The sequence below is a fragment of the Gracilinanus agilis genome, chromosome 2 (assembly GCF_016433145.1).
Source record: "Gracilinanus agilis isolate LMUSP501 chromosome 2, AgileGrace, whole genome shotgun sequence".
NCBI lineage: Eukaryota > Metazoa > Chordata > Mammalia > Didelphimorphia > Didelphidae > Gracilinanus > Gracilinanus agilis.
The window spans coordinates 357,374,025-357,518,203 of record NC_058131.1 but is presented as its reverse complement, the minus strand read 5'-3'; the positions used below and the strand labels follow the sequence as shown (position 1 = coordinate 357,518,203).

Sequence of the window (144,179 nt, the reverse complement as noted above, 5' to 3'; positions counted from 1 at the left end):
AGTTTGTTCCCAAACACCTACAGACCATAGAAACAGTGAAACACAAGGAAATTAAGGCAATGACAAATTAGCACAGAATCATGCTACCAGAACTGGATTCTTAGTGATCCTATAACAGAAAAAACACCATGGGAACAAAACATTGGACCAGACTGATATTATTTAATTTTATTGGATGTAATCAACTACCATAACTATCTCCTTGATCGATGATGAAAATGAAGAATATAACGTAAATATATACATCATTTAAGTAGTCAAATGAAAATTAACTATTATGCTTAACTAGGAACTGATGTACTTGTACCTTATGCATGGCTGGAAATAATAAGATCCAACTAAGCCAAGCCATAATGAATAATTTTGGACAAGCTTACTTCTTTGTTTAACCACAGTAAGATAATTAGTAAATGTCAATCTTGTGATGTTTCAAAAGTTAATATGTGATTTTGAATGTATGGAAGAAAAAACCTGTATGAGATCATAAAGAAAAGTGGGTATAAAAATTAAAATCAGCAGATGGCACTTCAGATCAGCCACTGCAAACCTACTGGGTCTCTGGCTCTTCTCATTACATTTTTACTCAATTGTCCCGCCCCCAAGGGGAACTGGACTGCTGGTAACCCCCCAGCAGCCAAGCAGAAGAAGCAGCTAAGGATTTGAGATTTCAAGAAAAAATTAGAACAAGGATGTGTTCTCATTGCCCAGTGGATGTAGCCACAAGTTCTGCAAGGGAATAGAAGAATAGAGAAACTCCCCTTCCCTGCCCACTTGGAAAGCCCAAAGGAGAATTGGAGTTGGTTTTGTTTCCCCTCCAAAAAAAGGCTTCTTCAAAAAGATCCTAGAAGCTCTCTCTCCTCTATGATTACAGACAATGATGTGAGCTACTACTTTTGACTCAGTCATTTTAACTCAGCTCTTTTCTTTATATCTTCATCATCATGAGACATGCATATCCTATTAGCAAGGGATCAGCATGTGTATTTCAGGGGAAGGTTCATGAATGGATGCCAACCTCCATGGAAAATATTTCAATTCAGTTTCATCTACATATCATCTCCTTTTAAATACTCCATGAAGCCAAAGCCTCAATTTCATGTATGTCTTTGAATTCCTAGTGGCTAGTACATTGTCTGGCACATAGGAAAAGTCTAATAAATGCTAGCTGATTCATAGATTGACTTTCACCTTCTACAATCTTACTGACCCCAGCATCTTAGCCTGATTATTCCCTGTAGTAGCCTCTTTAATGCTGGATGATAGACATCTATTGCTGACATCTGTTTCCACTACCTTAAGTAGGTCCTGATGCTGATAAGGCCACTACAATCCCACAGAAAGCCTCCACCTTTCCCTTTCATTACTTTCTGGTCCTTGGAGATAGGTAGAGAGGGACAAGTAAGAAAGCAAACAGTTATACTAATATTGTTTCCCTCAAAATAAATGTTGCTTCTCTCAGAAATCAGACATGCTAGAAGTGGAGATGTTCTGAGGAGGTCTCATGGCTATATTTTCCTTCTACTATCTAAATGGATGTATAATGTATCATCCTTAGGCATGTAACCTTAACCTGGAATACCAGTAGAATGAACAATGAATCCAATAGATCTTAAGTATTTTAATGTAACCTTGGAGTAGTTCAATTACTTCATTTTACCTTTCGAGCAGTCCTGTGAAGGAGCTTGTAGGAGAAGTACATACTTTGCTTTAAGGAGCATGATACTAAGGGATTCTCACAAGTGAAACAGACTGTATAATATAGGAGAAGGGAAACACTTTAGATAAAGATCATGAAATCACATTTAGCACATGGAACCAGATCATTTGCTAAGGACACCTTGGAGTAATTTGATATGGAAGAAATAATATCCAGCAGAGAATGAGGTGATGTAAGGTTTCCCAGTTAGTTGCAAAGCTCTAAAATGCACCATTGCCAAGGAATTAAGGCAAATATTTTTTTCTGTGGTTTCATGATTATTTATTTTTAGGGTGGTTGGCAGGGGCATTTGTGGGACATCATATCCTTAAAAGACCATGAATAATGAGAAGCCCAGAGACATGACTGAATCGGTATTGTAGTGATAATGGTAAGAATGCATATTATTATATTTTCTAGATTGTTCTTTTAGTATTAACAGCATAGGTCATTGCTTACCACTAGTGATATACCCTCTTTCTAAGGTAGCCAAAACCAATGGAGAAAGTAGGTGATTCCTCATTCTCCTTACGTTGATACCTTTCCTTTCTTGTTTATATTCAGTTTATCATATAAAGATATATATAAAAATACACCATATGCATGTTAAAGATATTTATTTATATTTACATACATGTATTTAACAATAATATATATATGAAAATACATGTGTCTATATCTTGTTTGTACACAGTTTTTGTTCCACAGTCTCCTCCTTTAGATGGTCCCTCCTTGAGAAAAAGGATCATCTTTAGACTTTCTTTGTATCACTAGTTTTATTATTTAGTTTCCTGCCATGTATGAATTCTAATATCCTTTCCAGCTATAACAATTTGAACTGTCCAAGGTTCTAGGACTCCTTGTCACACTTACCATGAAGATTGAGACCTTCCTGATGGAATCAAATTTTACTTTCTATGGAATCTTGTGCCTTGTAACTGAAGCATGATTTTCTTAAAAGCTATGAATTGATCATGGAGCTAGTCAAATCTGATGTGAAGGCAAATGTCTTCACAGTATTATCCCCGTCAATAGAATCCTAGATCCTAATCTGTTCTAATGATTTACAGAAAAGTGATTCATGGCTCAGTTATATTCTGTGATCTGCCTAAAGCTATATGGTAAATAGTGGAAACAATATTTAAATCTAGGCCTTCTAGATCCAATGAAAGCTACTGTTTTGCCAATATGACAGAACCTTAACTGACCACATATACATTATCAAAATAATTCATAAGTATTTTATAAGGACAGCAAACAATCTCACATGTTTCTCTCCCCCAGAAAACATCATCGGGAAATCTCTTTATGTTACAAGATTGAATATACGCAGGCCTCAGATCTCATACCTACTCTATGCTCTCCCATTTGAAACCCCTGACTAGAAGGCAAAGCCTTAGGTTCCAGGACCTCCTTTTAAGGAGGTAAGTTTGTTACCCATCAGCTATAATGCTTTCAGATTTCTGTGGAATTCACCATGGTGCTCCTATATCAGGAAACTGCTTCCCTCTCTCCAACAGCATACACATTTTTAGCTTAATTTTGTCTGTTATCCTCCTTTATTAGATTTTAAGTTCTTTGAGGACAGGAGGTATCTTTGTCTTTATTTGTCTTTGTATCTTTAGCCCTTAGAATAGTGTCTGGGACATAGTAAGTGCTTAATAAATCCTTGCAAACTTACTGATACTTCTTTGATAGTAGCCATACTGGTTGTCAAATACATTCTTTGATTGTATTTGTCAAATACAATTGTCAAATGCAAGAATTATAGACAGATATGGAAAGGTTATTAAATGTCATCCAACTCAAACCTTTTATGTTACTGTTAACCCAAGCGAGATCCCAAGAAATTGTCCCTTTTCCAAAGTCACAAAGTAAGAAATGACAGGATGAGAATTCAAACCTAAATCTTGTGACTCTAAGTTTACTATGTTTCTTTTTTTTCTTTTCACTGGACCTCATTTCCTGCTTTGACACGGAAGACAATTGAAACCTATGGAGAAAAATTAAATTGACTGAGATCCTAGGAGAACTTAAGAGTTTCAGATGCAACTCAAAATTCTCCTAACTACAAAGACAGCAGTCTACCATCTTCATTACTTTGTTTCCCAATAAAATTATTTCCCAATATCTTTTTAATATCCTTTTATTTTAACTCTTAAGATGTTCTTAAGAAATAAAGATTATTGAATCATATTTTGCTTTACAGTGGACCATGGAGGTCTTCCCTTTAACAAATAAGGAAACTGATGGCAGCTAAGTGGATCAGTGGATTGAGAGCCAGGTCTGGAGATGGGAGGTCCTGGGTTCAAATATGGTCTCAGATACTTCCTAACTGTGTGACCCTGGGAAAGTCACTTAGCCCCTATTGCCTAACCTTTACCATGCTTTTGCCTTGGAAACAATACATAGTATTGATTCTAACACAGAAGATATGGGCTTAAAAAAATAAGGAAACTGAGTGGTGTCCAGAAAGGCAAAGAAAAAACAGAATCCCTCTGACTCCAGCTCCAGCACTTTTTTCCACCACTAAGATGTTATTTAGTAGCTGATTCATCAAATGTCAGATAGAGACATCCCAAAGCAAACTCCCAGAATGTTCCGTTGGATGCCTTCTCCTTGGTGCCTGTTTGGTTCGGTAAAAAAATGGACACCAGGGATGTTAAAATATAACCTAATGGTTGTGGGTACACACACACTGGGTTGAAGGAGAGACAGGGTCAGGAGAGGGAGACAAGAGTTCACTGCTAAGTTGGTATTTACTGTTAACTATCAGAATGGCAATTGGCCCAGCTTACCCTAGGCCAGAGTCTATGGAACCATCAGGCAAGGTAAAGGGGGTTTTAACAGTTTTAATTATGATTTACTTATAAAGGTGGGATAGGGGATTCTACACTTAATATCCTAAAGGGCAAGACACAGGGGCAAGGGGAGGACTTGTCTACACCAACTCTAATTGACCTAAGCTAGGCAGGGCTCAAAGAAGCAGTAATGGAGTCTCTTGGGAGGCTGCTTCAAACCTGGTTCCAGCCAGGTTTGACTAGCACGGCTAATGGGTCTGAGGGTGGCTTTAGGGTTCTCACGGTAATCCACAGATGATCACAGGATGCCAAAAGCCAAGGTGGTCCAAGGTATCCAAGTAGAGAGAGTATGCTTGAGATGCTGTCCACCAGATCCCAAACTTCTCCTCCACTTGGTGCTGCTCTGTAGGTCTTGTCCACTTGTTAGAAACCACCACCACAGATGATCCCAGGGAAATCAGGATGCAGGTCTGAGAACTCCCAGGGCTAGCAACAGTTTGTGCCAACCACTAATGGAGTCTCTCTCAGGGCACAAGCAACTTCCTGCTCCTTCATTCCATCTTGGAATGCTCCAGCCCTTCCTGCTAGGTCCACCTTAATACTTAATTACTAACTAATCTTCCTCACAACAGTTCCCCCCTTTGCACTAAGCCAAAATTAACAAAATTTTGGTATTTGTGCACTACAAACTAAACTAAAATTCTAACCCAAAATAACAAACAACCTACATTAACTCTATTCTATCTAACACTATCCTACTCTACCCTACACTAGGAATTTCAATAAGGAAAGGTAAAAGGATAAATACATTGAACAGTTACAGAGTTCAAAGCATAAAGCAACAAGTAACAATGCAAAGTTTCCAACAAAATCAACAAAATCAACAGCAAATATGAAATATCAACACAAAAGTCAAAACAAACATCAAACATAACTCCTATTCTAATACAAAAATATCCTACCAACTAATAAATGCAAACCATTTTGGAAAAAAAACATTTTAACACAACATTGCATAAGTCTTTACATCCAAAATTAAAACAAAACATCAAACTCCCTTATGCAAAGTACATTTGAATGTCTGAAAATCAATTAAATCAAAGTATTCACAGAATGTGCATCTATACACATATATACATATGATACATACACACAATGTATATATAATATATACACGTATGATATGCATATATACATGTATGTATACATGATATATACACATCAAATATACATATGTAAACCCTTTACATATATACAATACTTACACTATAATACAGTTTACAATATATACATGCTATTTACACAACCATTTACATTATTTGTGATATGTGATCTGTAATATGTTATATGTTCTTCATGTAATACAATTTTGTTATGTTTGCTGTATCTGCACTGTAATGTACATTAGTACCCTATCTTATCCTCTAACCTAATTTAATACTATATCTATTTCACTAAACTATTCTAAGCTATCCCTATGGTATTAGTATATTAGTCTAGCTACATCTACCTAAACAACTAGCTAATCTTTGTTAGTAACTATCTATCTCTTGTTAGTACTTACTTATCCTATAACTAAGTCTAATTTTGTTAGTATTTATACATTGTTTCATTCCATAAGGCACACAATGTATCCTAACATGTTTGTGTTGTATGTATCTGATTTGTTATGTTGTTTCTTTGCTATATTGTGTTGCAACATATTACTGATGGATGCATGATACCTACCAAAACTCCAGATCTCCTGCAGATCTCCTTTCTCCTTATGATGTTCCATTCCTCTAGGAAATCTTTTCTTCTTTCCAGTTTTCCTCCTCTTCTCCATCAAAGGTCTTGATAGTTTTATGTGCAGTGTTGGATGCCCATGAGTATGTAGTGATACCATATACATTATCCAAAATATTTCCAAACAATTCAATCCAAATTGTCCATGATTAATCCTCTTCTTTAAGAAAATCCTTGAAAATGAAGTTTTTATCAGTTCAATTCATAAGTTCGGCAGTCTTAATGCAAAGTCCATAAATCCTGAATCCTGAATCCTCTTCATCCATGTCCTCTTCCATTCGAACATCGTCTTCCACTGGAATGGTCCTCTCCTTACTGAACTTTCTGACTGCAGACTCTAATTGACTGAAGATCTCAAATTACACAATCTCTTCTTCTTCTTCTTCTTCTTCTTCTTCTTCTTCTTCTTCTTCTTCTTCTTCTTCTTCTTCATTATTAACAAACTCTACAGTTTCATTATCTATTCCATGTGCTAATTTAACATGAGAACAGTGATACCACAAATCTCTACCTAAAACCTCCCAATAGTACTGAACCATACGTGAACCTCATATGTTGCTTTACATGGAATATGCCATCGTCACGTATGATTGGAAGATCACTATATGATAAATAGAGTGCAAAAGAAAGCATTCAGGGGATAGGAAACTGGAGATAATGATGATTACTAGCAGTTATATAGGATTTCAAGAGTTTACCAAGTATTACAAATATGTTTTCTCATTTGATCCTCACAGCACCTTGTGAGGTAAATGCTATTATTACACCCATTTTATAGATGTAGAACTTGAGCTTCAGAGAGATTCAGTTATGTCTTCAAGAGTCACATGACCAATAAGTGTCTGAGGCAGGAACTCAACAGAGGTGCTTCTGACATAAGTCTAGTTCTGAAGGAAACTTTGGATTTTAAATGGTGGAAGTGAAGAGGAAAAACTATTTAAGTCAGTAGTAAGCAGCAAAGCCAGCATTAAAAGCCCAATCTTTTGACTTAAAATCTCAAGTATTTTTTTTCTTCCCAAGAAAGGGGAAAGGAAACATATTTATTTATTTCCTACTGTGTCCCAAGCTCTGTGCCAAGATGCTGATCAAAATTATTGAACAATATTGAGCTGTGAAGTAGGTGCTATTATTATCCCAGTTTTATGGCTGAGGAAACTTAAGCAGACAGGTTGGGTGGTTGCTATCCATATTACTCAAAGAGGACCAAAATGATATCCCTGGAACTATCTTTTGACTTATATCATTTAAGTGAGGCAGAGTTTCACAATGCCATCAGTGTTACTCTCTCTTTAAGAGAGAGCTTCATCTATGTTGAATGGCAAGAAAAAACACTAGATGACTGCTGATGGAGGCAACTAGAAGGCTCAGTGGATTGAGAGCCAGGCCTAGAGACAGAAGGTTCTGGGTTCAAATCTGACCTCAGACACTTCCTAGCTGTGTGAACTTGGGCAAGTCACTTAAACCCAGTTACCTAACCCTATCTGCTCTTCTGCCTTGGAACCTGTTCTTAGTATCATTTCTAAGACAGAAAAAAATATATCTGTGTTACCCATGTGAATGAAGAAGGAGAAGGAGAAGAAGAAGGGAAAGGGGGAGGAGAAGGAGGAAGCAGCAGCCTGGTGATGGCTTGGGATGCAGTGGATAACTTTGGCTTCTTTAATGTCTCACCATCCTCTAAGTGCTCCACAAAGCCCTTTTCTTCTGCCATCATGATTGATGGAACAAATTGTTTTCATCAATCAATTCCATTGTGGGGGAAGCCTTCCCATGCTTGGAGTAGACATCCCCCTTACTCACTGGATGGGTTTGAGGCCTGTCAATTACCTTCAATCTGATTTAACCCATCTGCCACCATGGTTTTACTGGGATGTGGCCTCTATGCATGCCACAGCTTCTTGGAGCCACAAGAGAGAGCTGGGTGGCAAATAATCACCAAAGGAAGAAAGCAGCCCTGAAAAGGGCTTGTAAAGCCCTCACACCAGAGATACTAGTCTTCCAGACATCCTAGCAGATAGGGGAAATGAGTCTACAAGAGTCATGCAGCTCTTAAACATCTGAATTTGCATTTGAAATCAGCACTTTCTGATTTCAGTCTCAACTCTATCAACTGTACCAAATAGCATTCATTTATTATAAATGTATTGGACAGTATTCCAAGCTTGGAGTCCTGCCCTCTTATTGTTAACCAGTTAATCTTTATTTGCTTCAGTTTCTTCATCTATAAAATGGGGTAATAAATGGGGAAATGTCACTGAGTTCATCTTAGTTTAATTCCTTTATTTTCACACATGATTAAACAAAATCCTGAGAAGCTAAGCTACTTGTTCAAAGCAGCCAACTGAATAAAGACAATAAGCAGAACTATGACTTCACCATACGCCTATTGTCACCTAATCCAATAATAAGTTTCCTAAACTCCAATGCCACCCTTTTGTTATGCCTCAGTATAATTCTTTTGCCTTTAAGATTATGGATGATGTCTCCAAGAGGCAGGAGGGAAGGGAGGGTGACAATTTCAATCTTATGATTTTGGAAAACATGTTGAAAATTGTTATTACATGTAATTGGGTAAACAAAATATCTTTGAATAAAAAAGTTTATTGATGATGCTAAATTTTCTGAGTTTCTGAGAATAAGAGTGAGAACTACTTTTCCCTTGAGCTTCCCACCTCTTGCTGAGCTTTTACTGAGGAGAGGCTGCTAGAGAACAAGACTGATACCTCCATCTGTGCCAACACAAGGCCAACTTTTATCCTTTAACATATCTTCCTTCCTGATCTCTGGTCTTTTATGAACTTCTGCTAGGCTGTCTCCTGCTTAATCTCCAACCTAAGAGGAAAGAGAAGGGAAATAGGGTCTCCTCTCTGGCCATGTGCCTTTCTTTTTGTGCTGTCCTTTTCTCCTGCTTAATCTCCAACCTCCACTAGGAAGAAGAAAAATGTTTTTCAGCCAATAATTAATGGACTCATGCATTGCCATGTTGTACACATGCCAATAACTTTGAACCCCTCTAGGTCATCATCTACACCCTATTTTCAATCCTCTAATACATTCCTTATTCTTATTCCCTTTGACCTTCTCATCCCAAAGTTGTACCAATATTATATCCATATCTTCCAATGCACCCTCTGGAATGTCTATTCCATAATCAAACTTTCCTCCATTCTAAATCTTTTCCTTTCCCACTGCTTCCATCTTCCAGCAATCATTGATTGAGATATGGTTTTCCTTGATGACACAGTTTCCCTGGCCACACTTTCAAATACTAGCTTCGTTATCATTCATTCCTCTAGGGTCAAGGCAGGAAAGTTAAAATGCTCCTTGCTCCCTATTATCATTTCTAAGTTCTTCCCCATCTCTATCACTTAGTCACTTTTCCTTCTTTGAAATTAATGCAATCCATATCTACCACTCAATCAAAATCCTGGTAGTTGTTGTCTACAGATTACTAGGTTACTCACCTTCCTAGCTCAATGAGTTTAATCAGTGGCTCAAAACTGTCATCTCCACCCTAATACACTCTTATACAGGGGATTTCAACATACATATTGACTCTCCATAATATTCTAATGACTCACTCATTTCTTTCAACCTACTCATTCTGTGTATGAAAGATAGCCAGGGGAAATGTCCAGAGTCAGGTAATAGAGTATATTGTTCAAGGAACAGAAAGGAAACCACTGTCACTATTTTGGATAATACAATAATAATAATTACCCGACCTCACAATATCTACAAATCCAAGAAGAACATGAGGAAGATTAAATTGTCAATGTGTGAAGTAGTGATTGTAGGGTAAGATGTTAAGCAAGAAGAATGCCTGTGGGGCAAAAAGTCCCTCTGACACCGTGAGTGTCTGATAATCTGAGTCTCAGAATTTCCTCTCCTGTTAATCTCCTTAAAACCTTGAGTAATACATTTCTTCAAATGTAAAATGAAGTGGTTAATCTAGAAGACTTCAAAGGTATCCTTCAGTATCACCATTCTAAAGAGTCATCTAATTCTAAATTTTATGATTCTGTAACCTATAATTGCAGAGTAAATGAAAATACCACAACTTGGCAGTTTAGGACTAAATCTCTGCTTCCTGGAATCCCTGGATTCTTTAAGTCCCAACTAGAACCCTAGCTTCTACAAAAAACCTTTCCTAGTCCCCCTCTAAGTCTTCCTTCTCTTGTTTTATTTCCTATTTTCCAGTATAGAGGCAGTTTGTATATATTTGTTTATTTCTCCATTAGTCTGAGCTCCTTAAAGGCAGAGATTACTTTTTGCCTCTTTCTCTATCACCAGTACTAAGCATAGGACCTGGCACACAGTAAGTACTTAATAAATATTTAACTATTTATTGACTCACTAAATTCATCCCAGTTGTGAAATCTTCTGTAAGACAGCTGGGTACTTCTCAATTTTCTTTCCTTCAAGATCAAATTTGAACAATAACATGATCAGATGAAAAACAAGAAACTAATTTGTATATGATATATAGGGCAGGTATCTCCCGAATGGCAAGACCATGGCAATTAATGTACTATATATGAGGAAACATAAAAAGAGCAAAGGAGTATCTTCCTGAAATGAAGAGGCTTCATTTAATCCAGATGTTCAGTTCTTGTCTACTTGGAGCTGCTTTTAAGCAAAGACAAATGGAGATGGAATTGCTCATTGACTATGGGAATGGGGGGGGGGAAGAGGGGAGGGAAAGAATATGAATCATATAAACATAGGAAAATCTTCTAAAATAAATAAATAAATAAATAAATAAATATGTTTTTAAAAGACGGAGAGAATGAAACAACTCAATTCCATTCATTTCAGTCAATACTTCTGAAGGAATTACTACTATATGTGAGGTTCTTTGCCTAATTGGGGAATAAATTATGTACAGAAATAACAGGGATAAAAATTCATGTGGGATGAATGCCAGTAGTCAGGTGCAAACAAAATAATGTGAGTTTAGAGGAGGAGGGGATCAGATATAACTGGTAAGACAGGGGAAAGGCTTTTTTGAGCAAAGGTAATTAGAATTGGGTTCTAAAACATCCAATCCAATACTATAAGCCATTATCAAATGCCTTCTATGTTTAAGGTATTGGGCTACTTGGTAGGGTTATAAAAACAAAATGATAAACAATCTCTGAACTTAAAGAGATTGCATTCCATTGGGAGGAAATAACATCTAGAAGATCAGTGGATTTAAAATAATTTGAGATTGGAAAGGACCAGTAGCAAACCAAAAATTTATTGCTGTAAAAGTAACAAATATTAGTTTGTTTAACGAAAGCAAGTGGAAGCCTGAACAAAGTTCTGGTATGACTGCTAACTCACCATGAGATTTTAGGTTCATCACTTCCACTTTCTGACAGACAGTCAGAGATGGAAGGGACTTAAGGGACTTTTTAGTTTAATGCTTTATTTCATAGATGAGAAAAGAAAGCCCAGAGAAGGAAAAAGACTTGTCCCTAAGTTTCTGCAACTAGTCAGAAGACTTAGATCATGACTGTCAATAAGGTCTCATTGAATATTCTTTCAAAATCTTAGATGATAACTTGGCCTCAGTGTAGATACTCTCAGCCCCATTTGACCAATGAGAAAGCTAGCGTTGTAGAGAAAGCACTTTTTGAGTTTAAACAATGATCATGGTGATGAGTCCAAGAGATAGCAAGCATGTTGTAATGGAAGGAAGGAACAAATTTAGGGTCTGAGACCCTAGGTTAGGATGTTGACATTGCTATTTACTGTGTTACCTGAGGCAGTCCCTTCATCTCTTTGGACCTGAGTTCCCTTGGATATAAAATGACAGGTTTACATAAGATGAGCCTAGGGCTCCTTTAGCCTTTGAGATGCTTTTACAAGAGAAAACAATCTCGGACTGAGGAGCCTTTTTACTCAGGTCATGAGTGACATCTAGTGTTTGGTGTGGAGCAGTGCAAATAAAGGCTGGCCAGTGGGTGATTACAACAGCAATTTTAACAGCTCACATTTCCATAGCACATTGAGGTTACAAATCATTGTCAGTGGCATGAGACATAGGGCAAAGCACCAACTACCAGTTGAGCCAAGAGTATAAAAAGCCCTGGAGACCCAGGGCTGGGTTCTGTTTTTCCCTGACTTCGCCCTGATCACTCACTTACCCCTTAAACCCCCCCCACCTTGGGCCTGGGTGGCAGTTGTGTGGAATGTGGGTAGCTTAGGCCTTAGAGTAGTGTAGGGTTTTAAGACCTAGTCTTCTAGAGCAACTCAATAATATAATTATCATCACTGGCAAAATTTAGTCCAAGAACAACTTTATTTATCAACCAGAGACCTCATTACTCTGACCCAGGGCTGCCTGCCCTGGGTCAGCAAAGACCATCCAAACAAGATCTCTAACAACTTCAGTCAGATAATCTTTCACCATCAGATCACAGTATTTCCCAACCCTCATTCCTCTGCCTTGTTCCCTACTCAGTTAACAATAAAACCCTTAGCCTTAACCAGAGGATTCTGTGGTTATTTGCCTACCATCACAGGCCAAGGAGAACAGGCAATAGGAAGGGATTCTGAGTATTGATGAGGGGCAGGAAGTTCATCATCCACTTCCTGCCAGCCTGCCATTAACCAATAGGGAGCTTCTTCCTCAGCAGGGAAGGGGCTGGTTACCAGATATCTTAAAGGAGCCTGGTGTCAAGCAGTGAGGTTTCTCTGGACACTCAGTTGCCTGGGTTGGATCATTGTTACATTAATAAACAAGTTTCAAGCCCAGCCTGGGTACAAATACTCCATCCTTACAATCAGTACTATCCTCCTGCTTGCCTTATTACCAGCTTAAGGCCCCTATTGACCCACTTTTAATTACAGTCCCTTTAATAATCTAGGCAGATGAAGTGCAAAATTAAAGCAAAAAAATGTCATTTATGTTCATTCTCTTGATGTCAGCATAGGAAGATGGGGGATTCATCCAGGATACACTTACTTTTGTCTATAGAAAAACCTGGAGTCAATTAAGTACCGAGGAACATTGGAACAATCATGGGATGACATGTTGGAAGTATTAGATTCTAGTTTTATTTCTGCCATCAACTCTTCTTGTATTCTGATATGTCACTTCCCCTCTCTTTAAGCTTCATTTTCCTCATCTATAAATTTAGGGGCTTGGAGTAGATGGTCTCTGAAGTTGCTTTCAGGTCAAACACCCTGTTTCCTGGGCCCTAACATCCTCTATTAAAGACAGAGAGGTATAGCCAATGCTCCAAATACTAAACTTTGAGTCAGGAAGACCTGAGTACAAATTTTTATCAGTCATATAACTATAAACAAGGCACCAGCCTTCTGAGGCTCAGTTTCTCCCTCTGTATAAACAAGATAATAATACTTCTAGAATGACCTTATAGGAATATTATAATGCTTAATTGAAATGCTGCATGAAAAATACTTTGATTGGTGTATGTGTGTATGTGCACACACTTATCTGGGTACATATATATGTACATTTCAAAGATATCTAGACCTGATAGATAGATCTATAGCTTTATAGATAGATTTGTCTATTTATCTGTCTAAAATTCTGGAAGCCCCCAGATAGATAAACATCTATCTCATGTACACCCTCCAGAGTGACAGCAAAAATCTATAGATACCTATATATTTGTAGTCATTTCATTCACACTGTCCCAAAAGTCTTAATGCCTTCTTGTGCCTATATATATATATGAATGAATGCATGAATGTGGATAGATGGATGGAGAGATGAATGGATGGATAGATCTAGCTAGAGAGAGAAATAACTGTCTCCACAGGGTGAACATATGTAATTATTTTGAATGCCATATATAAATATAGGTTTTATATCTGTATGTATGTTATTAATCACATTTGACTTACTCAAATCAAATCCTAATGCTAATCTATTTTCTTACATCAACAGAAGCAATGCAGCAAGTCCTGAAGTCTAATGAATGATAGTGAAAAGTATGTCTGCAGCAGAAAGAACAGTCCCTTTCAGGGCCCAGATGGCAAGACTCACATCAATAAATATGCCATGTGCCAAACTGTATTATGAGTAATGGACTCTACAAATGGGCTGATGGTGTAGTACCCAAAATGGGATAGCTTGTGGGAGGCCAATAAGAGAAATAGAGCGTTAACTAGATGAACATCTGAAACTTCTCTTTTGACTCCTTTTCAAGATCCACACCTTTTCTTAATAACATTATATGTCCCATTGGAAAGCTTTAAACAAACCAGCAGTTACTGGGTTAACAATTCCTCTACAAGAAAATTAAGATCCATAAACTCTAAGAATATTCCTAAATCAGCCAAGGTCAGAGCTAGACAAAACCTTATCCAACCAGGTGCGGTCCTCCCGATAAAAAATACTAGACTCAATTCATTTATGATATCTGTAGAATATAGTTACAATTCTCAGAATTTGCTTGCTAATATCCAGGCGGCTAGAATTCGGCCTTGGACCCTGTTCTATCTTTACTTTGAAGCCTCCAAGAATTTTCTTTTATGTGATTTGTAACCATTAGCTGTAAGTTTTTCTTTGTGTTCTTTGTGTGAAAATATATATAATAAACTCCAAGCTCCTGGAGCCAGAGCTGGAAGCATGAAGTAAAAGACATTTCCCTTGTTCTGTCCTTGTTTCCTTATCAACTAAACTGTCATCAGATTATCAGAGATGATAAAGAGATCTCCACAATTAGCTAACTTGGGGAAGATACTGTCTCTCTGGGCCTCTATTTCATCATCTGGAAATTTAAGTTTGCAGTGCTTCCAAAGCAGTATCATTAAAGGAGAGATGTGGTCACTGCTCTCCTTAATGTACTCAGTTTTTTACCTAGAAAGGGACCTTTCTTCCCTGAAGTCACAAATGCTATTAACTTGTTCTTCTGTAGCCACAAACTCTAGTGCTTCTTTCTACCTTGGAACTGAGACTAGGGCCCCTATTTCCTTGTGAGTGATCACAAGCACTTTTCTCTACCCTGTAACTGTGACCAGGACCCCTGTTCAATGATGGTTAAAACTGTTAGTTTTCCTCTTGTTCCCCAAACTGTGACCCGTAATTGTTTATAGGCAATTCAACAGGGTTTTGCACCCAGTGCCAGCACAGTGTCCTCTGTAATTTCTTTCTGTCCAGTTGCCCAATCCTCTACCATCTCTGGACTAAGACTTGCTCCCAAAAATGCTGCTGCTTCCACTGTTGCTGTCAACTACAAAGCCCAGCCCAGGTGTATCCAAAGGCTTGCTTTGCTCAACTCATCCTTGGTGTTACAAACCTTACCTGTTGATCTTCCAAGTTGTTTTAGGCTGAAAAATGTCTCATTTTGAGCTTTTGTTAGCACTGCCCTTCCATTATTCAAACTAAAGTATTGTGTTAAAGCTGTTTGAAGGGGAATTTGAGGAGCATTCAGCTGAGTTGCTTCATATAATCTACTATTTTCTCAAAGACTAAAAGCTCCTCTTCTTAAGAGATTTGTCCATGGTTTTCTTTTCTATTTCTTGATGAACAAATTACCTCTTAAGGATTCCACTACCATGACTATAATTTCTGAGCTCCAATCCCACATTTAAATACAACTTCTTCACACTTTACAACAATACTTAAATGCCCCGTAGGTATCACAAACAATACATCCACAACAAAACCTTAAACTTTTCTCTTAAATTCACTCTGCTTCCTAAGTACCCTGTTTATATCAGAGGCACCACTATATTGCAATTACCAAAGTTTGAAGACCAGGAGTCATCTTTGACTCTTCACTATTATTCAATAAGTTTTCAATTCATTTAGATGTTGCATCCTCACTATCTCTTAGATCCATCTCCTTTCTACTTAAATCACAATCACTTTCATTCAATTCTTCATCACCTCTTTCCTGGATCACTGGAATATCATCCTAATTATTCTCTCTGTTTCCACTTTCCCTCCTCATTAATCCATCCTTCACAATTCCCTGAAGTACAGCTCTTTACTCTCCTACTTAAAAGAAGCCTCACTGGTACTCCATTGCTTTTAGGATAAAATGTAAATGTTTCCATTTGACCTGTAAATCACATTATCACCTGGTTTTAGGCAAATTCATGTGGACATAAACATAATCTACATGAGCAACAGACATAAATTTTATATTTATCTCAATGAAATCTCTATCAGAGTACTCTAATTCATTTATGAGGAATATTCTTATTTATTTATTTTTGAAGATTTTTCCATGTTTACATGATTTATTTTCTTTCCCTCTCCTCTTCCCTCCCCTCTCCGAGTTCTGACAAGCAATTCCACTGGGTTATACAAATGTTAACATGTGATACCTATTTCGTTTTATTCATTTTTGCAATAGAACAATCTAATCTTTTAAAACCAACACCCTGAATCATGCCCATTTAAATAAGTGATGAGGCAAATGCTTTTCTTCTGTGTTTCTACTCCCACAGTTCTTTCTCTTGATGTGGATAGCATTCTTTTTCATAAGTCTCTATGGATTCTCCTGGATCTTTGCATTGCTACTAATAGTAAAGTCCATTTTATTGGATAGTTACACATTTCACTTTCTGCGTGCAATATTCTCTTGGTTCTACTCATTTCACTCTGCATCAGTTCATGGAGATTCTTTCAGTTCATATACAAATCTTCCAGTTCATCATTCCTTACAGCAAAATAATATTTTATCATCATCAGATATCACAATTTGTTCAGTCATTCCCCAATTGAGGGGTACCTCCTCATTTTCCATTTTTTGCCACCACAAAGAATAAGGCTGTGAATATTTTCCTACAGACCCTTTTTTATTATCTATGAGTGACATTCTTTTTTTTTTTTTTTTTTTGGCATTCCTGAGGCCAGGGGATGGCCCCTTGCTTTATTTATTATTTTTTTTAACATTTATTAATGTTTATAGTTTAGAAAAGTTAACATGATTACATGATTTATGCTCTTACTTTCCCTTTCACCCCCCAACATCCCCCCTTCCCCTGGCCAATATGTATTTTCCACTGGTTTTAACATGTGTCATTAATCAAGACCTATTTCCAAATTGTTGATAGTTGCATTGGTATGGTACTTTCGATCCTCAATCATGTCCTCATCAACCCATGTATTCAAGCAGTTGATTTTCTTCTGTGTTTCTTCTCCTGCAGTTCTTCCTCTGAATGTGGGTAGCATACTTTACCATAAGTCCCTCAGAATTGTTCTGGGTCATTGCATTGCTGCTAGTACAGAAGTCCATTACGTTCTATTTTACCACAGTATATCAGTCTCTGTGTACAATGTTCTTCTGGCTCTACTCCTTTCACTCTGCATCAACTCCTGGAGGTCTTTCCAATTCCTCCAGTTAATTATTCCTTTTAGCACAATAGTATTCAATCACCAGCATATACCACAATTTGTTCAGCCATTCCCCAATTGAAGGGCATGCCCTCATTTTCCAGTTTTTTGCCACCACAAAAAGTGCAGCAGCTATGAATATTTTTGTGCAAGTCTTTATCTATGATCTCTTTGGGGTACAATCCCAACAAGGGTATGGCTGGATCAAAGGGCAGGCATTCTTTTATAGCCCTTTGAGCATAATTCCAAATTGCCAGCCAGAATGCTTGGATCAGTTCACAACTCCACCAGCAATGCATTAATGTCCCATTTTTTCCACATCCCCTCCAGCATTCATTACTCTCCCCTTCTTTCATTTTAGTCATTCTGTTAGGTGTGAGGTGATACCTCAGAGTTGTTTTGATTTGCATTTCTCTAATTATTATAGATTTAGAACACTTTCTCATGTGCTTATTTATAGTTTTGATTTCTTTATCAGAAAATTCCCTATTCATTTCTCTTGCCCATTTATCAATTGGGGAATGGCTTGATTTTTTATACAATTGATTTAACTCCTTGTATATTTGAGTAATTGGAGCCTTGTCAGACTTTTTTGTTATAAAGATTTTTTCCCAATTTCTTGTTTCCCTTCAGACCTTGGCTACATTGTTTTGGTTTGTACAAACGCTTTTTAGTTTTATATAATCAAAATAATTTATTTTACATTTTGTAATTTTCTCTAACTCTTGCTTAGTTTCAAAATCTTTCCTTTCCCAGAGATCTGACAAGTGTACTATTCTGTGTTCACTTAACTTATTTATAGTTTCCCTCTTTATATTCAAGTCATTCACCCATTCTGAATTGATCTTGGTGTAGGGTGTGAGATGTTGATCTAAACCTAATTTCTCCCATATTGTTTTCCAAATTTCCCAACAGTTTTTGTCAAATAGTGGATTCATGTCCCCAAAATTGGGCTCTTTGGGTTTATCATACACTATCTTGCTGACATCACTTACCCCAAGTCTATTCCACTGATCCTCCCTTCTGTCTCTTAGCCAGTACCATACCATTTTGATGACTGCTGCTTTATAGTATAGTTTAATATCTGGTACTGCTAGGCCCCCTTCCTTCACATTTTTTTCATTATTTTCCTTGATATTCTTGATCTTTTGTTATTCCAAATGAAATTTGTTATAGTTTTTGCTAATTCAGTGAAAAAGTTTTTTGGTAGTTTGATAGGTATGGCGCTAAATAGCTAAATAAATTTGGGTAGAATGGTCATTTTTATTATGTTAGCTCATCCTACCCATTAGCAATCAATGTTTTGCCAATTTTTTAGATCTAGTTTTAATTGTTTGGAAAGTGTTTTGTAGTTGTTTTCATATAATTGCTGTGTTTGTTTTGGTAGATAGATTCCTAAGTATTTTATATTGTCTAGGGTGATTTTAAATGGTGTTTCTCTTTCTACTTCTTGCTGCTCTAGTGTGTTGGAAATGTATAGAAATGCTGATGATTTATGTGCATTTATTTTGTATCCTGCCACTTTGCTAAAGTTGTTGATTATTTCTACCAGCTTCTTAGTTGATTCTCTAGGATTTTTTAAGTATACCATCATATCATCTGCAAAGAGTGATAGCTTAGTCTCCTCCTTGCCTATTTTGATACCTTCAATTTCTTTTTCTTCTCTAATTGCTACTGCTAGTGTTTCTAGTACTATGTTGAATAATAGAGGTGATAATGGGCATCCTTGTTTTACTCCTGATCTTATTGGGAAGGCTTCTAATTTATCCCCATTGCATATGATACCTGTTGATGGTTTTAGGTATATACTGTTTATTATTTTTAGGAAAGGTCCTTCTATTCCTGTACTTTTCAGTGTTTTCAATAGGAATGGATGCTGTATTTTGTCAAAGGCTTTTTCAGCATCTATTGAGATAATCCTGTGATTTTTGTTTGTTAGACTGTTGATATGGTCAATTATGTGGATGGTTTTCCTAATGTTGAACCAACCTTGCATTCCTGGTATAAATCCCACCTGATCATGATGGATGATCTTCCTAATTATTTGCTGGAGTCTCTTTGCTAGTATTCTATTTAAGATTTTTGCATCTATGTTCATTAGGGAGATTGGTCTGTAGTTTTCTTTTTCTGTTTTTGATCTCCCTGGCTTTGGAATCAGTACCAAATTTGTGTCATAAAAGGAATTTGGTAGGACTCCTTCTTTGCTTATTATATCAAATAATTTGTGTAGTATTGGGATTAGTTGTTCTTTGAATGTCTGATAGAATTCACTTGTAAATCCATCAGGCCCTTGTAAAAAGTAATTTGGGAAATGTATAAAACTACATTTCCCGTGATCCAACATGGTCCAACTGATTTCCGTCTCCGACGTCTTGACGCAGGGGAGAGCTTAAATCTCGTGGGTTAGGAGGGAGTGGTCTCTTTTGCCAGTAGTCTCTTTTGTGAGTAGGCCATGGCCAGGAAACAGGAGACAAAATGGAGGTGGCGGCAGTTTTGAATGCTTACAAGCGCGTGGTCTAATGATTTTATCTATCAACATGGCTTTAATTAAAATACTAATATATATATTTATACCAGCCTTTATCATTTTTCATATTTACACCCTGGAGATTTTTTCTTAGGGAGTTCTTTGATGGCTTGTTCAATTTATTTTTCTGATATGGGATTATTTAGGTATTCTATTTCCTCTGCTGTTAATCTAGGCGGTTTATATTTTTGTAAATATTCATCCATATCTCTTAGATTGCTATATTTATTGCTGTATAATTGGGTGAAATAGTTTTTAATGATTGCCTTAATTTCCCCTTCATTAGAGGTGAGGTCTCCCTTTTCATCTTTGATACTCTTAATTTGGCATTCTTCTTTACTTTTTTTTATTAGATTGACCAGTATTTTGTCTATTTTATCTGTTTTTTCAAAATACCAGCTTCTGGTCTTATTTATTAATTCAATAGTTCTTTTACTTTCAATTTTATTAATTTCTCCCTTGGTTTTTAGTATTTCTAATTTAGTTTTCATCTGGGGATTTTTAATTTGATAGCTTTCTAATTTTTTGAGTTGCATACCCAATTCATTAATCTCTGCCCTCCTTAATTTGTTAATATATGCACTCAAGGATATAAATTACTCACTGAGTACTGCCTTGACCGCATCCCACAGAGTTTGGTAGGATGTCTCATCATTATCATTTTCTTTAATGAAATTGTTGATTGTTTCTATGATTTCTTCTTTAACAAATTGGTTTTGGAGAATCATATTGTTTAATTTCCAATTAGTTTTTGATTTTCCTGTCCAGGTGCCCTTACTAATTATTATTTTTATTGCATTATGATCTGAGAAGGTTACATTTATTATTTCTGCTCTTTTGCATTGTTTGCAATGATTCTATGCCCTAAAACATAGTCAATCTTTGTGAATGTGCCATGTGCAGCTGAAAAGAAGGTGTATTCCTTTTTTGTCCCTATTCATTTTTCTCCACATATCAATTAAATCTAATTTTTTTAGGACTTCATTCACCTCTCTTACCTCTTTCTTATTTATTTTTTGGTTTGATTTATTTAGATCTGAAAGAGGAATATTTAGATCTCCCACTATTATGGTTTTACTATCTATTTCCTTATTGAGCTTTGCCAGTTTCTCCTTTATGAATTTGGATGCTATGCCACTTGGTGCATACATATTGAGCAGTGTTATTTCCTCATTGTTTATACTGCCTTTAATCAGGATGTAATGACCTTCCCTGTCTTTTTTAATCATATCTATTTTTACTTTGGCTTTGTCAGAAATCATAATAGCCACTCCTGCCTTCTTTTTCTCATTTGACATCCAAAAGATTTTACTCAAGCCCTGAACCTTAAGCTTGTGTATGTCCACCCGTCTCATATGTTTTTCTTGTAGACAACATATGGTAGGATTTTGGTTTCTAATCCACTCTGCTATTTGCTTCTGTTTTATGTGTGAGTTCATCCCATTTACATTCGGAGTTATAATCATCAATTGTGCATTTGCTGACATTTTCATATCCTCCCCTATTCCTACCCCCTTTTTCTTATACTATTTCCTTTTAAACCAGTGGTTTGCTATTAAGCCGCTATCCCTTATCCCCTCCCTTGGTATAACTTCACTTTCTACCCCCTCCCTTATTTTCCCACCCTCTTTTTGTTTTTAAAGGCCTTATGAATTCCCTCCCGCTTCTTCTCCCCTCCCTTTTTTTGACCTCCCCACTCCCCTGCTCCCCTTGGTTTATCCCTTCTGACTTTCTCAGAAGGGTTAGATAAGAGTTTTATGTCCCAATGGATAGTATAGCTACTCTTCCCTCTCCGGGTTGATTACACTGAGAGTAAGGTTTGATTATTACCTCTTAATGCTCTCTTCCTCTCCTTCTTATAGTAGTATTTGTCCCCTCTCCTTCCCATGCTCTCTTTGTGTGTAATAGAATATCGTATTTTTCTTATTCATTCAAGTTTTTCTTGGTGTCCCCTACTATTCACCCCCTCTTTCCCATCCCCCATGTCATCTTAGATTATTTATTCTTCCACCCTCACCCTGTGAATTATTCTTCTGATTACTATAATAGTGAATACTATAATAGTGAATAGAGTTCACTACAGAGAATTATACATAACATTTCTCTACATAGGAATACAGATAATTAGATCTTACTGAGGCCCATAAAAAGGCAAATTTAAAAATTATGAGTTTTCTTTCTTTCCCCTCTGTTTCTTATTACCTTTTCATGTTTCTCTTGATTTTTGTGGTTGGATATCAAACTTTCCATTTAGCCCTGGTGTTTTCTGTGCAAATACTTGGAATTCTTCAATTTTGTTGAATGCCCATACTTTCCCCTGGAAATAGTCAATTTTGATGGGTAGTTGATCCGTGGTTGCAGGCCCAGCTCTCTTGCCTTTCTGAATATCGTATTCCAAGCTTTAAGGTCTTTTAGCGTGGAGGCTGCCAGATCCTCTGTGATCCTGATTGGTGCTCTTGATATTTGAATTGTCTCTTTCTGGCTTCTTGTAAGATTTTTTCCTTTGCTTGGAAGCTCTTGAATTTGGCAATTATATTCCTGGGTGTTTTCTTATCTGGATCGCATGTCGCGGGTGTTCTATGGATCCTTTCAATGTCTATATTGCCCTCTTGTTGTAGGACTTCAGGGCAATTTTGCTGAATAATTTCTTTTAGTATGGAGTCCAGGTTTCTATTAATTTCTGGTTTTTCTGGAAGACCAATGATTCTCAAATTGTCTCTTCTAGACTGGTTTTCTTGGTCTGTCACTTTCTCATTGAGATATTTCATGTTTCCTTCTATTTTTTCAGTCTTTTGACTTTGTTTTATTTGTTCTTGTTGTCTTGAGAGATCATTAGCTTCTAATTGCTCAATTCTAGCCTTTAGGGATTGGTTTTCAGGTATAATCTTTCGGTTTTCGGCTATGATCTTTTGGTTTTCGGCTATAATTTTCTGGTTTTCCTTTTCAATCTGGTCATTTCTGGTGTTCAATTTGCTTATCAGTTCATTTGTTTTCTGAGCCTCACTTTCCCATTGCAAGATTCTACCTTTTAAACTGTTATTTTCTTGCCAGATCTCTTCCATCTTCCTCAAAATCTCAGTTTTTAACTCTTCCATAGCTTGTGAGGAGTTTTCCTTATTTGAGGAGGGTCCGGATGCTTGTTTGTTCTCCTCCTCTGTTTGCTCGGTTGTCTGGATTTTCTCTGTGTAGAAGTTGTCGAGTGTTAAAGACTTCTTTTTCTTGTTGTTAATCTTTCTCTTCTGAACTTCCTGAGTCTGGGTAGCCATCATTAGCCCAGCAGCTTCTCAGCTTTATCCTCAAGCTCAGGGTCTTTCCGCGGTCTTTTCGCTCTTGAGGTCTGAGTTCTGGTTTTTTCCAAGGTCAAGCCCCCTGGTTTACCCCCTTGCTTGATCCTCTGCCAGAGGTTTCTTTACAAGTCTCAGGGTGCTGCTTCCACAGTCGTATACCCATCTGCACTGGTTCCCCACTCAGGGTTTCAGAGCCTTAGCTCGCGGCTGTGTCTGCCTCCACCCATGCCTCCCACCACTCCTGTGCTCTGAGCTGGCACTCTGGGCCCGCACTCAGAGTTCGTGTGCGTTCTTTAGCTTTTTGGGGACCTAAATCTTGCTGTTCTCAGGAACAGGCCCTGGAGCTGCCAATTACTCGATGGGTGCCCCAAACTTGCTCTATTTCTTTTTAGCTGGCTTCGTTGTTATAGGTGGTGTGTGTGGAGGGGGTGGGGGGGAGGGTTGGTTGCTCAGCCCGCGATTTAGTGAGAGCTGTTTCACCCCTTTATAGCATGGAAATGTCCTGATTCCATGTACCTTCCACGCTGCACCGTGTTGTGGGGTTCCTCCATTCATCTGGACTTGTTTTTATGTCCCCTTGAGGAGTCTTGTGTGTTTTGGTCAGGAGAGGTTAAGAGCTGCTTTTTACTCTGCCTCCATCTTAACCTGGAAACTGAATATAGTCAGTTTTGATGGGTACGTGATCCTTGGTTTTAAACCCAGTTCTCTTGCCTTTCTTAATATCATATTCCAAGCTTTGCGGTCTTTTAGTGTGGAAGCTGCCAGATCCTGTGTGATCCTGATGGGTGCTCCTTGATATCTGAATTGTCTCTTTCTGGCTTCTTGTAAATGTTTTTATTTTACTTGGAAGATCTTGAATTTGGCTATTATATTCCTGGGAGTTGTCTTTTCAGGGTCTAGTGTAGAGAGTGATCTATGGATCCTTTCAATATCTATATTGCCCTCTTGTTGTAGAACTTCAGGGCAATTTTGATGAATATTTTCTTTTAGTATGGAGTCCAAATTTCTATTAATTTCTGCTTTTTCAGGAAGACCAATGATTTTCAGATTGTCTCTTCTAGACCTGTTTTCTTGATCTGTCAGTTTCTCTTTGAGATATTTTATGTTTCCTTCTATTTTATCAGTCTTTTGACTTTGTTTTATTTGTTCTTGCTGTCTTGATAGATCATTGGCTTCTACTTGACCAATTCTTCTCTTTAGAGACTGGTTTTCTGCTATAAGCTTTTGATTTTACTTTTCAGTTTGGTCTGGCCTGTTTTCCAGCTGTTTGATTTTGGTCTCCAATTTGTTTATTAATTATTTTGATTTGGTGCATCTTTTTCAAATTGCCCAATTCTAGCCTTTAGAGACTGGTTTTCAGCTACAATCTTTTGGTTTTCCTTTTCAATCTGGTCATTTCTGGTCTTTGATTTATTTGCCTCACTTTCCAATTGTGAAATTCTGCCTTTTAAACTGTTATTTTCTTGCCAGATCTCTTCCATCTTTCTCATAATCTCAGTTTTGAACTCTTTAAGACCTTGTGACCTGTTTTCATTGTTTTGGGAAGTTTTGGATATGGTAACTTGTTTGTTCTCCTGTGCTGTTTCCTCTGTTGTCTGGATTTTTTCTGTGTAAAAGTTGTCAAGTATTAAAGGTTTTTTCTTCTTCATCTTTCTCTTCTGGTTTTCTTGATGATTCTGCCTTGCCATTGTAAGCTGAGTGCCTTCTCAGCTTTATGCTCACGCCCAGGATCTGTCTGTGCTCTTTAGACTCCTGAGATCCCAAGTCTAGTTGTTTTGGGAAAAGCCTCTTGGTGGTCTCCTTGTGTGTTCTTCTCACTGAAGCTCCTTTTCAAGCACCTCTCTGCACTGGGTCCCCACTCAAGGTCCACTCCTGCACTCAGAATCATCCCCTTCATCTGCGCCTTAGTCCTCCCTTTAATCCGGGCCTTAGCCCATGCCTTAATCCGCACATTAGCTTGTGACTGTGTCAGCCCCTTGGCTGCACCTGGGCTCAGGGTCTGTGTTCAGAGTCTGTGAGTTCTTTAGCCTCTTGGGGGGTCTTAAGTCTTGCTGCTCTCAGGAACAAGCCCTGGTGAGCTGCCAATGACTTAATGGGTGCCCCAAACTTGCTCTGATTCTTGTGCGCTGGCTGGCGCTGTAGGTGTTGTGGGGTGGGGGAGGGGGTTGCTCCTCTCGTGTTTTCATGAGAGCTGTTTCACCCCTTTAAAGCATGGAAATGCCCCGATTCCACGTACCTTCGATGCTGAGCCCTGTTGTGGGGTCCCTTCTTTCCTCTGGATTTGTTTTTATGTCTTCTTGAGCAGTACTATATGCTTGGGTTAGGAGAAGACAAGCAGCTGCTTTTTACTCTGCCGCCATCTTAACCTGGAACCCTATGAGTGATATTCTTGATGAAAAGAAAGTAATTTTTTTGATAACAGAACAAGTCTTTCTTTTTTCCAGTTTAATAATATTTTATTTTCCCCCCAATTATATGTAATGAAAAATTTTAAATTTTTTTAAAACATTGAGTCCTGAATTTTCCTCCTTCTCCATTAGTTTTAGCTCCTTTGCCCTTTGGAATATCACATTTGTGAAAAAGAAATTTGTTTTTTTGATTTGATAAATCACAGATTTAGACTTCCCTTCCATTTATTTTCAATTTGGGTCAATCAGCAACCTGGTAATTGATTTCACAGGCATTGACACCTCTTTCCCCCTGGCTAGTGCCAGGCTAATTAAGGAATTGTGATTGGTTCCTGGGGAGTGATGTAACAGAGCTAGTGTGTGTAATAAGGATTTATAAGATGAGATGCAGCAGGAAACTACAGGGTTTATTATTTTCTGAGGCTGAGATTCAGAGAAAGATCACGTCCTTTCTATATTTCTCTCTTATTTTATTTTTCTTATTAATAAATCTAGCTATTAACAGTCTTGTGACTTAAAGATTAATTACAATTTTGGCAACAGCACATTTCAAAAATTACACATTCTAGGCCCTCCAATCTTTTAGTGTACAAACTGCTAAATCTTATGTTATTCTGACTGTAGCTCCATGATATTTGAATTATTTCTTTCTGTCTATCAGCAATATTTTCTCCTTCACCTGGGAGTTTTGGAATTTGAGTATAATATTCTTGGAGTGAAGTTCACTATAGGATCTTGTTTAGAAGGTGATGGCTGAATTCTTTCAATTTGTATTTTACCCTCTAGTTTTAGAATATCAGGGCAGTTTTCCTTGATGATTTCTCAAAAGATGATGTCTAGACTCTTTTTTAATCATAGTTTTCTGGTAGTCCAATAATTCTTAGATTATCTCTCCTGGATTTGTTTTCTAGGTCAGTTATTTTTTCAATGAGATTCTTCACATTTTCTTCTATTTTTTTTATTCCTTTGATTTTGTTTTATTTTTCTTGATGTGTTGTGCAGTGATTGGTTTCTACTTGACCAATTCTAATTTTAAATTATTATTTCCTTCAGTTACTTTTTTTTACCTCCTTTTCTATTTGGACAATTCAGTTTTTTTTTAATCTTTTTCTCAGTGAATTTTTGTGCCTCTTTTATCATGTGTCCAATTCTCCCTCTTAAAGCATTCTTCTCTTCAGTGAATTTTTGTTATCCTTTTTCCATTTGATCAGTTCTTTTTAAGAAGTTCCTTTCAGTGAATTTCAGTGAAGTGCCTCTTTTGCCAATTGACCTATTCTGTTTTTTAAGGTATTTCCTCCATTATTTTTTGTGACTCCTTTATCAATCTTTTTTTCATTATTTTCTTGCATCACTCTCATTTCTTTACCCAATTTTCTTCTACTTCTTTTATTTTATTTGTAAAATCCTTTTTGAACTCCTTCACTAATTCTTTTTGGGCTTGAAACAAATTAATATTTTTCTTGGAGGCTTTGGATACAGCAGTATTGGCTTTGTTGTCCCTCTTCTGAATTTGTTTTGGTATTACCTATCACCATAATAACTTTCTATTATAAGCTTCTTTTTTGTTTGTTTGCTTATTTATTTTCCAGTCTTTTTCTTGTCTAAGAAAAAAAAAACCTGTTACAGGTGAACTCTTATCCTAGTGTAAGGGAGCAGTCTTGCAAGCTTCAGATTCTTTGTGCAGCTGCCTTCAGAGTTAGCTCTGGGGATCTGTAAGTTTTTAGTTTTTCCAAGTTGGTATGATCTAAGGAGAAGAGTGCTTAATACTCTTCCAAACTGTGTTTTGGTTTGATAAATGGTCGTTCAAAGATAATTGTCCTTGAATAAAAAGTAGTACATTAGAAAGAATGTTGAGTTAAAATAAGAAGATCTGGATCTGAATCTCATCTTTACTAGCTTTGTGACTTTGTTCAAGGTCTCAGTTTCTTCAGTTGCAAAATGAGACAGATAGTCTAGGTCAGTGATGGGCAAACTTTTTAAAGAGGGGTTCAAAGGAAAGGCAATGCTCATCTGTCAGGCTGTTTCTAAGGCAAATTTTTTGAAGTTTAATTGTATTGTATCCTACTCATTGTGTTCATCAGATTAGGAATAATGTCACTCAGCTGGATAGAACATTTCAGGGGGCTGCATCTGGCCCATGGGCCGTAGTTTGCCCATCACTGGTCTAGGTCATTGAAATCAAACTCAAAAGCTAGAAGACACTAAACTATGCATGAGGATCTCTGAGGATCACATATTGATTTTGTTTTAAAATGTAATATCATCTCTCTTTTATTGCAATTGCATTTATTTCATTAAATATTTCCCAATTGCATTTTAATCTGGTTTGAGCCACAGTTGGGAGGGTTTTGGCCTGCTTGAACATATAGACCACATATTTGACCCTTCTACTCTACATTCTTCCTAAGTTGCCCCACCTTTCCCAATTCTAATTCTATGATTTTAAGATTTGATATAAGATTCACAATCACACAACTCACTCAAAGACACTCAAAGACAGAGAAAATACAAGATTTCATTTATTTATTTAATGGATTCAGAATGACATGTGCCTTTAGAGTGTTAAGAGGGAAACTGGGGAAAGGTGATTGGTTAAGGGGATTTTGGAAGGGAGGTTGTCAGGAACTTGCTAGGTAAATAATATGAGTTGCAGTTAGGATGGAATAATGAGATTCAGGATAAAGTATGAAGCTAAAGTCAGGGAGTATAACACTGAAGGTAACAAAGATCTTCAGGGAGTGGAAGAATTAATTTATACAGGCAAAGAGCAGCAGGGTTTATAGACTAGGACTTAGACTAAAGACAAACTGAGGGAAATAGACTGAATTGAAATTAACTACAGGCTTTAGTTAATTTCACAGGAAGGGACCTGTTTTGAAGTTACACCTTCCTTCAAGATGAATACCCTGGCTTCCCTTCAAGCCCAGAGTATGTTGGTTCTATTCCTCTTCTTCCCTTTCCTTACTAATTAACTGACAAAGTAACTAACAGGTCTGTTTAAACACAAAAGGGTTTTATTGTCTTCTCAGGTGAAATTGTCAGGAAAGTGGATTAAGGAAGCCCTAACAGTTGTTTAAAGAAACCTCAGGTGGGGGAAGGGAGACAGAGATGAGGTTTGAGCAAGGTCCTGCCTTAACTCAGCTCTCACGGTGATCTTGAAATCAAAAGGGAATATGATGATAACTACCTAACCTTTCTAGATAAAGTACTGCCAAAGTATAGCTAAATCCTCACAGATTTGAAACTACTCTCTGATTCACTCTCCTTATTCACTCCTCACAGACATTTAGGTAAGGGAAGGAAGGTAGGAAAATGAGGTAGGGTATGGAGATTCAAAGGGTTTATCTAAATTAACAATTCTCATATAAATACTCCAAAGCTAGGCTAAATTTTCAATCTTTAGAAAGGAGAAGGAGCAGCTCGGCTGGCCTGGCTCTCTCCAGGAGGTCCCAGGACCAACTCCCACTGTCCTTCGAGATTCTAAATTCCTAACTGATTTCAGAACTCAGCCAAAGCCTGTAAAAACTGTTATGACCCCCCTCTCTCTGTACTACAAGAGCCATTCCTCAAACTATTTGTTTCCTCTGAATATATTGAGATTATATATCATCCTTTGATTCATGTAAACAGAAAACTATTCAGTGATCTTCTGGAAATCATCAATCTGGAAGATCTATGCTCTTTCAAGATGTCCAATATCCCATAGAGAGTGTCCTACATAGTTTAAGTGGAGGAAGGATTTTCTATAGATGTTGAGGTTCTCTTGTATGTGATAAAGATGACCATTTATACTCCCCATTAGAGTTTCTTTGGATTGATCAGATCAAGTCCCAAAATAATGCCAAGCCTCTTTAATAAGAATCATGGCTATTTAAAAATTATCAGTGAAATGAGCAATATAGAAAAATTAGAACCTATTAGAGAATCTATTTGAGAAACATTATTATTTATGAATGATTTGGGTCTGGAATTAAATATTCAGATCTTATTGAACTGGAGAAATTTTATAAAATTTTTAGGGCCACAGGTTTCTCCTTTGTATGTGCATACATGAACATACATCACAATCTTTTTTTTAATCTCATTCTTTTTTGTCACCCTTTTTGGCTCTACATTTTGTAAAGCCATAAATTATGAGACCACAAAATAGCAGGTTTTCCATAATAGAGTGAAAGAGACAATATTAGACTTCTGCTCTATCCCACTCCCTCCCACCCTCACTAGGACAACGCATTAATCTTCTCTACCTTCACACTGTCCCATGCATCTCTAATATCTTTATTGTCACTTGTTCCTACACTTGGGTACAAACATCCTCAAGTGTGAGAAATAGTAAGAATGCCTCCTCTTGAAACTTTTACTCTACTGAAGTACTATAATTTCTCTCTTATTCTTTAACAGTGAACTTTTTTCATCTTTATCCTTCTTGACCTCTCTTTTTTAAACAAGTGATGACTCATTACTAATGGGTAATCTGTCCTTTAACTTCATAGACAACATCACTTCTTCAATCTCCTCCTACCTTTCTGACTTTTACTCCTCTGCTTTTTCATTAGTTCTCTAGTTATGTTTCCAAAATAGCTCCTTTACCCAAAATTGCTAGCCTGGGTAAGGGCATAAGGGAGGAACTAATGTGAAAAAAGAATATTTCTTTATTCTTCAAAATGTGCATCGAGATAGAAAATCTTTTGCAATTAGAGATCATATTAACAGCAACAATGTATACTGGAAGAAGAAAGAGTGAGTCTGGCTGTGCATATATTGGATTTAAGTTGGTAGATATTGTTTTTTCTGCATGGGATTTCACAAGACTATTAGGAGTAGGTCCATTTTGAGGGGAATAGAAGAAAATGCAAAGTGATCCATTTTGTGTGTGTGGTAGAGATGAAAGGGGGCAGCCCTGCCTGTTTGGAATAGGCATGAAGGAGGATGGCCCTTTCTGTGTGGGATAGAGATGAAAAAGGGATAATGCAATCATTGTAGGATAGAGGTAAGAACAGATAGCCCTGTTTGTATAGGATGGATGCAAGCCCAGTGGTCCTACCTATGTGGAATGGATGTGAAGGGAAATGGCCCTTTCTTAAAGACAGAGATGAAAGGAGATAGTCCTGTCAACTTGGGACAGAGGTGAGTAGAGAATGACTCCTTCTGTGCCTATATGTAACAAAGATAAGAATGACCTTGTGTAGCCCATCCATCAGGCTTCCCTCTTAGCAAAGGACAAGAGAAGCCATCATTTAGCCCTCATTGGAGTCATCACATTTTGTTCTCATATCCCATCAGAAACAAAAAAGGAGGATGATCATTCTGCTAAGTTTATTTTTATTGCACAAGCAGATGGACAGACAGCACCGTGACCAGGGGCCTCAGAGCACTGGCTGAATGCAGCATGTTTCTCCACACCAGGATCATAAAGTCCGGGAATAGGATGGAAGACTGAAAATCAGTATGTCCTTTCCCCAGTAGCTCAGGATTGTTCTGCACAGTAAATAATACATGCTTAGAAGAGTTCCTTATATATACAGAAGGGTGAAGGCAGACTTTCCAGGGCTGAGCATTTGAACCTTTCCTTCAAGGTTTCAACTGATTCATCAATCATTTATCCTAGAAGAAGAGACAAAGACCAGAGACTATAAACTCAGGGTAAGTCCAATGATAATCCAGCCTGTCTCTGTCCCATTTTCTATTCTTTTTCTTCCCTGTTCTTTCACATGTATGAAAATAGCTTCAAAATAAACACAGACTCTCAGATTTTGAAGACACCTTAGAAATCATTATGACCGAATCTTTCTTCTTAAAGAGAAGGACACTGAATCTTAGAGAGGGGAAAATAATATAACCAAGGTCTTATAGGAAGTTTGAATTAGAGGCAGGTCTACTAATTGGGCCTTCTAATAGAATCTTGGTGAATTTAAAGTATATTCCAACTTTTAGTCTATTTCTACCTTTGTCAAATGGGGAAGTTTGACTAGGCCTCTCTAAGCTCTAACATCCTAATATAAAAATATTCCATCTAACAAAGAATTCTGTTCTGCCCTTAATAAAGAAATATACCACTTCTGAAATCTGGGCCTCTCCCTTCCTTGGGAAGAAAAATTTGTGAGTCTCCTCTGAATGAATTCAGCTTCAGTTTTCTGAAAGGGCAAGACTGGACTGAGAGTCAAGGAAGTGTCAAAGTAGAATGATGGATCTGATATTTGGGCTCTTAACAGGAAAACTATTTGTCCTCCATGGACCTCAGCTTAATCTATAAAATGAAGGGATCAGACTAGGGTGAAGTCTTAGTACCCTTCCTGCTTTATAGCTTAGGTTCCTATATTTCTACTTACAATGCCTGAAGAATTTAATGGGAGGGGTTCTCTAGGCCCATCTTCACACTTCCCTTCCTTCACCATTCGGATGTTGGTGTGATGTAACCTGAAACAGAAAGACAAGAAAGAATAGACAGAAATGGAAAGACATAAAGAGAGAGAGAGAATGATAGAGGATAAGAAAGATAGAGATGGAAAGACACAAGGAGGCATGGTTACTAAGAGCTAAGGATTGAATTCAATAGGTGAATAGGCATACAAAACAGAAAACTAGAGGAAGGCAAGAAAGTAATATGTGGAATTCCCCTTACAAAAACTATTTTTAAAGACACAGATCAGTAATTAGTCTATAGTTTATAATCTTAGAGAGTTAAGAGAGGTAGCTAAACTATTTGTCTAGGATCACATAGCCAGCTATGTTGGAACTTGAACCCAAAGTAAGACAGAATTTGAACCACTGACTTCATAAATTCAGTCATTTCCAAATCCACTATATTCCTCTGCCTTAAGGATGTTCATACTCATGTGATTCTCATAATAGTCCAGTTGTTAAGGGAAGCAGTATAAGGATCATTATCCTTCTTCCATAAATAAAAAAAAAAAACTGAGTCTCTGAAAAAGGAAGTGATCTGCCCAAGGTCACAAAAAATACATTAATACATAAGTCTTCTGACTCCTACCACAGTGTTCTTTCCAGTATATAATATTTATACTATGAGAGTAAGCATGTTTCAAAGTTCCAAGGTAAGTGAAGTTCTTGGTAGAGAGAGAGGAAGAGAAGAAAGAATGAAAAGGAGGGAGGAAAAAAAGAATAAGAAAGGGGAAGGGAAGGGGAGAATTGGTCTTACTGAAAAGTTTCAAAGTGCTTTAAAACCTTCCAAAGGTTTAGTTCTTACAGATTTTCATGACACAGCAAACAAGGGTGGTTGTATGTCTTGCCGTCCTCACCACACACCCAATGCAAGTTCTTTGGGCACAGGTAGCCCATTCTGGGAATTACTCTGTACTTCTGGCACATTTCAGACTCCTGAAAAGGAAGCAAATAGACAGTCACCTTCAAGAACTTTCTCTTGAAAGGGGGATTTGCATTCTCTCTTCTAGTAACACTTTAAAAGAAGAAGTGAAGAGAAGCATATAGTTTTTTTTGTGGATGCTAAAAAGAAAACAGTTCTTCAGACACTGAATATCTGAATTGGAACAAAGAATGCTCTTGTGTGTCTGTGTCTTCCATTTTCTCCTTCATCTTCTTAGTATGTGAGTTGGAATAAGGTTCTCTAACTCTCTTTTAATAAACAAAAGGAAAATCCTCAAGACAGAGCGGCAATAGCTCGAAGTCAATTACTGAACTTCTGCTAATTATAGAAGGCCCTAAAACATACATCTTGTGAACCTGGTAGATAATTTATGTCTGAAGAGAGCACAGACAGAACATGCAACTTTTAAATAATTTCTCTCTTTAGCCTCTTAAAGCAATCTCTCCCTATTTCTCAATTCCTTGTGAGAGTTACCAAGGGAATTACTACTGGTTTAATTCAAGTTTCTCCTATATTCTCTCAAAAGTCAGTGGATTAAGTTATGTTTCTAGCATTTACAACAGAAGAAGACAAGAAGTGGATTTTAATAATTATACTCACCACAGAAAAAAATGGTTTACTTGCGTTTTTTTCTTCTTCCACAGAATTGATATATGATTTTTCTTCATTTCTCTCCTTAGGTTCTCCATTACTATAGAATGGGAAGAAATATATCATTATTCTAAACATATATTATGATTCTTATACTTTCTGGGAGAAGGGAGATAAGTATGTATGTGTGTACATATTACATATATATGATAACCATGTATATGTGAGTATATATGTACATATATATTTAGTATCTATACTTATACTTTGTACTTAAATAGTATAGTAACTAAGTATATATAATTTATTAAGATACCAAGCATATAGTATATTTATATGTAGATATACATATGCACATATATATTCATACATAGTATCTCATATATACTCACACATACACATTCCTATTCCTTATATGTACTAAGTATACACATATAGCATCTCCCTTAGTATATGTTCATATAAACAGGCAGATGTACACACATATTTTTAAAATATATATACTTATATATGTCTATATGCATATATACATATTACTTAGATATGTCTAAATATAAGTATATATGCTATGATTTATAATAAGAAGAATATCAAAGTTAGAAAATTAAGAAAAGTAAACTTTGAAGGGGGTCTTAAAACACTTAATTTTAGAGCTAGAAAGGAAATTAGGTCATACTACATTAAAGACAACAAATATCAGACTCAGAATTTAAAAATTTAAGTCAGAGGGACCTTAAACATAGACCACCAAATGCTAGTGCCAGAAATGGTCTTAGAAAATAGAACGTCAGAGCTAAAAGGAACACTAGTTCCTAAAATGTCAGAAGTTAGGAGGTCCTTAATACTCTGTTTTCTAGTTTCCTGAGAGTACTAATAATGTCCCTTCCCAATAAGATACTACCTCTAAAAGCATTGTGTTGATTTTTAAAATATTTTAAGATTTAATTTAAGCAAACATTTCTCCAATTTTGATCCTTTGGTCAAATAGTTTCTTCAATAGACCACAATATCTGTGATTTAGTCAGGGGGGAATGCTCAAATTATTGACTTGGATCATAAGTCCTTGGGATATTAGAAGATCATAAGATCATAGATTCAAAGATGGGAGGGACATCAAAGATGATCAAGAAAACTACAGGAAACTGTTCAACTTTATTTATGTCTGTGATCCCTTAAGATGGAAGCAAAAACAACAACAAAAAAAATAAAACAGTCCCTGATCTTGAGGGGCTACCATTACTAAGGGAGGTTGGTCAAAGATTTGAACAAAGGTATGATATCCTTTGTCCTTGGAGCTGTTTTATACTTTGTAATATCAGGAATTCAGGACAGCTAAATCTCAGATAACCTAAACTTAGTTGACTTCTTCATTGGCTCCATTTTACATTACCCTACTTTGAATTGACTCTTACCTGAGAATCCTAATTTGGTATGTGAGATGAGGAAGAGAAAAGTGATGACTTCAATTATTTTTTTCTTTTTTTTTTCTGATCTACAAGGTGAGGCTTCCAGATCAGCTAAAGGGTCTACTGGTTGTAGAGCCCTGGCTCAAGATCCTCAAGACCCATATCTATAGTCAAACTGAGTAGTTATCAAGAAAATTCAGTGTCCATCTGTCCATCTATATTACTAAGTCCCATTACATCTGATTAATAATAGAGATGGTTGTCTCAATATCCCAATTCATTTTTTTCTGTAATGTTTTCTATGGATAGTTTTGTTTCTTTTAATTCACATAGAAAAGTCCACTGTGAATTAAAAATGCATGACCATTTTAGGAATGGAAAATTGTGTTTACATTTAATTAGGCCCTTATGACAAGGAGAAAAGTGAATGGTAGCCTCCCAGTAGCCTAACAGCCCTATCTGGAACAACAATGACAGTTACTAAACTATTCTCTGGGACAGCAGTAGCAAAGCAATATTTACTTACACTATAGCTCGAACTTGAACATGGTCAGCAGCCCTGCAAGGTGCAAGATTGCCACTGCTCCGTTGGCTCTGGGAATCATGACATTTATACTGACAAAATAAGGAAACATGTTAAAACCATGGTTTAATCATTGAATCTTGCATGAAATGTTAGACTTCATTAAGAGTAGTGCGACATCCAGAACACAGCAGGTGATAGTCTGATTGTCTTCTGCCCTAGTCAGACCACATCTAGAATGTATTCCTTCCAAGAAGAGCAATCAGAATGTTAAAAGGCCTTAATCATCCCATTAGATAATTGGATAATGGAACTAGTGATATTTAGCCTGAAGAAGAGAAGACTGAGAAAAGACATGTGTAAAAGTGTTCAAAGGATTGTCATGATTAAGAGGAATTAGACTTGTTCTGCTTGGATCCAAAGGACAAAAATAGATTCTAAAGATAAAATTCATAAAGACACAACTTCAGTACCAAAGTAAGGAAGAATAATTAGACCTCTTTATCAAAAGCTGGATAATCACTTGTATAAATTGTTGTAAAGGGGACTGCTTTTCTGGTAGAGGTTGAGCGAGGTCACTTATGAGATGTCTTCCAGCTCTGAGATTCTACAATTTTCCTATAGACATATCAAACTCAATAAGTCCAAAACCAAACTCTATCTTTCTCCACAAACCCCATGCTCTTCTGAACTTCTATATAATTGGCAAGGGTACCACCATCTTCCTAGTCAGCCAGTCTTGCAACCTAGGTATCATCCTAAACTCCTCACTTGCATTCATTCCCATTTTCATTCTTTTGCTATATCTTTTTGTTTATACTTTCACAACATTTCTCCTATATGTTCCTTACTCTCCATCCTCACAACTTCCATCCTGGAGTAGGTTCTCATTATATCACACCTGGAATAAGTGGGAACTCAGTGGTTGTCCATCTGAATCATCTCTTCCAACTTCAGTCCTTCACCACTGAGATGTAAAAATCATTTTCCTAAAGTACAAGACTGATTATGTCACTTCACTGCACAGTAAATTTTGGTGGCCCCGTTATCTTCAGGATAGAGTATAAAAGTCTGTTCAAATCTGTTTTTACCTGTCTCCTCCAGAGTTAGACATGTATTGATGGAAACCATAAATGATGTTCTTTAGTGGACCACTGGGTTTTTGAGATACTCTTCTCACTTGGTTCTACTCCTACCTTTCTTACATTCCTTCTCAGTCTCTTTAGCTTGATGAACATCCAAATTATCTCCCTAGTAAAGTGTAGATATACTAGAAAAATATGCCTCTTCCTCATGGGCCCTCTTCTCTGTCAACATTCCATTTTTGGTGAAGTCTCAGCTGACATAGAGCTAATTATCTCCATGTAGGAGATCTGCATCACTAACTGCCTAATGAACAATCTAAAGTAGATAGATGTATAGTAGGTATCTCAAACTCAACATATCCAAAAGAGAACTCATTTTTTCCAATCCCACCCCTTCACACTTTCTATTTATGTTGAGGGGTCCATCATCATTCTAAGCATGCAGATTCATAATGTTGGTGCCAACTTTGCTTCTTCTCAATCAGTTGCCAAATATATGTATATATGTATGTATATATGGATATATATCCATCACACTACTCACTTGGCAACCCCCCTAGTTCAGGCTCTCATCACCTTTGCTTGAAATACTATAATAGCCCACTTAATAATATTCCTTCCCCAAAATTTTCCTATTGCAGCCCTATCCTCTACATGTATTTTTTAATTTTTTTAAAACCCTAATAGCTATATCTAGCTATATCTAGCTATATCATCTAGCTATATCATCTAGCTATATCTATCTAGCTATATCATCTAGCTATATATACATATATATCCTTCTATATTAATTTTATTTGTTACAGGGCTAGGCAATGGGGGTTAAGTGACTTGCCCAGGGTCACACAGCTATGAAGTGTCTGAAGCCAGATTTGAACCTAGGACCTCCTGTCTCTAGGCCTGACTGTCAATCCACTGAGCCATCCAGCTGCCCCCATGCATTCTTTTTTTTTAACCTTTACCTTCTTTCTTAGACTCTATTTATTTATTTATTTAGAACTTATTTATTTATATTAGTTCCAAGGCAGAAGAGCAGTAAGGGCTAGGCAACTGAGGGTAAGTGACTTGCCCAGGGTCACGCAGATAGAAAGTGTCTAGGGCCAGCTTTGGACGCAGTATCTTCCATCTCCAGACCTGGCTCTCTTTCCATTGAGACACCTACCTTCCCCTGCTATATAGTTTATAAATAAACGGTTCTTGGAGATGATCTAGTCTAAACTATTCATTTCACAGGTAAAGAACCTGAGATGCAGGAAGGCTAAGTGATTTCTATAGTCATGTAAGAGGTTAATAAAAATTAAGTCTTTTCACAATGAAAATTTTATGTGATTAATAAGCATATCTAGCACAATTTTGTTTCAGAGAATGTAGGGTCCTTGAGAGTAGGAATGGTTTCATTTCTATCTTTTTACCCTCAGCATTTAGCATAATGCCTGGGACAGACTGGACTTAATAAATATTGATTGATTGATTTTAGATGAGAAAAAAGGAATATGAAATTCTAATGAGCATATCAATATTTCTCTTAAAATCCCCTTTTACTTTGTGTCAACCACTAAGATTTCATGAAACATATCAAAGAAGAATCTGCTCTGGCCTGAGCAAGGAGAAAGCTATCTATCTATCTCTTTTTTCTCTATTTGAGCCTGGTCTGATCAATAGCTTTTTCCTTTCTACATCAGTGTTGAAATTCGAGAATCTCTTACTGAACTAAAGGAATTGGGAATCATGACAATAGATTAATTGGTTCAGTGCCAATGTGAGCATATTAGTCATGCCTGGAGAAGTTGAGGGAGAAAAAAAAGGTGAAGGTATGTAGAGGAAAAAAGCAAGGGAGTTTTTCTTTTCATATATTGGAAAGAATTTGAAAATTCAGCTGGTCCACTCCATCTCCTTTAATTTACAGATGAGAAGGCCTAAAGAATTTACCTGGTGGGCATTTAAGCTGCTCAAGATGACAAAGCTAAGGAGTATTCAAGTAAAGACTCAAACCCAAACTTCTGACTCTAATTCAGAGTTTATTTTACCCCATTTTTATCTCATCTCAATTATCTAGAGGGAATGGTATATAAATAACCTTAATTTATACAGCCAAAGGGCAAATAAAGGTGTGGACAAAACTAGGCCTATGTTCTTCAATGTATGAATTCTTGTTTCACTAGGGGAAGTTGAAAAAGCAAAAATAATGCACCATTCTAGAGGAACTTAAAAATCATTCTCTACTACTGTGGAAAGAATAAGCTTTTAATACACACTTTTATATTAATTAATTCACTACTAAACCAGAAGGAAAGACTCAGGACACTTCTCTTTACTCTCTTGTTTTAAGGTCCAGAGGGTCTCATCAGGGGGATCTTCTCTTATAGCCTGAAACCAAAAAAACTACTTTCCACTAACTAGGACAATCAAAGTGATAAGATCAGGGTTTTTCATGGCTTTAACCAAAGAGTTATGGCACAGATAATTATCAGAAGACAATAAGGATAGACACAAGCCTGAGATAAGATGGGGCCATTTCTAATCTGTAAAATGGAAGAGAAATACCTTGTCATTTGCTTTGTTGTCATTGGACACTTTTTCTTCTTGTATTCTTTTCCTTTCATTGGCTTCTCTCTCACTAGAATAGAAAAGAGGAGAATACACATAGTTTTTACCTGTACTGTGTGTATTTTAGCCAAACCTTTCTTCCATGCTAATCCCCGTCAAATGGAATCCTTAACACTTTAAAACATTTTTGGACAATTACCTATTATATTATTATGGACAAGTTACTTAACTATTCCAATAAATGATTTCCTCATGTACAGAATCAAAGGTTCCAATTACATGGCCACAAAGGCCATCCTTCTAGCTCTAAATCTATGATACTATCACCTATGATGTCCTTGAAGTGGATGTTCCATCTCCCAAAGCAGAAGAGTTCATTTGTGCCTTGGGTGACAGTTTCACTAAAAATAAAAATAAAGGCCACATATTGTGACCAGCCATGGAAGTGTTTGGGGCCATATTTCAACTGAGACCCTCCCATTTCCAGGCCTGGTTCTCTAGCCACTGAGCCTGAGCTATCTAGGTCACACACACACACACACACACACACACACACACACACACACACACACCATACTGCATCTTTTTACAGATGATAAAAAGGAGGCCCAGAGAGATAGTGAGTTGCCCATAGTAATAGTTGTTGTCACTAAAAATAAAAATAAAGGCCACATATTGTGGCCAGCCATGGAAGTGTTTGGGGATTATACGAACACAAATACGAAACCCTTTCCACACAATTAAAACTAGATCTAAACAATTGGAAAAAACATTAATTGCTCATGGGTAGGATGAGCTAACATAATAAAAATGGCCATTCTACCCAAATTAATTTACTTATTTAGTGCTATACCTGTAAAACTACCAAAAACCTTTTTTAATAAAGTAGAAAAAACTATAACAAAGTTCATTTAGAAGAACAAAGACCAAGAACATCAAGGGAAATAATGAAAAAAAAAATATGAAGGAAGGTGGCCTAGCAGTACCAGATCTTAAACTGTACTATAAAGTAGTGGTCACCAAAACAATATGGTACTGGCTAAGAGACAGAAGGGAGGATCAGTGGAATAAACTTGGGTTAAGTGATGTCAGCAAAACAGTCTATGATAAACCCAAAGAGCCCAACTTTTGGGACAAAAACCCACTATTTGACAAAAACTGCTGGGAAAATTGGAAAACAACATGGGAGAGATTGGGTCTAGATCAACATCTCATACCCTATTCCAGGATAAATTAAGAATGGGTGAATGACTTAAATATAAAGAAGTAAACTATAAGTAAATTAGGTGAGCACAGAATAGTATACTTGTTAGACTACTTGGAAAGGAAAGATTTTAAAACCAAGCAAGAGTTAGGAAAAAAATACAAAATGTAAAATAAATAATTTGATTATATTAAACTAAAAAGTTTTTGTACAAACGAAACCAATGCTACCAAAATTAGAAGGGAAGCAACAGATTGGGAAAAAAAATCTTTAGAACAAAAAACTCTGAGAAAGGTCTAATTATCCAAATATATAAGGAGCTAAATCAATTATGCAAAAAATTAAACCATTCCCCAATTGATAAATGGGCAAGGGACATGAATAGGAAATTTTCAGATGAAGAAATTGAAACTATCAACAAACACATGAAAAAGTGTTCTAAATCTCTTTTAATTAGCAAAATGCAAATTAAAACAACTCCGATATACCACCTCACACCTAGCAGATTAACTAATGTGACAGCAAAGGAAAGTGGGGAATGTTGGAGGGGATGTGGAAAAATTGGGACATTAATGCATTGCTGGTAGAGTTGTGAATTGATTCAACCATTCTGGATGGCAACTTGGAAGTATGCCCAAAGGACTTTAGAAGACTATCTGCCTTCTGAGCCAGTCATAGCACTGTTAGGTTTATACCCCAAAGAGAAAATAAGGAAAAAGACTTGTACAAAAATATTTATGGCCGGGCTCTTTGCGGTGGCAAAAAAAATTGGAAAATGAGGGAATGTCCTTCGATTGGGGAATGGCTAAACAAATTGTGGCATCTATTGATAATGGAATACTATTGTGCCCAAAGGAATAATGAACTGGAGGAATTCCATGTGAACTGGAATGACCTCAAGGAATCGATGCAGAATGAAAAGGAGCAGATTCAGGAGAACATTGTACACAGAGACTGATACACTGTGGTACAATCTAACATAACAGACTTCTCTACTAGCAGCAATGCAAGAATCCAGAGCAAGGCTGAGGGGACTTCTGAGAAAGAAAACTAACCATATTCAGAGGAAGAACTGTGGGAGGAGAAACACAGAAGAAAAACAACTACTTGAACACATGGGGCTGTTGGGTATATTACTGGGGATTTAGACACTAAAAGATAACTCTAGTCCAACTATCAATAATATGGAATTAGGTCTTAATCATTGATGCATGTAAAACCCAGTGGAATTGTCCATCATCTACAGTGGGGTGGTGGTGGGAGGGAGAGAGAAAGAACATGAAACATGTAATTATGGGAAAATATTCAAAATTTAAAAAAATAAATAAAAATCAAATCAAATCATGCACATTAGTGAAAATAAAACTACAGAACAAAAGAGATGCTTTGGAAACATAAAAAAATTTAAATTAAAATTTTAAAAATGGAAGTGTTTGGGGCCAGATTTGAATCCAGAGCCTCCCATCTCTGGACTTGACTCTCTAGCCACTGACCTAATTAGCGCGCGCACACACACACACACACACACACACTCTCTGCATCTTTTTATAGATAATGAAAAGGAGGCCCAGAAAGATAGTGAGTTGCCCAAAGTAATACCCTTAACCTTTGAGGCTACCTCATCAGCCCATTTGCAGAGTCCATTACTCACAAGACAGCTCGGCACATGGCACATTTATTGACATGCATCTTGCCATCTGGGCCTTTAATGGGGTCATTCTCTCTGGTGCAGATATATTTTTCATTATTCATTAGACTGCGGAATTCATGACACTCATCCTGTTGATATTTTTAAAAAGTTACCATTCTTGTTTAGTTTTTGTTGTTCAATTATGACTGGGCTGGTTTTAGCATATAATATTATTATATATACTTATATGTACTATTTGCACTATCTACATATTTATATGTGTGTATACACACACACACACACATATATATATATATATATATCCTCCCAGGTTTCCCCAAAGTCAAGATCAATAAATAATATAGAGATATAAATATCTTTGCTATATAGACAGACATAAATAAAAACATATAATCACGCATCAAATCATATAATAATCATATCATATAAATCCTTTTCCATACAACCACAAAACTCTTCAAGGTAGATCTACAACTATCATTATATTGATTTTACACAGGAAGAAAATGACTTCAAAGGTTGGTACCTTGTTCATACTTATTATATAAGCTGAGAAGAATTTGTATTTCTGACTACAAGCCTAGTCCTTCCTGTCTACAAGTCCAACAATTGGAACATTGGCACAACTTTTGTGCTTCTGAGGATTTTAGTGTCTTGGAAAGAGGGGATTTGAACTGAAATAAATCTAGTCCAAGTTCTCATGGTGATGATGACAATGAAAAGAAAAGAAAAGGAAGAGAAAAGGTGGGGAAAAGGAAAGGGAAGGGGAGGGAAAGGGAGGGAAGGGAAGAGAAGGGAAGGAAACAGAAAGGAAGGGAAGAGGAAGAGGAAGAAGGAAGGGGGAAGAAGAAAAAGAGAAGAAAAAAATACAAGGTAGTCAGGTAGCACAGTGGACAAAATGTGAGGTTTGGAGTTGGGAAGACCTGAATTCAATTCTGGCCTTAGACACTTCCTATCTATGTAACCCTGGGCAAGTCCCTTAACCTTATTTACCTGGCCCTTGCCCTTCTATCCTCGAGTTTTTACTAAGACAAAAGTAAGATTAAAACAAAATAACACAAACAAAAAAGCAACCTATTACTGTCACACACTAGCCAACTTTTGTTTGCTCTATCCCCAAAGAACACTAGATGTCAATCATGTCCTAAATAATAAGGCTCCTCAGTTTCATTTCATCCTTGAAGAGCACCTTATAGAAGAGTATCAGAAGGACCTTAGGGCAATTCCATCACTTTATATCAGGAGATTCAGTATTAAAGAAATGAAGGGACTTGCCCCAGGAACACAGTTAGTAAGCAGCAGTGCCAGGATTCTCTTAGGACATAATAATTACTCAAATTTATATAACTCCAAATAATTTAACAAATACTATCTGCACAGAAATATCTTTCTTGTTGGTAAAATAAGGCCAGTAACAGTTACTTTCAAGCTAAGTCATGATAAATCGAAAGAATACAACCTTTTTGACAGAGCCACAATCAAACCTAAATCTTCTCCCTAGTTGCTAAATCTTGGGATCCCATCAATGTCCCTCTCTGGGCTTTACTTTATCTGTGAATAGAGTTATTAAACTAAATAATCACTGAATTTTCTTTTTGCTGACTTTGTGAAAAAAGTGAAAGAGACTAAGCTGAAGTTTCATGGGGAATTAGCAGTCATCACAGAACTGGAGGTCAGGCCTCCACATACTTTCTTTAATGAGACCAGCCTAGCCCAGTAATTGCTGGATATTGTGGGTATTGAGCTAATACTTAAGGCTTTACTATTGAATTCATCCCCTTATTCCCTCAGTCGGTACAACCTCTAAGTCACTGAAGTAGGTTTGTACCAGCCTTTGACAAACGCTACAGAATCCCAAATAAGAACAATTGTGTCCAAATGAGGGATTGAAGTTATAGGTAATACTAGTCACTCTCAGCTATTGATCACTAATTAAATAGGTGGGCTGATTCTTACCTGGTCTTTGTTTTTGTTATCACTGCTTTTTTTGTCTTGAGCTTCCTTTTCTCTGTAAGAAAGAGAGAAAGTATATTGGTTCCTGCAAAGGGATGAGTATGATACAATGGAAAAGGAGCTTGCTGTGACATCAAAGGGCCAAGGCTTGAATCTGAGGCCTCACTTTTAGCTATCTGTGAGCAAGTTTACTTCAGATTGTTTCATTCTTTAAGAACTCTTTATTGGATATATTCAAAAGGACCTTAGGGACATCTCTGGCCTTCAATTCCCTCATTTGTGAAGTGAGGAGGTTGGATTAAGGTCCATTCCAGCTCTAGACCAAACATTTGTTGAGTTTCCCAGAGGTAATGACAAATTAATTTGTCATGCTTTAAATATTTATAATGCCATTACCCACACATAGTGTTGGAAATGCAGTCAAAGGACATAGGTTCAAATCCCTATTCTACTACTTACTGTGACTACTACTTAATATGACTCTGAAAGAGACATTTTCTGTCTTTTCATCAGTTTTCTTATCTGTCAAATGAGGGAGGAAAGATCTCAAGATCTCTTTGAGTTATAAATATAATGATCATCTTAGGTGAAAGGATCAAAAACCTTTTCCAACACTTTCCTACACTTATCATGACACTAGTTTATCTCCATAATTTATCTCCTTAATTCTGACCATCTCTCTCTGATTACTATACTCAGGCCAGGTTAATCTACCAGCCTGGAACCCCATGTGAGCTTTCAACCCTCTAAGACTTTGTTTATACCATCCCTTCTGTCTAGTGTACCTTCTTTTTGTCTACTTACTATTCCATTTGCTACCTCCTTCCCCTTTTAAAGGATATTACTTATTGTTATGATATACTTCTCACCTCTACTTTGTACAATATTTAACTTCCTTTAAATCTTATGCCTGACCCAGACATTAAATCTCATAAATTAGAAATCTTAAACCTTTGTACTCCCCCAGAATTCTTTTTTCATTACCCAGCATCCTTTCCCCTTCATCCCAGAGTTGCATGCTTATGATGTTTGTATATGGTTGTGGGAATGCCTCTCTCACTCTCTTTTTTCCCCATGTGCAGCTGGAAAGCGAGCTTTGTTCAGATTTCTGTTATATCTTTTTTTAATTTTCTTTTTCTTTAAGTTATTATTAATAAATCTTGTTAAATATATTTGGAGATATTGTATATTAATTTTAATTCTCACACTCAGTACTAGTGCCATCTCCTACCTAAAGCTAATTAGTATTTTTTAATTTCCCAGGAACAAATAGTATTTTCTTACTGGTCTTTTCATTCTCATATTATTTTGTATTCATTGCTCTCCACAGAAGTTATTTTGCCCCAATAGAATGTAATCTAAGTACAGAGATTATTTACATTTAGTTTTTGTAACCCCGTCAATTGGCCTATTTTACCTTATACACAGTAGATACTTGGAAAAGGCTTTTTGATAGGTTTGGGATGGATACTTTAGGACCTGACTAATAATCTTTTCTCAAAAAGGCCTTCTCCCATTCTACACCCCACCCCCATCTAAAGGACTGATCTTTTCTCTAAATTCATATCACTTTGTTTGCACCTGGCTTTTGGCACTCGCCCCACTTGATTTATGTAGCTGTTATTTATATATGTATCTTATTCCCCAATTAGACCCTCTATAAGGGAAAGAACTTTATTATTACTAACAGTTTCCATTTCTATAGTACTTAAAATTTATAACAGTTCTGTGAAATAATATACCCAGTTATCATTATTCCCATTTGGCAGATGAGGAAAGTGAAATTCAAAAAGGAAGTGACTTACCAAAAGTCATATCACTATGAAGTTTGAGCTAATGTTCTGCTATTCATCTTCTTCCTCCAAGTTCAGTCCAGCCCACTCATCCACACTACTTTACATTGCTTTGGTGCCCAATACAAGATCTCAGAAAGAGTAAGTACTTAGCACTTAGCCTGTTTGTACACATCTCACTCTCCCTTGTTTCTCAGCTATCTGAGTTTGTGCCCTTCTCCCCATTTGATTGAAAATTCCTTGAGAGCAAAGCCTAAGTCTTCATGCCAAATATCTTCACACTAAGCACAGAACTTAACTCATAGAAGTTCCTTCAGAAATATTGACTGGGTTGAATGAACTGAAAGAAAGAATTCATTTTTTCCATTTTGTCTTGTTCTAAACCAGCTCCAAATTGACAGGAATTGAACATCTGGAAGTCCTCTCCTTTCAAGAAGTCACCATTTTGCTGTACTTACAAAATTTGTTTACACATGGCACATTTATTGCCATGGGTCTTGCCATCAGGGCCGCGAACTGGGTCACTCTCTCGTGTACAAATCAGTTTTCCATCTTTCATCTGGTTACGGAACTCATCACAGTTGATCTGGGGAGAAAGATGAATGAGAAAAGCCCAGTTGTCTCGGGGAGGATTTCAAATCTGGGATGAATTATGTCAGTTAATAAACTATATTTGTTATTAAAATAACCTTTTTTAAACTTTACTTGTTAAAGTAAATAATATTTATTATTGAAGTAAATATTTATTAATTGCCTACTGTGTGCCAGTGTGCTATGCTAAAAACTGGTGATACAAAAGGAGGCAAAAGTAGGTCCTGCCCTCGAGGAGCTCACTTTCTAATGGAGAGAGACAACAGGCCAACAAAGATGTATAAACAGGTTATTTACAGAAAAAATAGGAAATAAGAGAGGAAAATAATTCCAATTAAGAGAGGTTGGGTAAAGCTTCCTGAGGAACATGGGATTTTAGTTGGAAATTAAAGAAAGATAGGGATGTTATAGACAGAAATTTAGTCCTAAACTGCTGAGTTATGGGGTCCCCACTTCCTCTTCAAGTGAAGTTTATGGAATCAGCATTTAGAGTTGGATGGAGAATTAGAATGTCAAAGCTAAAATATATCTTAAAGGACTTGTAGTCCATCTACTGTTTTTTACAGTTGAAGGAACAGATAAGTCAAGGTTGCAAAGAGATTAACAGGGTGATTATCTCCCCAGAGAAACTAGGGAAAGTCACCTGAGAGGAAGATCTGAGGTACTGAATTCCAATTGAGTCCCATATCATCAGGTGCTCATTGACCTCAGAGTGATTTCTTGCTTCCTAAGAAGGTTTCTGGCTTACAGTATCACCTTCCATTCAGTATTTCATACACTGCCACTTTAATCTTCTTAATACTATGCTCTTATCTGCAGGTATTATGAGGCAGTTGTAAGACTAACAAATTGAAATCCCCAGTCTGACACAGATATTAAATTTCTTGGAACCTGTTTTCCCCTTTGTAAAATAAATTATGTTACTATTATTGTCATCTCATAGGGTAATTTTCAGGTAGAATTCAAAAATTCATTTTATAGAAGAGTAAAGTAAGCTCTAGAGACAAAGAGACAAAACTATATAGTTAATAAGTAGCAAAGCCAGGACTATATATTTTGGGTTCAATATACTTTTTCCCTAGTTCATCAGTATACAGATTTTCAATAATAAGGATCCAGTGAAAAGAATGAGGAGAACATTACCTACAGTAACAGAAATATTGTACAAAGATCAACTATGAAGAACAAAACTATTATCATCAAAGCAAGTTCCCAAGATATCTACAGGTGACACGTGAAAAAGAAGGAACTGTTGGATTCTGTTCCAGATCAAAGCATGCCATCTTCTAATTAATTTCCTTCATGAGTTTTTTATTCTATGTATGGTATTGTCTTCAGTCATGGCATGAGCAATATGGAAATATGTATTGGATGAAAACACTGGTATTAGCTATTTTCAACTATTTACTGCCTAGTGGGGGGAAGGGAAAGGGAGAGAATCTGAATCACAAAATATCATAAAATGATTGTCAAAAACTTTCTACATGTAATTGGGGTGGGGAGAGAAAAAGAAAAGAAAAGAAAAAAGAGAATGAAGCCAGGAAGGCCAAGCAACTTGTCCAAGATAACACAAGTGGTATTCATCAGAACTGGGACTTGAACTTGTCTTCTAATTCTAGAGCCAGCATTCTTTCCATTATACAATGCTGCTCACCTATACCACTGATTTGGAAAAAAAGATACAAGAAGAATGTTCTTCAAATGTGCAGGTAAAACAAAGAAGAAAGTTAAAACAAAAGATGACAAAGACAGAATTCAAAAAGATCTTGATAGGCTAGCATACAGGGCTGAAGTAAATAAAATGAAATTCAAATAGTGATAAATGTCCGATATTTGTCTACCCTTAAAAATGAACTTCAAGAGGGAAAGGTAAGAGAGCTGTTGTTCTGGAAAAGATTGATAGGATTTAATGGATTATAATTTCTTTCATTATGAGTTGGCTCTGCTTGTGACAGCCAAAAACTAGACTAGGGTGAGTTTGGGCTACAGTCAGAGATATAACTTTCAAGAACAGGGATAGAATCATTGACTAATTCTAACTTTCATTAGACCTCCTCTGGACTATTGTGCTTGGCTCTGAGTATTATAGTTTAGGAAAGATATTAATAAGATAGAGAATGTCCAGAACAGCAAAAGTGGGTTAGGAAATGGTCATGAGTCCAAGACTGATGAGAATCAGGTAAAAGAACTGAGCCTTTTCCAGCCTATTCAGAAGAAAATAGAGAGGAAATAAGTGAATAACAATCAAAGATTTGAAGGGTTGTCAGATGGAGGAAGTATTAGACCCAGATGCACTGGGTGGAAGTTACAAAGAAAAGAAAGAAGTTTCATTTAAGGAAAAATTCCTAACATTTGGAGTTCTCCAAATGTAGAATATTCTTCCTGGAAAAGTGGTGGGTTCCATTTTCTTGGAGTTCTTCTTCAAGCAGAAGATGGATGATCACTTGTTGGTTATGTTATAGAAGGGATTTCTTTCATGAAAGGAACCTCTAGTTGATTCCATGTCCAATGAGCACCCTTTAAATTCTTGGATTCTGTGATTCTGTGACTTCTGGGAAGAGAGAGTCCAGATCTTTTCTTTAAACATATCACGATATCCACAGTACTGCCTTCTACAAAACTTTTGCTGATGCCTCAGATACTAGTACCTCCCTCCCAATGTTTATTTCTTCTGTATATGCTCTGTATATAAATGGATATGCATACATTATTGAATATAAGTTTTTTCAGGGTAAAGAATGTTTGATTCTTTTTGTCTTGGTGTCCATACTGCCTAGGTATATAATAGGTGCTTTATAAATAAATGTTTGTTGATTGATCAGGAAATATTCTGGGAGGACAGTGCTCTTATTATGGCCCTTTCCAGGTCCAAGGCATCCAAAGAAAGAATCTCTATTAGCCAGCTTTATATCATACATCTTTGACGCAGTTTGAGATGGTTCTAGGTACATAGAAGTTTGCACAAAACCCAACCCTAGCATTGTCAGAAAAAAAAACCTACCTTTTCATAAGTAGTACTATTATTTTGCCTGTTCTCAGCAACTCTCTTGTTTTCTTCAGCTTCTTTAGCCCTAGAAGAGATGGAAGGGATAAAATTCTGTCAGATGAACATAAATAGATCATCTTCAAGGAATACATAACATAGAAGATTCAAAAATGGAGATAATCATTGAAAAATAATCTAGTCCAACCTCCCATCCAATGATGGCATCCCCATTTCCTCACTATTGGTATAGCAGCTTGTTAAACTTCCACTGGAATATCTAAGTCCTGGAATATCCAAGTCCACTGGAATATCTAAAAACGGGGGCTTTTTTAATCTTGAGTCAGCCCATGCCAAAATCAGATGGCTTTATGTTTTGGGAAGGGAAATCACAAGCTCCATAACCAGCCTATTTGGGGAGTGTTCTGATAGTTAAGAAGCATTTTCCTGGAATGAACTAATATCAGCCCCTTTATTTGTTAGGAGGGATGGCCTAACAGAGCCCAGAGAAGTATCTCTCTAACATACTCCTACCCTTGCCAACTCCCCATTGCAGAAGTGTTCAGATACTCACAGGATTTCCTTACACATAGCACACTTGTTATTATAGGATTTGCCACTAGCATCACGCACAGGGTCACTCTCACGGGTACAACTGAGACTTCCTTTTTTCCATTCTTCCCGGAACTCAGCACATTTGTCCTGAAAGAATGAAGAGATAGAAGCGCCTGCTATAGTCATTGGTTGTCTGTGCTCTTTGATCAGTTTGCTAAACTCAATGGGTAGGAAGAAATATCCAAGTTAGTGATGAGGGGAAATATTCAAGGTGCCCTGTGTGGCTTTGGTGAAATCTGAGCTTCAATTTCCTCCTCTGTAAAACAGGGTTAATTATACTTAGATTTGAAGGATTCAATTTCCTGCTCTGTCTAATGGGATTTAAATGATCATTAAGATGGTTTTCACCTTTTAACCTTATTGTATGATTTCGTGAATCCAGACTTCATACCTTCCTGATCAACAGGCTCTGAACTGAATCAGTTGAATGCAAAAAGCTGAACTCACTGTGATAAAAGATGCCTCTCACCTCAGATTTTCCTGCTCCACTACCCCCATGGTTATTTCTTTCAGCATTTCTCCGATCTTCATCTTCCTTCCTCATTTTTTCATCATTTTCTTTCTTGCTGAAACGTATAAGCCAGGAGATAGATTACAAAATGGGAAATGTGTATTGGAGATATTTGACACATGTGTCTAGGTGTTAACTTTATATTCACTATTTTTATGTCTTATAGGCTACATCAGGATTAGTGGTCACTCTTTGAGGTGGAGAAGTATTGAGGAGAGGACAGATTTGGGTCATTTCACCTCTTGGAGTCTCAGTTTCCTTGACTGTAAAATGATTATACCTTTTCTTCTTACCTCAACACACAATTAAGACTCATAAGGCCTTAGAAAATACACATTTAAATGTCCTTTTCTTCTTTCCCAGTTTTATACCTCACTTCCTCCATCAGTCTACACTGTTACACTGACCTACTTATAGATATATCAGTTACACTGACCTACTTATAGATACTCAAACATACACTCTATCATCAGCTTCCATAAATTTGTACTAACTGCTCACTATCCTTACTTCTTAGCTTACTTACTTACTTACTTACTTACTCACCTCTTAGTTTACTTCTTTACTTAGTTTACTTCTTAGTGCTCCTTCAAGATTCAGTTCAAATTCCATTTCCTGCAGGAGCCAGTCCCATGAGCTGCTAATGTATTCATACTCCTTTTCATATTATCTTTTATCTATTTTGAGTATATTATGTGTGGACCCAGTTATTGATACATTGGACACTCCTTATTTAAAATGTACACTGAGGTCAAGGACTAGTTTTTGTCTTTCTTTGTATTCCCAGGGCTTCTCAGTACTATGCCTGACACATAAGAAATACTTAATAAATACTTTTTGACTGACTAAATAAGTGAAGAGATTGAGACCTACTGGATTAGAGCACTTGCCTCAGATAACTACAGAAATCAAACTCAGATTCCTTGACTTCAAATCCTGTGTTCTTTCTCCTGCGACCCATTGCCTTACTAGGGGTATTATAAAATTCATAGCTTTATTGTTATTTCTGAGATGCAACAAAGCAGGATGGGCAGAGAACGTGCTTCAGAGTCAGCAAGCCCTGAATTCAAGTCTTTCCTCTGACACATACTGGTTGTATGGTCATGGGATACCCAGGTAACCTTCTTATACCACACATTACAGATGAGCTATCAGTTTGCTTTGTTTTATGGATACATTTTAATTCATACTGATTCACTCATTGCTTAACCAGAATTGGTACAGAAATTTAGGTGATCTTTTTCTTCAATTAGTCAATAAGCATTTATCAAATACTTATTTTTTGCCAAGAATTGTGTTATTCATTGTGAAAAGAGAGTCTATAAAGAAATTATATTTTGTCTAATTTATGCAATGAAGCTAGTATGTTAAATTCTTAACAAATGTTCAAAGTATCTTTTGCCCTCCTCCAGAGTAAACATATATACAAAAATTCTAAGTTGTTATTAGAGTCATCTTTATAGTACCTATGATTTTATTATTTTTTTCCTGTGATTTTATAAAACTTTTTTTGAGCAAAATAATCAATCCACATTTGAGGAAGTAGATTCCATATGGAGAATTCCATTTGCTCAAGAAATCCCAATTCAAATAAAAAATACATATACATAGATACTTCTAGATGTTTGTATGTAAATATGTATGCATGTATTTTTTCTATTATTTTGTATTTCCCTAAAGATTACTTGAGGAGTTTATTGGTAGGGGAGAAGTGGCATAGAGAATGCTAGGAATCAAATCACTGAACTTCTGTTTTGACTAGGAGAACAAGGAGTTTCATATGTAACACAAGCACCTCAAGCTCTTTGCTGTCTACTCACAAAAAGGTTTTACACATGGCACATTTATTGCCATGTGTTTTTCCATCCGGGCCCCGAACTGGATCATTTTCTTTGGTGCAGTAAAGATTGCCCATCCTCACAAGACTCCGAAATTCATTGCATGTTTCCTACAAAGAGAAGAGAATTGTGGTGACCTTGGTATGTCAGAGATTCCTAGAATTAAAATTTAGGTCACAAACATGGACTCTCTGAACAGACTTTAGAATGTCAGAACCCAAATGGACTTTAAAAGATAGAAAACATAGAATGTCAGAGATGAAGACATATGCCATTCACTATGAAAAACGTGAATCCAAAGAAGAGTTTAGTTTGACCTCCTACTTTTTCAGAGGAAGATACTGAGACCTGTCAGAGCAAAAGTGACTTGCTCAAGGCCAAATCAATGTGTGGAAGGCATAACTTGGGCTAGAGATCAGACTCCTCAATTTTCACATCTGATAAGCTTTCAACCATTACATAGTTGTGGGGTTGTTTTTAAATATCCAGCTTTGGCCCCCTAAGTAAATCCCAATGATTCTTCCCTACACAGCCACTAAAAAGGAATTATCTCTGAGCAATCAGTGACTGTGATTAAACAGATTCTGAATTCTTTTCATAATAATTATGATCTAAAGACTGTCTCATAACTTCAAAGCTTTTTTTTTTCTTTACTTGTTGGGTGAAGGCTTGGTACTGGATTATATAGACCTGTGGCATAAAAACTAGCAACTCTTCCCTCCATTTACAAGTTTGAAAGGGGAGGGGTCAGTCCTATGGACAAATTAGGAATTTTAGACTTTGAATATATAAAGGAAAAAACAATGAGGACCTGAAATTGACATTGGGTAATCATAAAGACCACACTTGGCCTAGAAGAAGAAATAAGGAAATACATAAACTCAGTTGATATGTTGATTCATTTTCCTGAACTGTTTTGTTTCCTCTCTCTTTTGAATTCTTTGTTAGGAAGTAATGCTCTATGGATGGGGAAGTGGTGAGAACTACATTCAGAAATAAAGGTAATATAAATATAAAAGTTATCCTTAAAGAATTTTTGAACAGCTTTAGGTTCTCTTTTATAGTCAATATCTTTTACCTTCTCTAAATTCTCCCTAGAAATGACTTTCAATAGAACATACTTTTACAGGAGAAGTTTGCAAGGAGAAAATATGAGAACTTCTCTTATATCATCTCTCTCCCCATGCTCAGAAAGTTAAAATGTCTTCCATTGCCAAGAAGATAAAGGCCAGACATTCAAGACTCCTCAAAGCCTATTTTTTCAGCCTTGTTTCACATGACTCATCTTTATCAGCTAAGTTCAATAGGCATTTTTTTTAGTGTACTGCCCATCTTCCACTTTTCATAAATCTCCGAGGACCCTTCCAGCTCTAGAACTACAATTCTACAAATCTCACATCTGAGACTTTGCCACTTAACTGCCCAAAAACTTAGATTCTTTATTTGTAAAATGTGAGAACTTGACTTAATGGTTTCCAAGTCTGTGATCTTCTGGTTATTATAGTCCTACAGAACCTTATCTTCTGGGTTTTAAGTTCTGATATTTTATATTCTCTAGCTTTATGTTTCCACAAAGTTTCCTCATGGAAGAAAAATCCCAAACCTTGGCCTGTCATTCCCAGCTTAACATTGCTTAGATAACTACCTCGATAGCTTCTCTCTTTGTGATTGCTCTGGATGCAGTGGCAGCCTTCTCTCTAGCTTCTTGTTGGCTTTAAGAGAGAGAAATCAGGATCATTTCAAGAACAGGATTGATGTCATAGAAGGGGACTGATCTCTAGATGGGATATTAGACTTTGGAGGAAAAGGATAAAGGACACTGGTCTATAGGGTTTGACTTTGCTAGGTGTTGCCTAAGGGAACATTTACAGTAAGCAAACAACATCTATTATACACCCAGGAAGGAAAATACAAGCATAATACTCAATCTTGAAAACTCTGAGATCTTCATCCATGGAGTATCCCAGTTCTAAATTTGTTGTTTGTTTGTTTGTTTTTTTAAACTCTTGCCTTCTGTCTTAGAATAGATACCAAGTACAATTTCTAAGGCAGAAGAGTGGTAAGGGCTAGGCAGTTGGGTGAAGTGACTTTCCTAGAGTCATACAGCTTGGAAGCCTCTGAGGTCAGATTTAAAATCAGGTCCTCCCAACTGCAGGCAGGGTGCTCTATCCACTATGCTACTCAGATGCCCCTCCTGAATTCTTTCAACCCAGGATAATGGCCACCTTGACAAAGGTACCAAGAAAAGAGAATTGATGATAGTTACTCTCTACCAGCACCTCTCTCTTCCCAAGTCCTATTCCCCAATCTCCACAAGCACTCCTTCAGAAACTTTTTGACAATTATACTCACAAGAAAGCTTCACACATGGAACATGTATTCCCATGCATCTTTCCATCCAGGCCCAGAATGGGGTCATTCTCTCGAGTACAGGGAAGGCGACCATCCCTTATGTAGTTTCGATATTCACTGCACAGTTCCTGACCATGGGTGAAAGAAGAAAGGCAGAACTTAGTGTATTGTGGATACTAGTTATTCATATTATATTCATATTTGCTTTTTGCAAACTAAACTTGATCCCAAGTCCGTAGCTCAGAGCTCTTTCCAATTATAACCCTCTATGGTCAGGGAAGGACTGGAAGAGTCAAAAATGGCCCAAAACACACTGACGTGGAGATGAATGAATTTCTCAGGGAACCAAGGAGTACTCTCTGCTTTAGTTGATCCTTAACCTAAGTTAGGAAAGAAATATCAACACATTGGATCCACACTTGTGGATTATGGAAGAGCCAAGGCATGGGCCCATTAGAACGAACCATAAAAAAGGGCTAGATTCAGCTCCTTGTAATATTTCAGGAATTCTCTTCCTCTAGCAGACTTTAGGCAATTTCCTCCCTCTAACCCCAGAAAATTATCTTCAGTGAACTTTCTAACAATTTTCTACCTCTCAGTAAGACCTAAAAAATTTTCCTTCTCCATTTTATACTGAGCAATGAACACTCTCTTCAGACCTGAGTATTTCTTTGTCCTGAGAAAGTTTTAATCTATTGTCCTCCCAGAATGGGCTTAGTGAAGTTTGAATGTATTTAGTTATAAATGCTGTTAATTCTTAAATGTTTTTTCTACTTCAGTTCCCTATCTCCTATGAACTTAATTCTCCATCTTGTTCTACCCTTTACCCTAAATTGGAATGAAATTCTCTGTCTCCATTGAACCCTATGTCATTGTCCATCCTCTGTCATTCTCAACAATTTTCCAAGAAATCATAAATTATCCTCTGACCCAGTTGGACCACTGTGGTCATAGTGGGGGAAAGTGATTCTGGAGTCAGAAGAACTGAGTTCCAATTCTGCCTCAGTCACCCACTATTTATATAACTTTAGGCAAATTCTTTCCTAGGATTTGTACTAGATGGGTCACCAACTCACTGGGAGATTTGGACTATATGAGAGGTGTCTAATTTCAGGCCAGTGGGCAGTAAGCTGTCAGATAAACCTCTAAATTTGGCCAGAACAAGATTAAAATGTAATTGTAAAATATTTAACAAATAAAGAAAAATATAACACAATATAGAAAAAAATTGTTTTTGGTTTCCTAAGCCAATATGCAACAATAAGGATGTTTCTATTCGAGTTAGACACTATTGAACTAGATGAGTCTCAAAGTCTATTCCATCTCAAGAGCTATAAGGCTAATTTCAAATTTCCCAGCGAACTGAGAATAAGAATAATAACAGGCACTTATATGGCATTTTAAGGTTTACAAAGTCACTTAACTTCTATTTGTCCAAGTTTCTGAAACTGAAAAATGATTTTAATAATGCAACCTACTTTATACATTTCCTCAGAGGATTAAATGAGATAATATTTGTAAAAAGCAATTAGTACAGTCCCTGTCATGTAGTAGATGCTATATAAATATGCATTCACAAAATGCTTTACAAATATTGTCACATTTAGGGGCAGCTAGGTAGCTTAGTAGATAGAGAAGTAAGTTTGGAGACAGGAGAGCCTGGGTTTAAATCTGACCTCAAAACACTTCCTGGATGTGTGACCCTAAGCAAGTCACTTAACCTCAATTGCCTAGGCTTTACCACTATTCTACTTTGGAACAGATACTTAGTATTGATACTAGGACAGAAGATAAGAGATTTAAGAAAAAAATTGTTATATTTTGTCCTTACAATAGCTTTACAATATTGTAATCATTACACTATCCTTGAAAGGCAGATTCTATGGTTATTACTGTTTTACAGACAAGAAAACTGCGACAGAGAACAACTTGACCAGAGTTACAGGCAATAAGTATCTGAAGTTGAAGTTAAAGTACAACTCGTCTTCCTGACTCTTGTGAACTCAAGACAATTCTCTCAGCCAGCAAACCAGAACCAATGATCCACCTCTGATAGATATGAACTGGTGAGTGTTTCTCTGCCCCACTGAAATTTTAAGTGTTTTTTAAATTTTGTTTGTGGTTTTTGTTTGTTTTTAACTCTTAGTAAATGCAAAGCAGTTCCCTGCCTCTTGCAAAGCAATCCTCCACCAGCAGTAAGTAAGCTCCAGTGAAAATTATTGACACCCCACAAGCTCTTAGAATTTCCCACTCTCTGAAAGACTGAAACTAATTCTTCAACTCTGGTGATCCCTAAGCAGTTCCCTCTAGGAAATCTTAAGAGGTTCTCCAACTTCAGTGAATGAAATGTAAATTTAAGTCCAGGCTCTGTTACATCCTACCCATGTGATCTTGGCTGAAGCCACTTAGCCTCATCTCATTTGTACAGTGAGGAGTTTTGAGTAGATGACTGACATCTAAGATGCTATCCAATTCTATAATCCACAGGCAAACTACATGACCTCTCTGGGCCTTGACTTCTTTACGTTCAGAATAAAAATAATATTAATTCCTCTTCTGTTTTGTCAACTTTCTAGGGATCAACTCCCCACCAGAGCTGAGACAATCCATCAAGATAATAAAAATAAAGTGCTATGTGAATATAAAGCTTTATATAAGTGTTCATTGTTATTATCAGCTGTGTGATAGAACTTTGGATTTGCCATTGTTCATAGACTGGGCCATAAAATGACAAATGATTTCCCTTGAAATAGCATACATAGGAAAATACTACTATTTGATTGCTCTACGAAGCAACTGATAACCCATCCCCAATAGGAGTTCTTCTAGATTCATCAGCAGTTATAGTATACTCCAACCACCAATTCCTGACATCCTCCTCCAATGGCTATCACGTTAACATAGAGGGATCCACAGATTATCAAAGGCTATCACAATAGAATGTATGCTCTAACAGATCCTCCCAAGGTAGGAAGCCTTAAATATAAACCACCATAAATTGAGCACTTAACTGTTGTCTGAGAACCAACCTAGCTAGATGTTATAATGCTTATCACCATAAAGTTGGCCACCAGGGGGAGAACATTATTTGAAGGTATAAAAACTCATGAAAACAATTTAATAAGACAAGGGAGGGCTGATCTGTATTAGTGGAAGTAATACAATATTGAAGTCAGTAGTAATAGGGGAAATTATTATTGTTTTTGTTGCCATCATTATCATCACTTACAATTATATAATATTTAGTGGTTATAAATTATTTTACATTGTTTCATTTAATCACAATACTCCTGCATGTAAGATTCTCCCCATTGTTAAGAGTAGGAATTTGAGGATAAAAGAGAGGAAGATATTTGCCAAAATCTTATAACTAAAGGATAGAAATTTCTTCCCAGATCTCCTGACTTTTAGTTCAGGAATCTATCCATTACATGTACTATATATTGGATTCAAATCCTGTTTCTGCTTCTCACTTTCTTTAGAAAAATCACAACCTTTCTGGTTAAGTTTCCACATCAGTAAAATTATAGAAATAAATAACACAACTTCTAAGATCCCTTCAAGGTCTAAATGCTGTAAACTAATGAATAAAAAAGATAAGAATATATTGCCTAAATAAGAAAAAAAGGTGTATGTGTGTGTGTGTGTGTGTGTGTGTGTATTTGAAGGATCCACTTAATAGGATTTAGAGCCAGAAAGAAATGTATCTTGTAGGCAAACTCTCCTTCTACAGATGAAGAAACTGAGGCATAGAGAAATGATTGGCTCAATTTTGCATAGTTTAGTAAGGAGTAGGGCTAAGATACAAACCTAGAATTGACTCCCCATCCAGTGTTTTATTACAATAAATTTCCTTTCATTTAAAAGAATAAGACTTGTCCTTTTTAAAATTAATGGACATAAAAGGCCATCAGTGGCAAGAGTGAAATGCAGTTGGTGGAGGAAGCCAACTGGGCACAGTTGGTGGTTATCCTCTAGGGAAGGGTCCCTAGGTAACCCAACAAGTATGAAAGAAGGGCAGGATGTGAAAGTAATTACCTGAATTGCTTCTCTCTTAACCTTGTTTTCTGTAGCTACTTTTTCTTTCTCATTTTTGGCTTTCTTCTCTTCCTCTTCCAGTTTGCTGCATACAGGAGAGAAAGTCAGAGGAAATAACCACTTTTCTCATTATAATACAAGGTCCTTGAGGGCAGGGAGTGTTTTTGCTTTGATTCTGCAAAGTGTCCACACACAATGCTTCACAAATGTTTGTTTAGTGTCTCATTAATTTCAGGCAAATTGGAGTCTTTGGCTGTATTTCATCTTGCTAAAGGACTAATTAATACTACTGAATACCTAGTGCTGCAGATATAAGAATAATTTCCTCTCTGTCAGAACAGAGTCTCTAGAGCAGGGGTCAGCAATGTATGGCTCTCAAGCCATATTTGGCTCCACCTCCCGACCAGCCAGTCTGGGCAGAGCCCCAGGATGTGCCCCAGGGGGCCCTTCAACCCCCACCCCATATTCCAGTGCCTTCTGCCTCCATCCTCCTCCTTCCCCAGGTGTTTATAGCTCTCATGGCCAAAAAGGTTGCCTACCATTGCTCTAGAGAGATAAAGATAAACACTTCAAAATATATGAGAAGTATTTAGTCAGCGAATTCACATTATATGCTATTTTACTTATGCATGTCAAGAAGAATTAGAAAAGTGTACCATTGTGGGAAAAGCCCTGATTTGCTGTCAGATTTTCATTCTTTTCATTTCGTTTCACTTTGTTTCATATGATAGCTGCTATGTGATATTGAACCAGACACTTATTCTCTCTGAGCTTGTTTCTTCTTCTGTAAATGGGTATTAAATTTATAATACCTAGCCTTCAAGTTTTCTGGGAAGAAAGGCCTGAAAGCCCTTCCAAACTAGGAATTAATCTCATTTTTAGCATTTTTCTCACAGAGGTTTTGAGAGGAAAGTGCTTTACTAAATTTAAAGTATTACAACATTTGAGCCATTTTCTATTTAGGTAAAGCCAAAGTCACTTTTGAAAAAATGAATATAATGTTGTCCCAAGAAGAAATTATTAGTATCTTCATCTCAAAACCCATTTATACTTTTTTTTTATTTTTCTTGCTATGGTCTCCTAACTCCCCCAGCTCCTTTTATTCCTCTCTGTCTTTCTCTCCCTCCTTGATTCTGTTACCTCTCTTTTCTTCTCTTGTCTGCCCAACTCAACCTTCACTTTCCTTGACTTTTTTCTCCTTTAACTTATCCAATATATAGCATACACACACACTTATATATATATAAAAAATATATATGTATATATATATAGTATATATTGAGTGCTCCTTAATGTAAAAAGCATGAAAGTTTGAGTAGTTCATTTTTTCTTTAAATAAATGTTAAAATGTATTTAAATTTCTCTTTTCCTTGTATGTAGCCTTTGAATGTCATTTATTTATTTTTTCATTCTGTAAATCAATAGCCCTTGGCAGAAAAATGTTTCCCTGTTTCTTTCTTAAAGTGGCCTCAAATCATGCTGAAATTTGTAGATGCACTGCTTATTCTTTAGTTATGATTTTACAACTGTAAAAAACCAAATATTTGAAGTGATAATTTGTAGAGATCAACAGAAAAAAGACTTCACTTGAAGGCATTTTCATCTTAAATATTATACTGTTAATTTAGATTAGTCTATTGGAGCCAATTTTCAGGTTATATTTGAGGGGTTTGCCAGCAATTAATCTATACTGTCATGCCTTAACCACTGTAATGAGTTAAAGAGTCAGAAACCAGAAGAAATCTTAAAACAAAGAATATTGGTGCTGCACAGAGCCTTAGAACACAAACATGGAGAAGGAAGGAGCCTTAAAGCATTGCTCATGAAACCTATTAAAATTGGTTTTGCTAATTTTCCTCCTCTTTTTTACTTTTTGTTATAAAGAATGGCTCTCTGGAAGGAGAAAGAAAAGGCATATATAGAGAACTATTAATTATGTCAAAACTAAATCATCAAAAGTTTCATTATACTTATATATTACATATAAATGTGTATATATATATATATATATATATATATATTTAAGAATATAGAATGGTGGAGCTAGAATAAATAATAAAGGTCAGCTGCTCCAGCAACATCATTCACTGTATAAGTGAAGAAATCAAGTCACACAGTCTGTTGGTGTGTATGCTATACATTGGATAAGTTAAAGGAAAGTAAAGTCAAGGAAAGTGAAGGTTGAGAAGCAGACAAGAGAAGAAAAGAGAGGTAACAGAATCAAAGAGGAAGAGAAAGACAGAGAGGAATAAAGGGAGCTGGGGGAGTCAGGAGAGAAATAGCCAGAACAAGATGACCAGACTAGGGATCCTGACACCTAACTCCTACCTCTTTCACCATAGTACTCAAGTAGGGCTCTGAGTTCTCTGTGCTATCCTTTGTTGGGAGAAAGATGATATATCATACATATACTCACAATAATTTGGCGCACATAGAACACTTGTTGTTATGCATTTTGCCATCAGGACCTCGGAAAGGATCATTCTCCCTGGTGCAAGCCAGCCTCCCATTCCTTACTTGGTCTCGGAATTCACTGCACAGATCCTGTGAAGAAAAGCAAGAGATGGCTGTTAGAATGAAGGTTTCTTTCAGATCCTTCTTCTTCCCCTTTTCATACATCTTTTTTTCCCTCAGGCACATTGCCCTCCATTTTGGCTTTTATATGTTTTATGGAAACTAGTGCTGGAAGATGCTCAGAGATCACCTGGTCCCACCCCTTCAATTGAAAATGAGTAACTTGAGGTTCATAGCTATTCAGTGGTATGACCAAGTAATCCATGACATAATTCAGATCCAACGTTCTTGACTCTAGACCCAGTATTCTTTCCATTCTCCCACCCAACCACTACTTTTTGAATATTTAGGAAAAAAGCAAACAACAAAAACCATGGTTCATCCTTAGCACAAATGCCAATCAGCTCCCAGAAGGGGGTCAGTATGGTCTAATGGATAAAGTCTGATGACCTGTGTTCATATCTTGTTTTTAATACTTGTTAACCATGTATGAATTTGAAGTAGTCCCTTAGCCTGTCTGGATATCATTTTCCTCATCAGTCAATAAATGGAGTATAATTGGATGGTTCCTTCGAGCACTAGACTATACTCATTTGACCTATCTCTACCAGGATCCTGCCCCAGAATCACAGAATAATAGAGGGAGAAGAGACCATCAAAATTAGATAGTGGGGAGCAGCTAGGAAAATCAATGGAGTTTGGCTTAGATATCAGGCTTAGATATGGGAGGTCCTGGTTAAATTTGGCCTCAGACTATTCCTAGCTGTGTGACCCTGGGCAAATCACTTAACCCTCATCACCTAGCCCTTACCACTCTTTCTCCTTGGAACCAAAATACAATATTATTTCTAAGACAGAAGGTGAGGGTTTAGAAAAAGAAGGAAAGAAACTATAGTACAACCCTTTCATTGCAGAGAAGGAAAAATGGAGGCCCAGAGAGACAAAATAAATATGAATGATAAAGCCAAGAGTCAAATCTATTTTCCCTGGCTTAAAGTATAGAGCTCTTTCTACTATCCCACAGGAATCACAGTGCTGAAATGTATTGAATGATTGTTTTGTAAAAAGATTTATACCATGGAGCAGCCATTAGGTAAACAGGATAAATCCCCAAGTCTGAAAAAGGAAACCCTGAGTCTGCCCTCTTAGAAGATTTAGTACCTCTTCTATGTTCAGAAACTAACTCTTCCTCCTATAAGCCTTATTCTCCTCTTCCAAGTTTCCTGAAGCTCAAGTCCTATACCTCTTGCCACCCACCTTTTCTCACATCATGCTATCAAAATTATTGGTATAAACTACCTTGGCAGCTTCTCTCTTTGTCATTGAACTGGTCACCGCAGCTGCCTTTAGTTTGTCTTCTTGTTGACTGGAAAAAAAGAGAGAGACAGAGTAAGAAAAAGAGAAAAAGAAAGAAAATGATAAAGATACAAAGATTAGGACAGAAACAGTGACACAGAAATAGAGACAAATAAAGGATGGTCATTCATGAGTGAATATGGTCTGCCCAGCATGACATTCTCTTAGCTTAGATTCTCTGAGAGTGCTTAGTATTGGAGAAGGAAAGAGATCATATTACCTCAGGGCTGTGTTTCATAAGCAACACGGTTTAATGGAAAACATGTTAAATTTTAACTTAAAAACTTGGACACAAATCTTAGCTATGTGACCTTGGGGAAGTCACTTCCTCCAAACATCATTTTCTTCATCTATAATATGGGATCATATCTCTGCATTACCTAATTCATAGGTATGTTCTTATTATTAACTTCCATTCATATGGTAACTTAAGATTTATAAAGCACTTTCCTTTCAATAACCCTGTGAGGTAAATTATGAAAATGTTATTGTTCCCATTTTACAGACAAGGAAATGGGAACATCAAGAGCTTAACAGACTGATCTAACACCACACAGCTCATATGAAGAGCTGGAACCCAAAGACAGGTCTTCGAGTACCTGTCCAGGCATCCTTTTGACTCCACCATGTCTATTTGAAAGTCTTTTTTGTTATCTTGATTCTATAGACTGAACATTCATTATAGATAGCCAGTCCATTGGCACACACCTGCTCATAAAATTCTGCCCCTTCCACAGGCTCCTAATTCAGGGGAAATCCGCTTTCAGGAGTCCTACCTGTCACAGTCCAGAATTCTCTCAGTCAAAGAGGCAGACAGCCTTTATCAAAGGCACTGAGGAGAAGAAAGAAAATATGCCAATCCATTTGGCTCGGCCCAAAACTGTAAAAATAGTTGGTAAATGAAGTCCTTGTGAAGGTTGTGAAACTTCCTATACAGATGGTAAACGAGTTTATTTTAAATAAGCTTCAGTGACTGCAGCTGAATGTGGTTTGTGGTGAATCAGTTGACAGGACACTTCACTCAATTAATTCCACCTTTTACAACTGACCAATAAGTAAAGTAGATTATTTTCCTCAACTGTCAGTGCTATATGAATTTAGTTCTTAAGATGAATTCAAAATTAATAAACTCTACTCTTATGAATATTATTTCACTGCGATTTGTTAATCCTGAAAAGAAGATCAATAAACTCTTAGATGACTTTAGTGATGTATGTAGTATACAGAATTGGGGGTTATAGTTTTTTTCTAGCTTTGGCTGAGTTCCAAAAAGCTGTTAGAGGTTTTAGAATCTGGAGGAGAGGCAGTTGACTGGATCTTCCGTGAAGGGAGGAAGTCAATGAGCGAGCTCTTAGATTATCTAGCTTCAATATTGAAATTTAGCCTAGTATTGATATATTTACTTAAGAAATTATTATTTTAGATAGACCCTTTATATCTTCCTTTCCTAATACCACCCTGCCTTCCCTCCCTTACCTTAGTGGCTGTGGAGTTTATAAGGAGAGTAATTAGAGAGGAGTTAAATCTGTGAAGAGTTATCTGATTGACAGCATTATTTATAATTTAATCAAATCATCTTTTATTCCCTTTAGATAGCATTTTGTAAAACTGAATAAGGCAGGTCCTTACTCAGATTCCATCTTTACTTCCCTTCCCCCACCTGAGGTTCCTGGGATAACTGATAGGCTTTCCTTTAACCCACCTTCCTAACAAACATTCTTCAAACAATTAAACCCTTTGTGTTTCAATAAAAAAAAAAAAAAAAAACTATAACCCCCAATTCTGTATACTACATGTAAAGAAGTGATAACTGACAACTTCGCCTTGGAATGTTCTGTACAAATCAGGTATGTATCAGCTTCTTTATAATAACTTATCTAATAATAGTAAACAAGATTAGGGTAATGATGGGTTAAACATTGAGGAAAGAGGGATTAGGGATGAATGATAAACCTTGTCTAACTAATGAAGTTATATTAAATCTTTTGAAGTTTCCAGGAGAAGATGATTTCCCGAAGCTTGCCAGGCAGACTGCCTTGGCCAGGCCTAAAGCCTGACTCTGATTAATTGCTGATCAAATTGATTTGATTTAAGAGTTGATCTTTTTGTTGATATTTAGCAGATTTGTATATTTTGATGAATGATGTTTAAAGCCAGATGCTGTTAGAACTGAATGAAGAATGAGCACCCTAGGCACCTAATCCTATGAGATATAAGTAACCTACTTTAAGAGACAATCCTGAGATGCCCACCCTCCCACCTTATCTCCAGGCTGAGACCCTGAAGCTAAAAGTCTCCCTCATTTTATAGGCTTATCTCAAAAGACTTTTTTTGTCTCATGCCAGCTCACACCACCCCTGCATTCTGTATTTATTCCAACTCAGTAACTGGCAACTATCCTGGTCCAAAATGGCTTCTTGCAAAAGTATTTACAATATGTGCTGGGGGTGACAGTGAAGGTCTGTGTAGTTTGTTGTGGGGTGGGAGGTATTGGGCATGAAGAAGGGTCTTGTTCTCCAGTAACACTATGGATCTGAGAGGCATAAGAAGCCCCATTACTAAAATAATCTAAAATGAATGGAATAGAACCAAGAGAACTACACTCAATTACTCCAATAATATCAATGGAAAAAACAACAAAAGGAACAGAAATACTTTGCATGCTATTGTAGTTTGAGTGATAAAGAAGCTCTGCCCTGGAGTCTAGAAAATTTACATGCCTCTCTTCTTTGTAGAGGTGGGGGCTGTGACTCTAGAATACTGCATATACTTTCTGTCTCTGTGGATGTATTGTTTGACTTTATTGAATTGTTTTTCTCCCCTTCTAGATTTTATTCCTACCAACAAGGGATGAGCAAGCAAGAATAGGAAGCTATAAGTGAAAATGAAAATAACATAAGACAAAAGCTATCAATAGAGATGAAAAGCAGAGAAAAAAGATCTGAGTATCTTTTGGTTCTAAGATTTTTGGAATAGGAGTCCAGAATGCTAGCCAAGCATACATCAAAGCACAGCCTGTAATTTCGGATCCCTATGTTTGATGATAACGAAAATCAATCAGATTGGTGAAGGACTTACTTTTCCTTGGCAGAGGAGAGCAGGGCAATGAGAAATGGGTAGGGAAATGAGGAATCAGAGAATGAGAATGAGTTGTCTTATACAAAGTGACTCCACTCCACAGAACTTCAAGTGGACATCATGCTGCCCCTCTTCATACTCACAAGAAAGCTTGACACATGGAGCATTTGTTCCCATAACTCTTCCCATCTAACCCTTGGATAGGGTCATGTTCCCTGGTGCAGGGAAGACTGCCATTTTTCAGCATGTCCCGGAATTCATTGCATATTTCCTATAAAAAGAAAATAGATAACTGGCAGTCACTTTCCTTTTCATCCTTTATATGAATGACATTCAGAGCAAACAGCTCTAAGGCATTCACAGTTGGATGGTAGGCCAGTTAAGAAAAATCAGTTTTCCTCAAGCTTCCCCATGCACCTTCCCCTCAGGCTTTGGCAACATCTCTGCTCAAAAACCTTCTACACCTCTGTTTTGCTTGCCAAGAAAAGTTTCAACTTCTGTTCTTGGCATTCAAGAACTTACAAAATTTAACGCACCTCCCTGCATCTATCTTTATATTATTACCACATGCCCTGTGCTAAAGAAAAAGCTGGTAGCATTTCTTGAGACTACAAACCCTGAAATATTCTGCCTCTATGCTGACATTATTCCCAAACTCCAGCGTGTCCTACTGTGCCTCTTTCTGTCATGAATTCCTTCCCCTCCATCCCCAAATGTGTGGCACCACAAGGGACCACCTGCACCTTACACAGTGCCTCCTTGTCTAGACCAGAATGCACATGGACCTGGTAACCAGTAAGGGGCCCCTAATCAGTAAAGGAATTCTCTTTGGGGCTAGGCCTTAGGAAGGCTTCACAGAAGTACCATTTGAGCAGATCTTTATAAAGTAGATATAAGGCCAGTGAAGGTAATGCAAGAGGAAAGCCTGGAAGGTTGCAGGCCTGAGGGCAAGGGAACACTACCCCAGTGAGCATGATGGTTGGTATATAAGATATGTGATCAAGTTTGTCTATCACTCAAAATTATAAAAAGGTGTTGGAGAAATACTTCATGCATCTGAAAACAGAAGCCTTGAATTTGAACTGTGTCTTGTCTAAATGTTGTGTAAATGAATTGTAGGGAATTGGGTAGGTCACTCCCTCACTCTGAACCTCTGTTTCCTCATGTCTAAAGTGAGAGGTTTAAACCAAATGATTCTCAAGGTCCCTTATGGTTCCAAATCCTGGAACATTGAGGCTATGTCTAAATATAGGTTTCCCAGTATTCATGTAAAACTGTGATGTGAATGTGGCTGCCATTCTGACCTCCAATGAGACAAGGAGGCATAGCCTAGAGAGGTCTAATTGGATATTTGTTCAGTCACTCACTGTGATTGAGGCACGGGTTGCTGGTTCTCTCTTAGTCCTAAATCTTTCATTTCTTTTCTTTTCTCTGAATTCTGCTTTGCTGTAAGAGAATAAAAGAAAGAGTGGTCTATTAGTAATATGAATACTATCTTTTCTCCCTCCTCAGCTTTCCTTATTAGCCCTCAATCCTCAGCAGGAACACCAAAGGGACCTTTCAGTAATGGCTCCAATAAGAATCTACTGTGCCACAACTTCTTCCCATAAAACATTCTTCCAACAAAAGCTATCTAGAATCTGGAGAAACCATCTTGTCCCTAGGTGGTACATCCAAGTACAACAAGAGTCAAGTTTTGCCACAGTCTTAGTTACAGCAGCTATGTAGCAGAGTTCCTGGAGCATAGAAATTGGGTCAGAAAGATCTGAGTATGAATCTCACATCAGACACTTACTGGCTCTGTGAGTCTGAGCAAATAAGTCCCTGAACCATCATGTGCTACTTTCTTCTTCTGTAAAATTGCAGTAATAATAATACATCCTTCGGAGGGGTATTATAAATATCAAATGATTTAAACTTTTTAATATATTTTACAAAATTAAGAACTCCGTTAATGCCAAACTACAAAGAGCTCTGTTCTGACACTTAATTTGGGAGGCCTCAGTTTCCTATCCTTAGAGGCATCTAAGAAAAAAGTGAAGGACTCCCTGTTAAAGGTGGGGTATAGGAGATTGCCAACATGATTCCAAACTAGCCAGATCACTTCAGAGATCACTTTTACCTCTTAGATGCTGAGGTATAGACATGCTAAAATTCTGAGAATCTCAGAGTGAGTGAACTTTTTAAACTTTAGAAAAGGAATGAATATTTAGAGTTCTTGGTCTATAAAAAGCCTATGAAGGTAAAGGTTCTAAGGTTCTGTGAAAATATAAAAGGTCTAAGAGCATGAGTTCCTGAAAGAATAAAATTTCATTGAATCTTCAGTCCTAAGAATCTATGTTCAGGTTTTCTGGTTCTGACACCATCAAATACTGGAGCTGGCATTGAGGAACTATGGGATGAGGAAAATAGCAATCACTCTAACTCCTTCCTCCTCAGAAGTATGAGAAAGGCATCAAGACTATTTCCTGACCTCAGACTTTTAAGCCCAAGTGGTTCAACTAGGTCTAGGGACAGTTTTCAGGAAGGAATTCAAGAGAGTCTCTAGCTCTGTCCCTGTGAGCAGGAAGAATTTCCCAATGGAAAGGACTTCAAACATGTATGTATCTTTGGTATGAATACTGAGGGGTCATATGCATTGTGAACGCAGATACAACATTTGATAGAGGTGGGGGCTATGACTCTAGAATACTGCATTTACTGTCTGTCTCTGTTGATGTCTTGTTTGGCTTTACTGAAATGCTTTTCTCTCTTTCTAGGGTTTATTCCCACTGACAAGGGATGAGTCAGTAAGGAGGCATCAGTGAAAATGAAAATGTCCTAAAAGCAAAAGTTATCAATACAGATGAGAAGAAGAGACAAAAGATCTGAGTATTTATGGTTCTATGACTTTTGAAAGAGTAGTCCAGAATCCTATCCATGAACACATCAAAGCACTATTTGCAATTTCAGATGACAAAGAAAATCAATCAGTTTGATGAAGGATTTACTTTTCCTTGGCAGAGGAGAGCAGGGAAATGAGAAATGGGTAGGGAAATGAGAAATTAGAGAATGAGAATGAGTTGTCTCATACAAAGGGCCTCAAGCTCACAGAACCTCAAGCAGAGATCTTGCTGCCCTTCTTCATACTCACTAGAAGGCGTTACACATTTGACATGGGTTATTATACATCTTCCCATCTAAGCCTCTGGTGGGGTCAAGTATCTTATGGCAGGGGTATTCTTCAGTCTTCATCAAATCAGGGAAAGTTTTGCACAATTGCTGTAAAAGGAAAACAGAAAACTGGCATTCACTTTCCTTTTTCTCCTTTATAGGAATGACATTCTGGGCAAACAGCTCTAAGGCATTCATTGTTGGATGGAAGGCCACTTGTGGAAAATCAGAGTTTTCCTCAAGCCTCCCCATTCTCCTTCCCCTCAGGCATTGGTAACATCTCTGCTCAAAAACCTTCTACTGCTCTGTTTGGCCTCCCAAGTAAAGTTTCAACTTCTATGCTTGGCATTCAAGAACCTACAAAATCTAATGCACCCCCGCCCCCAACCATCATCATATTATTACCACATGCCCTGTGCTAAAGCAAAGCTGGCAGCATTTCCTAAGACTACAAACCCTGAAATATTCTGCCTCTATGCTCACATCATTCCCAAACTTCAGCATGTGCCTCTTTACTCATGTATTCTTACCCCTCCATCCCTGAAAGTACAAGTGAAATTCCACATATCCAAGAAGAATTCCCCCATATCCTAGTCAGTAATTCTCTACCCCTAAGACCTAATATATGAATTTCTGTTTTAAATTCTCTACTCTACTCATCATGAATTACTGTGGATTAAGGTGGCCCATACTGATGTCTTATAATGCCACTCAATATCTTCTATATAACTGCTAGACATTTTTTTGCAAGACTAGTTATATTCTTCTCAGACTGTAACCTCCATTAAGACAGATTCTTATCTATGCAACCCGTCAAATTGCACAGAATAGGGCTCTGTAAATGATATGTGTTCAATAAATGTTCACCAAATGTATTGGAACTGCAGGATTCATCAGGAAAATAAAGAGAGACTAAAAGGCCCTTCAACAACTTGGAAAATTTAGTGGCTTTTTTTTTCTATTCATAAAAAATATACCAAAAAATAAACAAATAAAAAAACAGATGTAGAAAGAGTTCCTTTTCTCTCTAGCAATTCTATTTTATAAGGTGTTGTCTTTTTCAGTGGACTATTGTATATCTTTCCTCCATTTGTGTTTTCTTTCCCAAACAGATGATTCTTTTTCATGATTCTCTTGCATCATAATCGTTTCTTTTCCAAATTGTTCTTCTACTTCTTCTATTTGTTTTTGAAATCCTTTTTAGATACTCCAGGAGTTCTTTTGGGGCCTGGCAGCATATTGCATTTTTCTTGTGGCCATTTTTACTCTGTCCTCAACTGTTTGTGTTTTGATTTTCTCAATTGGCATAGTAAGTTTTTGTGATAAGTTCCTCTTTTGGTTTTTGTTCTTTTTCCCACCTTTTTTCATGACTTTTTCTTTAATACAAAACTTGGACTCTACACCAGGGGTGAAAGAGGCATTGCCCCTAGCTTTTTCGTCTATGTCAAGAGGTGTGCCTGCCTGCCTGCCTGCCTGTGGGGTTCTACCAAGGACAACCTGCACCTCACACAGTGCTTCCTTGACTGGACCAGAATTCAGATGGACCTGGTACCCCGTAGGGGCTTCCCTAAACAGGAAGGCAATTCTCTTTGTGGCTAGGCCTTAGGAAGGCTTCGCAGAAGACATACCACTTGAGTAGGTCTTTATAAAGCACATATTAGGCCAGTGAAGGTAATGCAAGAGGAAAGCCTGGAAGTTGCAGGCCTGTAAGCTGGGGAACTCAATCCCAGTGTTCAGGACTGATCGTATGTAAGATGTGTGACAAAGTTTCTCTAGCACTAAAAATTATAAAATGGTGTTGGAGAAATACTTCATGCATCTGAAATCAGAGGACTTGAATTTAAACTGTGTCTTGTCTGAATCTTGTGTAAATGAATTGTGGGGAATTTGGTAGGTCCCTTCTTTACCTTGAGCCTCTGTTATCTCATATCAAAAATGAGAGCTTTAAACTAGATAATTATCAAGGTCCCTTATGGTTCCAAATCTTGTGACATTGAGGCTATGTCTAAATGTATATTTCCCAGTATTCATGTAAAACTGTTATCTGAATGTGGCTGCCATTCTGACCTCCAATGAGACAAGGAGGCATAGCCTAGAGAGGTCTAATTGGATATTTGTTTAGTAACTCACTAAGACATAGGCACGAGTTGGTAGTGCTCTCTTAGTCCTTAATCTTTCATTTTTCTTCTTTTTTTCAGCTTCTGCTTTGCTGTAAGAGAATAAAAGAAAGAGAGCTCTATTAGGAATACAAATACTATATTTTCTCCCTCATCAACTTTGCTTGTCAGCCCTCCTGCCCCATTAAGTCTTCAATCCTAAAATCTATGTTTTCAGGTTTTTCTGCTTCTGACACCATCAAATTCTGGAGTTGGCATTCAGTAACTATAGGATGAGGAAACTAGCCTTCAAGTGCTTGTTGAGTGAAGTCAATCACTCTAACCCCTTCCTCTTTAGAACTTTAGGAAAGGCATCGAGACTATTCCTTGACCTTAGACTTTTATGTCCAAGTGGTTAAACTAGGTCTGGGGACAGTTTTCAGAAAGGAATTCAATTGTTTCTCTAGCTCTGTCACTGTGAGCATGAAGAATTTCCCAACTGCATGAACTTCAAACATGTATGTATTTCTGGCATGAACTTTGAGATATGAACTGCATTCTGTCAGTGGGCGATCCTGCAGGATCTGGGTGTTGAGCCCAGTGCTGTGGGGACATGGTTCCGGGACTAATCATACCAGTGGGAACATGAACCTATGATTCCTAAGCCTGACTAGATATAACACCTGAATCAGCACAATTGTGACTCCCAATTAGACAGAAAAAAAATTGAATTATACACCCTGCAATACAGTGTGTGTGTGTGTGTGTGTGTGTGCGTGTGTGTGTGCATGCATGTTTGTTGGGGACTTTTCAGGAGATGGATGAGGATGTGAACCATTTTAATTACTTTAATAATACAAATAGAAAGAACAAAAAAATGAATGCTATTTTAATTTGAGTAACAAAGAAGCATGGTTCTGCAGTCTCAAAAATGTACTTCACTCCCTTCTTTGTAAAGGTTGGAGCAGTGACTTTAGTGCTGTCAGTCTCAGCTGAAGTACTGATTGATTCTACTGACCCACTTTGATCCCTTTCTAGTTTTTTACCCCATTAATAAGGGATGATCCAGTGAATATGAAAGGAAAGGCTATTTATAAAAATAAAAATAACATAGAAACCAATGCTATCAGTACAAATAAGAAAAAAAGGACAAAAGGTCTGAACAGCTTAGATCGTAAAATTCTTGGAATAATAATCCAGAGTCCTATTCTGCAACAGAACTACAGTAAGACCTAGAGGTTCAGATTCTAAAATGTGCTTACAAGCAAAATCAATCTATCTTGGGAGGGAGTTGCTTTCCCCTGGAAGAGAGTAATGCTAGGAAATGAGATATAAGAGAATGGAAATAACAAGCTGTCTTACAAAAAGGGACTCTGTTTCTAAGAGAACCTAAAGCAGAGATCATGCTGCCCCTCTTCATACTCACAAGAAGGCTTCACACATGTAGCATTTGTTCCCATATTGCTTTCCGTCAAAGCCTCGGACAGGGTCATGTTCCTTGGTGCAGTAGAGTTTGTTGTCCTTCAGCATGTCACGGAATCTATCGCAAATTGCCTATAAAAGGGAAACTTATTTGGCATTCAGTTTCCTGTTCATTCATTTCATGCATGATGTAGAGAACAGCATCTCTAAAGCACTCACCATTGGAGGAAAGGTCAATTAAGGAAAATCAAGTTTTCTTCAAGCCTCCCCATGATCTTTTCCCTCAGATATTTGTAATATTTCTCCACTATTATCATATAGGGTCATCTACTCCTTCCCAATTAAAGTATCAACTGCTCTGCTTGCCATTCAAGGTCCTTCACAATCTAATGGCCCCCCTGCTGTCCAACTTTATATTATTACCACATACTCTGTGCTGCAGCCAAAGCCGACAGCATTTCCTAAGTCTACAGACCCTGAAATATCTGCCTCTGTACTCATTCTTCCCAAACTCCAGCATGCCCTACTGTGCCTCTTTCTGTCATGAATTCCTACCCCTCAATCCCTGAAAGCACAAATGAAATTCCACCTATCCAAGAAGAATTCCCCAATATCCCTAGTCAGCAATCCTCTTCCCATGAAACCTAATATAAAAACTTTGTTTTAACCTCTCTAATGCACTTATTGTGAATTACTATGGATTAGGATAACCCATACAATAGTCTTTAGCCTCCGTTAAGACTGAGATTCTCATCTAAACCTTGTATCACCACCAACTGCCCAGAAAAGGATCCTGAAAATAGCATGTGCTCAAAAAATGTTTGCCGAATGGGTGGAAACTGTAGGAGGATGAAATTATTAAAAATACCCTTCTATGTCTAGGAAAATCTATATGATTTTTTCTAGTTAAGTATCAGGAATATATTTTTAAATAAAATAGACATAAATAGATGAATAAATGAATTAATGAATGGTTGACATATGAATAGCTGAATAAATGAATAAAGTAAAATAAATTATTACTTATGTTGATGTTTAATTGAAAAAGCTATGAACTGAAAGATAGGAAGCTTTGGTGTTTAAATATAGAATCTCCTTATTATTTAGCAATGTGATCCTAGGCAATTGATTTCTGCTTTCACAGATCCTTACTTTCCTTCTCTGTAAGCAATGTTTCTTGTCCCTACCCATACAGCTTTGGTGGGAAAATTAAATAATATAACTCTGGGCCTGGAATCAGGAAGAACTAAGTTCAAATCCAGCTTTAGAACCTTACTAGCTATGTGTCACTAGACCTGTTCCTTAACCTCTATTTGCCTCAATTCCTCATCTGTAAAATGGGGACAATAATAGGTTCTACCTCTCAGGGTTGTGGTGAGGATCAAATGAGATAATAATTATAAAGCATTTTATACTTAGCACATAGTTAGCCCTATATATTTTAGCTATTATTATTGTTTTTATTATTAAGCTGAAAAACATTTCTAGAATGTCATCTTTATCATTATTAAATAATTGATACCTCAATTTTAGAAAATGCTTAGACAGGCATTACAAGTATTCTTTTTAAATCTTTACTTTGTCTTATAATACATACAAAGTATTAGTTCCAAGGCAGAAGAGTGGTAAAAGCTAGGCAATTGTAGTTAAGTGACTTGGCCAAGGTCACACAGCTAGGAAGAGTCATTACTACAGTTCTTAACAATCAATGCCACACTTTAAATTCAGATAGCATTTTCTTAGTGTTTTAGAGTTACAAGAATTTTCACATTCATTCTCTACCTACCTGGAAGGGAGTGAGGACAGTAATTATTATATCCATTTAAATGATGAAGAAACTTAGGCCAAGAAAAGAGAAGTGACATGCCCAAAGTCATCTAAGTCATGGGATCATAGATTGACATCCAAAAGAGACCTCCAATACAACCTAGTCCCCTTCCAACTTTTTACATAGAAAGAATCTGAGGCCCAGAAAGTGAAGGTCACAGAAATAGTAAATGCAGAGGCAGGTCAAGAAGTAAATGGCCGAGCCAGTCCTACAAACCATATATACTGATAGTCCAGTTCTTTACACTCAAAAAATAATACACTCAATTTTGAGAAACTGTTTTTTAAAATTGTGACAATGGCATGTATACAATTTCAAACTCACCTCTGTTTCTCTTTTAATCTTATTCTTCTCTTTAGACATCCTAAGATCTTCATCAGCTTTCTTTTTTTCCTTGTCATATTGTTTTTTGCTAGAGAACAGAGTACACGATTGAGGTACCAGAACTTATGTAACTGATCAACAAACATTCATTAAACTCTCACTGTGTTTTTTAATCTTACCCTGAAAGAGAGAGCCTGTGCATATAGAGAAGTATATAGAGAAAAACGTATACCAAAATGTATAAAGTCAGCAGATTACAAGATAGGGAGGGAGGTATGGCATTAACAGTTGAAGGTAATAGAAAGGCTGAAGCAAGGTTCTAGAGATTGTTGTAGAATCCTTGGACTATTCAGAATCCATGAAGTGGTGGTAAGGAGGAAATGCATGACAGTAGTGGAAGAAAGCCAGAACCAAAACACAGGAATAAGAAATGGAGAGCCACATGTAAGAAGCAAAATATTTTGGACTTTAGACATGTATTCTACTATTCCACAGAAAAAAAGGAAGTCAGAACTCAAGTTATAGGGCCCTTTGTTCTCTGAGCCTGAGACAACTTCTCATTTGGAAGAGAATAGATCCAAGCTGTAGCATCATATTTGCTCAGTTAGAAGTGACCACAAATTATGGCTTAATTTATCAGTTATTTACTTTAGCAGCATTTTCTTTTGTTCTCTGAGATCATGTTATCAATCTAGCCCTTAGTCTCCTTCTCCATAAAATAAATAGGTAATCTGCTTTCTAAGAACCATTTAAAGATCAAATTTTCTATGTTCTAAGAATGCTCTAGGGACAAAGATAATTCATTTTTTTCTCTGTATCCTCAGCACCTCGTCCAATGCTTAGAATAAAGCACAAAAGAAATGTCTGTTGAATTGAAAGAAAATCAGTCCTATATTTTAATCTCCTTTCTAGTTCTATTATTCTATGATGATATTCTCCTCTAAGAAATCTGTTTCTAGATTCAAGGAATCATTGAATTATAGAATCTCAAAGTTAAAAGAGGTCCCAGAGAGCATCTAGTATGTGAGCTGAAGTCCCCTTCAGAATTTCTCCCCAGCCTCTCCTCAAAACAGGGATGCTTATTTCACTTTTTGACAGTATTAATTGTTTCAAAGTTCTTGCTCCTGATAAACCCAATTCTGCATCTTGTGCCTTCCAAAATTTGCATTCAATTCAGAAAATCTCTTAGAAATCTTAAGCATTTTCTATTTCAACTCACTTATTTTACTAATAAGGAATACAAGACCTAGAGAAGGAAAATATGTCTAGGTTCCAAAAAGAGGAACAGTGATAGGAAGGATAGAGCCCTGACTGATTAAATTTATCTCAAGCTCTTTCTTCAATGCCAAGTTAATTCCAAAGAAATGAAGTTTCACACGTGGAATATTTATAGTTAGAATATGTGAGAGTCTAGAAGTAGTCAGGCACTGCTCTGATCATCATCATGTCTGGGATGGAGATCTTGTAGCTAGATGTTTCTTTGTTCCATATGACCCAAAAAGTCAGAGTCCACTAGAGAAAGACCATAATCAATCCCATTAGCTTTCTGGGTACCTTTTCATTGAAAGACAGTGGGTTTATCAAAGATATGGCTTGTCGTCTTAGATCTGTAACTCATTCCTAAGTAACATAATTTTATCTCTCTGGGTCTCAGCTCCCCATTTATAAAAAATGAAGAAGTTAGACTTAATAATTCTTCAATCAAGAAGCCAAGATCCTGGTCCAAGAAACCAAGTCCTAGCTCTGGCATAGGCTTTCTAGATGACCTTGGATGAGTCACTTAACTTCTGGAAGACTCAGCTTCTTCCTTTGGAAAATTGAGCCAAAAATCCTAGAGTTCCCTACTTCTCAGGACTGCAATTTCAAAGTAGTCCTGTTTTTTTTAATTATTACTTCAGGCTACATAGGTTTCTGTGACCTGTCAGAAAGACCCTGAGACTCAAAGGCAAGGATCTAGGATCAAGAAATAACCAAAATCAAGAATAAGGAGAAAGAGAAAGAGAGCTTAGGTGTCAAGTGTATACAAAAAACATTGGCAACATGAAGTGTCCAGAAAAGGTAATTCTAAGCTATGTTTTAAGGGGATCAGTTGCTGGACTAGGGGTATTTAGACTGGAGAATACTTAGTGATGTCGGAGTAAGAAACATTGGTAGGAGCAGTTTTAAAGCCTGAAGAAGTATGGAAGACTGGTGGCGAAGCACTAGTCTAGAAATACTTTGTCTCTATTCATATTTTGAGTTGATTTAAATAACAATTTCTATACTCACAAGAATTTTGCACAGTAAGCACACTTATTTCCATGCATCTTTCCATCAGGGCCTCGAACAGGTTCATTTTCTCGTGTACAAGGGAGTATTCCATTTTTTACATTGTTTGCAAAGTCTTTACAAAATTCCTTCAAAAAGAGTTTAAAAAACATCTATGAGTAATATTTTCCTTTTCATTTGAAGAACATTACTAATATATAATTGTAATTTTAGAAATCAGGACATTGAAGGTCTGGAACAATTTAGTCAAGGTCATATAGCTACAAAACCAGAATCTGTCCATTGGTCTTAGGTCCTATAATTCTACTGAAACTCATAGTTAGAATAATAATGATGATCATTATGATAGTTAACATTTAAATAGCACTTACTATATACTAGCCAATGTCCTAAGCATCTTACAGTCATTATGTCATTTTGTACCCATGACAACCCTGGGAAGTGGGTGCTATCATTATCTCCGTTTTACAAATGAGGAAATTGAGTAAAACAGAGGCTAAATGAATTGCCCATGGTCACATAACTAGTAACTATCTGAGGCTTGATTTGAGGTCTTTCTGACACCAGGTCCAGCATTCTATCAACTGCCCTTTATTCACCTAGGTAAAGGATGCACAGAAGGAATTAAGTCCAAGTAGTAGATGAAAAGGAAACTTTTACAATAATCCCAAAAAATAGTCCTCTGCAGCTTTTGGTTAGAGATTTCCAGAGATATGAAACTTAGTACCTAACTATGTAATTCATTCCTTTATTTGGACATCTCTGAAATGCTGGGAAGTTCTTCCATTTAAAAAAGTGAAATCTGCCTCTTCATGAGTTTTCCCCATTAATCTTTGTTATCCTTGATGTTCTATAAAGTAACCATTTGAATAAATAATTCTATAATCCTTTGAATATAGTAATTCTATAATTCCTAAGCTTTCTATACGTCTATCTTCAGTTCCTTAAACCACTCTTCTTGCAGCAAGTTTTCAAATTCCTGCCTCAACATAGTTGTTCTCTTGAGATAATATGGCTTATCAATATCTACTCTAGAATATTATATCCATAACTAAATGTAAAGTCCACATATGGTCTAAATTGTCACTTCCCTTTTTCTGAACACTATACTTTTCTCAATGCAGCTAAAGGATGCTTTAGCACCTTTAGTTACTGTACCATATTTCTGATTTATGTCAAACATGCAGCCTTTAATACCTCCAGGTCTTATTTTTTTAATCATTTGTCTAGCCAGACTCATGCATAGTATTCCTAAATTTTTTTATCTCAAATACAAGAATACAATTTTCTCTTGGTAGCCTTGACTTCAACAGAAAAAAATATTTTTGTATCTGAAATTTTTCCAACCATTTATTAGCTAATAGAGTAATGTAGGATCATAGAATGTCGGAGCTGAAAGGATTTCAGAAAACTTCTAATATAACCCTGGCATGATGAAAAGGAGGAAATTTCTTCTCAGAGAGGCCAGTTCTCTTCCATCTCAGAGGTTCAAGATTCTTTCTGCTTTTCCATTTTGCTACCCCAACATTACCCAGTTGTGGGTTATATACAAACAACCTCCAATAATATCTAATTCTCTTTTATCAAAAGAGCTATTCTGTTTTCTAAGGTTTTTTCCTTGATCTTTTTATTCTTTTTTTTTACCAAGCTTTTGACTTCTTTTTTGTGATTTTCCTGTGTCACTCTCATTTCTTTTCCCAATTTTACTTCTGCTTCTCTTATTTAATTTTTAAAATCCTTTGTCAGCTCTTCTAGAAATTATTTATGGGCTTAAGACCAATTTAAATTTTACTTTGATGTTTTGGATGCAGCAGTATTGACTTAGTGGTCTTCTTCTGAATTTGTGTTTTAGTCTTCCCTGTCACCAACTAAAGCATGCCGAGTTTCTTTTTTTGTTGTTGTTTTCTCATTTTCCGAGTAATTTTCTTGATTTCTATCTTTAAAAAATTGTTGAAGTTGGGCTTTGTGGTGATGAAGGGGGTGCTGTTCCAAGCTTCAGTTTCTTTGCATAGCTACTTTCAGAGTTAGCCCTGGACATCTATAAGTTTTCAGTTCTTCCAAGGTGGTATAATCTAAGAAGAGATATGTTTAACACTCTCCTGATAGATAACCATTTCTGAAAGTTATGACAAGCTTTCTTTTCCACCCTGAACTGTGACTAGTATCTTCTGATCCCCTGGAGCTGCAAGAGCTGATGTGCACTCCTCACCCTGGGAACATGCCCAGGGACTGCAGCCCAGGACTACAACTTGGATCCATGTATGGACAGGCAACAGAGTTCTGCACCTACAACCAGCAAAAAGACCTTAGCAATCTTCTTCTGATCAGTCTTCTGGTCCTTTTATCATCTGTAGGCTAAGAACTATAGAAGCTATTGCTGCTTATTCAGTTGCCTCTAAGGCCTGTGCTGGCTTGCCGTGGTAGGGTCTGCTATGATATCCTGGTCTGTGTTCTACTTCCACACTAGTGTAACAGACTTTTCATGTCATCCTCCTAAGTTGTCTTGAGTAGAAAGATTGTTTCACCCTGTCCTTTTGTGGATTCTGCTGTTCCAGAATTGATTTTGAGGCATTATACACCAATCATTTGTAGGGTAATTTGTGAGAGATCAGGAGAGTCCTTGTCCCTTCTCCATCATCTTTGCTCCTCTTCCTGTAAAATGTTTTAGTGAACTTTGAGGTAACTGCAGAAATTGTTTTAAGGAAAAATAAAAATGGAATTGCAAAAGTTGAAAGGAAACAACACTTACATATCATCTTACTTCTCATTTCAAGAGCAAAACTGGAATAACCATCCTCTCCACTGAAGTTAAGTTTAGTTTCTCTCAGCTCCTTTTCATTCAGCCCTAGAGAAATGCTTTATAGCTGCCTGTTATTCACAGTTGTTTCTGATTCCTAGTTCTACCAAGGCATATCTGGTCTGAAGTTTCTTATATCCTTTTAAACTAGGAGATCCAGGTAAGGTTTCTCTTCCCATTCTTGGCCATAATTGTAGTCTGCCTGATTCCTTTGGTTTCCAGAGGCCCAATATCTAACACCTTAATGATACTACACAATCTGTAGTTCTAAACCTTAATATCTGAGTAGGGACAGGCATAAATCTAGCTTGAACTAACCTAAGAATGAGCCATTTATCTGTTGGAGAGTGATGGGTATTGTGATAATTAGATTAAGTCTACCCATCTTTAGATTTAATCAACAAAGGCAAGAACACCTCTAATTCTGGGAGGTCCATAACCCCACGTGTGCTAGAGTGGGTGACGAATCAGAACCAACTGACTGCCCCCCTAGGCAGTACTATGAGAAGTGACTATTGTGATTGGACATGCAAATTAGGAGGGAGGTACAGGAAGTGATGCATAAGTGACCCCTTTTAAAAGAGGGAGTCCAGTGAGTGAGAGGGTTCGGTTGAAGAGGGCGTCTGGTGACGGACCTCTTCTGGTTCATGGAGGAGTGTTGGAACGCTGAGACCCTGGTGAGACTGCTTTAAATATCTTCTTTGAATTCCACGTGGTGAGTTTAAAGACTGATTGAATCTTCCTGAACTTCTCTTAAGAAATTTCTTTTAGTAGACTCTGTGAATGAAGTTTTGCTCCATTCACCTCCGGGCCTCTGGCCCTCTAACTTTCAGCTAAGGGTTAAGATCTACCTAGATTAATTAGAGGATCGTAGTAAATTACCTACTGGGTTAGATTCTTATTTCCTTATTTCTTCTTCTACCTCTTCTCAGATGTAAATAAATTCCCATAAAAGTCAATTTTGACTTGAAGTTATTCCTTAATTGGGGAAATTTCCCCTGGTGACCACCTTTTAATATATAAGACCAAAAAACCTTTTTCCACCTTACAGTATACTCCTGACTTTCTTCCTTGAAGATTCATATGCAAAAGGCAATTACCTGAGTATCCAAACACAGATACAACATCCGTGATCATTGGTTGTCAACAGAAAAACAATGATAATCTTGTTTATAAGGTATGATTCATGCTAAGTATTTTGTGGCCAACCCACTGACAAGCTATTTTTGTGGACAGATACTAAGCTGTCTATAAGACAGCCCATTTGGCATAATCAGGTGTGGATGCCTCATAAAAGTGGTAATAACCAAGGAGCCAAAGAAAGAGAAGAAAAAAAAAAGAAAAAGGAAACAAATTAAATGTTATAGAGCCTATAACTATTAGAGTAGGTGGATCCCTTAGAACACAAAACTTAGAACACAAAATATGGGCCATCAGAGCTAAAACATTGTTAGAACATAGACTATAGAATGTCAGACCTGACAACATGGAATATAGGATGTCTTTTTCTTATTCTTAAAACAGAGAGCATAAGAGTCCTAAAAACATAGAACCTAAACATAAAGCCTTAGAACATAGAATTTCAAAACTAGAGAATCCTTAGAATATAGAATTTCAGTCCTTAGAAGATAGACTGTTATCCTTTAGAATATAGAATATAGACTTATCTTAGAATGAAGAATGCTAGAGCAAGGGACCTGTAGGATATTCAATAAAAATTATAGAATGCCAGACCTTAGAACACACAACATAAAATATCAGAAATACAAGGGACTTTTGGATGTAGAATATTAGAACACAGGACATAAATTCTCAGAACCTCACTGGACTTCAGTTTCTTCCTCTATACATATAGAGTATTGAATTAAATTATTCTTGATACTCCTTTCAAGTTTTGACAGTCTATGAATTTGTTAATTACTTTGTAAGTGAAGCTACCTACAAACAGAGAGTGGCAAGAGATGGAAATTGTGTTGTTTGCTACACACATGCAGTCTCAAATATACTCTTTTCCTTTCTTTTCCTTTTGTTTTTTCAAAAAGATGCTAGAGTGGCTTACCATTTCCTTATCTAGCTCATTTTACAGATGAGTAACTGAGGCAAAGAAGATGAAGGGATTTTCTCAGTTTCACATTGATAGTAAATGTCTGAGGACAGATTTTAACTATTGTAGATGAGTCTTCCTGATTCCAAGCCCAGCACTCTATACACTATACCACCTAGTTGCCTTCTCAAAATAAACTCTTACTAAATAAAAACAACAAAACAATAAAACAAAATTTGGAACCTGAGAAGGAAAACACATTGTAACACAAAATTTAGTTAATAACACTGGAAATGTTCTCAGGATGATTTTACCTATGAAGGAGAAAATGTTAAGTATGAAAAACAAATACATGAATGCAATTGACTAGTTTATAAAGCAGGCATAGAAAGTATTCTTCATAAATTCATTCTTCATAATCCCCCAAAACCAAGAGAACTAGTCAAGCAATAGGAAGATACATTGGACATGGAGTCAAGTTGAGATGAATCCATGCTCTGATATTTGAGAGCCAGGGAAGCATCCCTTCTGTTCTCTGAATGTTTCTCATTTGTAAAGGAGAACTAAGAGTACCTGCTTTACCTACTTCCCTTACCAGTGTTCTGAGCAAAGTGCTTTATAAATTGTAAAATGTCAGGAGGAGCAGTTACTATTATTATTTCTGGGATACTCACCTCTTCATCACTTCTGCCATCTCTCTTATCATCTTTTGTTTTGTTTTCAGCTTCTTTCAGGCTGTGTGGAGAAATGAATGGTCTATGTAGAAATACAATGAAACCCCTTCAGCAAAAAACAAACAAACAAAATACACTGATGGGAGACCAGGGGTTCTTAGCCTTTTGGGAAGTTGTAAAAAGTAAATGGATCCCTTCATAGAATAATTATTTTTGTTGTTTACATTTATAACTTAGAGAAATTAATAAAATTCAGTTAGAAAGCAGTGAAGAACATCCAGAGAAGGAACTGTGGAAATTTCTACACAAAAGAAAAGCAATTGCTTGATCACATGGCTCGATGGGGACATGATTGGGGATGTAGACTCTAAGGTAGTGATGGGCAAACTTTTTTTTAAGAGGGGGTCAAAGGAAAGGAAATGCTCATCTGTCAGTCTGTTTCTAAGGCAACTTTTTCAAAGTTTCATTGTATTGTATCCTACTCATTGTATTTGCCAGATTAGGAATAATGTCCCACAGCTGGATAGCACATTTCAGGGGGCATGCATCTGGCTGAGGGGCCGTAGTTTGCCCATCACTGCTCTAAGGGAATCACCCTAATGCAAATATTAATAATATGGAAATAGGTATTGATCAATGACATATGTGAGATCCAGTAGAATATCCTCGTTGGCTATGGGGCCGGGGGAGGAGGAGAGGGAAAGAACATAAATCATGTAACCATGGAAAAATATTCTAAATCAATTAATTAAATAAAAAATTTTCAAAGCATAAATGAATAAACAAACAAACAATCAAATAAATGAACAATTTTAAAAAAGAAGTGAAAAAAAAGTTTGGTTTTCTTGTCACATCCATGGGAAGTTCATGGATACTCCTCCAAAAAAAACAACAAAAAAACTATCTATGGATCTCTGGAAGTTTGTGGACACTAAATTAAGAACCTCCCCCACCCTAAGTCATCCTTCAATAAAATTGGCAAACAGTTCAGCATTAGTTACTGCAATATGTTAGTTACTGGTAACAGGAAATATGGGTAAAAATAGGTTTTAGTGACTGTAATGACAAGGGAGTCACCTAATGTCAATCCTCATTTTCATTTACTTCCCTTTCTGGATTTTATTGGGCCCCAAATTAAGGCATTGTATGAATCTACCTTCTTGACTCTCAATTAACAGCCTCTTGACCAGCAGAATAATAAAATCTCAAAGAAGGACCTTGGACATCAGTGAATCCTATGCCCTATATGGCATTTTCTTCAAGTGGTCATCAGTCTTCTAGACTGTGTTTTTGGGGTTTTGTTGTTGTGGTTGTAGAGTTCAAGAATACTTATTGAGGACACGTCCCAGAAGTTAGAAAATTCTAGTCTCCATTGAGTCAAATTCTGTCACCTTCATTGTTCATAGTTCTCATTTTGAGGTCACATGGAACAAGTCTAATCCTTCTTTTTAATGACAGCCCATCAGATATTCATAGTTAGTAATCATGTACTTCCTTCTAGGTTTTATCATCTTAGTTGTAAAATGGACTATATGAATTTTACAGTTTCTTGGGGAAAAATCCTTCATGATCCCTTAAGCACCCTCCTATGTGTATTACTATACATAATTGCTTCTCTACTCACAAGAGTTCTGCACACATGGTACACTTATTGCCATAGGTTTTGCCATCAGGACCACTGACGGGGTCATTTTCTCTCGTGCAGTCAAGTCTTCCTTCTCCATTTGCAAATGCTCGGAAATCAATGCATGGATCCTAGAAAGTAGAAAAAAGGAGTTTTGACATCAACGGCCTTACTTTGACTTCTTCTCTTTATGACAATTTACAAAATTTAATATCTTTTTGCATGAGATGTTCAATTCCTCAATCACTAAACTCTTCAAACTGCAAGGGGTAAAATGAATTAGAAGAAAGCCAAACACAAGGCTGCTAGGTGGCACAGCAGATCGCATGCCAGGCCTGGAGTCAGGAAGACCTCGGTTCAAATTTGGCTTCAGACACTTCCTATTTGTATGATCCTGGACAAGTCACTTAACACCATTTACCTATTCCCTTGCACTTCTAAGAGTTGTCACTAAGACAGAAAGTAAGGGTTATAAAAAGAGAAAAGACCAAACTCAAAATCAGAACCTATATCTAGAATAAAATCAGAATTTAGAATCAATTCAAGAGCTAGAACAAAATCAAGGTCAATTTCAGACCAAACACCTTGTTTTAAGGCTAAAGTTAGGATTTAGAATAAACTCAAGAGCTGTAATAAATTAAAGGATTTGAGCAAAGTCAAGCTCAAAAATCAGCCCAGGAACTAGAATAAACCAGAAGTTAGAACAAAGCCAAAAAATGAGCTGATCTAGAACAAAGTCAGGTTAAGACCTAAATTCAAAATGTAGATTAAAACTATTGATTTGAAAAAAATAAGAGAATGAATTCACAATCTAGAACAAACTTAATAGTTGGAACTAACTCAGGACTGACAACTAACCCAATAAATGAGAAAATCTTAGGGCTAAAACAAATGCAGAAAATAAAGCAAAGTAAAGGCTTAGAACACACTCAAATTTTAGAATAACCTCTAGTAATATCAATGTGCCCTAGATTTTTTTCCTCATAAAAGTTCTGTCTGCAACATGTCAATTCTTTCTGTTGTTCCTCAGAGCTAGACTACCTTATAATATAAGGGGGAGTAACAATTGGCCCCAATAGCCACTGCCCCAAACCAAATTCAGATGGCTTCAGTTACCTTTTTAACTAGAAATAATACATTTGTACTCTAAATGATGTAATGGCATTTTTTTCTCTACAATACTCATCTGAAGAGGAAAAGGGAAAGAAAACAGACAAACAAACAAACAACAACAACAAAAAAAGCAAACCCTGCCTCTTTCTCTTTGAGGATAGCCTACCCTAAAATACCTGAATCAAATAAAAATAGACCCATCTCCAAAACAATACTTCTCTCAGTGCAACTCCTTGAAATGGGTAGTTCAAAAACCATTACTCTCATTTTATAGAAAAGGAAAATGATTTCCAGGGTGAGAAAGAACCTTGTCCAAGGCCACGAAGTGAAAGAGCTGAGCCTAAAACCTTGGTGTTCTGATTTACAGAGTATGTCTTCTAGTTATAATGTTGTTGCTTTGTTTTGTTTGTTTTTTTAAGGATCAGAAGTCTTAAGAGATCATCCAATACAATTATTTTTATTTAGAGATGGAGATGATGGGGTTCAGAAGGGGTGGGTGGGTGATATATACAAGATAACATAGCTTCTTACTGATAGAGCTGAGACTTCTAGCCAGGTTACTTGACTCTCAGTTTAGGAATTATTTCACTGGTTCAAATATAATCAATTTGTCCAACTCATTCATTTTTCAAAGGGGGTGGGGAATAAAACGGGACCTCAGAGAGGAGCAGTGGTTTGCCAGTTAGAGAAGTAGCTAAAGGATTCTTTTTTTCTGATAAACCTTGTTTCTTTTTCAATAGAATGTAAGCTAGGTGAAGGCAAGGACAATTTCATTTTTGTCTTTTTACCCCCAGGACCTAGTCCAGTTCTTAGCACATAGTAGATGCTTAATAAATGTTTATCAATTGACTCTACTCTTCATCTCTTCATTTTGGCATAACATAAGGAAGTTTCTTAAACTCTCTGAATCTCAGTTTCTTTATGTAAGCCAATGGTAACAGGTGACTCACTTCATAGGAATAATTAAAGGGTTAATGAGATAAAGTCAGCCAAAACATTTTCCTCCTATAGACAAGCACAAAGAACTGTAGAAAACTTTGGTTCTGTGGAAACATCTAGTGAATAAACTTTAAAATATTCAAATGCCAAATAATTGCTTTTCTGACCTAAGTAACCATTTTCTACACATCCTCTCAAGATAAAGCAAGCTATTGGTGAAAAATTAGCTTATAGTTAACAGAACCTGGAATTTTCCATTCTTTCCATTTAATTTTCTGGCTGTCAATTTTCCTTCATGTGAATTGACCCAGCACTAAGCCAGATCTCTTTGGAGGGGCACCTAAGACAATCAATCAACACTCCTCACAAAGTCACCCTTCTCACCACCCCAACCCAGCCCACAGAGCCCTATGTAGGCAACTGTTCTAAGTTCAGCAGAATGTCGCCCACCTATCACAAGGGTTGATCCAGTCCCACATGCTGACATTGCTCCCTGGAGCCATTGACTTTGGTATGTGGGTAGAAGTTACTGTGATGACACACACTCCCATGTCAGTGGCAGCACCTGGACTCAGTTTGCCTAACTAAATACCCAATATCTTTTCTACAGTCTTAAAGGTCACCTAGCAAGTCCTGACTTTGATCAGAGATAAAGGAAACACTTTCTTCTCTGCTCTCAGAAAATGGGTGTGCATAAAATTCATATTGAACTACTCATTTTTTAATCACACCCAATATTCTGCATTTTAATGTCTCTCCCATTTCTGGCATTCTAAATTCTAAAGTCCTTCCAGTATGTATGTTCAAAGGTCCCACCCAATATTGTAATCCCAATCCTTAGAGTACCTATAATTTAATTGTGTGGGTACTCCCTTAACTCACACACATCATCACTTCTAAGTTGGTGGTGGCAGTAGGAGTAGTAGGAGTTATTGTTGTAGCAGTAGCATTGGAAGTAGCAGCAGCAACTAGCATTTATATGGTTGTGTTAAGGTTTGAAAAGTACTTTGTAAATATCTCACTTCATTCTCATAACAACCCTGAGAAATAGGACTATTATTCTCATTTCATAGATGAGGAAATGAAGGAAAACCAAAGTCAAGTAATCTGCTTAAAGTCATAAGTATCTAAGGCTGCATTTGAATCAAATTCTCCCTAAATCCTGGCCCAGCATTCTATATCTAATGTGTTTCCTAGATAGTTTAATTGATTTATGTGGCCAAACATATAAATAAATAAACCAGTGACTAGTTCCCTATGTAAACATCCGTTCTACCCTAAGATGGGTATGTTTTTATATGAACAAAGCTCTCTTTGGCAATTTTATTATTACAATTTTTTGAGTTTAGTAGAACCTGGAAGAATTTATAATCCAGGAGTATAGTCTTTAGAGAGATATGATTTCCTCCATTTGACATAAAGGGAAATACTTTAACTTATTTGTGATTCCATTCAATTACTGAAAACAGAGAGTTCTTTGGCTTCCTCATTTCATATTAGTATTATTCCAAAATATCTCCTAGCTGAAGGTGCACTTTTACCCTCTCCAGAAAGAAAATTGCCTCAAAAAAATATTGTTATTGTATAAATCATCCTCTTGGTCTTTCTCACTTCTCTTTGCATCAGTTCTTACAAGTCTTCACAAGATTCTCTGAAGTCATCTCATTCATCATTTCTTATAGCACAATTGGATTTCATGGCTTTCCTAAAATTCCAGGTATTACAATATCAGCTATCTATTCAATAAACTCCAGAGGCTAACTACTGCTTTCAGAATCAAATAAATATTCTGACACTCAAAGCCTTTCATAAACTAGCCCCCTCTTCCCTTTCCAGCCTTCTTACTCTTCAACACACTCTTTTTGATCTAGTGATATTGACTTTCTGACTGTTCCATGAACAAGACACTCCTTCTCTTGGGCAGAGAGCATTCTCTCTGGCTGTCTCCCATGCCTGGGAAGCTCTTTTTCCTCTGCTCATACTGCCTGGCTCCCTTTAAGTCCCAATTGAAATCACATAAAAAGAATATTATATAGACACTCCACCTCGATTTGCACCTGGGCTCTGCTTTTTTAAGCCTGTATGATCTAAGGTACATCCATCCTCCTCTCTGGGGCTCAGTTTGCTTTTCTATAAAATGAGAGTATAGGGACAGATGATCTCTAAAGTTCCATTGACCTCTAAATCTCATCATAGTCTCCTCTCAGACCACTTAGAGTGCTCCTCATGATTCTAGGAGCAAAACTGTAAAGTAGAGGATATAGATCAAAGACTCATTGTTTTAAAAGTAGACCTTGATAAACCTGGCTAAGAAGACACAAAGACAGTCCCATGCAATATAGATCCAATTCAGCAAATATGTGCTGAACATCCGCTTTGCACAGACAGTGCCTTAGGCTGAGGAGGAGGCAAAGACACTACAGACTTTATCCACAAGGGGTTCAGAGTTTTGAATATCTCATGGAAACAGAGATAAATGAGGCACACCTGAGAAACAATGTGTTGGAAGATGATTATTTCAAAGCAGTAGTATGAGGATGCCCAGCTATAACTGAGCCTAACTAAAACATTTTAGATCCATCTGTTAGGCCAGAAAAATTTGATTGTTTTTCAGTCATGTCTGACTCTTCATGATCTCATTCGGGGTTTTCTTGGCAAAGATACTGAAATGGTTTGCCCTTTTCTTCTACAACTCATTTTGTGGATGAGGAAACAGAGGAAAGCTGGGTTAGGCGATTTGCCCAACATCACACAGCTAGTAAATATCTGAGGCCAGATTTATACTAATGAAGATGTCTTCCTGACTCAAGGCCCAACTTCAGACAATTATTACTTGTATGATCTGGAATAAGTCTCTTAAACCTATTTGTCTGTTTCCTCATCTGTAAAATTAGCTCTGTGTATCTAGGACTCTGCCAGTGAGAAAAGGGATGGTCACTTCTAGGAAGCCATAGCTCAGAGAAAGGTACCAGGGAGGGTTTAAGCTATGAAGGCTCTAAAATGGATAGGGTTTGTGGCTCTTGAGGTCTAAGGCAGAAGGATGTTCACTTGTGGGGATATCTCCTCATTAGTAAAGGCAGACCTGGACTCCTTTCTGTTCATTAGAAAAAAGAGATGAGTGAAGATAATTCCCACCTGAAACTCTGACTGGGTAAGATGGTCTCCCACCTTAGTTCCTTCCTTTCCACTGTCATAACCATTACCCTACTTCAGTTCTCCATCACCCCTTGCCTGGATTATTTTGATAGACTCTGAATGTATCCCTCTACTTTTATTCCCCCCCCCTCTCTCTCTCTCTCTCTTTCTCTCTCTCTCTCTCCCTCCCTCCATTCAATATGTTCTGAATATTTTACCTGTTTTGTAGATGAGGTATAGGTAGGGGGGAGGATTTATCCAAGACATATATCTAGTAAGTGGTAGAGCAGGAGCCTCTGTCTCTCAATTCAGCATCCATTCCACATAATCCATTACATGTTTAATAAATCAAGTATAAACTCAAAGCCTTGCATTTCAAGGCTCTATGTCTGGTTCTAGAATTCCTTTTAGTCTGATCCTACACTACTTCCCTTCCTTTACTCAATATGTTCCTATTATACATTACTTCCATGCACTACTTCTGTACATTTATGCACAATGTCTTCCAAGTTATTCTTCCTAACCCTTAGCTGATACATATTGAAATTCTGTCTTCATTTTAGTGTCTAACTTGAGAAGGGCTTCCTCGATGAGGGCTTCCTTGATCTTCCCCAGGCAGAATGACCTAATATGTTATATATCTTTTGTACTTATTTGCATGCTATACCATGCCCACTCCATTTGAATGAGGGAAATTGAATGTAAGGACTGAGTTCTGGCCTTTCTTTGTATCCCTAGACATTAGCATAGTGCCTAATATTTGTTAAGTCATTTTTCAGTTGTAGTTTTCTTGGCAAAGATACTGGAGTGGTTTGTTATTTCCTTCTCCAGCTCATTTTATAGATGAAGAACTGAGGCAAACAGAATAAAGTGACTTGTCCAGAATCACATAGCTAATAAGTATTTGAGGCCCTATTTGAACTCATGAAGTTGAGTCTTCCTGACTTCAGGCCCAAAACACTGTGCCACCCAGCTGCCTGATTATAAGTGCTTTATTATGCTTGTTTACTGACTGGCTGACCCTGCCTACTCAATAACTCATCCCTCTCTGACCATTCCTTATCTCAGTTTGTTATCAATCAGGGAAATATCCCTGGACTTCTGAGGAGGAAAATACATTTTCTTCCTGAAGTCCAGGGGAAAAAAGTATAATATTATTGAAGTCATAAAGCTCAGCTACTTACCACCAATTGATCTTGAATAAGTCATTTCTGGTCTCTAGGTATTCCACTTCCTTATTTTAAAAACCTTTACCTTCATCTTAAAGTTGATGCTAAGTATTAGTTCCAAGCAGAAGCACAGAAGGAGCTAGACAGTTGGGGTTGAGTAACTTATTCAGGACCACACAGCTGGGAATTATCTGAGACCAGGTTTGAACCTGGGACCTCTAGTTTCTAGGTCTAACTTTCTATCTAATGAGTCACCTAGCTGCCACCATATTCTCATTTTTATCATAAAGGAATTGGTCTAAACCCAAAGCTCTCCTTTAGTTCTAAGTTTTTTTGGCTCTAGAAATAAGTTGGTCTTCCTGAACATTTACTATCCTCCACTATGAAATAAACCATAAAATAAAAATATAATAAACAGTTACCCTTACACTATATCTACCTCAGAGTTCTGTGCTATAGAAAACATTTTGCAAACCTCAAAGCATAATAGAAATGAAGGTTATTAAAAGAGCAAAACATAAACCTGTTTTAGTCTCTCCAGTAAAAAGGAGAATCCCCATAAGTTTGTGGCAAATAGTCTCATTTTAGATGGAGCAAGAGAGACCATTCCTAGCCTTTGACTTTTCCCTCTCTGGAAGAGAGCAAAGAAATCATGGGCTAGACATTATTATCTCGATGAGATTGTCTGAGGGCTCCCTGAAAGGGATGACTGTCCTTGTCTGGTTAGCACAGTGAATAACAGGCAAATTGCTCATGCTTTTTATCTTCAATGTAAATGGTCCTATTTACTATTTCCTCTAAGAACTAGTCCATGGAGAGGAGACAAGTTTGGAAGAGGATGGGGAGCAAACCTAATTAATGCCTTCAAATATCTGAAAAGTTATCTTAATTAGGAGAGATCAGATTTATTCTAGTAGACTGCATGGGCAATTCTGTGACTAAGTTAAGGAAATTGCAGGGAGGCAAATTTGGATTGGTAGAAGGAAGACAATTCTAATATTTAGAGCTGTCCAAGACTAGGATAGGTTCTCCCATAAAGCAATAAGCTCATTTTCAAAGAAGGTGTTTAAGGTAGGCCTGGATGACCACTTCTGAAGGATTGTCAAGAGGCAAAAAGATTCAACTTCTCCTTCATAATATCAGTGAGAAGACATAGGAGAAAGTTACAAAGAGCAAATTTAGATTTATTACAACAAATGACTTCTTACCATAAAGGGCTGTCTGATCAAAAGGGAAAAAATCCTTTAAAAGGAAATGAGTAACCATCACCAGAAGTGTTCTAGTAAAAGCTAGATGACTTATTTGTTAGTGATATTGCATAGAAATCCCTGTCTCAAGCCATTATTAAACTATATATCCATAAGTAACCTTGTAAGGCTAAAATTCTAGGATTTAAAGATTCATTCACTTTGGGTCAGTTAATTCTGGGATCACAGAAATTCTTCTTCCCCTGAAGACCAGCTTGTCAACTGACAAAAGAGACTGAGGAAGAGAGGGAATGTCTCATCATGACTTTATACATAAGGGGTCTTAACAAGGAAATTGATACCATCTACCCTTCTAATGCAGAGCCCTCCTCCAGTTTTAAAAGAAATATGTTTTCTCTAATTTATAGTTAAAGCTTAATGCTTCCATGTCTTAAAAAATGGTCTTTGTGATTTGTGGTAACCAAGAAAAATCTTCTAGAGAAGGGTCCCCATATGGAGGTCTTTAGAATTTTTACTGACCACCTGTCAGGGAAACCATGGAAAGAATGACTGTCCAAGTATGAATTGAAGTAAAAAGCTCTCAAAGCTCAGAGATTCTGTGATTCTGGGTACTGTTTCTACAAATTAGGAGATCAGAGCATTGTTTTCTTTTTGTTGGCTTTACAAAATCCTCAAGTCCAGGAATCTCAAAGCCGGACAAGCTTATAATGGGCCTCTAGTCCTTCTACTCAAGAGGCTCTATTGCTTCCCTGCAAAGGCTCATACAGCCTTTGCTTAGAGATGTCCATTGAAAAGGAACTGATACAACCCAAAGCAACCATCATTGAGAGGGAGCCTGAACTGTTGGCTTCTTCCTTTACATGATCAAAAATATGCCTCCATATCTAACTGCCAAAATCAAGAAGCAAAGAATCTCTTTTAACAGTCTTCCTTCTGACCAGATGCTCAGTAGAAAGTGCATCTGTACTTGAAATATCCATTTTGGGTTCTATGTTCCTAGTTACCTTCTAGTTTTAACACTCTGTATTCTCAGATCTATGGGCTAACCCTTGCAAACACCAGTCATGCCCTGTATAGGTTTGTTCATGAATCAGTCATGAAGGAGCCGTGTTTATGTTTCTGACGCAGGTCATTAGCACCTCTCAGAAGGATGAATAATGTTAACACCCAGGTGTCCATCACCAATCATTTTTCTTCAGGGAGCTGGGAATAGAATCAATGAAGAGAGGAAAAGCTGGACTAACCTGAATTTCATCTTCACTGGCAACATCTGGGAAAAAAGCAGAGATGCAAAAGATAAGGTAATTAAAGCATCAAGAGTACATAATTCACAGACTCAGTATGGCTTCTAAACACAGTCAACCACTCCCCCAAAGTGAGTGTTGCTAGTGGGGCCCACTAAAGCTAAATAGCATGAACTCTCATGATCCCTTAGCCTTTCCTCCTCTTCTCTGACCCTCCCTTTTCTCTGCTCGTTGAAACTATACCTAGACTGCCTTCAAGACCCAGTTCCAGTAGTTTCCTTCCAGCTTCCCCACCTACCTACAGTGATCTTTCCCTCATTCCATCATATAGTCTTCCCAGGCATTTCTTATAGTCAAATATGAATTATAGTCATCTGTATCCATTCTTTAAATTTTCTTTTCTCTGAAGAAACAGTGTCACATAGTACAAATAGACCTAGACATAGTATCAAAAGGCCAAAGTTTGAGTCCTAGCTCTGTATAACTCTGATACTTCCTAGCTATGTAACATTGGACAAATCAGTACTCTTCTTCAAGACTCAGTTTTTCCCATATGTAAAATAGGCATGAGGATATTTATGCCACTTTCCTTTGTATATATTCCCTCAGTATTTTCACAGTGTCTGGTCACTAACAGGTATTAAAAGAATGAATACATGACCCAGAAATATTTTTGAACATATAATATCCCCTTTCCACAGAATTTTAAAATATAAGCACTACTCCAACATGTTAGTCACATTCCTAAAACAAATTTTTAGATTCCTAGATTTGGAAGGGACTTTGTTAATTGTTGAGCTCAAGTCACTACTTTTACAAAGGAGAAAACCATGATTCATGATAGCAGAGTGGTAAGGGTCTTGGATTAGGAGTATAAGCAGCCAAGTTTGAATCTCACCTCTCATCATTTACTGGCTTTGTGACCTTGGACAAGTACATCACTTATTGGCCTTATTTTCCTTATCTATAAAATTGACTTCTAAGGTCCTCTCCAGCTCTAAATTTATGATCCTAAGAGTGGACCATATACAGTTGGGGATTCAAATCTAATTCTTCTTAGTTCTAACACAGGGCTCTTTCCACCATACCAGTGATGGGCAAACTTTTTAAAGAGGAGGCCAAAGGAAAGGAAATGCTCATCTGTCAGTCTGTTTCTAAGGCACCTCTTTTGAAGTTTCATTTATTGTATCCTACTCATTGTATTCTTCAAATTAGGGTAAAACATTTCAGGGGGCCACATCTGGCCCATGGGCTATAGTTTGCCCATCACTTCACTATACCATTCTTCATTTTTCAAAGCTCATGACTAGCTTGCGGGTTCAAAGCTCATGGTCACTCAAAATATCTGTATTCCACCTAGGCATAAGGGGTACAGTAGTTAGAATACCAAGTATGTCAATCAGAAGGTCTCATCTTCTTCAGTTCAAATCCTGCCTCAGACACTTATCAGCTGTGTGACCAGAGTTAATTAGTTATTTAACCCTGTTTGCCTCATCTTTAAAATGAGCTGGAGAAAGAAAGGAAAACAACTTCAGCATCTTTCTAAAAAGAAAAAAAAACTGAAATGAGGTCATAAAGAGTTGTTTGTAACTTAAATGGCTGAACAACCACAAAACCTAAGCATAAGATAGCCTCTGTTTCAATTAAACTATGTATTCTAAACTCCTTCTGTGCTTTTGTCCCAATAGCAGTTTCAACTCCAGACCTACCCATAGTTAAACAAAGTAATGTGAAATAAAGAAAAGTGGAGTGAGACTTAGAGTTAAGAATCCTGAGTTCAAGTCCTATCTCAGAAGTTTCCAGTCCTATAATCCTGAAAAAATAATTTATTTTCTTCATCTGTAAGAAGGAAATAACAGTATTTCTGATCCATAACTTTCAGGATTATTAAGAGGAAAATTTTTTTAAACCCTTACCTTCCACCTTGGAGTCAATACTGTGTATTGGCTCCAAGGCAGAAGAGCGGTAAGGGTAGGCAATGGGGGTCAAGTGATTTGCTCAGGGTCACACAGCTGGGAAGTGTCTGAGGCCAGATTTGAGCCTAGGACCTCTCAGTCTCTAGGCCTGGCTCTCAATCCATTGAGCTACCCAGCTGCCTCCAGGAAATTACTTTGAAAGGCTTAAAATACTAGTTAAACAAAGGGATCATTGAATAAAGTTACTACTAAGCACTGTTTTGTTTTTTATATGAGTAAAATGCATCAGATATGGAATACAAAAATCTGAGTTCCAGTTCTGAGTCTACCATGGACTAGCTAGGTGACCTGGGGCAAGTCAGTACTACCCCATCCCACTGGGTCTCAGTTTCTCCCTTTAGGATATTGTACTTTAGTTCTACTCTTACTAGTGCAAAATTGGAATAACAATAACAGTTCCCCTTCTTAGAGTGTTTTTATTTAAGGTTCACATCAAAATTTCTTAATAAGTCCCTGTAAGTATTCTTGTCTCCTCTTTACAAAAAGGCTTTCCCCACAATTAAAAAGCTAGTAAGGGATAGAACTATCAGGTTTATGTCCCAGGAAACGTCTCTCACTTCATTGCTGCCCACCTCAGTTTCCCCAACTGTAAAATGGGGGTAATAAAAGCACCTACCTCCTAAAATAGTGTATCAAATGAGAGAATATTTGTAAAGTGCTTTGCAAAGATTAAGCTGAAGTAAAGCATTTATATAGCAGGAAAACCTCAAATGGGATCACAAAAAAAATTGGAAATGGATGAATAAATTTTTACTATTAAAGAGAAACCTGAATTCTAGAATTAGTGTTGAAGAATTAGTGTTGTCCTGGCCTAGATCCCAGATGCTTAACTCCCAGGCCAGTCCTCTTTCAGCCCGGCTGGTAAAATTTGGCTTTCTTGGAGGACACCGATTTTTTTTAAGAATATATGCCTCTCCTCTCATATCTTTACACAAGCAATTGAGCTTGGAGGAGGCCTTCAAAATAAGTACTAGCCCCACTTTCCCGTGGCTCCTATTTGCAAAAAAAAAGACTAAAAAGCCAAAAAGGGCAAAACTTCAAAGTGACACAAGATGGGGAGGAGAGAGGGAGGCAGAGGTGATCCCAAGATACTCTAGTGATAGGGAAAAGCACTTTGTAATTTTAAAGTATCATAACACTATGAGTTACTATTATTACTATCTCTGAGGATCAGCAATGGTTTCCTGGAGATGATAGTGGCATTTGAATGGGATTTTAAAAGATGGAAAGGAATTTAATACTTTCCTTGGATCCTTTATTCTTTCCAGAGTAAGAGAATGCAATGCCACCTCAGGGGAAGCATCATTTTGCACATGGCTCATCCATTTCAACACAATTCTTCACACTTTCCCAATGCCAAAAGATCAGTTGACTTCTACTTTGTCCAGATCTTTTCTCTAGACCAATATCTCCCTTCCCCAGTATGATCTGTCAGACAGATAGTCACTCTCCAAACTTCTGTAAAATCATCTGGCATGATTCAGCATCTGATTCAAGGTATGAACAACTTAAGAATCTTCTCTTTGCCCACTAATAACTCTAAGCCAGACCTAATCCTAAAACCATTTGGTGATCCTTTATTTTTCTCCATGATGGCAAAGATAGCAGGAAGAGAAAAAATTGAAAAGGGAAGAATAGGAAGGGAAGGGAAGGTACAAAAAAACAAGAAAAGGCATTTCATTTGCCAAACCCCCTTTTTCTTCCCCACTATCTAGCATTTTCTTTATCATCAAGTTTCTGACAGAATTAAATTTAATATTTACTTAAGACATAGGCAAGTTTGCAAAGGGAACACTAAAACTCCAGAGAAACAGTAATCTGCTGGGCTTGATTTCTCCTCAAGGTTTTCAGTTCTTTCTTAGAAGAATGAATGACTCTATGGGACAAAGCATTCCATATCAAATTCTGAAAACCCAGGTTCTAGTCTTGATATTACTTCTTGCTAACCAGGTGACTTTGGGCAATTAAATTCATCCAACAATTTCTCTCCTCTGGGTTTCTGCTTGCTCCTCTGTCAAATGAAGGGATTTGACTACATATGTCTCAAATAAAAGCAATAGCTGACATTTATATAGTACCTTAAGGTTTATAAAACCTTTTAGATTAATGAGCTTACTGGATCTTCATAACAAGCCTTTAAAGTAGTTACTCCAGAAATAATTGGGACAATAACACTTTCTAGCTCTTTATCCTATAAAGTCCCTTCTTTGGGTGGCACTATGGACGGAAAACCCATACCAGGTAGATAGAGCTACACATAGCAGGTGAAAAGGCACTCACCTGGGATGCAGCCCAAGGCCAAGATGAGTAGAACAAATAGGGATGAACTCTTCATTGTCAAGACAGGTCTCGCAAGACAGAGTCTATGAGTCGACTCGGCACATTGCATCGCTAACCGGATGCTCTGACAGGGAACAAGGCAGATGGGGAGTCAATTATTTTATACAAGTAGAGCTCCACCCCCTGGGGTTGCACCATCCTTCCTCTGAAAGCCATCATTAACAATATAAACCAGTTTGTTGAGAGCAGTGCTGATGAATGTGCACAGCAGTTTCCATGGCACAGAGCATGTTTGAGATAATGCCCAAGTAGCAGATCTCAAATTGATAGTGGATACTTCCCTAGAATAGTTGTTGGGCAGCAATATAAATATACTAGGAAATAAGACCACCCTGGGAATTCTAGTTCCACATTTACTACCAATTAGACATGAGTTAGGTGGAGCAGACTACTATCTCTCTTTGAAATCCAGTTTCCTATATAAAATGAAAGGATGCTCTATGGCTTGCATTTCATCTGTATAAAGATACTTTGGATACTGACTTGGGACAAGAGAAGAGCCTAGGATTCAGTGGAAAGAATAGGATTGGTCAATGCATGTCACTATCATTCATTGTGAGAATCAGAGAACATGAGAGTTGGAAGGGACCTCTGAACACAGAATGTAAGAACTGGAAGGGACCTTTGAACTTAGAATGTAGGAACTGGAAGAGATCTGAGAACACAGAATGTCAGAGAAAAATGAAAACAATGTTATATCTAGAAGGCGTCTTGGAACATAGAATATCAGTGCTGGAAGAGACCTGAGAGTATAAAATGTCAGAGTTGGAAATGGCCCTGGTTATTGAATAATTGTCAGCAAGAAGAAATAACTTGTTCAGATTAGTATCACAGCAGGTATGACACTAGATCCCAAGTCTCCAGATTCAAAGACTAGTTTTCTTTCCATTACATTATAGTGTCTTTCTCTTTTTTAAAATAAAGGATTTTATTTCTTATAAAAGTACTATCATGAGTTTAAAACATCTTCTCTCTTTAAATAAGATATTGCCCAAATGACAAGACTCCATCACTTAATTGCCAGCCCATGATCCCACTAAATGAGTGGTTAAGGAACACCAGTGGAACTAATCTTGAAGGTTAGGTTGGTATAATAGAAAGAATCCTAGTTTGGGATTCAGGAGATTGAGTTTGGAGTCCTGTCTTTATCATTAATATAATTCAGTATCCTGGGGCAAGCCCTGCTTCCTGACTTTTTTGTTTTCTCTCTTCTTTCCATTGTAAAATAAGAGATTTCAATAGGATATTCTCTGTCCATCAATGATATTCTTTCTTTCAGTGTTGCTTCCAGCTCTTGTATTTGATGTTCTGAGATCTCTTCTAGCTCTAACAATCTGTGTTCTCTAATCATATCTTCATAATCTCTGAGATCATTTCTAGTTTCTAGTCAATGATAGTCTACTCAGGATGTGGATACATAAGGACAATAAAATTTTAGCTTCAATGCTTCCCAGATTCTACTTTTTCTAAACTTTAGAATACCAAATGACCCTTAACCATATCTCTATTCTAAAGCCCCTACTCTCAGTCCTGGACAGATATTTCTGACCCTTAGCAGAATAAATAAATTTTGCTTCTTAAATGTAATTGTTGAATTCCTGTGAAACTGAATTTTCTTCTTGTGACTATCTGAATGCCCTGCTTAGAACCCATCTCTCCAGCACCAACATGTGGCACACACCAATCTATTTCCAGTGAGGAAAGCCATACCTAAGAGAAGGGCAGAGCCAATGGCTATGAGATGATTGACTGGCTGAAGAATCTAAGTTATGAGGAAAAATTGTGGGAGTTGCTTTTCTTCTCACTAGAATAGAGGATGTCAATGCCTTTCAAACTTCCAAAATAGAACCTCCAAAAATGTTTTAAGATAGATTAAATTAAGGCATTCTTCCAAGAGAAGGGAATCAGAAACAGAACATTTGGGGAATCTGCCTATTAGAAGAATGTTCCAGATGGGTCACATTTATGGGGTTCTTTCCATTTTAGCTCAGGAATGCTGTGGATATAGAGGTGATTCATTCAGCTCTCTGCTAATCTTTTTGTAAGCCTGGAAATCCCAGAAATGGAATGGAGGTTCTAGAGGATTGGGGAGGTGGTTGGGGTCAAAATCAGGGTCAAGTTTAGGGAGTAGCATTGGCAGATGCTAAATGACAACAAGACCCTCTTTGCTCCTTCAAAGAGGAGGTTTACAAAAAGGGTAAATTACAGAATTGTGGTTTCTCAATGCAGAAAAGGACATTCAAGGTTATCTAACATAACCTTTATATGAACAAATCTCTTCTTCACAAAATCCTTGTCTTCTCACCATGACCTCTGGTTCCAGAGTCTCTCTGAGTATCCTACTCTTTTCATTCCGATTCTGATTTTGCTTTTTCTTTTCTTCATTGTCATAGGATCTTAGCTAAAAGGAACCTCAGAAGTTATCTAATCCAAATCCTTCACTTTACAAATTAAAGAAACTAATGCCAAGAAAAATTAGGTAACTTGACCAAAGATCCATAGGTAAACAAGAAAAGAGGCAGAATTTGAACCCTTCCTTCCTTTAACTACGAGACCAGTGACCTTTATGTTGTACTATTCCACAGTTTTGACCTTATAATTAAACGATTTGACAAGGTACTCTCCTCTATCCCTGAATCCCTTGTCTCTTTCTCTTTTCATTATTCACTCCTTACTTTCTCATTACCAGATCAACCCAGACTGCTCCTGCTCCTACCATTGAACCAATGACACCACTGCAATAAGATATGAAATTGTTCACTGGGTCTCCTAACAAATCTTTATTGTCCAAACTCATTTGGACTCTCAGGCCTGCCTAGGAATCCTTTTGCTTATCTTTGATTGACTCTATCATATTCTCCACAATGGCTGTTCTAAGCCTTGAGTCTCTAACACTATCCCCACTTTTTATCTCTCAGCTGATGGTCTTGCCTTCTTTTTTTCCACTGAGGAAAGTGGAGGAGAAAGAATAGCATAATGGATAGATCTAGCCACGAAGACTTGAGTCCAAATCCCACCTCTGATACATTCTAACTGACATTAGGCCAGTCAACAACCTTTCATTGCTCCCAGTAACTCTCAAAGATATAAGTTGCAGGAAAGATGCCAATCAGCATTAGTAAAGAATGAGTTCCTTAACTAGGAGTAACCTAAAACTCTGTCTCCTCTGTCTCTCTCTGTCTCTCTCTCTCTGTCTCTCTCTGTCTCTCTCTCTCTGTGTGTGTGTGTGTGTGTGTCTCTCTCTCTCTCTCTCTCTCTCTCTCTCTCTCTCTCTCTCTCTCCCTCAACTTTAATGTAAATAAGAAACAATACAAAGACATTCGCGAGGTCTCTCTGAAGAATTTTGGTATCATTTGCAAGACACAGGAAACACTAACACAGGACCATCCTGTGGGGCATGCCTGCATCAAAGAAAGCATTATGCTCTATGAGAAAAGCATGATTGCAGTAGTTCAAAAGAAACATGAGATGTAAAAATTTAGAGACAACTCCATCCCAAATGTAACTTGTGCTCAACTTATGGTAGAGCCTTCTAAGTTCCTATTGGTCTGATCAGCCACAGTTAAATACATTAGACCTTGACCCTGACATGATAACGTCTTTTTTGGTCATTTTCAAGTACAAACGAATATGACAACAATTTTGCTGATGATGAAAAAATATACTTAGATGTGTAAACAGTATATATAATGGCAATCTCTCTCTGTATATCTTGTTTCATATATATATGTATATATATATATATATACACATATACACATACTTTAAGAAACTAGGACTTCTATAAGTTGAAAATTTAGAAGTAGTGCATTCCAGACATGACTTAAAACTTGTACAAAGTCATGGGTATCAGATATGGATACATAATCATATAAATGATTGGATCAAACATTTATTAAATATTTACTATGTACAAAGCACTGTGTCAAGTCTAAGGATACAAATAGAAAAGGAAGACAAACCCTGCTCTCAAGGAACTCTATTGCAGTGGGGGGGGGGAGAATTTTATATATATATATATATATGTGTGTGTGTGTGTGTAAGGTCTCAATTGTAAGTCAGTTATAAAGAAAAATCTCATGATTCTTAAGGTTCAGTGGCAAAGCAGAGAGCAATGCTTCTCCTTTAATATTTCTATTGATAAAATAATAGTTTCTGATGAACAATTTAACAGTGCTAAGAATTTCAGAGTCAAGAACTTCCATTTCTGGATCTTAAATAGATGCACCTAGTTGCCGGGTTTCATACACATAAGAGTTGCTTTCCAGGATGATGGTTATAGGCAGTGAGCTAAAAACATTGCTATTTCCAATGCTCTTGGCTTCAGGATACTGGGTGTCTCCATCAGGGTCTAAGCTGAAATGGTGGTCAAGGTGGTAGCTTGATTTGCCTGGCTTATGCTGCCCTATATATACAAATATACATAAATGCATATATTTCTTAGTTCTCTAGAGAAACTGTTTTTTAAAAAAAACCTTACCTTCCATCTTAGAATCAAGACTAGGTATCAGTTCCAAAGCAGAAGAGTGGTAAGGATCAAGTAATTGGGGTTAAGTGACTTTGCCCAGGGACTCACATAGCTAGGAAATGTCTGAGACCAGTTTTGAACGCAGGATCTTCTGTCTCTGGGCTTGATTCTCTATCCATGGAGCCACCTAGCTGGCCCTCTAGGCAAATTCTTCAAGACTATAAATTGCAATGAAAATACCAACTGGCATTGGTAAGAGTGTTCATACACAGGAAGTTCCCTATACCAATGAATTCACACATTTAATTCCTGTCCCTAATCCCCACACCTGAATGTACATGTGCTTACATATATGGATATATGTAAGAACATGTGTATAAATATGCATATATAATACATATATACATAATATGCACACATAAGTATGCATACGTCATACTCTCCAGCCCTAATTTCTCATCGAGGTTGCAGTCAGCCACATATCCATTTGGCTACTGAACATCTCTACTTGAATTTCCCTCCAATACTCTCAACTCAACATATTCAGAAGCAAATTCATCATCTTCCTGAAATCCCACTCCCCTTCAAGAAAGAAAATTTGTCATTCCTCTCAATTTCCTTATTTCTGATGATGGTACTACCGTTTTCCTTGCCATACACTTTTTAAATCTCAGAGTCATCCATTCTTTTATCACCTTCACTTCTCATATTCAATTGGTGTCCAGGTCCTGTCAATTTGACCTCCTCATCTTTCACATTTTCTCCCTTATCTCACTCACACTGTTACCACTGTCCTTAGGCCCTTAATACCTCTCCCTCAGACAACTCAATTGCAGACTTGACTCTTATCTCTCTCCTCTCTAATCTTTCCTTTACACAGCTGCCAAAATAATCTGCTAAGGCACCAGGCTGACAATGTCATTCCTATGATCAAAAACTTTCAACATCTTTTTCATCTCTAGGATAAAATGCAAACTCACTAATCTCATATTGAAAGACACCCCTCCGTTTAATTCTAAGTTGCCTTTACAATATTTATCTAGGAGCATGTCATATTTATCCTACTAATACCCTTTACCCAGTAGATTATAAGCTCCATGAGGGAAAGAATTACATCATTCTAAAACATTTTTGCATTTCTAGCATGGAAAAGATACTTAATAAGTGTTTGTAACATGAATGAAAGAATTCTCAAAAAGTATTTATCATCCAGCCCCTGTTTGGAGGTGGACAATGTTGTCATTATCTTGGCAACCTTGACCCTTCCTATCTTTCCAGTCTTAACATTGTCAACCTGGAAAAACACAAAACCACTAAAGTAGTTACAAAGAACAAGTCTTTAATCAAGACAAGGGAGAAGAGAGTTGGTAGGGCCACCACACAGTCATAAACATACACCACGCAGAGCCAAACTTTGGAATTCTGGGTACAAAGTCTAAATGCACCAGGAATGAGAATGGCCATCATGGAAATTTCCTTCATAGGAATTTCCAATGAACTGAAGAACTTGGGATCTGATATACCCTTTGGGGAATAAAGGAAAGAAAGAATAACTGGTTGGCTTACTTGGAGGCTAGGGAAGGAAGATTCCAGCCAGGGGCTGGACTACCTGGGAGAGGCCTAGATACAAAGTGAGACACTTCTAAGACAAAAGGATACTTAAGATTTGATTATCTCTATCACACCAGTTCAGGGTGTTTTAATGGATGCTTGATTGCTTATTGTTCAGTCTGGGACAAAAGAAAGTTGGAGAGTTCCTTGAAAGCAAGTTCCCAAGGGACAAAGGTAAATTTGGGAGTTCCAAAAAACAAGGTTGTCAATACATAATACATTACTCTTCACACTCTAATATTAAACTATAGTGACTTACAATTCATCATTCATGATGTCCAATATCACATCTCTAAACCTTGGCACTGGCTGTCCCTAATGCCTGGAATGTTTTTCATCCTAACTTTTATTTCTGAGATTCCCTATCTTTCCTTAAAACTCAGCACAAGAGCCCTCTACTGCAGGAGGTCTTTCCCAGTTTTCCTGGATGCTCATGCCTGGCACATAGTAAGTGCATAATAAATTCTTAATGACTTATTAATTGAATGACTGTTATTCCCTTCCCAGTTTGAAAAAAAGAAAAAACATTCTTTTGGGCATAGAATATTTTTAAGCAAAATCAAGTAGTTAAATATTTTCATGTCTACCATCATCATCACCACCATCATCAATATCTCATTTACCCCAGAAATGTCAATTTTATATGAAGTTGTCCCAAACTAGAAAATAACTTAGACCAAGTCAGTATAAAAAGGAAATATGAGGTAATTATCTTTGCAATTAAAAAAAAACAAATAAACAAACCAGATCTTTGTGAACATCAAGTATAGGAATGATAATCTGATGGAGAAAAAGAAAACACTAAAGGAGATTTGAGAAGGAATTGGATATGTTATCTTGAAGTAGTTAAAAGTCTATCATGAAAAAAGACCTATTAGGTCAAGACCCTGAGTTTAAGACTGAAATAAAGAGTAGAAACTAAACAAAGATAGATCTGGTTTCACATAAGGAAAAAAAAAATTAACAATTAAGGGTTTACTAAAACAGAATGGGTTGTCTTGGGAAGGGGTAGGTTCTTCATTGCTAGAGATTTTCAAGTAGAATATAGGTTATTATTTGCTGAGGACATTATAGAAGATTCCTTTCTAGGTAATGGCTGACCTCTGAGTTCTTTTTCAATTGTGATTTCCTTCTCACAAAGCCATCAGGGTCAAAAGAGCTATACCTGTGATGCAGCTTTAAATTACTTGTTGACACGAAATTCATCTGTCCTCTTTCTCCTCTTCCTACTCTGACATCTCCCCTCCGATGTTCTTCCATATCATTATATTCTAGTAAACTATAAATTATATTGAGTCAACACTGTAACAGAAGTCCCAAAAGTTAATATGCTGGGGATTAGGTTACATTCATTGAAACAAAGTGTTCAGAATGAAGGAGGTGGTAGTTAAGCTCTATTCTACTGCAATTCTAGCATAGAAGATTGTGTTCACTGATGAGTGATATATTTTCATAATGGAAAAGGCTACCTGAAGTGTGACCAGAAGAAAATATCCAAGATAGTAAGAAAACTGGAAGGCTTGCTATACAAAGGTCTGATGGCTAAAATAGGCATGTTTGGTCTAGAGAAGAGAAAAATTACCTACAGGAACAGCTTTCTTCAAGCATTTTTAGGATGGTCTTGGAGAAGAGGAATCCACCTTGTTCTGCTTGGCTCCAGAAGATAGACCCAGGAAGAGTCCAGGGCAGAGAACTATAAAGGCAAGTTTTAGCTCAATAGAAAGAAAAATCTTCCTAACAATGAAAGCTATTCCAAAATGGAATGGAAGGAGTGCATTCATCATTTGAAAGTCTTCAAGTAGGGATTGGATAACCACTTATGCAGAAAGAGATGGACAGAAAGAATATCTGTTCAGGAATGATTTGGACTTATTGACCTCAAGTCCCTTCCCACTCAGTCTGTTGATTCTACTCCCTTCTCTGCACATAGCAATCTGTTTTCTCATATGCAAAGCACTGGATGGACTAGCTCTTGGCTTACCACCATCTCCTTGTAATACTTCATTCACATCTTGACTCTTCAGCCCCTCCTTATGAAGTAGACTATGTTTGTGACATGGCCCAGAAGCTACAGAGATAAGGAATCCCATGGACTTTGCTTAGAATAGAATGGAATAACATTACAACAGTTGTTGATTGTGTAGCCAGGGCTATTTATGGTTATTATTATTTTATTGGGCTGCTAGTCATAGCAATAAATCACGAGAGGAGAGTTTCACTGATTAATTTTTTTTAAGATATTAACTTGGATGGTCCAAGTGGAAAGGAGATATAAGTATGCAAATTTCTAATATGATAATATACTATATTTACACTGCTTTAAAATCTTTCTGGAAACCATCAACAGGAGAATTACTGTTGGGGTAATGGGACAACAAGCCTTCCTGTTTATATTTCCTCAACATCTCTTGCCTATGTTCTCTTCTCTCCACTCATATAGACATCTCCTCAACTCCCTAGTTACCTCTCATTTGCAACTCTTGTCAACCATCTTCTAGTTGGTCTTCCTGTCTCAAATCTCTCCCTACTCAAATCTATGCTACACTTAGCTTGCCAATGCTATTTTCCTAGAACTCAGGTCTGGCCATCTCACACATTCTGCCCCTCTCAATAGACTCCATTGGTCCCCTATCCTCTATGGCATCAAATATAAAGTCTTGTTTGACTTTTATGCTCTTCACAACCTGGCCCCTTTCAATCTTTGTCATCTTTTTACACTTCCCTCCTTTCCACACATTCTATGATTCAGCTATACTGATTTTCTTAGCTTCCTGGGCTTCCTTCAGTATTCAATTAAAATACCACTTTTTCTTGCCCTCTCCATCCCTCTTCCCCCATTCTCTTCTGTCAATCTATCTCTCTGTCATTCTCTATCATTCTCACACACATAAACATATGAATGTATGAATATAGTTATTTATATGTTGTGCCCGAGTAGAATGTGAGCCCCCTGAAACCAGGGATTGTGTTTATCTCTTTCTTTGGGTCCACAGTACTTGGCACAGTATCTGACACATAGTAATAAGTTAATAAATGTTTATTAATTCACTAACTGACCTGCATATTTCCCAAAAATCATTTGAAAAGAAATTTAATGTCACCATGAATTATAGTAAGAACATAAGCAGAAATCCAAACACTCCCAAGCTAAAAATCCACACAATAGTGGCAAAATCCCAGTTCAAGGTCCTATACTTAGTTAAAATCATAACCAAGTATATAATCTAATTTTTCTCCTCTGTAAAATAAAAAACCTGGCACTGACTCCATCAGAGGAGTATTGTGAAGAAATCATTGTGTTAGTTTTGAAGTACTCTTGAAATATAAGTTAATAACTGTTAAAATAGTAACTATATATAGGATGACATCATAGCCAAAAAAACTAACATGATTTTATCTGTGTTAAAAGTTGAGAAAAATCCATAAAAAAGAAAAAGACAATAGCCCCCTTGTTCTCTTTCCAGGGTAAGCCAGAATAGAGAATCCCAAAATGTTAGTGCACAAAGGGACTTTAAAGACCACCTGGTCCAATTCATTCATCTTACAGATAAAGGAACTGAGGTCCACAGAGAGAAAGAGATTAACTAAGGTTATTCAAATAGTGGCAAATTTAGGACTCAAAGCCAATGGTATTGACTCCCAGATATGCCCTTTTCCCCTTGCATAAATCATAGATTTTTATCTGGAAGAAATTTCAAAGGTCATTTAGTGGAACATATTCATTTAACAGATGAAGAAACTAAGACAAAATTAAGCAAAATGCCCAAGATGGCACAGAACAAATATCTGAACCCTGGTTTTCTGACTTCAAAAACTGTTTTTTCCCACTATATAATGTTACCTTACATGAACTACTCTGATCCTTTCTAGGTGTTCTTTGAGTGCCTGGCTCTAAGCTAGGCATATTTTTTAACCTCCATAATATCTATTTGAAGCAGATGCATTCTTCTTCATTTTTCTATCTCACCTCACATAAAGACTTTCAGCTTCAGACCAGTTCATTCTGCTGTGGAAACTAAAACTGAAGCAAACTTGGCTGTGAAACTCTTTGCCAAATTCTTATTTATGATATTTGTTTATTTGTTTTTAAACAAAAGCTGAGAGGAAGGGACAGAAAGACAAAGATGGGGAGATGGGGAGAGGAGGGAAGAGAGAGAGAAAGACAAAAAGATAAAGAGAGTGGAGGGGGCAATAGAAGGAGGCACAGACAGACAGAAACAGGGATCCTATGACAGAGAGATACAGAGACAAAGAATTGTTTTATGGGTGGAGTTGTAATATGAGATGCCAGGGCTGTTAGGGTGGTTGGAGGCAGAAGGCCAAGCTCACTCAGGGTGTGGGGGGAATCTTAGACTCTAGTATCACCACACCCCAGTGTGTCTCAGTGCCTAATTAACTCATGTGCGGTGAAACTGAACTGGGCCACCTTGATCCAAGCATGCTCCCCTCTCATCCCCTCTAAAAAAGGGGATTCTGGTGAGGAAGGACAGAACTGGGGGTAGGCAATAAGAGATGGGAGTGGGAAGGATTGCTTCATGCCATGAGAGAATCATCTCTCTAATGCTTCCTTCATCTCCCTTTTCAATGTTGAGCTTTAGCATAGAGTACTCCCAGAGCCAAGAATCAGTTCCCACGGTGATAGGCCTCTCCCAGACAGACACAGTATTATTGTCACTAATAGGACTGGAATTTCGACCATTCTAAGGGCAACCTCTCCTCCCTCCATTCCTTATATGCTATGCTCTATGCACTTACGCACTATGTATAATGCAGAAGAGATTAGAATCATATTATATTTTTCATAGCAGGAAGAAATCTTGGAACATAAAATGTCAAAACTAGAATATAAGGTCTTAGGGGTCTTAGGATATAAAATGTCTAAAGTCCTTAGAGGGACTTTAAAGCACAGAAAATAGAGTATCAAAACATCCCTTATAAATCTCTGTCCTACAAGCCACTCATTTTTCTACATCCCCCAACTCATAAGTCCAAGAAGAGAGTAATCACAGTCTTTGCTTCCCATTACCACTTCAAGATTATGATTCTGCTACCATACTCTACTCATCTCTCTCATTTAGAAGTCCATACAATTCATTTATACACAATGTCCCCTTTTCTATTGCAGTCGTCTGATACATTTCAAGTCACTCTCCCAACTTTCTCAATGACTAGATTGGTATTCTTAAGTTAGTATGCTCAATTCCTCATGATATTTCTGTCTTCTAAATTCTGTATCTCAGTGGTTCTCAACATTTTGTTGTTGTTTAAAACCCCATTAAAAAACAACAACAAATATTGTCAGTTCCCAATGAAATTTAATATTATTTATAATTATTTACGTTTTAAGTCACCATTAAGTGTGAATCTTGTGCATCATCATCATAAACTCTCAAATGGTTCAAAAAAAAACCACCTCATCCTTAGGAATTTTGCCCTTGATGAATCCTCTAACAACTTGATCACCTAATATACCTCAGCTTCACTATCAGACACAAGAATGTATGATCTCTGAGAAAAAGTTTCCTCCAAGATCAGAAAGCCTGGCAGTTCAGTTTTCAATCACATCCTCTTAGTCTTCTCCCTCTCCAAGCTGCTATGTGTCTTCACTTGACTCTATTCCCAGCCTCAATTCTATTGTCTGTCATTTTGGTACTTCCTAGTCTCTCTTATCTTTCTTTCTTCTTTTTTAAACCTTACTTTCTGCCTTAGAACTGATTCTGAGAATTTGTTCCAAGAAGAGTGGTAAGGGTGAGGCTAGGAAGTGTCTGAGATCACATTTGAATCCATGACCTCCCATCTCTACAACTGGTTCTCTATGCAATGAACTAACTGGTCTGACTCTTTTTGTCTTTCAGCCTTTCATCATTCCATACCAATAAATCATTATCTCTGAATAACTTCCTATAACTTGATTTCTCCGCTTTCTATCTGCTCTAGTGTGGATGAGAACAACAATAAAACAAAATCACAAAAGTGAACTGAATTCACCCACTACAAATTTATGGCACATTACTTCAGCTGGATTTTCTGACAAGTACTCTGCCCTCCTTAGCTCTCTAGTCCCCTGTACAAATTCCCTCTCACCTGCGCCCTTAAACTGGAACTTCTACTATGATGCTCATAGATTCAGAGGTCTAGAGATGAGAAGGACTTCAGATACCATCTAGTCAAACCTCCTCATTTTACAGATGAGAAAGATGAGCTCCAGGGAAATTAAGTGATTTGCTAAAGGTCAGACAGCTATTATCAAAGGAAGATTCAAACCCAAGTACTCTGACTATAGAGCACAACCCTTTCTTTAAAAAAAAAAAAAAACAAAAAAAAACTTTACATTCCATCTTGGCAGAGTTGTGGAAAGAAGGACATACTATTGTACTTCTGGTGGATCTGTAAAGTGGTCCAATTATTCATGAAAGAAATTTGGAATTATTCAAAGGAAAATGCTAAAATGTCCATATCCTTTGAACTAGAAATTCCATTGCTAAGTACCTATCACAAGGAGATCATTGATTTTTGTTTTTTTAAAAAAAAGGTAAAAAATACACCAAAATATTCATAGAATCACATAATAGCAAAGAACTGGAACAAAAGCAATATCCATAAATGAAAGAATGACTTAACAAGTTCTGGTACATGAATGCAATGGAATATTACTGTGCCATAAAGAATGATGAATATGATGGCTATGAAAGATTTATATAAACAAATGCAAAGTGGAGTAGGAAGAACCTGAAAAACATCAGCTCAACTAATTATAACAATCTAAGTTGAAAAAACAATAACCAAAAAAAAGACAAAGAAAAAAGAAACTGAATGCTGTCAAATTATAATGGCCAAGCTCACCAGGTACCTAATTCCCTTCTTTTCAGAGGTGAGAAACTTTGGGAATGGAGCATAGCATATAAAAACAAATGATATATCTATACAAACATGTGTAAGTGTATAATTTGTGTGTATATACATATATACCATTTTTTTTTATATTTTGTATATATATATATGTATGTGAGATATATGAGTATGTATGTATATATACACATATAAGTAGTTGTTCAGTTGTAGCTTTCTCTTCATGACCCCATTTGACAAAAATATTAAAATGATTTGTCATTTACTTCTCCAGCTTATTTTACAAAAGAGGAAACTGAGGCCAAGAAGGTTAAATGATTTGCCCATAGTCACATAGCTAATAAAATTTTGAGATCAAATTTAAACTCGGGTCTTCCTGACTGCAGACCTAGCACTTTATCCACTGCACTAACTAGCTGCCCCTACTATATATGTATATACATATATATGTATCATGTAATATGGATATGTAGATATATCACATATGTGTGTATATATTTAAGAATTTACTTATGCCTATTATCTCTAGTGTCCCAACACTTCTTTTAACCCTTTGAAATCTGACTTCTGCTTCAACTTTATTCTTCCTAATCACCAGATTTGTTTGTTTTGTTGTTTTCCTATTAAATGACTTCTCTGCAGCTTCGATATTATTCAACATCCTCTTCTACTTCTAAACTTTCCTCCTTTGTATTCAGAAATATTACAATGTCCTCTTTCTTCTCTTCTATAACTATTCTTTCTTTCACTAATTTGATAGCTCTTCCTTGAGTTCCCAAAAGTCTGGCCTTGGGAAGTCTGGCTTCTTGCTTTCTCTAGATGTATATAAATTATGGGCCAGGTGTATTTCTACATCCATGAGATCAATCAGAATTCCTAGAAGATATGACATAAGATTTTAAAAATAAGTTAAAATGATATTATAAATTAAATGAAAATAATAGAGAAAAGAATTGGAAAACTCATCTATAGAGTTGAGATTTAGACAGACAAAGAACAACTTGGAGTAAGACCTAAAAAAATGACCCAAGTAAAAAAATCCCCTGGTTTTAGAATGGTCCAAACAGAAGTTAACAGTTCCTTGAAATACTAAGAAGTACTAAAATATAGTCAAGGGATTTTTTTTTTTAAAAAAAGAAGAAAATATAGTGTTACCTTGGTACTCATATTAATTAATTCCAGAAGGCAGGTCAAGTACCAAGGAATTTTTCCCATAAAGAATAATGTAAATTGAATTAAGCCATTCCAGACACTCAGAAAAATCCAGATTTTATAAGGCATTATATGTGTTAATGGAGTTCTATTTTATGAAATAATCATTAATAATATATAGATAAAAAGAAAAAACAATAATCACATGAAATTAATGTTAATTTAACTTTACCTGCATTGAGAGGAATTCATGGCTTACAGGAATGGTAGAGAATGAGAAATGTTATAGTATGGAAGAGGAGTCCCCTTCCATAATATCTGAGAGCAACTTCCCTCGAGTTCTTTTTCTTTCTCCTTTCTGTTCCTTATCACCACTGAACCCTGCTTGAGATTCACCAGGTATAAGCTTCACGAGAAATCTACCCAATGACATTTGTTTTTGTCTGCATTTCAGAATTCTTCTAAAGTAGGAAATGGTCTGGTCATTTAAGAAACTTTAACAAACCAAAATTCTTTTGGTTTGTTAAAGCTTTATCATGGGACATTTTTCAACAAAGTTCTGTACTTCCACCCATTTTGCTTACATATCCTAGATTAATAAGTGGGGACATCCTCCTTTGCCTCCTCCTCACCTGAAGAAAACTCCCCCACCACTACCTGTTGCTGCTACTTTCGAAGTTCCCTAGTGTTGAGCTCTTCTATATGCTCCTGAACTAACAGGTGATCCTTTGTTTTGGCTGGTGTAGGTATATGCTTTCCAACATAGTGATGCCAACAAGTATTAGGAAGTGCATAGAGTGCCTAGCAAACATCAAATACTGCTATAATTTTTTTCTCATCAAAATGCATCAAATCCAAATTTGAAAATTTCCAAAACTGGCATTTTCCAAGGTTTGACTCTATGTGTATATATTATCTATGACATATACTATATATGACTATATATAAAATAACTAAACATATTAAAGAGAGATAATTTAGAAATCATTGGACTATTTGAAATTCATGACTAAAAAACTAAGTTTATTATCATATCTCTAGAGATCATGAACGAAAACCCTCTAGAAATCATCAGCAGATAGCAAATTGAAAATAGGAAAAACACATTGATAACCTGCTGAGAAAAACCCCCAAATGAAAACTCATAAAAATTTCATAATTCAAGCCCAGAGCTTTCAGATCAGTGAAAAAAGTACTAAAAAATGGAAAAAAATTATATGTATACATATGTATATATGTACATATATACATATATATGCATACATTGCATACACTTAGGTACCAGGAAAATATAGTCAGGATTGTTGTGGGGGGACTTGAGGCAAACCCCAGGTTCAGGACAGGTACTCTTAGCAAGAATGCAAGACTTCATAACTTAGCTTAGAAATAAAAAGAGAAATTTATTAATTTTGTATTCATGTTTTATTTGACTGGGAGGACAGCGCCAGTGGGACACTGCCTCCTAGAAGAGATAGATTCTGGGCTTTATATACCCTTTTGATAACAAGAACTACATAAATGGAATGAGGTTGGGCAGAGGTGGGGGATGTTTGTTATCTGACTGAGGCTAAAGTGATGTTTTGTGTCCCAAATACGCAGAGTTTAATCACTGCTCATAGTTTAGGGGACAAGTAAATGTCCTAGATCACAGTCTGATGGTATCAGAGTATAACCAGAAGATGTATATCTGTGTCCATCTCAAAATCTTAGGGAAGAATCCAAGGGGAATATTTCTCTCAGGGGTCTTTCCTTATTGTGAGTCTCTGATGCTCAGAGTCACCTTTTCCTCGGCATCAACAAGAATGCAAAGAAGAAAAGGAATTTTCCTGGTTTCTGTTTGACATGAAACACTTCTACAGTTTGGGGTGTCCAAGGGAAACCCAGGGTCCCATACCAAGGATCATACAGGATTTAGCAACTATCACTCTAAAGGAACAGTGAATATGGGATATAATGTTTCAAAAGACAAAATACATAAGCATTCAACCAAGAGGAAATACTCAGCAAAATGAGCATACTCCTATAGAGGAAAAAAATGAATTTTTAGTGAAATAGAGGAATTCTAAACATTCTTGATGAAAAGACTGGGGCTAAGTAGAAACTTTGAAATAAAATCATAGGAGTTAAAAGAAACATTAAGTGATAAATAAATGTGAACAATTAGAAAAGACTTCATAAAAATAAAGTGTTTCTATTCTAATGGAAAGTTGTGGGAGTAACACAAGTATCCTCTAAGAACTGTGATGTCAGCAGGGGTCATAGAAGGAGTCAAGTAATATAAAGGGCTTTGAAGTGATTTTTGCTATGTTTTGAATATTTTTAAAGGAGAAAAAAAAGATAGAAAAGAGAAGATAAAAAAAGCCTGAATGGAGATTTATCTCACATAATAGGGGGCCAAGGTAGAAATCTATACTAATGAAGAAATTCACTTTGAATGAAGTGAGCAAAAACAGGAGAATAATTTTTATTAAAACTACATCATAGGGGGCAGCTGGATGGCTCAGTGGATTGAGAGCCAGGCCTAAAGACAGGAGGTCCTAGGTTCGAATCTGGCCTTGGACACTTCCTAGCTGTGTGACCCTGGGCAAGTCACTTAACCCCCATTGCCTAGCCCTGTAACAAATAAAATTAATATAGAAGGATATATATAAAAGATATTAGGGTTTTAAAAAATTTAAAAAAAAAACTACATTATAGGGGGGCAGCTGGGTAGCTCAGTGGATTGAGAGTCAGGCCTAGAGATGGGAGGTCCTAGGTTCAAATCCGGCCTCAGACACTTCCCAGCTGTGTGACCCTGGGCAAGTCACTTAACCCCCATTGCCCACCCTTATCACTCTTCCACCTATGAGCCAATACACAGAAGTTATGGGTTTAAAAAAATGAAAAAAAAACTACATCATAAAAATGAACTCTCATCAATGAAATATGATTAACCATTTTTCAAGAAAAACAGTAATTCTGAATACTACTCACCTGCTGAAGTGGTGATACATAGAATAGAATATAAATTTGGAGGAATGGCCAATTCAGGAATGTGATTTCCTTGACTATGCTTATTTATTGCAGTATGTGAGAGGTAGATAGGGCAAATGCTAATTAATTAAAAAGTAAGATTTAGGGGACACTAATGCATTGTTGGTAGAGTTGTGAACTGTTCCAACCATTTTGGAGGGCAATTTGGAACTATGCTCAAATATATATACACTATGTGTACATATACATTTTAATAATTGCTATCTTCTGTTTTTACATCACCCTTATGTCTAAATATGTCCTTCCTCCACTAGTACAGGGAACTGACAGTGAGGAAACTCCCTCTACCAATGCAAAAATGTGTTCTCCAATTTTGAATGTTTGAGAGTTACCTGGAGACACTGAGAAGTTGTTACTTACTCATTCTGTGTTTGAGACAAGATTTGGGTTTCAGGTGTCCATGATTCTAAGATCAGTTCTAGCTACTATGTAACAATACTTTTAATGAGACTTTAAGGATTGAAAGAGGAATTAATTTTTAAAGTAAATGAAATTTCTATGGTCCGCTAAACTGGTCATGCCATTTCTGGTTAAAAGTAAATCAGTTGTCCCCAGTTGATAAATGGTCAAAAGATATGGATAGGCAGTTCTCAGAGGAAAAAGTTGAAACCAAAGCTCACATGAAAAAATGCCCAAATAACTACTGATAAGAAAAATGCAAATTAAAACAACTCTGAGATACTACCTCTATATTGGATAATATGACCAAAAAAGAAAATTATAAGTGTTGAAAGAGATGTGGGAAAATTAGGACATAAATACACTACTGATGGAGCTGTGAACTGATGCAACCATTCTAGAGACCAATCTGGAATGATGCTCAAAGGGCAATAAAACTGCATACCCTTTGATAAAGCAATACCACTATAAGATCTTTATCCCAGGGAGATTAAAGAAAACAGTAAGAGTAACTATGACTCTTAAGAGCAAATGCCTTGTTATCTAATTAATGACACATGTGAATGGATGAACAAGATTCTCGCTATCCCTACGTACTATCTAGCAAAACCACAGTCAAGAGAACAGGTGTGGCATAGTTAGTGGTGAAAGAAGACCCTGTTGAGCTCGACTTAGCAGCTCTTTTTGTAGTGGTAAAGAAACTGAAAACTGCGAGGATATCCATCAATTAAGGAATGACTGAAGAAGAAATACTATTGTGCCATAAGAAATGGTGAATAGAATGAACACAAAAAAATTCCTGGAAAGACATATAAACTGATGCAAAGTGAAGTGAGCAGAACCAAAAACTTTCTATAGGGTAACAGAAATATTGGAGAAAGATCAATATGAAGGACTAATATGAGGACCCAAGATAACTCCAAAGGACTCATGAAGAAAAATATTATCTACAGTTATAAAAGGAACTGTCAGTCTCAATGCAGACTGAAGCATACCATTTTTTTCTCTCTGTTTTCTTCATGAGGCTTTCTTTTGTGTTGACAGGTGTCTTCTTTCACTGGCATAAGGAATATGGAAATATGTATTGCATGACAGCATTGGAATAATCTACATCAACTTATTTACTACCTCAGGGAATGAGGAGGGGAAAGAGGGAGAGACTTCGGATCTCAAACTGTTAGAAAATGGTCATTAAGGGGGCAGCTGGGTAGCTCAGTAGATTGAGAGCCAGGCCTAGAGATGGGAGGTCCTAGGTTCTAATCTGGTCTCAGACACTTCCCAGCTGTGTGACCCTGGGCAAGTTACTTGACCCCCATTACCTAGCCCTTACCACTCTTCTACCTTGCAGCCAATACACAGTATTGACTCCAAGACAGAAGGTAAGGGTTTAAAAAAAAAAAGAAATAAAATGGTCATTAAAAATTGTTTCTACATGTAATTAAAAAATTAAAAATAATTTTGTAAATAAGTAAATCAGTTCTTAGTTGTCACATTTTAGGAAAAGAGTTATCAAGTTAGAGAATGCTCAGAACAGAATGTCTAGGAGTAAAATGTAATATTTAATGTGGAGAAGACAAAACTTAGGGGGAAGGAATTGATAAGATTGTAATTAATGGTGTACTGGTTATGCGTTATTCTCATACAGCTCTCTGAGAAAAAAAATTCACCCATGACAGTTTAGTTTTTGAGTTTAATCTGCAGTATTAACATTATTTCATCATTTTCAAAGTCTTTACAATCAACAAAGCAATAATTCAAACCCTGATTTGTAACATTTGCTCATTAACAAGCCATAGATACTATTTTGCTCAAGCAAATCAAAAATTCAAGCACATCCTTGATAATGAGGAATACAGTCTCGAAGTATCTGCCTTGAAAGCCTCTCAAGTGGAGGAATGATTAGGCTTACTCTCTCTGACCCCAGAGGGAGTTATGATTGAAAGTTCCAGAGAAGTAAATTTCAGGTCAAAGAATGGACAAAAAAGCACTTATGTGACTAGCATGTTTCTAAGTGTATATGGTACAAATCAGAAAAATAAGGCTATCTCTTACCCTAAATATTATACATTATGACACCACCTCGTTTCCATGGACATCTAGGTGTCACAACAGATAGAACTCTGGGTCTGGAGTCAGGAAGTCCTGAATTTAAATCTGGCCTCAGACACTTACTAGTTATATGACCCTGGGCAAGTCATGTAAACCTTTTTGCCTCAGTTTCCTACCTTGTAAAGTGAGCTAGAGAAGGAAATGGCAAACCACTCCAATATCTTTGCCAGGAAAACCCCAAATGGGGCTACAAAAAGTCAGACAAAACCCAAAAATGACCAAACAATTGAAGCACACAAGGAAGAGTAAGAAGAGGATAAGGAATGGAGTATACATGTAACAGAATGGTTTAGAAGCTATAGGATTGTGTGGTTCTAAGCAAAATAAGGCAAGAGTTCATCTACCAGAGCCCAGTTCAGGTGGGAGCTGATGAAAAGCTTTACTGGAGTGTATTCAGCATGGCTTGGAAGTGGTGGAGAATGGAGCAAAATGGAGGTTGGGAGAACTTCATTACAGAGATATCCAAAAAATAGAACAGCTGGTCCAACCCCCTCATTTTACAGATGAGTTAAGGGAGTTCCAAAGATGTTAAAAGACTTACTCTGATTTGAATTTAGGTTCTCTGACTCAAATTCAGTACTCATCTTATTGCATCATATTTCTTTTTTTTTTTAAACACATTGGTCATTGATGTAAAAGCCCACTCATACATAACCAAAAACCCAAAATAAAATCATAAATGCATTGATGTGAAAGAAGACTCCAACAGTTCTTTTTCTGGAGGTGGATAGCATTCCCTGTCATAAGTCCTTCAGGTTTGTACCAGATCATTGTATTGCTGAGAGTAGCCGAGTTTTCACAGATAATCGTCATCCAATATTATTATTATTTGTACCACATTTCAAAAGAATATACATTATTTTCACACAACATACATCTCTGATTACCATTTCTTGTAACATGAAGTAGCAATTCTTCAACATATCATTGAAGACCCCTGGAAATCTGGCCCCAACTTACTTTTCTAGCCTCATCATCTATTACTCCTCCTTCACTACAGGAAAGCTAAACTACTAGCCATTTCTCAACTTTATTCTACCTTTATGCTTTTGTACAGGTTAACTAGGACATAGACATGACTTTCCCTCAGTTTCTCCCTATCTCTACTTGATTTAACCCTTATCTCCTTTTACAGGCAATTTAGGTAGCTTCTCTTCCATAAATACTATCCCGTCTCCCTCATCTAGCACTTCCATGGATAAAATTTCAAAGACAACTCTCACCTTTTGCATACACTTTGTGATTTTTCCTAAGCTTTATGGAATTCATGAAATCTGACAACTTTTTAAAGTTGGAAGGGACATTAGAAAAAATTGAATACAATTCCTCAATTTTTTCTTTCATATAAGGATATAGTCTCCTGGAGTTGGAACAATTTGGCCCAACGTCACATAGATAATAAGTAGAAGAAACAAGAATGGAATCTAGGTTCTAAATCTAGTACATTTGTTATAGCATCACATAATATTTTTATATACCTCATCCTCTTACTAGAATGTACATTCTGTCATCAAAGAAATTTCAAAGGTCCTTTAAAAAATCTCTAAAACATCAGTATCTGTCATGGTAACTTGCTTAGAGAAGACAGAGGGCCAGAGAAACTTCATCATATACAATTCTGATCATTATGCCATCCTACTTTAAGAATCTTCATTGGCTCCCGTGGAGGATTTTGTAAAATCTGTTGGCATTCCTGATTTTTCCAAATTTTAAAACTACTCCTGCCTCCCAAATAAAAATTATATGATCAAAGATGTATCATTGAAAGGAAGCTAGTAGGTCATTTATTATCAGACTTCCTTTCATGCAAGTTTCTAACCTAATAGTCATCCTTGGCTCTTCCTTCTCAGTTTCTATATCTAAAGATTTACCAAGTCTTAATGACTGGCTATCTGCATTTCTCACATTTGTCCCCTTCTCTCCTTTAACACAGCCTCTTCACTAACTTGAGCCCTCATCACCTCTGGCCTGAATAATCGCAATAACCTCATAACCGGTCCCTTTGCTTCCAGTTTTTCCCTATCCAATTCATTTGTCACACACACAGCTCCCAAATTGTTGTTTCTAAAACACAACACTGACTGTGCCACTTCTTGACTGGAAAATTTTCAGTGATTCTTTACTGCCTCTATGTAGTCAGTTTTGGGAAGTCTCTGCTTTAGTTTCTCCAAATGCAAATAAGGAGACTGAACTAGTGGACCCCAAAGATTCATTCCAATTCTAAATTAATGCTTGTATCAATCTTAAATACAAAATCTTTAGACTGACATTTAAAACTCTCCACAATCTGGTCTCCACCAAATTTCCCTGCCTCCTTTCATGTTAGCCAACTGTCCATTCCAGTCAAACTGGCCTGCTGTTTTCAAGCACAGAATTCCACCTCCCATCTCCTGGCCTTTATACAAGTGGTTGCCATATCTAGAAAAGTCTGGATCTTCATCTCTGCCCATAAGATTATGAGCTCCTTGAGAGCATGGACTGTCTTTTGATTTTATTGTTTTGCATCTGAGAGCTTAGCACAGTGCCTAACACATAGAAAACAGTTAATAAAAGTTTATCAGCTGAATGATAAGAATCCCCAGCTTCCATAAGCAGAATTTAAGTCTCTCTACAACTACAAGAGTCCTCTTCTGATCTCTCCAGTCATTAGAAACCTTTCCTTCTTGATGTAACTTGTTGGTGCTTTGATAGAGATTAGATATAGATATATAGATGGAGATATGGTTGTTGATATAAAAAAAAAACACATTTCATATTTTCTTCAGTGCCTATTGTGACTCTCCCTTCCCATTCCCTAGCTTTAAGTAGAGTTTCTCTGAGGACAAGGATTATTTGCTTTTCCTCCTGGTATCATCAGCATCTAGCACTGTGCCTTGGATGTCTTAGACACTTAATGTTTGTTGAGTTGAATTGAATAGTCCTACTCCTTCACTTTCCTGAGGCACAATGAGGTAAAATGCCTTGACCAAGGTCCTACAGGTCAGAGGAAGCATAGGAAAACTAAAGTCCAGAGGGTGGAAGCCAGTTCTTCAATGTCACACAGCAATTTAGAAGCAGATCCTCAATAAGACATCAGGGTTCTTGACTCACAACTCAGAACTTAGGAAATTCACATTCTTTTTTCTCACCGTAAATCTCTTCCCCCACCACCGCCCCCACCCCAGGTCTAACTTCTAAACTCCTAATAAGAAAGCTTTTCACTTTCCATTTTCCCAGGCCCTAGGGGATATGAGCCAGATCTAAGAATCATAAGTAGTGACTGTTACAGACAAGATATCTTTCAAACCAGAAACCTACAAAAAAGGGAGATTTTAGATGAGCACTTTCCTGGCTGTCAATCCATTAAGAATAGCTGGGAATGGCACAGTTCTACAGTAATTACATGTAGTGGCAATTAAGCTAGATGATAGTGTGTAGGAGTTGGAGTCAAAAAGAGTAATTCAAATCTCACTCCTGACACCAGTAAATGACTATGGGCAAGCCATTTAATTTCTCTTAAATTCCACTTACTCTTCTATAAAATGGTGACAATGAATCTATTACATCTACATAATAGATTCAAATAAGTTAATTTACATAAAGCACTTTGCAAACCTCAAAATGCTACATAAATATTGGTGATTATTAATTGAAGGTAAGAATGAAACACCATGGAGAAGTACAAGTGAAGTTAGAATATTCTAATGGAAAAAGCAAGTGACTGAGAGGTATGAGCCTTGGGTTTTTCATTAATGCACTTAGTGACCTCATACACATAAATTTTCCACACTGGGAATCAATTACCTCTACTTTCAAATGAGAGTTTGGGTCTCAATTGATCTCTGACATCCTTCCAAACTCTACCATTCTATGTTCTAAACTCCTATGTCATCTAGGCCTATCATTCTATGTTCTAAAGAATTTTCTAGCACTATATTCTATATTCTGAGATCCTTAAGATTTCTGGAATTTATAGTATATTCTAGGGTCTTTTCTAGTGAACACACTGTTTTCAACACCTTTGGTTGCTGTGTCATTCTAGGATTGAAGGTCCCTTCCAGCTCTAACATTCTATCAATCTATGAGTTAATCTTCACAAAATCTGCCAAGACTGAGAAATGTGGCAATGCATAAAAGTAGTAGGGATCTTCAAAACAGACAAGAGTTTTATTTTAAGTTTCTTTGTCAATAAATTCTGAACTATGACCCAGGTGAGTAACACCTCTCACTCAAGCAAGAAGAATTCTGGAGGTGGGAGGGACTACAATACTGAGCTCAGCCTGAGGGAAGGAAAAAAAAAAAAAACCTTCTGTTTCTCTAATTACGCAATCCCATTATAAAATGCCATTTGCCTAGACTTGTCATGTTAACTCTCTCACCGTGTTACATGGATTTGTCGGTCTTGGGTTTGTTGACATCCCATAGCAACTAAATGTAGGCCAAAATTCTTACACATTAATTCTGACAAATTGTGGAAGAACTTGTACATAGAAACTCAGTTCCAGAAGGCCTTTGGAGTTAGACACTTCATTTTTATGAATGAAGTAAATGAGAGCTAGATGTCAATAAAATAGTAAAAGAATGGAATCACTATAAATAGTCTTTAAAGTTGCTTGTCCTGTGTCAAAAACAAGCTAGAAGCTGTGATAAATCTATTTCAGAGCCACAGTGACAAAGAAAAACATATATTTGATCATTATTAAGTTTTAGAACATTAGCAATGTAAGCACCCTTAGAACTTAAATGTTAGCTCAAAGAAAATAACCTTTCATAGTTGGAAGGGACTTTAGGGACAAGACCCTAAAAAGTCAAAAGGAGGAAGAGACATTAAAACACAGAATGTTAGAAATCCTAAGATCCTTACAGCAGAAAACATAAGAACATAAAATGTAGAATATCAGAGCTAGAAAGGATTTTAGAATGCAAAAGAGAGAATGTTAGATCTGGAAAGAATCTTAGAAGATAGAAAAAATAAGAACACAACTAAAAGAGGACTTGGAAAAGAAAATATACGATGTAATATATGGAAGGGAGTTCATGAAATGTCAAAGACAGAGGAGGGTTTTAGGACATAGTGCTAAATTGTCAAGTGCTCTTAGAACACAAAGGACTAGAACCCAGAACCTAGAATGTTATAACTAGAGTCTTCAGAATATATGTGATCTAGAGAGGACCTTAGAATATAGAATGCCAGGGATGAAAAACTTCTTACAGAATGAAACAGAAAAATTAGAATTGAAAAAGGACCTTTAAAGACAAAAAAAAGAGAATGTCAAAGATGAAAAGGACACAAAACATTTGGTTTTCATGGGCCCTTGGCCGGCAGAATGTTAAAAAATAGATCAGAGATCAATAGCACCTTAGAAAGCTAGAACATAGATGTGAGAGCTGAAAGGAAGGAACTTAGGACATAGAATGTCACCTTAAAGATTAAGGATTATCTAGTCCAACATTCTCAAGGTATATAAATGGAAAATGAAACTTGGAGAAGGAAAGACATTTGTTTTAAGTTTTAAAATTAATGGAAGAGGCAGAACTAGAACTCATATCTCCTCAATCCATGTTCAAGTCTATTTCCATTCCTTTAGGCCACCTCCCATTGTTGGTAGAGTTATTATGCATATTCATTCACAGCTGTGTGTCTTTCTACATTTTTTGCATATTATTCTCCCACCTATAATATTCTGGACCAGAAGAAGGGACTATTCTAGGCCTTGGAATACAGGGAACAATTCAGCCCTGGCACAAGAAAAGCATCTCTTGGCCCCATTAACTCCAACCAAGAGATAAGGGGCCCCCAAGGGCAAATAGTAGAGTGGGTCCTCGGTGGTATGAAACAAATGCATCAGTGACTGAGCAGGCAGCAACATGGCCTCAGCAAGTGAAGCATAGGTTCCTGTGTCAGAAGAATGGGAAGCTATGTGGGATCTAAAAGGGGACCTGGCATGAGCAGAGGCAAAAGGAAGGCCCTAGGTGATGCTTTCATTAGAATATTCACTGGGCCCTTCCACAGTCCTATCAGTTCAGTACCCAGTAGTCATTGGACCACTCCTTCTAAGGAAGAGAATCCTCTCCCTCCTCAAATCTACTTCCTGACTTCCTTGATATCTCTCAATTTTAGACTAAAATCCTCACTTATACAATAAGCCTTTCCTGATCTTCCTTAATGCAAGTGCCTTATTCCATGGATTATCTCCAGCTTATCTTGAATACATATCTTATTTATACATAGCTGTTTACATGTTTTCTCCCCCATCCCATTAGACTGTGAGCTTCTTGAGAGCAGAAACAGTCTTTTTCTTTGTATCTACAGCACTTAGCACAGTGCCTGGCACATAATAGGCACTTAATAAATGTTTATTGATCAAATATATAAGGAGCTAAATCAATTATACAAAAAATCAAGCCATCCTCCAATCGGCATGAATAGGCAATTTTCAGATAAAGAAATCAAAACTGGGGCAGCTGGGTAGCTCAGTGAATTGAGAGTCAGGCCTAGAGATGGGAGGTCCTAGGTTCAAAGCCGGCCTCAGACACCTCCCAGCTGTGTGACCCTGGGCAAGTCACTTGATCCCCATTGCCCACCCTTACCACTCTTCCACCTATGAACCAATACACAGAAGTTAAGAGTTAAAAAAAAAAGAAAGAAATCAAAACTATCAATAAGCACATGAGAAAGTGTTCTAAATCTCTAATAATTAGAGAAATGAAAATCAAAACAACTCTGAGGTATTACCTCATACCTAGCAGATTGGCTAAAATGACAACAGGGGAGAGTAATGAATGCTGGAGGGGATGTGGCAAAATTGGGACATTAATGCATTGCTGGTGGAGTTGTGAATTGTTCCAACCATTCTGGATGGCAATTTGGAACTATGCTCAAAGGGCTTTAAAATATTGTCTGCCTTTTTGATCCAACCATAGCACTGCTTGGTTTATACCCCAAAGAGATAATACGGAAAAAGACATGTACAAAAATATTTATAGCCGCACTCTTTGCGGTGGCAATAAATTGGAAAATGAGAGAATGTCCTTTGATTGGGGAATGGCTAAACAAATTGTGGTATCTGTTGGTGATGAAATACTATTGTGCTCAAAGGAATAAAGAACTGGAGAAATTCCATGTGAACTGGAATGACCTCCAGGAATTGATGCAGAGTGAAAGGAGCAGATCCAGGAGAACATTGTACACAGAGACTGATACACTGTGGTACAACTGAACATAACGGACTTCTCTACTAGCAGCAATGCAAGAATCCAGAGCAAGGCTGAGGGACTTATGAGAAAGAAAACTAGCCACATTCAGAGGAAGAACTATAAAACAACTGAATGAACACATGAGCTGATGATATTATTGGGGATGTAGACACTAAACGATAACTCTAGTCTATAACATCAATATATGGAATTAGGTCTTCATCATTGAGACATGTAAAACCTACTGGAATTGCACGTTGGCTAAGGGCAGGGTTGGGGGGGGGGGTTGGGAGAGAGGGAAAGAACATGAAATATGTAACTATGGGAAAATATTCAAAATAAAAACTTAAATAAATAAATGAATTTTTATTGACTTGAAGACGGGCTTGAAAAACCAGGGAGGAAAGGTGGTGTTGGAAGATGACTTAATCTTTGGCAACATGGGGAAGATGAAGCTATCTTCAGAGCATCTGTAAAAGAAGAGGTCAGCTCCTCTACAGAGACTTTTAAAGGGATAAAGATTTGTAACCCCCCTACTCCCATGCACTCTGTGGATCCCTTGGAGGGAGAGGTCTTAGCTGGTAGGCCAGAGGAGAACCCTGAGTAGCAATAAGGGACAATTCTTGAAGTTGCCCCTGGCCCTGAGGCAAACTGCATTCAAGAGGGTAATAACATTTTAACAACCTTATAACAGATAACCCTGACCTATGGTTAGGATTACTGACTATGCCAGAGGTATCCTTTTTGGTGCTGTGGCCTGGATGTTACTGGTGCTGTCCCTGTACATAATAACTGCTCTGCATCACATTGCCATCTGGGACCTGCAAAGAAATGGCACCACGCACCACACATACCAATTCATTAAGATCTCAGATTCCATCTTTTGAAAAGAAGGAGAAAAGGCATGGGATTATTTTGGTCTTCATTTTCTCCTATATTCTGTCACTCAGAAAAACATAGTATTTGTTGCAATCTTCATTTTGTTATATTTTTGCTTTTTTTTCTCCTCCAGTACTGTCTACACCAGGTATCTCACAGCCCTGGGAATAGGTTGTCAAATAATAGCAAAGGTATGGTGGAAAATACTCTAGCAGACCTTCCTGGGATATGGAAAAAGCAATATCTGCCATGTAGGCTGGGTTACTTTTTCTTAAATGTTATTGAAACAATCCTTGAGACTTAATTGGTTCACAGGAGAAGGCTCAGGTTCTCTACAGAGCTTCTCAATGCCTTTAGGACAAAAGGCATCTGACAAGGAGGCAGAGGTAGCTCCTCTCTCAAGGTTGGGATCAGCAGAGCAGCCAACAGAAAAGCGGGAAAGTTTTATTTGACCAGTTCTATGTTGTATCCTTACTGAATATACTTGGGACACTATGGTAGAGTAAGCATGCTTCTTGTTAAGTATTGATGGGTCTGCAAGGGCCTAATTTCATGCTATTTCCAAACCTGAAGTAGTAAATCAGTCTGACTCAGAACCATCTACAATAGCCTCAGAATAAAGATGAATGTCCTAGCATAGGACATAGATAACTATACACAGTATCTACTTTAATGAATAATTCATTTTAATTATCTTCATTTTAAAGATGCAGATACTGAGGTCCATAGAGACAAATTGCCTTAGCCAAGCTCTGACACATGGTTAATGAATGGTAGGAAAGGGACTAGATATCTACCTCCATAGAAGGACCTGATAGAATCAGAATGCAAATTAAAATATACCATTCTTCACTTTTTTTTCTTTCATGAGTTTTTCCCTAGGTAAGCTAGATGTATCTTCTTTCACAACATGACGAACATAGAAATGTGCATTGTATGACAATACATATACAAATTATACTACCTGCCATCTTGGGGAAGGAGATGGGAAAGAACATAGATCACAAATTGTAAGATATTTTTCAAATCATATTAATATAGAAAATAGAGAAGATAAGAAAGAGGGACTAGAATTCTTCATGCTCCCCAAAACTACTTTAATGTATAGTACTTGGCACAGAAACTGATTTGTAGTACACAATAAATAGCGATTGACCTTGATCTTGTAAGATGTTTTACATGAGACACAATTCAACCCTTAGAATCTCATACACAGATGTCTCTACCATTTTTTTACTACACTCTGCCAAGTAATAGTTTACTTACCTTAATGATACATTGTGGTGCTTTTTGGTTACTGTTACTGGATTCAGAGTAATATATATCACCAGAGGGGAAAATTAGGACGTCCTGCTTTGGCCCTTTCCAATGCAAATTATTACCACTGTATGGGGGCAGATGATTAAAGAATGTTGATGAAAGGGGACAAAGTGAAAAAGGCAAGACCTTCAGACAGCTTGTCAAGAGACCTGACTATGACTCATTTGGCAAATCATCTCTGCATTTCAGAATCCTTTGAGGCAGCTGGTGGCACAGTGGGCAGAGCTCTGAGCTCTGGAAGACTTGAGTTCAAATAGAATCTCAGTTATTTACTAGCTGTGTGTTCCTGGGCAAATCACTTAACCTCTCTCTCTGCCTCAATTTCCCCAACTGTAAGATGAGGATAATAATAATTAGACATATTGTCCAAGATTGTTGTGAAGATCAAATGAAATAGTATCTGTAAAGTGCTTAGCACAGTGCCTGGCACAGAGTATTCACTCTATAAAGTGTTATTCTCTTCTATTTAAGTATAAAATGAGAGGACTGGACTTGATCACATCTAAGTTCCACATTCTTTCTAATCATCATTGTTCTATATTCTAAGCTCTCTTCCAACACTGAATCTATGTTCGAAGGTCCCTTCTTATTTCATCATTTTATGTTGTGTATTCTAAGCTCCCTTCTGTAGCTGCCATTCTTTAATCTATGTTTATATCGTATCCCATGTACTAATGTTCCTTCAAGTTGTGACATTCTTCTAACCATTAGCATCACCTTTAGATGACTAAATTTGCTCATGCAGTTTTTCTAGGGCTCATCAGTTATGGAGCAGAAACTTGGGAAATTTAGTAGCTACAAGTTCAGTATTAGCCAACAGATGGTTTGATACCACAATGAATTAATGAAGGCCACTTTCTAAATCTATCCCTAAAGACACACTTGTTTTCCCTGGACTGATGGGAGAAGATGTGTTATCAAAGGCTAGACATGGGAATCCATTATTATCTTAAGAGAATCTGGATCTGGCTTTCTTTCCTGGAAGCAGTGTGAAATGATCTAGCCTCTATTTGCTAGTGGAGGAATAATAATGATGATAATAAAAAGAACTCACATTTTTGAGGCTTTACAGTTTATAGTGAGTTTTCCCTACAACTGATTCAAAGGGGAAGCAAAGCAAAGCTTATTAATTCCATTTTATAAAGAAACTGAGGCTCAGAAAGGGAAAGGATTTTTCCAAGATCATATAGCAATTCAGGGGGATAAATGTGACATAATTCCAGATCTCCTGATTGGCAGTCCAGAGAGCTTTCCATTACACTAGTGCCTTCTTCCACCATTCTCTGGGTGGGACTCAGCTAGGGAAAGGAGTCACCACACTTCTCTCCATTAGGAGGGTGAATTCCAGGAGGGTGTGTTAGCCCAAAAGGAAGAACGTCATAGGGGCAGCATGTCATTGATAAGGTTAGTGTTAGTGGGAAGTGGAAGAACTCGATGACAGGGAGTAACTTGGGGGTGGCTGCCAGGAATTTCACAGTGGGAAGACAGCTGCAAGAATGAGGGTGGAAGTAGAATAGATGTGGGGGAAGACTTCCTGAGACAATATTGGTATGTGCTGTAGGACAGGAGCTCTGGGGAAAAGGCAAGGGCACCAAAAATATCCTCTACCACTAGAAACTATAGTGTATAGTAGCTCAATAATAAGGCATAGGGTCAATACAGAATTAAAAAGAACCAAAAAGTCTTAGAACATGAAGTACAGAATGTCAGAGATGGAATTACAGATTCAAAGAATTTAAAATATCACAGAGAAAAGACTATAATATTTGGAGAGAGAGGGTATAGGTTCAAGTCTTGTACCTCCTACTTACAATCTATATGACTTTGGTGCTTAATAAATGTTTATTGATTGATTGATTCCATGGGCCTCAGTTTCTTCATATGTAAAATGAGGAAACTGGACTATATCACCTCTAAGCTTCCTTCCCATTCTAAATCAGTGGTCCATGACCCCAGCAGCTATCTAATTCAACACAAACCTGTACAGCAATCTTCTCCACAATATTCCTAACAAGTGATTGTCCATTCTTTCCTTGAAAAGGGAGAACCTACTACTTAGTAAGGCAGTTTAGTCTTAATCTTAGTTAAGTTAAGAAGTTTATCCTTATGCTAAAACCAAATATGCCTCTTGGTTATGGTTCTAACCATTTTTCCTAATTCTGTCCTGAGACATGGAAACACAAAACAAAATGTTGTAACTTGAAGAATCCTTAGGATAGAGAATATTGAAGAGCAATATAGTATATCATACAGCAATGGCCTAGGCAGGAAGATTCGGGAATACTGCCTTTGAAACATACTGGCTGTGTGACCCTGGACAAATCACTTAACCCTCTGAGTGTCCCTGACAAGTTTCAATAAGAGACATCTAAGTGGTGCAGTACATAGAGTTTTGGACTTATACACAGGAAGATGACTGCCTCACCCACTTACTTATAGCTGTGTGACCCTGGGTAAGTCACTTAATCTCTGTCTTCTTCAGTTTCCTCATCTGTAAAACAGGAATAATTGTAGCACCAACTCCCAGTGTTGTTATAAGGATGAAGTAATATATTTTAAAGCACTTTGCAAACCCTAAAGCACTGTATAAATGTCAGCTATCGTGACTACATTTTCCAGATAAGATTCTGATCTGTATTGGTAGAGCAAGTTTCTTACCTAGAATTCTTTATAGCAATAAATTAACAGGTCTGATTTTTAAAAAATGGGGAGGGGAGAGAGGATGTATAACTCTTAGAGATAAAACTTTCTCATTTTAAGGAGAAGATATAAAGTTCAGAGAGGGTAAATAACTTGCCCAAGATAAAAAGTATTTTAAATTTCTTGCCTTCAAATTCGATGAGATTTTTAAGATTTGTTTTGTTTTCATTAGATTTCTATTTAGTCCCAGAGTGATAGGAGGAGGAGGAAGAGGAGGAAGTAAAGAAAGAGGAGAAGGAGCAATAAGAAGAGGAAGAGAAGGAGATGAAGGAAGAGGAGGATGAGTGGTTATGTTATTAATGGTGATGATGATGATGGTGATAACAATAACATTTGTACGGTACTTGAAGCTTTCAAAGTGCTTTACAAATATTTTATCATCACAGCAATCCTAGGAGATAGCTGTTATTATTATCCATACTTTTCAGAAAAGAAAACTGAAGCAAAAGAAGGGTAAAAGGAGTCAAAAAAGCTCATAAGTGTCTGAGATTAAATTTGAACTCAGGTCTTCCTGACTCTGGGTCCAGTACTCTTATCCTTTGTGCCATCTAGCTGCCTCTCTACTAAGATTGTAAAGGTCAAGTTAGAGAGAGACAGATTTAGGCCCCATGTAATGAAAATAATCTATCAGAATTGTCCAAAAGCAGAAGGACTTTCCTGGATAGTGAATTTTCTCTTACTTGAAGCCTTGATGATACATGACTACTGGGAGAGATTTTATCTAGGAAGTTCCAGGTTCAACTCTGGATTCAAAGAGATTCTAAATTCTCTTTCAGAAAACACTCTTCACATTCAGAGAATGAACTGTGGAAGTAGAAACACAGAAGAAAAACAATTGCTTGGTCACATGGGTCTATTTTATTTTAATATTATTTTAATAATAAATTCCCTTTCAGCTTGGAGTTTCTATAATTCAATGTTATTTCAGATGAAATAGTGGTGATCTAAAACCTTCTAGAAGTATGCTACTCTAGAATATCATTTTATGAAGAATATGACCAGACTTTATTACCATCATCATTGTCATCATCCATGTTGGAAGAAAATCTTTCTAAAAAAAAAACTTTCTAAAAGTTCATGTCCTTCTCTTCTTAAATATAGAATGATAAACTGCCCAAGACTTTTTCTTAAGAGCCTAGATGAATTACTATATATGAGTCACTATAAGGGGCAGCAATGAGACCCTCAGCCTTCCTGAGACTTTTGGTGTTGTATGCTCCTGCCCTTACCCCAAATAGACCCCAGACTCCAGGACTTTTCAAATTTGTGAGGCTGTTTGTTAAACTTTTCTTTCCTTACATATGATATCAGTCATATATCATTAGTGTCAGTGTGGTCCCCACTCCCCACACACCCATATGCATACTTCCATTCTGTTCTAACATATCCTGGGAAACCAGCTGACCAAACTTGTTAGAACTATGTGCAAAGTTAAGGTTAAGAGATTCTGAATTAAGCCTTTAGGATGTCCTGAGAACTCTAAATCAATAAGCATTTCTTTTTAAAGTCTTTTCATTCTTTCCCATAATTTTATGAAATTGACAAAAAGTGAGATTCAAGATAAGAGAATGATCCTCTTGTATTAGTCTGGAACAGACCATTCAGACACAAGATAGCCATGCAAAATTATAGTACAAAGAAGCATGTGGTATTTTATAGAAGTAACAAATTAGTAGTCTTGCTAACCACTTACTACTAAATTCTTAGTCACAGACTCATAAATTGTTGAAGCTGGAAGTTTATTTAAGGCAATTTGGTTCATTTACCCTTTAAGATGAAAAAGGAACCAACACTGATAGAGGTAAAAAATGACAGAATAATTTAGTGGAAGAGCCAGAACTTAAATTGAGATCTTCTATTCCCACTTTACCACCCTTTTCCCTTACCATTATTTTCTATAAATATTCCCTTTCTCATAAAGTGAAGGAGTTACTTTAGAGCAGCGATGGGCAAACTACGGCCCCTCAGCCAGATGCAGGCCCCCTGAAATGTGCTATCCAGCTGTGGGACATTATTCCTAATCTGACAAATACAATGAGTAGGATACAATACAATGAAACTTCGAAAGAGTTGCCTTAGAAACAGACTGACAGATGAGCATTTCCTTTCCTTTGACCCCCTCTTTAAAAAGTTTGCCCATCTCTGGTCTAGATGATCTATCACATCCCTCTTAGCTTCTTTGGATTTAATATTCTATGATTTCTCTATTGCTTAAATGATTCTACAGCTCTAAAACTCTTCTATTATTGTATGACATAGGCATTCTGATTTTATGACTATGAATCAACGTCTCCAAGATTCTCTTATCCCAGTGCTCTAAGATTCTCCTAACAAGAATCTATGATACCTTAATTTTAAGACTTCTTTTTTCAAGCTAAATGACTGTGCTTCTAAGAACAAGCAGACCATCACTGCCTCTATTTGGCTGTGATCAGATAGCTATTTTTGTGACTTTTGTCATCTTTGTTTGGGATAAAAGTGGGGTTTGAACAATCTACTTTGTTTTAAATTGCCTAATTTCCAAATTCCCAATTTGCTCTAGGACCTTGATGCTTTGGTAAAGTAGCCTTGGATACACACACACACACAAACACACACACACACACACACAATCACACACAATCACACACACACATCTACTTCTTAGGTGTCTGGGTGGTGACATCACACTCATCATTCTTAGCAAACCTTCAACCTCTCCCTTACTGAGAAAGTAGACCAGCCTGAGTCCTTTCATCTGAATGCCAATGGTCAGTAATGTGCTTTCCCATCTATCCTTTCATCTAAGACTCAGATCAACCTTATGAGGAAGTCAGGCTATGGAATGTCATTCCAGTTTTACAAAGGAGAAAATAGGGGCACAAAAGAGTGGAAAAGATTTATCCAAGATCACATAGTTAATAAGATGAAGAACCAGCACCCATGTCTCTTGATGTTTAAACAAATGCTCTTTACCATTTTTTTTCTGTCCTTCTGGCCACAAACTTGTTGGGTTTTACCTAACAAGATACACTTCCCAAGTTCATAAATAATGTACAAATTTCAATGGGGAGTGATGTTTTGGTGGTTATATTTTATTTTGTCTTATATAATAATATTCTTTTGGGGCTGATGTTATTGGAGATAACTTTAGAAGTCAGCAAATCCAATTAACTCTCCAACCCAATGAGTGGATCCTTTCTACACAATTTTTGAAAGAAGCTCATCCCATCTCTGAATACCTTCAGTGATGGCAAACTTACTACATAGCCTTTTCCATTACGGGATGGCTATATAATGACATGTAACACATTTCTTAAGGGAAGAGCAAAGATACTATAATTATAGCTAAAATATAGATTTAAAGCTAGAAGAAACCAACTAGTCCAAACCTCCTGATTTTATAGATGAGGAAACTAAGGCCCAGGGAAGTTAAGCGACTAGCATAAAACCACACAGAAAGTAAATAAAATTTTATTACATTCTAGGCCCTTTGATTCCAAGACTAATTTTTGCTCACCTGACCCAGACAGCTTTTTATAGTCTCAAACATGATAGATTTCCCATCTGTATCTACAACACCTCTGGAAATTTTTCCCTATCATTTAGGTCTCAGGGGTAAGGAATCCCAGAAACTATTAAACTATTTTTCTTCTAGAGGCATTGAACTAAAAATGGAACAGATGGATCAGAATTTCCTTAGCTATCCATTGAAATATCTACTTGACTCTTTTTATAACTGGAAGGTAGAGAAGCAAATCAAATTTCCAAACTTTCTTCAGATATCTTACACACAATAAATGCCTCCGTGCCATGAATAGAGTTTGATATAGTGGGAAGATAATTGTCTTATGAGTTATGAGACCCATTACAGCCTTTGAAGCATAATCCACTCATCAGTTTGCAGTGTGATCTTGAACAAGTCACTTGACTTGTCTGAGATTCAGTTTTGTCAGCTATAAAATGGTATAATAAAATGTAAACTACCACCTACCACCTTCTCATGGTTGTTGCAAGGAAAATATTTCTAAAAGAATAATTCTATATAAATCATCATCATCATCATAATCCAGTGCATTCCACCTTTTGGCATTCTGTGTTTGAGGATTCTTTCTAGCCCTACTAGTCCATGTTTAAAATCCTATCCTATTTCTAATTCTGTGTTCTATGTGTCATCTTACCCTGACATCCTATAATTCTTTGAGAGAAACATTTTTCATCTTAGGCCTCCCTTTAAAAAAATAACTGTTAGCTCTCCAGGTTGAGAAATAGTCTCAACATGAATGTGAGATGCATGAGAAACCATAATTTTGCAATTTCCTCCTCCTAATCTAACAAGTATCAGTGCTGAAGCCTCCCATGTTCTAACCTGAAGTCATCCACCTGAGTTGTTGGATATGTGATGAGTGAGATGGATTGGCACACACTTGCTTGTCCCACCCATTTCATGCTATCATGGGATACAGCCTTTATTTTTCCCAGCTTCATTTTGTGCTTTTCTGTTTTCAGTACCTCTGATTTCTTTCATTCAAATCCAACCCACAAATACTGACCTACTAATCAAGATAATGCACAGCTCTGATCATGTTACTTTCAATAGCTCCTTAGTATGGAAACAACCCTAATCACCTCATCCTGGCATTCAAGGCATTCACAATATGGAGCCACTCTATCTACTAGCCTTATCTCTCCAAGGGTCTCATATCAAAATGGGCAGCTCATCATCTTTCAGTCTTGTCATCCTCCATTTCCTATACCTTGAACACTCTCCCCTGGATCCCCAGGCTACTGAATTCCTCCCTCTCCTTTCAGGTCCAGATAAAGTAGCATCTCCTATAAGAAGCTTTGCCTTATCCCTATAGTCATTAATAGACCTAGTTTAAGCATTAGATTTATACTGTTCCTTTGTAATTCTCATACAGCCTTTTGTATATTTATGGATTTAGGTGTATTTTTCTCCCAACTAAGCTCTGAGTTCCATGAAAGTAGGGAATTTGTCTTAGCGAAATGTTCTATCTCCTCTGACATATACAGTAGGAGTTTAATAAATGTTCATTGAAATTTGGGTTTGTTGTTGTTGCTGCGGCTACTACTACTGCTAATTAACTGTGGGAAACATAGAGATCATATCTCCCTTCTATGAGCTCTAAAGAAAGTCAGAGACCATCCACTACAATTTACAACGTAGCAATCTCCTCAGCAACATTGCCCAACTAATCATTATCCTTCTATAAGAATTCCAGTGGTTTCCCTGTCTGGTTAGTGCTGTCTTACACTCACAGTTATCTTATAGTTAGCTATTTGTGTACCTATTGAATCTCCAATGGGATACCAGTTTTAAGAGGGGAGGACTGTTTGTTGTTATTTTATGACCCCAGCTGCTGGCACAGTTCTATGCATTAATCGACACCACTAAATGTATTTGTGATTGAATCAAATTGAGCTCACTACCTCCTGCAGCACAACTCTACATTGTTAGGCAATTTTTTTCTTTGTTGTTGATGTTCAGTCATTTTCAGTTGTGTCCAATTCTTCATGACCCCATTTTGGGTCCCCTTGGCTAAGATAGTGAAGTGGTTTGCCATTTCCTTCTCCAGTTCATTTTACAGATGAGGAAACTGAGGCAAACAGGGTTAAGTAACTTGCCCAGGGTCACACAACTACTAATTGTCTATGGTCAGATTTGAACTCAGGAAGACAAGTCTTTCTGACTTCCAGCCTGGTATTATATCCACTTTTCCTTACATTGAGCCAAATTTTGCTTCTTTGCAACTTCCATAGTCATTCCTCTTAGTTTTGCCCACAATCTAGTCGCTATTCCCTGTAAGGGCTCTCAAAACTCTTAAAGATAGTTGTGTCCCTCTTAACTTATTATCTTCTTCAGTCTAACCATCACCCGTTTCTTTAAACAGTCCTAACAAATGTGACTTTGCATCACATCATTCAAATCTCCTTTCATTTATCCTTATGTTATTTATCTTTATTGTATTCATTATGTGATTAGTTATAGGGAAGTATTTATAAAAAAAATTCACAATTAAAACACCTGAAATGAAAAAATAAATAAATACCTTGATAAAAGGGATGTACTCAAGGGTTATAACATTGGCATTGTCTTACTTGTCAATCTAGAGATGTCAACTTAAAAAGTTCAGAATTCATTTAGAGCATATCAGTATGACAAAGAGTTATTCAAGGAAGACAAATGTTAGAATATTGCCTCTGAGTCTTAAAATGATTGCTGTTTCTAAATGATATGGGTCAATTCACACAGTGTTAGGATAGAAAAACTGAAGATTCTTAAGTGTCTGGAGACCTTGGTTTTAGGGTCAGCTTTGACCTTTATTAGTTATGTGATCTTGGCCAAGGCATTTCCCTCTCTGAGTCTCAGTTTCTTCATTTTTAAAATAAATATAAAAATATATGCTCTATCTACTTGAATGAACTATTGTGAGGAAAATTATGTATATACTTTATACTGAGACAGAAATGGAAACTAGAATTAGCTGACTAAGTCTATCTGAGGTATGAAATGCATGTACCATTTCTCATATTTAAGCTTGTTTGTTATGAGAGGGCTTTAATTTGGCCTGATAAGGAATGAATGTGTGTCTATGGAGGAGAGGCGAGGAAGGAAGAAAGGAAGAAAGGAAGAAAGGAAGAAAGGAAGGAAGGAAGGAAGGAAGGAAAGAAGGAAGGGCCAATAATATATTTTCATAATATACTGAACAAAGAAAAAGCTCATGAGACACAAAAACAGGATAATTTTATTACTACTGGAATTAAAATAATGTATACTTTTGAATCACAAACTGTTTACAGTTTCATTTGAGGGAAAGTTCATATAATTAAGTGATACTTTCAACTCCAATGCTCATCTAAAAAGATCTCACAGCTGGGAAGTCAAATAGCAAGAGTAAGAAGTGTCAGATTCTATAGATTAAAAACGATCATCCTCAAAAAATTATTTAGGGAATATAAGGTCACATATAAGTCAGATGCAAAAAAAAAAAAATCAGAAAAGAGATGTCCTGAATCTCACTGTCAATAGTTATTTTCCTAGAGCCAGAATTCTTAACACACCCTATGTTCCATCCATTCTAGGAAAGTAACTTGGCTGATTGTATCTCATTAACCTTTGAATCATTCCTATGAAGGAAGGGCCAGCTCTTACCATCAACTAAATGACTTCTTGAAAGTGGTTCTGGGATTTTTCAGGGTTATGTAAGAGTAAGAGATGGAAACAAGTCCTGAAGAGCTTCTAGTCTAAAATCCCAACAGGTCTTTTCACCTTATCTTTGTTTGATGCCTTCTTCCTTCTGATTCCTCCTCTATAAAATGAAACTAGATGCCATCAAAGATTCCTTTCAGCCAAGTGTTCCAAGGTACCTTCCAGCTTTAAATTCTGCAATCTATGTTCTATGTCCTAACTTAAGTGTGGGTTTGAACAGTTTTCCAGGCCTTGAAGCTCAATGTTAACAGGCACTCTCTCTAGGAACTCCCTGTTGAGGCCCTCAGTTAGTGTCCAAACCTGACAGATGTGAGCAGAGAGAAGCAGGGTAAACCTGTTTCCATCTTTATGCAATCACATCTGTCAATTTTGGTTTCATAGACATGCCCTTCTAGACTACTAAGACTGGAAGAAAATTTGAAAATCACCTAGCAGAAAACTTTTAGTATACAAATAGGAAACTGTATTCCAGAAAGAGGAAATTATTTATTCAAGGTTATCCAGCTAGGCAGGGGTCGGCAACCTTTTTGGCCGTGAGAGCCATAAACGCCACATTTTTAAAAATGTAATTTCATGAGAGCTGTACAGTGCTCACAGTGTGCGCTCCTGTAACAGCGCCTTAAAAAAAAATTGACTTTATGGCTCCTGCAGAAAGAGCCATATCTGGCCCTCGAAAGAGACAGATATGGCTTGAGAGCCCTACGTTCCTGAACCCTGAGCTAGAGCTTAGTCCCCATTCATAGTCAGACAAGGTACTATAACATTGCTTCAGCTGTTAGCAACTTTGAAATTTACCCTTATATATTTTCCCTGGTATATAATTAAGTTCTGTTGTTTGGGAGCGAACAACTGGGGGGTTCAGTTAATAGACCTGGGTCTTGCCATTTACTGTTAAATGGCCTCACTAACTTCATTTCTAATCTGTAAAATGGAGGTTTTAAAAAATGGAATCTTCCCTTTATTATATGCTTAAAGATCATCAAACATAAACATTTCAGTATGTGCAGAAGAAAAAAAAGGATTACATATTAAACTGTAAACAGTTTGTGATTCAAAAGTATACATTAATTTAAATCCAGTAGTAGTAAAATTATCTGTTTTTGTGTCTCATGAGTTTTTTTTTTTTTTTTTTTTTTTTTTTTGCTTTGTTCAGTATATTATTCAAGTATCTTTTTCCTTGGGTAGAGAGATCAGTAATAGGAAGTCAGGAAACATGGATTCTGGCCCCACCTGCCACTAACTGGCTACATATGGTTGGAGAAACAATCTCTCCTCTCTAAGTCTGTTCCTTGCCACTCCCAGCTTCACTCCTCATTCCTGGACTTTTCTGCCACCTCATTAGGTACCCTGCAGATGCTTTTACCCATTGGCCCTTTCTTCTCCTTAGCCATGCTCACTTCACTCTCATCTCCACTCTTTACTCTTTTGATATTTTCACCTCCTCCCTATCAACTTTGCCTCCAGTAAGTACTGTTCCCCAATTCCCTATCTCTCCTTGATTTTAGTTCCTTTTCATGTACTTGTACTCCCCCATTAGAATGGGGACCTTAGTCGTGTCCAACTCTCTATGATCCCATTTTGGATTTTCCTGTCAGAAATACTGAAGTGCTTTGGTATTTCCTTCTCTAGTTCATTTTACAAATGTAGAAACTGAGGCAAACAGGGTTAAGCGACTTGCCCAAGGCCACATACCTAGTAAATTGCTGAGGTCAGGTGTGAACTCAAGAAGATGAGTTCCTGACTCCAGGCCCAGCATTCTATCCACTGGACCACCTAGCTGTTCTTCCTTGGGGGTAGAGATTATTTTTTTTTGCTTACAAATGCAAATGCATTTTTATATATCGTGCCAGGTACATAGTAAACACATCATAAATGATCTCTTTCTCTCAATAGCTAAGATGAAGAAATTGAATTAAATAACAATGTCTTTTCTAATTCTGATAGTCTTTGAATCTATGATCAGAAACTTGCTTTTTGGCCATTCATGATACCAAAGTTGGAAATAGGGGAGGGTGTTCTATGTGGTATTGAGGCAAAAAGTAAGGAACCTTAGCTTCCCTTTCTCCCATTATGAGTTATTCTATCTTTTAAGTAGCTTCTATTTCAGCATAAATGATAATCATGGCCTACTAGTTTCCTATAATATTAGGTTGAGAGGGCAGGGAAAGGAGGTTGTAAAGGAGATTGTTTGTATTTAAATTCATTTCTCTCAAGGAGAAAAATCTATCAATCTACTAACCTCTCCCTGGTATGTATTAGTGCAGTGATAGGCAAACTTTTTAAAGAGGGGGTCAAAGGAAAGGAAATGCTCATCTGTCAGTTTGTTTCTAAGACAACTCTTTCAAAGTTTCATTGTATTGTATCCTACTCATTGTATTCATCAGATTAGGAAAAATGTCATGCCAGATAGAACATTGCAGGTATACATCTGGCCGGACAATGGGCCATAGTTTGCCCATCACTGTATTAGTGTATTAGAACAATGAAAGTACTCTATCTTATCTGTACCATCAATTAACTGTACTATGGTTCTCTTCTCTTAGCACACCAATGGTCCAATCTCACCAGTAAGAGAATAGAATTTTAGAGATAAATGATAGTTCTTAAATATAATGATAATTGAAATAACAATATATATAAAAATACATATATGTACATATATATATGGGGAGAAAAAGAAATATAAAAAGAAATAAGAGAGAGAGAGAGAGAGAGAGAGAGAGAGAGAGAGAGAGAGAGAGAGAGAGAGAGTATCTCTCTATATCACCCAGACTAGAAATACATTGGCCTTTCATGGGTATAACTTCTCTGTTGCTCAGCACAGAAGCTTTGAGCTGCTCTGTTTTCCAGACCTGGGGCAGTTCTTCCTTCCTTAGACAGTCTGGTGACCCTTCACTTCAGGGAGCTCACCATACTGTTGTCCCACTTATGGTGGAGTGTGGGAGTCAAACTCCCACAGATCCATGTATCTATGAGGTCGGATGTGGGTGTGGGTGAATAAGACGAATGAGAGACAGGCTAAGCTACAGCCAGGCAGACTTCATGGAGACTGCTCTGCTCTGCCTTGAGTAAGGTTCATTTTTATATGCTTTGAAATCACATATAAGGTTGGCACAGAAATTCATTTTCAACATAAATCTTTTCTTGGAGATAATGGATTGTCATACATTAAGTTTGTTACTAACAACTCTTCATTCTCCAGTAACTTTCAATATTTTTCAAAGGTATGTTTTGATATGTTTCCCAGGTTATGGGGTGGGGATGACAGTTCAGGGATGCACTGGCCTTTACACAGAAGGCTACTTCTCCATTTTTCATCCATTTAACGTACCAAATCAGGGATCAGAGGGGGAGGCTTATTGTTTCTGGTTTCTCATTACATAAGCTTCTGTGTATGGGAATGGAAAATCCATGTGCAGTTTGTTGGAGTTTAAAATCTTAAACATTAACTCACTATTTGCTGGTTTGTTATGAAGTGACTTTTAGGAGAATTTCTGTATTAATTAGTAAGAGAAGAGTCACACAAGAGTATCTGAATGAGGGGTTTCCATCTTCCCTGGAATATGCTGTGCAGTTCCAGGATCCCCCCTGTGACTTTGTCATTCAGGAAGGGTTTGACAGTCCCTGGCAGTGGAGATCTAACAGGTTTTAGATTGATTGGAGCTCAGAATTCCCAAACTCAAACAAATCTCCAGCCTCAACCTTCTCAGTAGAAGGACTAAAGACATGTACCACCATGTCCCACAATTCCTTATATTTATAGAGATACTATCTACAAAGTACTTTTTCAAACATTATCTCTTGATAAAAATAATGTCGTTATCCTCTCTTTACAGAAGAGGAGACTAACTCAGTGGGAAAGTGCCTTGTCAAATTTATAGAGCTAATGAAGTGGTGGATTGGCCTCATATAATAAATGAATAAACTGAGGTCCAATTGTATTTAATTCAAATGAATTAAAGGATGAGATTCTATGCAAACTGATATAAACTATAAGTCATCATGTTTTTTGCTTCTATATAAGCTTAGGGAATTCATTTCCTTTCTTTAGCCTTAGTTTCCTTAACTGTAAAATGAGGTTCCACAACAATTATAAATATAGGGTCTATAATTCTGTTTTATATAGATAAAAAGATCATAGATATAGGTATATCTGTCTATATTTCTATCTACATATACATACATATATACAGACATATATTAATACTTACATTTCAATATAATTAGTTCCCTTGATAATTGTATATAACCTATTTTTTTGCATTTAAAAAGTATTTTGAAGAATAAAGTTCACCAAACTGCCAAGAGATCTATTACACTAAAAAGATTATGAACCCTTGCACCAGATAAATTCTAAACTTCCTTCAAGTTCTGATTCTTTGTGTTGAAAGAGCATCCTCAACTACGACATTTTATCTTCTAAGGTGTCCTCCAAACTTAATATCCTATATTCTAAGGTCACTTCTGGTTCTGTTTTATTTTTCAAGGTTCTTTCCAGGCCTAATATTCTGTGTTATAAGTAAGAACTGTACTCTTAAGTAGCAAAGGAGGAGCCCTTGCTACTTGTTTTTGAAATCTCAAACTTTAGCAAAGCATTTGAATTATAATAAGTAATTAATATATGCTACTTGGTATTGTGCTATAAGAAATGAAGAGGATAGCTTCAGCAAAACCTGTAAAGACTTAGAGTAAAGAAACTAGTTCATTGACTTATCAAAGATTGAGGCTTAGAAAGAACTTCAAAGACCATCTAGTCTAACTCCCTGATGACATCATTTCCCTGTAAAAATCCTTCAGGAATCACTAAAGATGCTTCAGAGTAAAATTTAAACTTGCGTGTATGTATTATATATACATATGGGATTGATAGTATGAATTGATTGATAAAGACAACTCTTTTTTTAAGCCCTTAACATCTGTCTCAGAAGCAATACTTTGCATTGGTTCCAAAGCAGAAAAGTGGTAAGGGCTAGGTGATGGGGGTTAAGTGACTTGCCCAGAGTCATACAGCTAAGAAGTATCTGAGGCCAGATTTGAACCCAGGACCTCTTGTTTCTAGGCCTGGCTCTCAATACACCAAGCTTTGCCCTCTACAATTCTTCATGAGAAAATTTATTCTACAAATACATAGGACCTACTCTAATGGCATTTAAAAAATTAGGACACAGTTGAAGGATTCAGCAAGCAGCTGAGACAAGAAATGGCTAAATAATGCAACCTTTTAGTCAAAAAAGAGAGTCAGCCTTGAAAGAAGAACCCAGCTCCTGAGAGGGAACCATTCTTCATAAGGGAGGAGTAGGGTTCACTCTTTTGTTCTTCCCACTACCATTGTCCATCTTGAAGCAGAGTTTCCTCAGAGGAAAATACCTTACCTGATAGGGACCAGACCAAGAGAGTCAAGGCATCTGATGAGTCAAAGCCAGAGATAGTTCTTAAGATTGTGACTTTTCTAATTCATAGACAGCCCTGACCACTTCAGCTAATGAGAGGAACATTCTCTGGTATTTTAGCTGAATGACCTACTCAGCAAAAACCCTGAGCTCAGGAGGAACAGCATAAGAATATGACAAAAAGAGAAAAGATATTGTGTCCCTGAAGGGCCAGACATGTGAGTTGTATGAGTCACCTATGTTCCATACATGTGCACCGATGTACTAATATACTCTAGTGAATGTCCACTCTTCCCTTTGACACTGTGAATAATAGTGGAAAAGTATGTTCCATGTTCATGGGGCAGGTGTTTTGCTACCGTTGTTTTCATGATGTCAGTCTAATAGATGCCATTGCTTTGACTTGCGTCTTATAGCTAGGTAAGAACACTGATGAGATCTAATGAGCTTTAGGAGAATAGACCAGTAGATAACTTAGACCTGAAAGTAATAATGCCTTGATCTACCTGCCCAGGGACCCAGTCCATGTGTGTAAGTTGGCAGATAGCCCTAGAAAGGGTATTCATATGCTGTGCACTATGAATTATGTATTTGTGTATTGTGCACCATGTACCAAGCAAGGAAAACAGCACCTAGTTGGTACATAATAGATAGTGCATGAATTGAATTAAATTAAGATGTCCTCGCCAAGGTAAACCAACTATATAATTCACATAAATAAAAATAATACCTTATATACAGTGTTTTAATGTAGAAAACTCATAGCATCTCTCCTCTAATTTGAAGAGAGAAGAGGGAGATGGGAGAAGAAAAGAGGGGAGGGGAGATGAGGGAAAGGAGGGCAAGGGAAAAGAGAAGAGAGGTTATGGAAGGGGAGAGGAGGAGAGGAATTTCCTAATAATTGAAACTGCTCAAAAGTGAAAAGGGCTTCATAAGATAATGTCTTCTCAGGCATTAGGGGTCTTCAAGCACTGATTACACATTTAATTACCCATTCAGGATATTTTGGTGGTAGGAATTAGAGGAGGAATCGACCGTAAAATCATCTAATCTCATTCTCTCATTTTATGTATCATAGATTTAGAGCTGTAAGAGACTTAAGAGGCCATCTAGTCCAATTATTTTATCTTTCAAAATAAAGAAACTGAAGTTCAAGGGGAGTTAAGTGATCTCATGGTCACACAAATAGTAAATATCAGAGGACTGGTTTTGAATCCAGGTCTTCTGACTCCAGAGTTTGTTTTCTTTCCCCTGTACTCTATAGACATGGCTTACTGAATCAAGATTTGAATCCAGGTCCTGTGACTCCAAATTCAGGGATTTTCTTTTTTTGAGGTGCTCCTGTTCCAACATAAGTTGATTTAGATTTGATTTCCCTTCTAACTCTCAGATTCTGGGAGGCTATGAGACAAGGGAGGGGATTTTCTTGACAGTGAGTCTAGTCCTAGTGTGCATCAAGGATCAATTGGGCAAGTCCTAGCCAGTTATTTCTACTTCTCTTTTGTCAACCTTGCTCTGTGGACACCAGGTTTAAGTAAGAAGGAGTGTAGGAGAGAGGAGGAGGAGGAAGAGATGAGATTGAGTAGGAGGGGAAAATTGAAAAGAGGGAAGGGATGAGAACTTCCTATTTCCCATCTACTCATGCATACCTTCATTTAAAAAGGTATTAAGCATTGTTCAAAGACTAAATGTTTCCTTTTCCTCTCTTTCTTCTCTCTCTTTTTTTGTTCTTTTCATCCTTCTCTAACCCCTGCTTTCACCTCCGTTTTCTGCCTCTCTCTTCTTCCTAATAAAATAGCCCAGAAGGATTAGTAGAAAAATCATTGGATAGGAATTAAGAAGAGATTTTGGTTAAAAACCTAGCTCTGCTACTGACCGATATTATGCCCCTAGGCAGGTCATTGCCCATCTCTAGACCTTAAGGTCTTCCTCTATAAAAATGTGAATAAGAAGTTCTGTCCTGTCTTTTGTATGGGTCTGTTATGAAAACATTAAATAAATTAAAAGGATGACAATGCCTTTCCTTGTTAACTTTGCTTGACTTTTGCTTTCTTATTTGTCATTTCCTTCTTCTGCATTTCTCTCTGATGTGGGGGAGCCAGAAGAACTAGGGAGGGTGACTAGAAAGAGGAAACATGAAAGGGGAAAACTCTGGCTCTGGCATGAATGAATTGCCCTTGGGCTAGAAAAATCAAAATATTTTATCAAATCTAAAGCCAGAAGAATAGAGGCCAATATGGAATACATTACTTTTAAGGTAAATGAGTATCAATTAATTAAATCAATCAGAATTTATTAGACACCTAGTATATACCATGCATTTTGCTAGGCACTAGGAACATTAAGACCTCAGTGAAAGTCTCTGTCTTCAGGGAACTTACATTCCTGGTACATATATACACAAACATTAGCATGCATAACATATATACATATGTAATTTATACAAATATGGAGGTAAATGTGGTCTTACCCTGATTATAGTGGGCAGCTAAGTGATACAGGGAAAGATTACCAGGGCTGGAGTCAGAAAGACTCATTTTCCTGACTTTAAATATGCCTCACATACTTACTAGCTATGTGGCCCTGGGCAAGTCATTTAACCCTATTTGCCTTAGAGTCCTTGTCTATAAAATAAGCTGGAAGGAAATAGCAAACCGCTACTATATCTTTGCCAAAAAAAAAACCCTAGATGGGGTCACAAAGAGTTGGACATGATTGAAAATGACTGAACAACAACAATGCAGAA

At 37.0% G+C, this 144,179-nt stretch overlaps 1 protein-coding gene across 1 annotated transcript; it reads right to left on the bottom strand.

Annotated features, from left to right (window-relative positions):
* Positions 1–31,131: 31,131 nt before the first annotated feature.
* Positions 31,132–97,186, bottom strand: SPINK5 (serine peptidase inhibitor Kazal type 5). The gene is made up of 29 exons (XM_044659830.1): positions 97,078–97,186; positions 92,822–92,847; positions 84,014–84,144; positions 82,390–82,450; positions 76,875–77,002; positions 74,607–74,694; positions 72,459–72,586; positions 71,067–71,145; positions 68,917–69,044; positions 67,151–67,229; positions 65,927–66,054; positions 62,649–62,715; positions 61,252–61,379; positions 58,836–58,920; positions 54,798–54,925; positions 54,091–54,157; positions 52,428–52,555; positions 50,566–50,662; positions 50,056–50,183; positions 49,500–49,569; positions 46,366–46,493; positions 44,118–44,169; positions 42,162–42,289; positions 39,304–39,376; positions 35,678–35,766; positions 33,755–33,845; positions 33,017–33,147; positions 32,139–32,226; positions 31,132–31,287 (listed from the first exon to the last, which is right to left on the bottom strand). Exons 1-29 carry the CDS (start codon positions 97,184–97,186, stop codon positions 31,132–31,134), a joined length of 2,919 nt encoding a protein of 972 aa, XP_044515765.1.
* Positions 97,187–144,179: the final 46,993 nt, after the last annotated feature.

Excerpts from the sequence above, each read along its gene's own strand:
- SPINK5 (XM_044659830.1), bottom strand. The coding sequence starts at position 97,186 with ATGCAATGTGCCGAGTCGACTCATAGACTCTGTCTTGCGAGACCTGTC. Across the intron at positions 44,170-46,365 it reads GCCATGTGTAAACAAATTTT|AGAAAAGGAAGCTCAAGACA; the intron begins GTAAGTACAGCA and ends TCTTTCTTACAG. Across the intron at positions 33,846-35,677 it reads GTTCAAGTTCGAGCTATAGT|TAATGGAGAACCTAAGGAGA; the intron begins GTAAGTAAATAT and ends CCCATTCTATAG.